We start from the raw sequence: 144179 nt of genomic DNA on the forward strand, positions 1-144179 counted from the left end.
TTCTAGGTAGTGTAATTAGTCTGTCCTATCAGCTACATATTTTCTCAGTCAAAATTATGCTAAAGCTAATAATACATAAAACACGGAAAACAAAAAAGAAACCGAAAAAAGGGGAAGCAATAATGGGAGGAGAAGGGATTAGAACAAAATTTACCAGTGTATAATTTTTTCTTGTTGTACATTTCCTCTTCCCTTCAGCTTCAAACACAATTCAGAACAACTGGTGAATGTAGCAAGCAGAATGAATACAAATTGGCTTACTTTAAATAGCAGCATGTAGGACTTCGCCAAATTCTGCTTTCAGATGCTGAGGCGAGATAAGGCACGGATCCTGCAACGAACTCTGTGTGGGCATTGTGTCAGGGCTGGGCTTCTGCACCATGCCATGCCCAAAAGTCTGGGGTGCAAGAAAGCAGCGCACCCACTGCCTATATGTGCTGTTCTTTGACTGGGGTCCCAGCAGGGCAGACCTGCTAGCAGGGCTGCATCGAAACTTTGGTATAATTCTCCTGCAACATGATGTGGGGTGCTTTGGATGTCTCTGCCTCCAAGCAAGGAAGATGTACCCAGGAGCAGTGGTCACAGATTTGAGAATTGGTCCCCAAAGCAGGGAAGGTCTGGGTTACCTGGGATGACACTATAAGGCAGGTCTCATAGCCACCCATGCATGGGGGACTGTAACCCAGAAGACCCTTGTGGGCTTGTTTCCTTTGCAGCTCAGATGCTAATGCAGAGCATCTCTCTCATGGAGTTTGGCTTGTGGGAATAAAGGACTACCCCAAAATGTAGCTGCTGTAGGCATTTCCTTGAGGATCACATTTGGGTTGAGCCTAGAGATAAAACAGGAACTGCTGGGTGAAACCTTCCTACGCTGTGACATGAATTGCTGCCCCAGAGGTTGGGTAGGCAGGTAAGGAAAGTGATGGCTGGCCTGAGCAAGTTGGAAAAGGGGCCTGTGGGGCTCTGCAACGTGCTCAGCCTGTTGTCATGTCACCCCCTCTCTCCTGAGCTTTTTTAGCCCTGCTGCTTGCCCAAAACATCCAATGGACTTGTAATGGCCATCTGAGGAGAGCCTGGAGGGGGACTGTGTGTGGGGACGGGGATGCTGTAGTGCAGCTGGGGAGGACTTTTGTGAGCAGGACATGTCTGGCTCTCTGTGGTGGGAGGGAGGGCAGTGAGTGAGTTTGCAAAGAAAACTGGTGCTGAGAACATGAAGCTATTTTGGGCAGAAAAGAAGATTCAAAGCAGACTGCACGAGTCAGTCTTGGCAACGACAGATTTCTGAGCATGGTTGATCTCCATAATCACTCCTGTGTGAGCTCTCCAGGGCTGGGCAGGCTCATGAAGGTCTTGTAGTGGCCCTGGCTCCAGCATGGGGACCAGCACATGTTGCCTTGGAACATCCTGTGCTTACAGTGCTCCTGGCCTGGGGTGGCCCCATGAGCCTGACACCCCACGGGGCCTGTGTGCTTCATCCTCACTGCTAAGTGACCCCATGGCAAAAGAAGAGGGGGAGCTGGCTGAGTCCCTGCGAGTGCAGAGAGCCTGTTTCCCTGGAGATAGTGTTATCTCTTTCTAAGAGTGGAGATGGCTAAAAAAAATGTTGAGCGGGGACAAAGTCCTTTTTTTAGAGCTTGAGGAAGCACAGCCTTCCCCAGTGCTGACCCCTGAGTCTCTGAGAGCATCCTCTCCTCTGGGAAGAGGTGGTGGGGCAGCCTGGCCTTTCCCCCTGATCCTAAGCCTGCCATCAGCAATGGCTGCAGCACGGAAGAGGGTACAGGGCTCTGGCCCCTGACAGTGGTTATTCCCTGGGCAGCATTTGCTGTCACACTTTTCAGTCCTCCCAGCTGCTTCAGTTCAGCCAGCTGAAAATCAGGTATGGTGGGGCTCATTTGCTGTACCTCAGTGGCATGGTGAGGACTGCTGCGTGGCTACCCTTTGATGGAGTATTGCATGCCTGGTCAGAGGCAGTTTCAGGGTAGCTCATGCACCGCAGATGGCAAAGCCTTTTGGTCACAGCCAAGCTGGTGCAGAGCTTCTGACATACAGGTCAAAGCACAGGACCCTGCTGACCTGTGGTGTGGCTCAAGAGAGAGCTGGATGTGTCCCTCACCCCGTGAGAGGTTGTCATATTTTCCCAGGAAGGCTAAAGAGCAGAAAGGCCTCTGCTACCTGCAGACTTTGTCCTTTAGAAACTCAAGCAGCTTCAGGCACCACACCCACCCCTTAATCTCCCTGACAATTCAGTTTCTGTCTTTCTCATCTCATTCTGCTTCAATGTCTCTCCTAACATCCCCCATCCGTCCGTCTGTCTTGTTGCTAGGTGAAAAACTCAGAGCAGCAGCCATGGAAGCTGACTCACGGTCCATACATGGGAAATGGAGACACTGAGCATTGCCTAGTACCTGAAGTGAGCTGCTGCCAAGTCCCAGTGCCCTGGTGGGCTGTAGTTGCCCTGAACAGCCTCACCTGGGACACCCACCCTGCTCCTTGGCCTGGGAGCACTATATAGCCTCAGCCTTGCTCTGTGTCTGAGTTGTGCAGTGAGCAAGTCTGCTCTCAGCTTTTGTGGATCTGGTTGGGTTTCCTGGACTAACCTCAGGCTTGATTTGTGGTTGTTGGGTGATTGCTGTACTGGTCTTGCTCAGGTGCTGTGGGGCTGTGCCTGTGTTAGTGACAGTATGGTCCTGCAGTCCCCACTTTTCTTGCTTTTCCTTGTGGAGCAGCTTGTTCCTTCTGTTCTGTGAGAGCCTGAAGGAAAATAGAGGCCCTGGAAGATGCCTGAGTCTTGTCTCAGTAACCTCCCCAAAACGCTGCACTTACCTTTTCTTCATCACAAGTATTTTTCAAGGCATTATTGGAAGAAGCGCTGGTATTTCTTTGGCTTTCCTTAAGCCAGTGCAAGAATGTTCAGGTACCGAAATGGCTGCTTGGCTTCTTCCTGGAGACCGAAACCTCAGTATAACTGAGCTTCCTACTAACTTTCTGCTAATCTTGACAGTTTTGCTAATTCTGAATCGCTGTCCTTCTATCCTAGTGACCTGAAAACTTTCTGCAGTGACATGGAAGATATTCTACCTTGGACCATGTTTTTCCCACAGCAGGGTGGCGAAAGGTGTCTCATCCTGGGACAACAAGTACAGGGGGACACTGTGATACTGAATGTTTGCAGAAGAAATATGCAAGGTAGAGTGTGTGGGGATCATAGCCAGTAAAAATGGAATTTAAAATTCTTTTCAGATTTTCCTTGTTTTACTTTAGAGTGGAAAGCGTGCAGTGACTTACAGTATCCATGGTGATCTTCATTCACATTGTTAAAAAAGACCTGATCACCAGTTAGGCTGGCATGGCTTATTTTTTTCTTCAGTCCATAATGTCAGGCATTTAGGGTGCTGGATCTGCCCAGGTTTTACATATGTCTAGAAGGCTGGTGTGATGACTAATCACAAGCTCAGGAGCTGTCAGCCTCTCTTACAGAGGTTATTGGAGAGGCATGTAGCTTTCCACTCCTGCTTCTGATCTCATTCAAGTACCAAGGGTACTTCAAATTCATCTTCTTAAATCTTCCTAGAGTACAAGACAAAAGGCTTGATTCGGAGGCAGGTTGATTTGGCAAAATAATTGCTCTTCTCAGGATCACGAAAGAAGAAACTAATTTATTTATGTAACTTTGGGGTTTTGTCATGACTGCTTATTGCACAGGACAGAAGCTTGTTCATTTCTTGCTGTTGAAGCAGCTGGGGCACAACTTGGAGGAAGTTGCACCAGGATCAAAGAATACAGTGCTTTAGGGTCTTGCCCCACTCTGGGAAGAGCAATGCTAAAGTGGTTAGGGTATATTGGCTCACACTGCATAATGGCTGGGATAAAGTGCTGAGAGTAAGACCAAAGAGCAGATTCATGGAGGGAGCGAAGGACATTTCGCTATCACCATAGCATAGAGATCTTCGCTTAGGTGTATTGCACTGCATGCTCTCTTCTTTCCCTTGTGTAGTTCTTGTACTGGGCTCCATGGGGATCCCCATCTATAGACTACGGCTTCTAAAATGGACCAGACCTTGAGTATTAGTCAGTTGTGTAGATAAGGACAGGATCTGCTCCCTGCTATGAGAAGGGACTTTACTGGACCTCATGGAAGAACCAAATTATTGCAATGTATTCACATTTTACATCAATGAAATGAAGTCTCAGTTCCATCTCTTACTTATGTGTGTAGTGTGCTATTTGAAATAGTAGATATTTTTTAATGTTTTGATAGCTTTTTATTAAAAGAAAATGGAAACCACATTTCTTAAATGAATTTTATCTCTATGGCAGTTCCAGTGATTCAGATCTGTGTCAGTGCCAGTTTATTGCAGTCTATTTTCTCCTCAGTGAGCATCTGCTTAACAGTTCAGTGCAGATATAGACAGATAGGAACATTCTAGCGCGCACCTAACTCTGCCCTGGGGCATGGCTGAAGTTACTTAGGATACTAATTAATCTTTTTTTTAAAAAGCAAAAAATTTTGATCAAGCAAGATGTTTTGTCCACTGAACAGGCTCAAATGATCTCGAAATTACAGAAAATGAGGACTGTGTTCTCCTTCTCCCTGTAATTTTTCTTAACTTGTTTTTTCCTAGCAGCAGTGTTTAGAACAAGTTGTTCTATAAATTTTATATTAATCTTTGTATGCTTTATGCTGGTCTACGTATCATAGGTCTTGTGTTGTAATGTAACCTAAACACTATGACCTATTATGACAAGTTGCAGAGCAGTAAGCCATGAAGCTCTCCAAACTCATGTTTTTTCCCTTCCCCTTTCTCACCATTGACTACAGGATTTTTTTTATTTTTTTTTTTAAGATTTATTCACTCTCAGATCAAGAAATGGATCTCAGTATCAGGTGGAAAACAAGTGCAAGATTGAAAGCAAAGTGCTTGTGTCTGTGGTTATGGAATGTTTAAGAAATACTACTTTGGTTAAGCAGAGCATGGAAACAGTTATAATTATCCATGCTATCTAGACTGGAAAGAGCGCTGTGAGGGAGGAGGAGGAGGATGGCTTCCTGCTCCAGTAAAGGCAGGGCGGTTTCCCACAGCGGAAGAGCTGTCCTTGCTGCTGAGTGGTGCCCAGTCAGCCATGGAGCAAATCCACGGAGCAAAATGAGGCCAAGGTTCTTTAAACAATAAAGCACAAAATAAGATTCCTGTGTTCTTACCTTTAGGCTCCTTAAAGAAAGAAGCTTCTTTTTGAAATGTTCCTCTGTCAACAGGCTTTGTTTGAGCAGTGCTTCTGGAAGGGAAGGATCTGGTTGTAAGGGTCCTGCTGCAGGGCTGAGACACCACTGAAGGGACCTCTTAGGACACTGGGTTCAGTCTCCTGCTCTGACAGGCCCTACCTTATACATGTACACATGTAAGTACTTCCTGATGGTCATGCTGTTTCTGGCATGCATATGTATAACTATGCTTACCTATAGGGGTGCTTGCAGGGCTGGAACCCAGGTACTTAGGGGAAGAGGGATGTGTCAGAGCAAATGGACCCATTTGCTGTCAAACAAGAATTGTTTTGCCAAAAAGGTGTTCAGGTTTTCAACTGGAAAAGGCATATCATGCATTATAGTCCATCTCCAACATGTGCTTTAGGTAGATTTCAAAGTAATTTTCAGGATTCCTACTGCTGTGTCATGATCTCAGCTCAATGAAGGGAGCTGGTTGTTCTCTCCCAGGAGACACCATTGCAGGGACACAGCATCACACTTGCCAAAAGAAGGTCTGGCTACTGGAGCTGCATGATGAGGCAAGGGAATATCAGATGGGTGACTTTGGGTCTGGTTTTGTCAGCCCTAAGGGCAGCCAGGCCAAGGTTTTCTGCTGAACTGAAGCCTTCTCTTTGTAGTTACTGCACCTGATCCTTGTTACATCAGTGGGAAGCAGGAGGGAGTTTATTCAGGTTTCAGAGCTCCTCATTCTCCCCCATTAGTCAGCTGTGTCTCTTCCTGTCAGGCAAGTGAGGTACCTGTGCCACTGCACTGATGCTGGTGCAGTCCCGACCTTGAGGGGTCCTTCCAGGTCACCCTCCTCTGGCTTCTGATAGAGCATTGCCTTAGCATTGCCCACACTGCTGGCTGCTGCTTTAGGCACACAAGAGTCTTGGAAAGGCTGCTGTCTGCTTCTCTGCCAAAGGTGTAGTAAAACTGTCTGCAAGAGGGGTGAGGCTAGTAATCCCTCTGGAAAGGGAAAGTGATGGTGAGGATGGAGTAGGGTCCCCACAGCAGGGGAGGAGCCCTCAGGGCACGTGTTTTGGGCACAGGGATCCCGGGGCTGGGAGTCAGTGGCTGTTCTCCTAGGTGTGCTAAAAGAAGCTTTGAGGAGAGAAAGTAATTTCACCTGCAAAGCCTTTAGATAGTCTCACCCCACAATGACTTGCAGTGGGAGACTGGTGTAGGGAGAGGCTCCCATGGGACATGTGTGGAAACCCAGCCTTTGAGTATCTCTGGCTGAGACTCCTGCTCCATTACAGCAAGAAAAGTCTTTTAGCTCCTCCTGTCCCTGTGACCTTGGTTTGGCATGGAGTGAATACAAAGCAAGGAGCAGCTTAGTGCTTAGAAGTGTAGCTAGCTAACTACAGCTGTCTTAGGTTGCCCTCCTGCAAGATCTACAGATTGCAAGGCAGGAACGGGGGTGGGGAGAAAGGATTTAGTCAGCTGATGAGCCTGGCTTCTCTGTCTCTCTTAAGAAAGCGGATTTATTGGTATTAAACATGTCTCTCTTAATGTGGGTGATTTAAAATGGAAATTGCCTTTGAAAGGGGATTTCCTATTAACTAGCTGGGAAAGAAAAATAGGATAATACCATCATCCCTATATAGGGCCCATAGATGAGGTGCTGGAACACAATGATCTGGTTAACTTCTGCTTCTTCAGAAATCATAGCTTCTCTGTAAAAGTGAGCCTTGCTCAAATTCCTCTGTGAGGAATGGTTGTATAGATCCTTCCATAAAATTACTTTTAGGGAAAAAGCAGCAATCTTACTGGGTCTTTTGGGGTTCAGGTGAGAACCCACTAAATATGAATTCTGAGGGTAGGATCAGGAGTGTGCTGAGCTCTTCCACGTGTTATATTTGAGGTCAGATGGAGACACAGACACTAGAAGACTGGACTGAGGATTCACATTTGTTACCATGCAATCAAAACTTGGATTAGTTAATGATTTTAATAAGAAAAAGAAAGCCTTGTCTATACCCAAATTTGCACTAGTTTAATCCAGGTTGGTTCAGTTATCAATTTAATTAAGTCTATGCAGAGCCTTTATGTGGAAGAATTGATTTACTTAATCTGAACCCTTTCAGTCTGCTTTGGTTAAAAGTATTCTTACAAGGGGATGTCTGTACAGCCAATGGAAATGGAGGTGGATATATGTAAGCTAGGTCTGGCTGGACAGACCAAATCCAGAACTCATATCAGCACCTGGGCTGATTAATGGCAAGGCAATGCCACATTAGCATCATGACATTATATGTCACAATTAAGATTCTTTAATGCCAGTGTACTATATCACGGAGTAGTGCAGACAAGCCCTGTAAAGCCTAGCACTCAGTCTGGGGATGAAGGCCTTTCCCTAAGTCCCTCAGTCAGGACACAATGCAATATGCATTGGAAAGAAGCAACGTCTTGATTAGGTTGAAACACCTTTGCTTTCATTGCTCCTGTCTATGGGTAAGAAACTGGTCTTTTTGCAACCTCATTGCCCTCCCTGGTTGTGCAGGTGCCACTTAATACTTGAGACAGGCAGATCTTTGTCTTCCTAGTGGAGTTTGGGACTTGGGCTATTTGTGATGTGATAGGAAGTAAATGACAAATAATTCCAAGAAAAGACCATTCTGCCCTGGCCCTCCTGAAAAGCTCCTTTTAAAACTGTGCCTGGTGCTCAGAGTTTGCAGCCTTGAACTGGATAGAACCTTCCTTTAAGTCTTCTGTCCTTAGACAGTCAACTTGGAGCAAACCATGGTGGTGCTTCCAGCTCCTAATGGTGATACACCTGGTAAAAACAGTGTGTCTTAAAAGTCCTTTATCTATCTGGGCTGCCCTTGTACACCACATATACCAGAGAAATGGTGCTAGCATGTGAGCCCCTGATCTCTGTCTTCTCCTGGAGTGATTTCTGAGATTGCCCAAGGCAGCCTGGGCAGCATCTTTCTCAGGCTGTGCTGAGTACAGGCAGCACTTGACTCACCCTGAGATCTCCACATCCTCTGAACTCGACTGATTGCAGGCAGCAGGGACAAGCATACAATTTCTCTTGAGTGCCATGCATGCCTTCCAAGAGTTTACTGCCTCTACTTGCTCACAGTATCTGCTTGAAAACTCCAGGACAGTGAAGCACAGACAGGACCTTCTGTCTCCAGCTTTTTTGTATAGGAAGCTAAGTGATGGTTAGACAAGGGATTTGGTGTTTGGGAGTCACTGGTGCTGGTCCCAGGAGGTGCTGTGACTGCCTCCTTAAGAAAAGCACAAGAGACAGATGGAAGAAAAAGCAGGGAGGCGCTGCAGCAAATAGTTACTTGTGGATCTTGCTGTTGTGTGTTTGTCTCCTGCCATCATGGTTTACATCCCCTGGGGAGCTTGTTCCAAAAGTGCCAAAGAGAAACTGGGGTCTGACTACCTTGTGGTTGAGGGGTCTGGTTGAACCATTCTCCTCTACAGGATGATCATGCCATTGCATCTGCTGAGGATCTGCAAGGACCAGGTGTTTTTGAAGGCAGAAACACCTGTTTTGCTGCTCTTTGAAAGATTAGGGTGAGGCTGGAGGAAACACTCCATGCATTGCAACAGCCCTGTTGAGGGGAAGGAAACATGAAACAGGTAGTGGATGCTTGGATCATGTGTCTTGGTCTGATGTGGGGGAGCTGACCTTTGATACGTAGTATGGTTATGGGAAGGGAAGAGAGACAGGGCTAGGCTTGGACTAGTGCTAAGCCGCTTCCTTGGGTCCCAGCCCTGGCTCTGGACATACAGGAGGACAGTCTATGGCAGCTGTCAGGATGTGGAGAGGCCAGGGAGTGAATGGGGGATAGGTGGACGTAAGGGTGGAGGCGTAAGTATAAGGCCTGGGTGGCATATATGGATGCTATCCCAAGTAGCCCTCATGAGTCTTCTGCATGTGTGCAGGGCAGGCTGGTCACCATGCCCTCTAGAGATGGGGTAGCTCTGTGTGGATGATGCGGAGCGGTGTCCTGACCACCTGCAGTGTGTGACAACCAAGGCTAGGGGAAAGAGAGAAGAAGTAAGACAGAAGACTGGTGATCCATGCAAGACAGGGAAGTGCTTGGTGCCTGTATGAAGGCCATTCCTTTTGGACTTCCTTGGCTTCTGTGCTTGTGTGTGCTGTGAGCGTGTGTTGATCAGTTGTGGGCATATTGGCTGCTTGACAATGGCATGAGTGTCCGGGCTGGTGCTCTTGGTTGAGGAAGGAAGAGGATGGGCTCGAGTAGATCCTAGTTATGGCTAGTTGGGTGGAAGAGCTGCTGAGAGACAAAATGGCAGCAAGCCCACTAGCTTTTGAGTTTATCTGTGCTGGTTGCTGCAATCTGCCATGGTCAGTTGCTTGGAGGATTTGTTGGTTGTGGTTGGTTGCTTGGAGGATTTGTGTTGCTTGGCAACCCAGTTCAGTGGGTGATATCTGAGGAGGGGGCACTTTGGAGGACATGGCTACTGGGAAGGGAAGAGGGATCTATGTATGGGAGGAGGCTAAGTACAATAACCACAGTGGCCCACACTTGCGGTGTTTTGTTCAGGGCTTTGTGGTGGAGCAAGTACTGGGTCTGGTTACGGCTGTCAGTGTAGTCCTTCATGGTTTTGGAGGGGCTAGGGAGCTGGTGAGCATCTTGATGCTGTACAGGGATGTCAGCAGAGCAGTTGACAAGGAAGATGGCTGGGTACCCTGTCTTGATACGACTGAGGTTTTGAAAAGGTATATGGGGCATGAGGGTGTGGGAACCCTGGAGCATGTCTCCCCATGACCTTGTGAAGGCACACTGGTAAACATGAGGGCTGTAGTCTTTCTAGCCAACATGGACTTTCTCAGAAATTACGGCTCAAAAATCCTGCAGAGCATACTTCTATACTCCTGCAGAAGTTGACTGAGGACAGGAAAGCAATAGGACATGTTGCCCAGATAGCCTGTGCAGTTGCCGTCCTCAAATATTTTCAAGACCCAGCTGGTTAAAGCCCTGAGCAATCTGATCTGATCTCACAGCTGACCCTGTTTTGAGCAGGAGGTTGGACTAGAGCCTCCTAAAGTCCCTCAGGAATTATCCTATAATCCCACGATTTCCTGATGGTGAGGAGTGGTGCTGTTCCTCTGCCACTGCACTGTAAGACACCCACAGAGCCAAGCACTTCAGGTCAATACAGCACCTCTGCAGTTTCCAACCTTTGCGGCCATCAGAAGTTTGAAAAGAAAAATGTTCAGTGACACTCAGATACGTAGTTAATAGTGAAGCCAATTGTTCTCTTTGCCTCCTTGAAGGAGATTACACTCCTTTCATTGCAGCACACTGAGCCACCAAGCAGTTCTGACCTCTGTTGGACTTCAAAAGAAATAACAGATTTTTAAGGAGCCAGTGCTTTGTGATGAAAACTCTGAAATCGGTCTTTTGAGCAGTAGCTCCAGGGGACATTTATATCCGTACATACACTAGATGCTTGCAATCTTAGAGCTTGAGGCCTACCATTATTACCTGAGATTGTGCGATGAGTTATTTCAGTTCTATTCAGCTGAGCTACAGCTGCTGGTAGCTGCACAGTAATGCAGATCCTGGTGACAGTTTGGGGGGGGATGAGGCTGTCACCAGACTGGTGTCACTGTTCTGTAGCCCTGGATGTTAGCCAGTATCAGTGGTCTTGCCATGCTGTTTCCACTAAGCAAAGAGACTGTACAACTCAGTGTATCCTGTATAAAAGCTCATTTATTTATAGCTGGTGTACCTAAGGACTTGTTTCCCAAAGTCCTGTAGAAGCAGATGGTAATAGCCAGTTTCCTTGCTTACAATTTCCATGGCTGCCTTAACAGTTAGCCCTGAAGCCAGGTGATACCTAACTGCTCCATGTCGGCATTGTGTTCAAGTGCCCCAGTTCCTCTCAGAAAGCTGTCCTTTCAGAGCGCCGGGTTGCAAAGTGGTGGTATCTTGTGTAGCAGAGACCTACTCAACACCAGCCTGCCTCCAGCTCCTGGTGACCAGAATGGTCCACTTGGGTCTAGTGCCTTATACCAAATATGGCCATTTCAGATGGGAATTCTTGCAGTGGCTTGCGCAGTCCTCCTCATTCTTTCTTTGGAGACTTATGTGTTTGGAACAATGGCAGTTGAAGCCAAACTTTCTCTTTGGCAGTTACAGTCCCTTAGTCTTTCCTTAGTATGCTTGGAAAGGAAAAACACTCAGTTTGTATTTTTGGCAATAAAGGTTGAAGGAGACACTAGAAATCACCTGAGGAACAGAGAAGAGCTTAAACATATCCCCTAACTTTGCATTGCCTGGATGCGTGCACCTAGGCATCTGATGACCATCATGACCCCCATCATCTTCTATTGCATGTTTTTTGTCAGGGAACTTACGTATGTGGGTTGCTGGCTTTTCTTCTTGTGAGGACCTGAATCAGGAGCAAGGCCTTTTCCAGATCATATCTGTCTTCAACTCTGGGACTCGGTATATCTGGAAACAGATAAAAAGCAGTTCTGACCCCATCGTTTTTGGGGAGCTATTTAGATTTTTGCCTGACTGCAACTGACTGGCTGATCCCTGCCCCTCTGCTGTAGAGCATCAGTTCTGGGAGACAGGGACCAATATTCCATAGGACCATGCTGTTCTCTGCCTCTGGGAAGGTCAGCAGCAGTGCATACAGGGGACTTTTCTACATATGAAGATCTTCTGACATGCTGTGCTGGGAGCTTGCACACATCTCAGACCATCAGCATACAGCCTTTAAGGCCAAGGGTGCAGAGGGACAGCTATCAGCTTCTGTCAGTGGGTAGCAGACTAGTTTGAGGCAAAGTTCATCGCTGAGGTTGTCATAGGAGTGGTAGGCAATGTCATGTTGTACGCTTTTTATCCCTTCATGGTGTGCCCTGTGGCACTGCACACCTTTGTAGTGTCCCAGAGGGAGCACCAATAGTTTTACTCAAAATGAGTTCTCCAGCTGCTGGACCTGTGGCTCTACAAACTATCAGCCTGAGATGATGGCTCACCAAATGAATGAAAAGGGGTCCTATGCCATTATAATGTAGGAACTGATGGATGGTTGAGTAGGATGTTTGACCCACTCTGTAGGCATCAACACAGGCAATGTTGAATGTATGTTGGATGTCTACGTCTTCAGAAGTTGTTTTTTTTACTATGGCCAGGTCGGGGGGGTAGGGGGTGGGTTCTGCTTGTGGGCAGAAACTTTTCTAGTACGCTATCACCAGCCTGTATTACCAGTGATGCAGCTTACCTTAATTCTTATATTTGTTTCCAAACATGCCTGGCCATGACAGACAGTGCACTAGGCCTTCAGCTCCTGCTGAATTGCTGTAATGTGTATGTTCAGCTGGTGACTGAAACAGCATCCCAAGGTTTGCTGCCATTTCTGTAGCCTGTTGTGGATAACACAAGACAGCAAGGCCAACAAGGAGCCATTCCATCAGCACTGAATTTGCTGGAATCAAATCTGTCTTTGCTGAGCCCTACAGAGCCACCAGCATTGGGTGACTCCTGGTAGGTAAAGGCCCCTCTTGATAATACGTATGTCCATGGCAGAAAGGAATGTGATAACATAATTCATAGTTGTAACTAACAGTTAATGGCTTTGCAAAATACTGCTTCCTTCCACCATTCTCATTACTCCCTCCAAGCATCTCTCTCCCTCTCTCACCATCCCAGGGTGTGCCACAAGGAACAATATCACTGAGACACAGACCTCCTCTGATGGTTCTGAAGACAAAAGTATGTGGGAAAAGTGGCATTAGTGATATACCCTTTTCCCCATGCTTTTCCTTCATGAGGTCATGGACTGTCCCTTGTGCCATCTGTGCCTCTGAGACAGTGTCCTCTGCAGACAACAAAGCTGTTAGCTGGCAAAGGCAAGAAGATGGGGGTCTATGAAAGTTGAGTCATGAGAGATACAGATCAGTTCACAAGAAAAAATGTACAACTCCTTCAGGTAGCATGAAAACACATGGCTACCCTTGACCTAGAATAAGGACATGATCAGCAAGGACACAACAGCCTGCAGCTCACCCTTTGTCAGCACAAGAAAGCCTGGTAGCATGGCAAGCCCATAGTGCTGACTGCTGACCGACATAGGGGCTGGAGCAGAGATGCCCAGCTGCTCTTTGCTAGGGGAACAAGCCACAGCTCCGCAGGAGCTTTATGTACTTGTGTTTAAAGGGCACAACAAAGGACAAATGGCCTTGTAAAACCAAACAACACAACAGCATAAATACAGGGGAATGGCATGAAAAGAGCACAGAATATAATCACAGATTTCCCCCTTCTCAGGCAAACCTATTTACTAGGGCCAGAGGAAGCCAAAATTTTCACTGTGAGCTGCTTTGAGCTGTCCTTCCAAATAAATGTTGCCTTGCTTTAATGCCCGGCCTCTGTCCTTGGACTGGGAAGGTTGCCAGAGTGTGGCCAAAGCTCTAGGTGGACATTTTCTAGAGATGATGAGGAGAGATGGGCAGAACAGCATGTGCTTTTCTGAATTCAGTACTTGGTAAGGGATGAGGAAAAGGCATACCCTGTGCATGAGAAGGGTTCATATTTTCCATATTCCTACTGCCAGGCCACAGAAACACAATCAGCACTTGTGTCCCTGCAGTAACACATAGGGGAAAGGGCAACCTTGCAGGCTTGCTAGAGGATGGAGGCTGGTCAGCTGCAGCTAGACCTTGTTCTGTTGAGTCTGTAATCACTGTGGAGGTGAAAGAGAACTCATATTTGAGTAAGGCCTGGTCTTGGGATCAGGTTTACAGCTGATGTGTGGCAAAAATATAGTCACAGGATGAGACACTATTGGGTAGTGTGTGCCTGAGGCTTGAGTTTGGGTTAGACCTAACATGAGAGCAAAAATGGGCTGCTGGGCTTCAGAGCAGTTGAGGTAAATGTCCTCTATTTCAATTTGATGGTAGATTAAAAGAGGCAGCTGAGATGTACCAGGGGTATTTTTCTTATTGCCTCTTCCTAGATGTCTAAGTAAGGGGATATCCAAGTAAAGGAGAGAAGAAGGTGGCAGTTTTCTTTAGAATATAGAACAGTCTGACAGAAATCTTAATGCTTCTTCCAGCTACAGGGCTGAACTATTGAGTCAGCTGGCTCACTTGGAAACAGCTCAGGCAAAGGGAATCTATCTCGATGTGCATAAAGTAATTTGCCAAGGGTAGGTATCTTTTTTTCAGGAAGGTGTAGTGGTGATGGGGCAGCATGATAACCTCAGCTGCTGGGGGTAGGTATTCTCCACCCCCCACCCCGCCCAGTTGTGGATATTCAGGTTTAGCACATGCTTTCCCATCTTTTCAAATAATGAGAGTACTAAATAAAAGGACATAGGAGCAGGTGACCCTGATCCTGCTGGCTCTCAACTGACCATGGGCACAGTGGTTTTCAGAGCTACTTTTAAGCTCATTATTGTCTCTCTTCTGTTTGCCCCTGGGCAAGGAGCTATCTCAGGGACCGCAGCTGCATGCTAACTGAGATAATTTTTCACTTTAAAATGTGTCTACAGAAAACGTTTGTCTTAAATTAGATGGTCAATACAAATGTACAATAAATGCTGGAGTGAGCACCTAACACAAAACTTGTAGAAACATCCCCAGCTCACAGGCTTTTGGCTCACTGGTGAAATCATTCTTCTGTTTCAAAGAATGCTTTCAGACCCACATCTCTGTGTTAGAAAAGTGATCCACTTTTCTAATGTCATGCAGCTCCTTGTTCAGAATCCTTGTCAGTACGAGTAATATTTTCCTTCACTACCATCTCTCCCCCCCCCCCCCCCCACCCGCTTGGCGAGTTATTTGCAATACCATCTGCTTCACCTGAAGGAGAAATGAGAGGAACAGAGAGAGACTCAGTGCTGTTATCGACCCTGAACTTTTCTGAAAAAAGCTGGGTCTGTTAGGAGGTCGTGAGCGACATGGATTTTCAGAACTGCTGTGCCGGCAGGGAGCCCAGCTGGTGACACTAACCAGTGCTTCTGCTTTGCCACGTTGCCCTTAAAGTGAATCCACTTGCTGGATATGCCCCACTCCATATGTATGTGTGTGTGTGTTAAATGGTATCAAAAATTCTGAAAGAGCTTTCAGGTGAAGTAGGACATGGGAGGTGGGTGGGATTTCATCTTTGCTTTGCGTACATCATTTCCCTGTGTTAAGGACTGAAAGGAATCCATGAAGAAAAGGTATCCACCATGTGCTTGGGAAGAAAAAAGTAGTTATGCTCTCGTGGCAGTATTTTTAGGTCATAAGGTGTTTAAACAAAAAAAATGCATTATCTGGGAGAAAACCAAATTTTTGTGTACACTGCTGCTGCCAGATTTTGCCTCAGTGGTGACATGTATATTTTTAAGAGGGAAGGATTTTTTTCTTACCCGCAGTAACTTAATGTTCTGAGCGAGTTTATAATAGCAGTGATTAACTGGTAGCATTTTGTTTGAGTGAAATATCAGCTCTGATGTCTGTATTCCTCTTTGCTCCAGATCCTTTTATCATTCTTGGAGCTATTTAACTTTACTTATTCCTTCCACAGGAGGTGGTTCGCGTTGTGGCAATGTCCCATTGAACAAGCATTAAGGATTTGAGGCTTAATTTGGTGAAGGTGAGATATTAAGGGTAGCCTGAAGAAATCTGTGGAATAGCAAGTGAAAAGCTGAATATGTCCCACTGCTTCATCTAGATGCCATTTGAATGGAGTAGGGTTTGCCTGCTACTGAACTAGAATACAGGCCTTCTGTGTAAGGAAAAGAAATGTGCTTATTTGTGGTAGCACTGATACTGTAGTACTTCAACCTGACTATAACATACAGAGCAAAAATCCAGCATGCTATTAACTATTCTATTATCTACAACAAAGCAAGATAAAAGGTGAAAAGCAGGGAGTGTAAGTTACTGTATCTTATTGCCCTATATTTTTGTAGTGGACAGTTTCCCTGTTAATATTTGGAACTGAGAAGCTAAGTTTCTTGGAATGCAACTAGCTGAGCTTACACCTTTCTGTGGATATTGTGTTTAAGATGAGACTGGCTAGGTAGAGCTATGGTATCCGATCCCTGAGGGTGTATGTAGCAGCTCTCAGTAGCATGAGCAGTAAACTAGATAATTGGTGTGTTGGTTCTCATCCAATAATAATTTATTTCCTGGGAGCAACTTCAAAGCTTAATCCTAGAATTAAATCCCCTATTCCTCCTTGGGATTTTAATTTAGTTTTGAATGGTCTGATGGATCCTCTGCTAGAACATTGAAGACAGCTTTCAGACATAAGGGTGATTTTCCTGGCTGCTGTATGCCCTGCATGGAGAATAGGTGAATGCAGACACTTTCTTGAAGACTCTTTTTTAGCTTTTCATCACGATAAGCTGGCAAAAGCTACACCTTATCTCTTACTGAAAACGGGTTTCCAGTTTCCTTTAAACCATGAAGGCAATCTGCCTAATCCATTTTGCAGCTCCTTCAGCAAAGAGAAGAGTGTCATCACTGTAAATCTGGAGAGAACCAATAAAGTTTTCATCAAGCAGAAAGTTGATTTTAGAAAAAAACCCAGATAATCTGTTTGTCTCATTAGGGTTGGAACAAGAAGGAGTTAACCGCCTGGAGGGCTATGGTTTCCCATTCATTCAAGTGTGTCAAGAAACCATGCCTTGTTAAGACCAGCGAGGTGGGACAAAATCTGCAGCCACTGGAATACTCTTGCACCCCAGAGGTGGAGGAGAAAGGCTTCTTTCTCAGCGTGGTGCAAGGCAGTGCCTGGACCTTTCCTTCATGCTTCTGAATGGCATGTGAGAAGGGATGGCATATACAGCTAACATTTGTACCATGCTTTGCTGATATACAATACAGTATCTGATAATAATTGCTATTTATTATCAAATGCAGTGGCTTTTGACTGCGGAGTTCTTCAGTCTGGGTGTGCTTTAGGTAGAGGAGCCATATATCATCTTAAAAAAGTGACAGTGTCAGTTTGAAATCTTGTCTGTGCTTTTGCAGTTTAAAAATAACACATTTCCATTTGAAAGGAAGAACTCCAGAGTTTCTTAGTTTAATGTGTATGTATTTCATATATAAATGACCATCTAGGAAAACCAATTTCAGTGAACCTGACATTCCATACTCAAAAGAATAAAGCAAGTCTATAAAGACACGGAGAAAGCTATTTCTACTTTAATCTACTTCACACTTTTTTTTATTCTGCATGACAAACCCCCAGTTTGTTAGTTGTTTAAGATTTCTGGGGACAGACTGACCACAGCAGAGACAGTAGGGGATGCTGCAATTGTTGCCGTGTACAATGATGAGGGCTCAGCTAAGTGTCCTGGCATGACAGCTGAGAGAACGTGTATTTCACTTCAAAGCAAATGCAACAGTGCTCACGATTCTTTTCTGCAGGGCTGCTGGCAGGATGAGTGTCCTCCAAGACAGCAAAGTGAGTGGTGTCCTTGTGTCCAGGTGTCTTTGCAAGAGACTGACTAGAACCCCCCCTCCAGTGGCTTCTGGCTCAGTTGTGCTTTAGTATCTTTGTCCTGAGCCACATGCAAAAGAAAGGATAAAAGGTTTCATGCCAAAGTTCAGCTGAGCCCTTCAGCCAGGTGGTTGTGACACCATCAGATTTGTGTGCTTATTTCTCTGCTTTCTTCTTAATTATCTGATAAGATTTCTTCATGCTGTTCTTTATACAACAAGACGTGGCATCCTTGCTTGTGGACCTGTGTGGCCAATGTTATAGTGATCTTCTAAAAATGTCATAGACCTAGTACTTGAACACCAGGACTTCCAACAGTGTCTCTGATAGTTGAAAAGACCTATGACATGGGCATAGAGGTATTTGGCCACATTATAATCAGGTTGGTTGAGTGGAACAGGGCACAGAGCACTGTACAAAAGCAACTAGAGACTTGGTTACTATGCTCTGCAGCCCATATGCAAACACCCAAAGGAATGCTGTTATGAAAAACATTTTTATGGTGTGAATTATCCAGAGCAATTAATCCATTTAATTGATTATAAGGAATTGCTCTTCATAGACATGGCTTTTCTTACACTGATGCAACTGCATCTGTGCTTGTGCAGATGACCTATGAATTGCCAGTCTTTTCCCTTTAAGCTGCAGACCCTGGGACATACTGCACTGGAAGTGGGCTCTGATTCTATGAAGTCAGTAGGGCATTTACTAAGGGTTAAAGATACTGTAGGGTCTTCAGTCCCTGTCAGTGCTGGCAGATGGTGTTCTGTGGTGGCAGAATGGCTCTACTGCTCTGCATCCTCTTCAACACTGTCGCTGCCACATCCAGCTCTGGTTGCTTTTGATATAAGAACTTTCATCCACATTCTTTTATCTTAGGCAGGACAAGAATAATATGGCCCTTAATTTATAGTAAGCATGAACACATTTAAAATAAATCCCTCAATTTGTCTTACAAATAACATTTAAGTGTTTTTGAATTGAAGAGATGTTTGAAAAACCAATTTCCCGTCAGAGATGCTATTTGTTTCATTTTATGCAGTTCATTCATCTTAGTTGATTGCAGGAGAAATAAAAGCCAACCCCAGCTAGTGAGAGTAAACCCTGTCATAGTACTATGCTGCTGCAGATTTTGCAACAATTTTTATTTGGAGCTTACCTCCACACCCATTTTTACAATACATATTACATCTTAATGTAAAAGTAATTTGGGGGTTAGATGCTATTCAGAATCTCAAGAAGATAATTCTGAAGAAACTGGCATTTTTGTGTGGCCAATTTCAAACTTGTGATTGAGCCTGATTTCTTTGGTCAGAGAGAATGGACTACCTTTCTCTGCCAAAGGTATCAAACGGGACACTCAGGCCCTTTATCACTAAAGGAGCCCTGGCCCTTATGACTTAAATTTAAGACAGAATTATAAATATACATTTGTTTATGTAAAATGTATACATATACATCTCTTAAGTAGAAAAGCAACTAGCCTTATCCTTAAAAGCGAGCCAATAACACAGGTTGCCAAGTACTGTGGAATTGTGGAGTTGTATAGTTTTAGAAAGAAAACCTGTGGCTGATGAATTCCTTTGTCTTAAGGTCACAGCAAATGATAACCTTAAATATTGCTGACTTGCTTTAAATAATTGCAGCTGTTCTTTTCTGATTGATAGGCCCCTTTTCAGAAATTGTTCCTAAGATACTTCTTAATTCCCCATTTTTTGTTTCTAAGTAATATGCTGCATGAAAACCATTTCGTCTTTTTTTTCAAGCTCCTTCACTTGTTTCATCCAGAAGAATGCAGGAGGACCTGCATAGTCGTAGTTTATCCCTTCTTGCAAGGAGAAACATCCCTTGGCCAAATCCTATCTGCTATTCTTGTATCTCTATTATCAGTGAAAGGAATGGGAAAGTCAAATGACTAATCTCTTCAGCTATTAGCAACTTCTGTATGTAAGTATCACTCTACATTTCTTTCCTCCAACTGTTCTGAGATAATTTCAGATTACTTCAGGCTTTGGCTAATATGTCTTCCATTTTTACTGAAATTAGAATGAAAAAGATCACAGTCACTTTTTTTAAGCATGCCTAAAAATGTTAGGAAAATCTTTCTAGCAGAACAGACCTTACCAGTACCCTCAGGAAGATCCTGGCTTTCGAAATTAAAATCTTGGTGTCTGCTTTTGGCAAGGAGCTCAAGCACAGATTGGTACTGCTTATGGTCACTGCAGCTACATGAGAAATACCATTGTACACCCACCGTACATGGACACAGAAATTCATTCAGGCTTCACATGACATACTGATACATGCATGTGATGCTACAGTCACGTTGCCATCCATAACCTCCCCTACCAACCCGCAAACCCTGTTTGTACCATGCGGATGGATTCTGAGATACAAACTGGCAGACCCTTGGGGTTGCGAGAGAGTCTGGAGCTACTGTGGTGTTTTCAGGAGGCTTTCTTCCCTCAGGAACCTTGGCCATATCCAAGTTTTGCACTGGAGATACATACTTGCATCAAAGGGCCAGCACTGAGGGCTTTGGCTGCTCGCTGGAACACAACTCTTCAGCATGTGGGATCCAGCCCTCCCTGCCTGTCTTTTGAGGGGTATCTTCCTTTCCGCTCCTGGACACAGAGCATTCCTGGGTAGGTACAAGCTACTGTGTTTTCCTTGGAGGGAGATTTCAGTGAGAGGGATGCAAAGGCTGGATGATTCAGCCCTCATCAGCACGGAAATAGAGCACATGACATTGGGCATGGGGTCTGATTTCCTGCAGCACAAGAGTAGATGGCAGGGCAGCATGGGGAGGGCTTTCCTCATTGCTTTGGTCTCATGGGGGTCACCAGGGCCTGACTGAGTCCTTCCAAACCTACCAAGACCCAGCCAGTGGCAGCATGGGTGTTTGTGACCCTTGAGTGACTACATATCCTGAAGGGTGCACTTGGCATGTTCACTTGGAGGGGCTCTGCCTTGTTATCCTCTCTGGCTTGCCTTGGTTTGGGGCAGACTTACCTTAGGGCTGCTTTGCAGGGCTGCGGGGCGGGGAGGTGGGGGGAAGGGGGGCAGGTTGGGCACGCTCTGCTCTGCTCAGGCCACCCAGAGCTAAACCCAGACATGGGAGAGGACAGGGATGGATCTGTGACCACAGGATGGATGGATCTATGACCACTGCCAGGGGCAACACTGAGAGCAATCTGGATAGCAAGGGTGCAGATGCCTGTGGGCAGGGAGGAGTGTGCAAACGCTTTCTGTTCAGGCTGATTTCACATTGCTTAGCTTCCGGGGGCTCTGAGAATAGCAATTAAAGCACCGGACTTAATTGTGGAGTATCCAATTTAGATATTAGCAGTATCTCTGCTCTCGCTCCTTTCTTTTCTGCAGATCCAATTCTGCTGCCTGCCTGCTGGCTGGGCGCCTGTTCCTTTCTTCTTATTATTACTATTTTATGGTTATTGTTAATTTTTTTTTCCAAGCGTTACTTCTCTCCATCGCTTCCAACCACGCGGGTCGCGGTCCTGGGGGACCGGACCGCCGGAGCCCCGGGCGCTGCCCGCGGAGCTGCGCGGTGCTGGCCCCGGCGGCGGCTGCGGCTCGGAGCCGGCCAGGCAGCGGGCACCGGTGCTGCCCGCGGCTCTGCGCCCGGGCACGGGCTCCCCCTTCGCCCCCGCCGGGCGTCGGAGGCTGAGTGAGACCTGCCCCTCCGGCATCGGGGAGGGGTTGATCTCCCGTTCCCTGCGCGGTCTCTCCTCCTCCTCCTCCGCCTCTCCCCGCGTTTTCCCCGCTGCTCGCTCGCACACCCCTCCCCACCACCACCGAGCCCTGCTTTCCCCCCTCCCACCATTTTCCGCGTCTATATTTCATTATTATTAATCATTAAGCTGCTTTATTAATTCACCTTCCCGTGCTTTCTCCACCTCCGGGAAGCATTCCCGGAGCTTTTATAATGCAGAGGATTTTTTTTTAATGTGTTTTTAGGGTGATGCTCTGAACGCTTCCCCCTCCCCGTATCTCCTACCCTGGCAGTATCAGAGAAGAGACTGAAGAAGTTGAGCATGTCTGAGGTGGATCAGCCTTGCAGGGAGAGAGGGGGGCAGTAGCTGCTCAGAGCAGCCCGAGTGCTTGAAGCAGGATTTGTTGGTATGTATGTGGGTCTATATTTTATGACAGCTGTAAGTGTGAATTGTTCTCCGTGCGAGATGGGAGGGGAAAAGAAAAAATACCTGCGACTTCATTAAATAAAAGCCTGCATAGCTGTAAACCCTGTCCGCGTGTGCTGGAGGTGGGGGCGGGGGGGGGGCGACCCCCAGCTGTGAATCCACCCCTAGGAAAAAAAAAGAGCCCAACCCAAACCCCAGAGAGCCAAGGGTTGCGTTCCCGGGGGCGATGGGGGGCGGGGAGGGGAGCGCAAAGCGGCCACGTCGCAGGTGAGAGAGCCCCCCCCGTGTCAGTGCGTGTGCGTGTGTGTGCGCCCGGCTGCGCGGAGCGCGCCCCACGCTGCCCATTGAGCCGCACGGGGCGGGCAGCGGTGCCGGCAGCACTGCAGAGGGGTGGGCACGGCCCTCGCCAGCCCTCCGGGGGCTGGGCCCGGGGGTGGGCGAAATGCTGTGCGTGCGTGGGGAGGGGGCCGCGGCGGGGGGGGGGGCTCGCTTTCTCTCCGCGATTCACATCGCGCCCGCTTTCCCGTCTCGTATGCATGCCTATCCCGGGAATGGTGTAGTCAGCCCGTATCTGAATTATTTATAGACTCGTGCCAGCTGTTTGTTTTTTTTTAATTTTTTTAATTATTATTCCGCTTGTGTGCACTGTTAGGAAATGCGTTTTGCCTCCCTTTTTTCTCAATATATTAATGTCTTTGTTGGGGAGCGGTTTTTATCCCCTTCAGACCCCTCTAATACAAAATTGATGCTTATTTTTCCCTTCAGGAAGGGGACGCTTTGAGGATAATCATGCTTCACAGAAGAACGGCACCGACCTCCAGTTGCTTTAAACACAACCTCCTCCACTAGGGCTCCAGGGAAAAAAAAAAGAAAAAAAATAATTATAAGAATAATCATTAAAAAGGCAAAAGGAATGCTTACTCTGGAACCTGCATTTGATGATCCTCACCTCTCGCGCTGAATATCCTCTGAAGTGATTCTCTCCAGCTTTTGAATTTGCACCACTTCAAGACGCAAGATTGCCACAAAGAATCCTCTAATTTTTTTTTAAAGCCAAATAGGATTTTCTTTCAACTCATTCCCCTGCATTTGCCCCCCGACCCTTATTCTTCTTATGTGGATATGCAAGCAAGAAGAGGAGACTGGACATTCCCAACATGCTCTCTCCCTTGATCTGTCCGTCTAGAGGTTCTGCTTCTACTAACCAAGGTAGGGAAATTCCTGTTTCTGTGATTTTGCTGGCAGCTCATTTTGGTACATGGGTTTGCCCAGGGAAGACCACACACAGTAGAACAAAAGATTTGGGGATGCTGCTCTCAGCAGCAGACACAGAACGAAAAAAAAAAAAAAAAAAAAAAAAAAGAAACATTTTTTACCAGACATGTTGATTCCCTTTTGGTTTATCAAATAGGACATGAAGAGAATGTGAGAGGGATGGTTTGAGTTACCTACTGTGTTGAGAACCAGGGGAAAGTCTCTTGTGATTCTTTTTTGGGGTGGGCAGGCGAGGTGGGGTTGGGGGAAACACGGGAGGAGGCACACGGCTTTTGAAAGGAATGAAAATGAAAATTCTTATCCATCCATCCATCCATCCATCCATCCACCCACAAATTGCCTCTTTATTTTCACTGGTCCAGCGGCTCCTTGTCATGCTTTCATGTGAAAATAGAGCACATTAGGAATAGCAGTACGTAGAAACCTGCTTGTTGCCGAGAAGAGTGGTGCATTACTTAAAACCCACGCCGGCCTCTCGATCGTGAGCGGCCTAACGCGGGGGCCGGGGCCCCGGGGGGGCCGGGGCCGCCCCTGGCACCGCGGCAGGAGCCCGCCCAGCGCCGGGGCCAGTGCGCCTGCTTGCGTGGAGGTAAAGGGCTATTTTAAGTCCAAGCACGTCAAGAGACTTAACCTGAACCTACGAGGCGCTGTATTCAGGCAACTTCACGGGTTTTAATTTATCCCCGTCCCCCTGGCGCTGTCAGCAGGCATCGTGGCCCCTTTCCGCCGCCCACCCCCCCCACCCCCGCGCCTTGCACCCCGCGTCCCCACGCAGGCAGCCCCTTCCCCAGCCCACTTGGGAGGGATGCAAAATGGCTATCGTGCCGCTCGGCTGTAGATACGCGAGAGATACCGGTGCATCCCGACCGTAACGTGACATGTGAGTCTTTCCGTAAGATGGTGGCAAGACAAAGGGAGCGGAGCGCCGCGGGGTGCGGGAGCCCTCGGTCGCCGCGCCCCGCCGGCAGCGCCCGGCACAAGGTGTTGAACGTCTCGGGGTTATTTTAAGCCTCAGCCCGTGCCCGCCACGCCGCTTCGCCCGGCGCGCGTGGGGCTGTGCCCCCCCGCCGAGAGAGGGGGCAGAGGGGCAGGGGCGAGCTGCCGCACACCCCACCCCCCGGGGCGGACCCTCCCCACCCTTATCCTCACCGTCATCCCCGCGCCTGAGCCCCCCCGACCCACCTCCCCCTTCCTCTCGTCCCTACAGCCGACGGGAGGCCTGGCAGTGGGCGGGGGAGGGCAGTACAGAGCCAGGGGCTCACCCCTTAGCAGGAGGAGGGGGGCGGGGGGCGCCGCCGCCCCCAGCCTGCTGCCGGGCGAGCCGAGGATCGCGGCGGCGGCGGGGGCCCCGGCCCTTGAGGCCCCCGGAGCATCCTGCGGCAGGGGCGCGCCTCTCCCACCCTCTCCCTCACCTTCATCCTTCCAGTGGCTCTTTCCCACATTTCTGAGGGGGCTTTGTCGGTCTATTGTTAAAAACCAGGAGCGGTTCCCCGTCGAGGGGTTGAGAGCCACCTTTCCTGCCATATTCTGGCTGTGCTTCTATAAATATCTCAGGCTTCCCAGGGTTTATCCGCGCCTGGATCCTCCCTGTCAGAGTGCTCCTTCCCTCCCGCTGCCTCCGCAAGTGGGAGTAGAAAGTTTACCTGTGCGGGGAGGAGGGCGTGTGGGAGCCTTTCTCTTGTTTTCGGGAGGAATTTCTCTAGGCCCTGCAGCTCCCTGCTGCTCCCAGATCCAGCCGGGACCCCAGCACCACTTGGAGTGGGGAATTGTAGCCCCCTCGCTCTGTTCACCCGTGGGAGCTCCTAAAAAGCACAAGCCCCCAGGGGTGGAGGTGGTGGGTGTGCCAGCAGGGTCCAGGGTGGGATGCAGGTCAAGGGGAAAGGAGGGCTGATGCTGGGCAAGCCTGGCTCAGTCCCTGCCCCTCTGCCCCCACCCCGGGTTTTGCAGGCAGATCGGAGGGAAAGGGGGGAAGCTGCCTCTGGTGTCTGGCTAGGGTGGCAGTCCCCGACAGCTGGGCTGGACTGTGTGCTTCCCTGGGGAGCGGTGCCCAGCACTGCCTGCCCTTGTGTCTGCCACAGCTGCCAGCCTGGCCTGCAGCACAGCAGGCCCAAGCAGGTGCCGCATCCCTGCCATGGCCCTTCCCAGCTGTGACCTGCACCAGGTTTGGGCAGAGGCAGAGCACGGTGGATGGGAGTTGGGGAGGGGTCTTGCGGTTTTGATGCTCAGCCATGAGGGCAGTGAGCATGGCCCCGCATCCTCATCACTCAAGCGTTTAACTCCCAGTCTCTCTTGCTGCTACCTTTACCTGGGACTTTTCCCCAACTTCGCTGCCAGCTCCAGCATGGGCAAAAGGAAATGCCCTCTGATATTGCCCCCTCATCATCATGCACAGCTATCTCAGGTCTTGCAAGCAGTGCAAGGGGGCAGCTGGTCCACCCTGGGCTGCCCCTTGGGCAGGCAGGGCGGGCTGGATATGCAACAACACCAGCTCACGGGGCCCCAGTGCTTCCCCACTGCCCAAGTCCTTGGAGAGCAAAGCAGGGGCACAGCATCCTGGTGCGGGGTCACTTGGTGTGCCCCAGCTGCGGCTCTGGAGGGAGTGGCAGAGTGCTTTCTAAGATGGGAGGTGTGGGTATGGGTGGTTTTCAAGTGCTCACCCACGCCACCCCAGAGCAGCAGCTCTTACTGCCTCCCCATACCCTGCTTTCCTCTGTTCCCCCACCACACCAGCCTGTCTCCCAGTCCTGGGTGGGAGTCTCAGAGGGTTGGGACAGGATGGAGCAGGCTGAGGGCAGAGTGCGGTAACAGCCTGGGGGTGGTGAGACCCACTTCAGCTTCCTCCTGGCTCTGCCTTTGGTACACAGGGGCAGATCTCAGCAGGGAAAAGGAAAGAAGCATGGTCAAAGCTTCTCCTGTTCCTGTGGACCCTGGGCTCTGATCCAGTGACACACACCTGCTGTACCAGCCCAGCTCAGCCTGTGCCAGTCCTGGTGACTCTTGTGATCCCTTTGTCAGTGAGACCATAGCCAGGCAAAGGAAAGTGTCTGTAACAGCCCCCTGCCATCCTGGTCTGGGCAGGGTTGTCAGGATACCTGCATTGATGGCCGAGTTTTACATTGTACCTGTGCATGCAAGAGCATGAAGAAATCGTGGAGAGATGGAAAATACAGAGGATGGGCAAAAATCCCAACTCTCCATGCCCATATAATGATTTAGGCTTTGACTTGTTTTGTCCTCGCTTTGGATTACCAAGTGCCCCTGTATAAAACCTCTATCAACCTATGAACCACCACCTCATCCCCAAACCCTTGCCTACAGGGGGAAAAGCTGGTGGCATTGATTCTGTGTTTCATGTATTATGGAAGCTCAGCTGGGGCTGTTTCTTGTGCTTGTTTTAGAAGAGGGCAGGTGGACCTCATCTCTGGTGCCAGAGCCATTCTGCGCTAGTGCATGGAGCTGTGCTTGGATTCCCACGCTGGACTCGCATTGCCTGGGCTGGCACCAGGAATTGGTGTCTCTGCAGTACCATGTGGGAGGTCTAGATTTGATTCCCAGTGCTGTTTTCTCATTCCCCCAAGCTGGCAGAGGATGGGAGTGCTGTACAGACAGCACTGCTTGTCTCTGCAATGGGCTCCATTCCCCGCTCCCATCTTTTGCTCCTTAGGATGCACAAAACCTGCCTGTGTGGTAGTCCAGACAGAGGGCTGGCCCCTAGAAGTTTAATCTTCTCAGCCTTTAGGAAGGCCACAGCTCAGCTCTGCCTGTACTCATCAGCATGGCTTGGTGGGCAGCGAGGAAAGAGAATTATCTTGCAGCTGGAGAACATGCAGAGGGTTTGTTAATTTTTTTTTTCTTTTCTTTGTTAAGCTGCAATTTATCACAAAGAAATGGATTAGTTTGTAGGAGAGATGGACTAGATGATCTTTTTGAGAGAGATGGCTCCGTGTATTGTGATTGCCTAATCTACAACAGGATGCTTGCTGGTAGTATCCGCTTTGCCTGACACTGGGGCTGTAGGACTGCCTGACTCTCTTGTGATTCTGTGATTAGCCTTCTTTGAGATATATTTATACTTGATGGAAAAGCAGGGAGTGGTTGGGAGAAACATGGCTGATAAATTATCTGCTATTACCCTGATCCGTCCTCCACCCACCCATCCACAAGAATTCTTTAAACCACAGTGAATCAACTTACTCATTTTGTTGCTTCACCGCAGTCAGATGGACTAGCTACTGCCCTGGGTGCCTCCCTGCATAAGACGAAATGGCAGTTTGAAGATTGCAGCACTAAAATATGTGGAAGGGGAAGCAGAGAAGAATAAGATATTTAAAGCTAAGCATGGCCCTTCCACTACCACTGCCTTGTCTCTTCTTCTGAGCGTTGTGTTTCTGCTTCAGCTAAGTGCATCATAACAAACTAAAAAGACCGTTTCTCCAACCACAAAGGGGGTTCCACCATCCCTCTGACTTATCCACCTTGCTTGTCAGTTCATCTGAAGACAGGAGAGGAGGTTCCTGGCAGGTATGGACTGGTGCTTTCTCTGGCAAAATTAATGGCATGGTGTTAACTGCCTGGGAACCAGGAGACTGACTCAGTTGGGTTAAGTGTCAAAGCTACCCTCCACGTTGGAAAAAAAATATCCAAATGATCCCACCCTTTATAGTTCAAGAGCTCATGGCTTCCTTAAGCCACAAACCACCAGCTCTCAGCTAGGATTGTGCATCGGCATGTGAACTGGTGTGTGTAAAAGTCGACCAAGTGCACAGTGGTGATCTGTGCGAATTAGGCAGCATACCTCCATGTGCCTGAGGTCAACTGCAGAGAAAAAAATATCTCTATGCGCTTAGAAAAAAATGAGTGGCACTAGGCAGTGTGCAAACCATGCTACGATCAAATCAATTCAAACCATGGCTAATTTGGACCTCTTGAGGCAAGGCTGCTTTTTGTTTAGTGTTTTCTTAGAAGCAGAAGAGAATGCTGGCTCTGGGCAGGAGGAGGGACTGGCTTATCTTTCTTGAATTTTTACACACACAGTGAATATGCTTAATGGGAAGGGAACAAACATTGTTTTTTCTGTACTCAGGGCCATTAAAAAAGGGGAGAGGGAAAGGGTACAGGTTCTGAGACTGTCAGCTGATACTTGCTAATACAGAGGGTATTTGCAGACTGTGAAGTGTGCTGGGTGGCTCTCTTCCCTTTCTAACGCAAAGACCATGTTTCAGGGCCACCTATGGATTGATCAAGCATCTGGGGAAAAACAGAAATTACAAACGAGAGCCTGGCTACTGGCTCAAAGTGAAAGGGATACAAAGCTGAGACCTCTGCAGCACTGACTCCCTATACCTCTAACCCCATCCACAAGGAAGGTTCAAAACTAAAGAGAGTCACTGAAAGTGGCTTCAGGTAAAATGCTAGGTAGGCATCTCTGAGTACTGAAGATGTTTCTGTATTCCCAGAGAACACAGTGTGTCAATAATATTGGTGTGCATGGTTGTGCTGAAACATTTCTAGGGAACAAATACTTCTAGGGGAAAACCAGGAATTTGGTCTTCATGGTCTGTTTGGTGGCTTGTCTCTGCTAATTGCTCATCCACCAAAACAGGTGTGGGGCCAGCAGTTTATCTGACTTGGCTAATCCTTGAGACTTTATTCTGTCACTCCCCTTCTCACCTCTGGCATGGGAGGCATGTAGGAGCTCATGTCCAGTTAACTCTTCATGTGCCAGACTCGTAAATTACTTCTCAAGAAAGCAGTCAGCCTGCACTACTTGCCTGTGTGTAGCTATCTAGTTGTGAAATGGGAACAGTTTTTGCTTACTACATTCCTGGTCTGGATTTGAACCACTGATCAAAAAAATTAATCACTCCAGCTATCACCATCACCATCACTCTAGCTATCACTGGACCTGCTGTCCAGCCCATGTGTGAGCTCCGTCTGCAATCCTCTTTTGTTCAAAACAGTGAAATGAAATATCTAACACCTATTTACAGTGATTAAGCCCTGCTTAGATAACTGCATTCTGTTTGGGGGCTGCACTTCTAAAAGAGGGAAGGACTGAGGACAGTGTGGGGGAGTGAACAAAGACAATGATCACAGATCAGAGAAAACAAGACCTGCAAAGAAAGGTTGGGAGAGCCAGGCAAGCTCAGTCTGGAGAAAAGACAACTGTGGGTGGATACCTAACTGTCTGCAAATACATAAAAGACTGTTACAGAAAGAGGACAGGGGCCAATTATCCTCATTAGTCACCAAGGACAGATCAGGAAATAAATTAGTTTAAGATGAAGCAGAAAGAATACAGATTGAACGTCAAATTAAATGTTTACTGCAATAATGGTTTAGTGACAGTAGAAGATCCTGATAAACGTGGCAGAACGGCTGTGACTGAAGATATTTAAAGCTAGATGTAGGTGCTGAACTTTCAGTATTGTGTATCTAATAAAATCTGTCTCCAGTAATCATGATATTTGCATGCCTAACCAAACAACTTTGGAAGAAAGATAACGAGATTGATCTGCTGTGTGTGCAGGAGGGAGGCACTGACTGTCCCACTGGAGGAAACCCTCCCTGCCACCCAACGTGCTCCAAATCTCATGTGGTACCTGTAAGAGTCAACATGATGGTGTTGACTGGTGGCACAGCTTAGGTGTATGGGGAACTCCCCAAAGATGTCTGGTTTTCAAAACCTCTGGTATGTTGTGACAGCACATCCTGTCCTGGGGGACGGCTAGAGCATCACTATAGAAATTTGTGCAGAAGAGACTTACAAACCTGTCCCATGCAAATGATGATTTAACATTTGCAGGCCCCATTCTGGAATCCTGGGATGTTGGGCTGTTCTATGTCCCTGTCATTAAGAAGCGTCACCCATCTGTAGCCACTGCTTTCAAGGTTTTGCACTATCACAGCATCTGAATAGCTAGTGTGCCAAAACCTGATACTGCAAGGGGATCAGATGTGTATTGTCACATACTGAATGATGTGAAAATAGCACCTTGCTATTTCATGATGTCATTCTTTTGTCTTGCAAGACGAGCTACAGTTTAAAGGTGCCTTCTGTTTGCTCACCTTTGCTGCTTCCAGAAGATAAAATGGGGTTTGAGGAACCATGAGCATTGTGGTTTCTGAGAATCATCGCTTCACTAGCCAGCCTTCACAGCTGCATCTCTCTGTGCTCTTGAGTTGGAGGAGCTTCTTCTGCACTGTTAGGGTTTGGGTGAGCTGCTCTCTTAATGGGTTCAGAGACTCTGACCCTACCAGTCAGGTATTGACTCTGAGTCTGTAGAGATACCCCTGCTGGTGTCTGAGGGGGCTGAAAGTGCCATTTTGAGACTGTGAGTTCGGCCAGCATAGGGAATGTGCTGTGTGGCCTAAAACCTATGTCAGTTTATATCCTCCTGTGCAGCAGCAGAAGTGGGGACTGTGGTACAACCTTGCTGGTGGATTACACTATTTTTTAGCAGAGCAACAAGCATGTAATCCTGACCACTGGTGGTTTTTGTAAGAGTCAGGAAATTTCTATACAGATGTCCAGACAAACTCAAATTCAAATGGAGGAAATGACGTGATAATCTCTCTTTCATATTACACTTGGATTTAACATTTTTATTTAACTTCTTTTCCTAATCTCTTAGGGTTGCCACATACTGTTGAGGAGCTAATATACAAAACTCTTTCATGTGGATGTGGTTTCTAGCATGTATGATCTCTGAAGAATTTGGGGGATTTTGCAAAAGGAAACAAATGTAAAACTTATTAAGTTCACCATTTCAAAACAGACAGGGAGGTGAGATGGTTACTAGGAGCCAGCTGAGACAGATAATATTTGGTGTCATGAACCCACTGATAATTTACTAGCACAAATGCCATGTCCTACATCACAGCTGATTGCCTAATGAACAGAAAATTGTTTTCAGGTGATAGGCATAATAGCCTAATGATAGCTGAAGATAGCAGTGGGGGTGCATTGCCTCTGGCTGTGTGCTATGAATGGGACACAGGGGGATACGGGTAGGTGAGAGGTTGTAGTCTGTCATAATGAGGGACTGTGGTTTTCCTCTGTCACAAGGGACTTTTGCTATTCCAGCATCCCCAGCTGGGAATGAGGTCCTGGAGATACACAGCGGGTGTTTGCAATGTGAAAGATGAAGGTCCTAAATGAATACTGTCTTGAAATGAATTGCAGAAGATCTGCTAGAAGCCTAAAACTGGCTCTGCTTCCAAGGGCAATTCTAAATCTGCACAGCATCTGGGGGCAGGTGGTTTTGAAGCCTGTGCAGTGAGAAGAATGGCTCCACTGCCGTACGGAAAGGTGTAGGGATGTTGCCAGCTGCTCCAGGAAGAGGATGGCAAAAGGCTCGCTGCTGTGCATCTCTTTGTGCCAGGTAAAATGGGATGTTAATTAATTGCACATGACTGGATTGCTGGGGTATTTCTGTCACGGGACTCTGCTGAGAAATGCATTTGAAGTGCATTGTGGTAGAGGAAGCACACAACGCACTAGCTTGCAGCTACTTGCACGTAGGCATAGGCTTGTGTGGCAAACGTGCGGGAGAGCTCTGCATATCCCTGCATCCCTCTCTATCCACTTCTATAGTTCTCTGTTATTGCTGGCTGCTTTAGTCAGTGGCCTAAGTATCTCAGGGGAGATTCCCTCATGTCAGACGTGTTTCAGCGGAGGCAAGCTGAAACATCAGCAGCTGACAATCCCCAAGGGAGAATCTAATGAAAACGACAGAATGACATAATCTGTTCTCACAGTCTTTCCTCTACAGCTCTCCACGTTTTTGATGCAACTTGAAATCACCCTCTAATTTATTACTGAAAAGGTGAATATTATATATAATTAAAATTGTAAAGATAGTGCCCTGAAATGTTGAAAGTCAAAATACAAAAGCAGCTTGGATGTGGTCTGAGGTACCACATATTTGAGTATTCTGGGAGGAAGCTTTTAAGACTCCATCTGGTAGTAACAAAGTAAATGCCACAAAAGCATAAATGGAATCTCAGAAAAGACATTGCAATTGTTTCATTATGTGATGGGGGGGCCTGTGCTCTAAACAGGAGCGGATAAAAACTAAGTAGATTAGAAAAACAGGATAACTGTGGGATGGCTGCCTTGAAAGATACAGTGACTCTTACAGAAAGCTCACTTTGAATTCCTGGTTTGAAAGTTCACAAACTTTCAAGCCAGGGATTCAGAGAGAGCTGTAAAGATGCTGCTTTATCCACTTTTAATTTGTACCATTTCAATGGGGAGCAAAGGGGCTAAAAGGCGCTCTGAACTTCAGGGCTCTGAGAACTTTGCAGGAGCTGAATGCCTGTGCCTTGTCACTCTCTGAAGCAGAAGCTGGATACCTACAGCGGGTATCTTACATGAGCAACCCTTTCTGTGCAATGCTGGGGTTTTTCTTTTACTGGAGGGAGTAATAAATTTCAGAAACCAGGAGATACACAGTAGGAGGTGAGTGTTGGTTAATGACATACCTCACCCTAATAGTCTTAAACTTTTTTTTTTGTTTTTTTGTTTTTGTTAGGACAGTGAGATGAAATAATGTTCCCTGTTCACAGTTTGTTGGAGAGATCCCCAACTTCAGCTTTTGACATTAGAGATGGCGATCAAGGTTTTTGACAGGGGAGGTTTGTAACGGAGGGTTTACGCCCCCCACCCCCCATGTCATAGATTTTGCTAGTTCTGCACTGAAATTAATTAGAACATTTGATGTGTTTTCATGAAAAAGCAGAGAAAAGCCCAGAATAGCTAGCAGCCTGGTAAGCAGAAAAGTAACTGGGTTTTGGGTAATGCATTTCTATTCTGTATACTTTGGAGTGAGGACTTGTCCCCAGAGTTGTCCTAGCCAACAAGAGGGCCCAGACTACTGGGTCTCTGCAGTAATGCTTTCTCAGTTGGAGCTTTTCCAGTTGGAGCTGTTCTAATTTATATAAATGCCTATTCATTGTGCTGGAGAGAGAATACTCTTAACGACTGGGCTGTGGAGGTAGTTTGTTTCTTTGGCCCGATAGATAAGTAATTACTTATCCAAAGGGAAATGACTTCAGCAGGAAAGAAACGGAGAAGTAGGCTCCATAGCCCAGAGACTGTGGAGTCCTCTGAGATACAGGAGACTGGACCCAATTCTCCCTCCAAATCAGGCAGTGTAGATTTGTTCTTGTTCTGCTTTGGATGCATTTGTGTTTCCCAGTGACAACAAAATGTTTCATTTAGCATCCAGCTCCAGTGCTGACTCCAGGTGGAAGAAAAAGTGACAGGAGGAGGTGAATTCCCAGGGAACAAAGACCTGATCCTCACGCAAATGCTCTTGAACAAAGGATGAGGGATGAGAACCTCAGAGGCTCTGAGACAGGAAACCAGAGTTACTGCTTCAATGAAAATTTTTATAATTTTTTATAATGTGCAGGTAGCTCTTTAAAGTTGTCTCAAGATCTTTAAAATACTTGGGATTTTCATTCCTGCAGTTTGTATCCCTTTGTATATCCCCCCTCATTATTTATTTTACATTTGCTTTTAGAAGCTTGGTGAGACGTTTGATGTTTAAATGGAGAGGGGAGTTTTTCCAGAATATAACACTAGCTGTGGGAGACTTCTTTCCAGAGGATCTCCAGGGAGTCAGTAGAGAAAGCGGGGGCCCTTTGAAGGGCAGTGTAGAGCAGGAGCCCAGTGGATATGCTCCAGCTTGCCCTTTGGAGAAGCTAATCACTATTGACTACAAAAGCAGCCTACATAGGTGAGTTTCCTAAGAACTTTTAAAGTTCTTTTTTTGTTCTGTGTGTATGCATGTTAAGGGTGTACAGGGTTGGGGACTGGAAAAAGACAGGAGTTGTATTAAATTATCCCTCTTCATCACCCAGTTTGGAAAACAGTCACGGTCCAGGAGGAATCTGACGTTTTCTAATCCCTGATCCTCTGTCTTGTATTTTTCCATTGCAAGAAAACTGGCTACCTGATAGCCCACCTCTTTTTGAACGTGAAGGCCTGGAGATCCCTCAGTCTGGGTCCGATGTAAGCAGTTCCCAAACATGATTTGAATTTGCAAGAAACAGCAGTGTCTGTATAGCTCAGCCCAGCCATGATCTCTGGACTTCTCAGGTCTTTTTTTCAGGCTAGAGTGGCAAGCTGGCACATGAGGTCCCTTGACTTGACCACGTATCGTAGGACTGGTCCTTGGCACCTCACAGAGTAGTGCCTCTCAGGATGCAGCAGGAAGGCTAAGGAGAGATGTCTAGGGCTTTCTTGTTCTATAACCACTGTGTGCCAGGAGGAAGCTGGTGTAAGAATGACATTTAATTATATGTCTTTGTACATCTTTGCCTGCATGCATTTAGAAGTGTTGCCTGTCTCCACCAAGGTAGATTTTTCATAAGAAAATATTGCTAGCATGATGAAGCATAAAAATCAAATAAACCAGAAAATTAGAGAGAAGGCTTGCCCTGGCAGTCTAACTGTGTTGTTTTAAGTGCTTAGGGTAATACAGAAATTCATGTGTTTTTGACATGACAGTCTCCTGTGATACTGTGGTTTGGCAACTATGGCAGCACAAATTGTGATGTGTACCTACACACGGGTTCAGCTGCAGCCCAGAGCCTGGATCCAGTGTCCCTTTGAAGTCAGGTAGAATCTTGGCATTGATTGTGGTGAGGATTGGATCGAGGGGGTCTGCTCTGTGGTACAAGATGCAAGGGCTTGCAATATTTCTTTGAATCAACTTCATTTCAAAGCATTATTGTTTATAAATTTGTTCACTTTTGTCATCTGAGAAACATCTTAAAGAGCTATTGGGGTACTGCCTAGGCTGCTGTTTGATGACTGCAATGAATGCTGCATAAATCCTTGATGTTACCTGCATCCAATGGGTGTTATTTTTTGTCTTCGTATCTGAATATTTCCTTGGTTTTGAAGTATTAAATTACATGATTTTAAGGATACCAACAGATTCATCAAAATTTCTTTTGCTGTATAAATTTTCAGGTGTTTTCTTGATCACCTAAGATACTGCTTTTCCTGCAGTATAAAACAGAAATAAGTATAGAATCTGGTTGACATTCAGTTTTGGGATCAGATTAAGTTGTGTCGAGTTTCCTCCCCCAAATCCTCATGGATCATGGACTGTGCCTGGAGGAGAAAAATCAATGACTGTCTGGTAAGAACTGCTTAAAATGGCTGTATTTGGCATAGCTGAAATTTCCATTTGAACAGAATCAGAGTCTTTTAAAGCAAATTAATGGTGTTTTCTCATAATCTGAATGACTTTGAAAGATGGTTTAAAAGTTGCAGGAGAAAACTTGATGGAAAAATTATAGAACTTGGTTTTACTGTCAGAGATAGAGAGGGAGAGGAAAAAACAATGTGTTGAAGACCTAAATTCCCTTTTAAACCCCTAACTTCCCATATTATAGGATGTCTAAATATTTAGTGAACTTAAAGGAGATGGCAGAAAGACCTTGTTTGGTCCAGTGCTCCTCCTGGATATGTCAAATCTGCATGTTCTTTAGGTGAAGCCTGGGTATTTAGGGAATTTCATATGCAAAAGGCTCAGCTTGAACCTTGGCTTTACTGAAACGCCACACTTACTACACCAGCTAAAGAAATATAGAACTTGGATGAAAGCATCCAGAGATAGTCTGTTCAATGGAAGATCAGCATAGCAATGTAGAGAGAAGGCAAGTTTCACTTGGAAGCAGTGGGTTAAGCTGTGCCTCTTAATATAACTGGAAATGGAACATTACACATTCATACCAGTAAATAGAAGAACATACTGGGGAACAGCCATACAACCTTGAGCAGCATTTGCAGTGCACTGAATGGATGGAGTTCCTTGGTGCAAAGCTGGAGGGCTTGGAGAAGATGTAATTAAGAATTGTCTCATTGCTTGCTAGAGCAAGATGGTAAGAGCCATGCTAAGGTTTTTCTTGGCTATAGTCAGCTCTCAGTTGGCTGAAGCCAAGCTGACCTTCTCCATCCTGCCTGAGCTGGTTTAGTATATGCTGATCAGCATTTGGCAGAAAGTGGCCATCCTTGGTCTGTGCCAGGAGATACAGTCAGGTGGCTTGGCTGGAGTTCCATTCCTGTAGATGTATGCATAGGTCTGGTCTTTCTTTTCAGGCTAAAAGCATCCCAAGATCTTGTAGACCAGTCCCCTGCAAGGGGGACTCATGGGCTTCAAGTAAGTGCAAAGTGTAGAGGTGGGAGAGGTGTATGTGTACATCTGTGCCATCCCATGTTTTCTGAACTCAAAGGATGGGTGCTCTGTAGTTCTGTACTTCTATGCAGTCTTTTTTTTTTTTTTTTTTTTTTCTTTCCCCTCTGCTCAAACTGATGCTGTTACTTGTAGCAAGGATCTTTGTGGTGGCGCTAATGACTGTCATAAATCCAGCCAATTCACACACACTGTGGCTTTTCAAGTGACTTGAGTTGTGCTAAGCCTCTTCCCTCACTTCTTTCTGGAAAGTTAAGCAGAAGACCTTCTCTTGCTGCTAGTGAGGAGGAAGTGGGCTGACATGGGTCATGAAAATAGGTGGTGGCAGGAGGGCAGATTTATATACCTTATTGGACTTTCACTGGCAGTAAATTGCATTCTGGTCCTGGGAAAGCCTGGACCATGAAAGACTGAGAGAGCTGACTCGTAAATTTATCCACACTAGCAGTACATGTGCATGGGAGAGGGTATGGGGGAAAAACTGGTGCTTTATTTTCCTCTGTTTTCTGGGGAGAGGGAAACTGATGCTACAGCCTGCTCAGTGTGGTTAGATGTGCCCCCTGCCCCACTCTTTCCTCTGGGGACCAGAGCAGAGTGGGACCAGGCATAGCGAGAGGCACAGTGGCAAGGACCACTGACCTGTTTGATTTAGATGCTGCTAAGCTGTAGCTGCCTTGTGGCTAGTGGAAGGAGGACTGGGCTGAGCAGCATCTCCCCCACAGAGCTGAAGAACAGCAGAGGCAATGCATCAACGCTGCCCGGTGCTAGGTCTTCATCCACCACTGACCCTATGGCATGTCACGTTCCCCTTGCTCCTCCATCCTCTTCTGTTCTTCAGGCTGGACAAGCCCAACTGGACTTTGATGCCATGACCCCCAGCTCAGGGTCAGGGCAGCTCTGCAGGTGATGGGTGTGGTTGGGGGGGGAGGGGCAAAGCCATCCTGTTTTAGTGCCTTTAGACTAGTTTGGGAGCTGTTGGAGGTGCTGGTGTCTGTAGGGGAGCTGGTGGGGGGCAGGGGAAGAGTTTTGGAGGAGATTTCAGAGGGACAAGATTTGGAGGAGGGGGAAGGTTTCTTCTACATCCTAAAAAAATCTTTGCACCCAGGTCCTGCTTCTGTAACTACCCAGTGCTCAGGAAGTGTCTGGGGTGCACCTCTGTGATGTCTCACAGAAAGGTTTTGAAGAAGCCTCCCCTGCCTTTGAGATGGAGGAGGAGGAGCGGAGCCTTTGACACCGTGGTTTGAAAGAAGCTAGTGTCCAGGCTATTGGGAAAGCCATGCCCACGTTGAGGGTGTGTATGGAGAAAGGCCGAGTACAGAAATGTACCCCAGTAGTGGTACATTTGGGTGAAGCTTAATTGGCACCTGCCCAGTGCTCCCAGTTGTTCTCACAGGGCCTTGCAAAGGTCTCCAGGGGCCACTGCTTCTTCTGGGAGCAGCAGGGCCTGATGCAAAGCTGTCACACAGTGGCACAACATTGGTATGCCACCAAAGCTGAACTGCAGTATTTGAAAACCCTTTGTCAGTTTTCAGTAAGGGACCGATGCTGAGGACAGGCATGTGAAAAATCTGTATTGTTTTGTGAATTTACGTGTGTGCCGTGAATTTACGTGTGCGCCTTGACTTTACTCTGATGACAAACCTTGTGCCTTTTGGTTTGTGAGAGTATTTCCATTGGAAATCAAAGAGATTTGAGATATATAGCTAGCTAAGCAGTCATACCTCAGAATAGGATTTGGGGATTAGCAGAGTGGATAATAAATTGAATAGTAGGAGTTAAAATCAGACTGCACTCGGAAAGAAAGCAGAGATGAGAGGTACACCCCTGGAAAGCAGTAATACCAGAAATGACACTGGGGTTACACCGGTTAGCAAATGAGATATGGGCTTGCAATACTACGTGGCAGCAAAGAGGTTGATGTGATTTCTGGATTGCACAAACAGAACTATTGTGTCTTGGAGCAAGGAAATGGTTTTTTACGTGTATCTAGTCACGTTTTCTTCATGTGCCTGGTGTAAGTGTACCTAGGCTATTGAGTTCATTTCTGGAGAACTCTGTGCCCCAAAAATGGCAGCAAATTAGAACAAATTCAGTGGAGCAATAAAAATGATTAAGATGCTGGAGGGATTGATCTAAGAGGGAAGATTAAAGTAACTAATTACATTTAGCTTGGCCAAATGACAATTAAAAGAGAGATGTGATGACTGCCTTAAAGTGTGTGCTTAAGAATGTAAACACCAAGGACAGAGAAAGAAAACGAGGGACTGTTTAGTGCTGTAGGAGCAGCTGTTGGTTACACGCCCAGTCTGCACTGCTAGGGGAGTTGTGTAGGAGTCTAACCAGAACCAAAGGAGAAGTAGTTATAACCAAACAATGGCAACAAGCTGAAGAAAAGGAAGCACTGAGAAGACAGCATGGTTCTTGCTGTGAAGTGTGGCAGAGGCTAATGTACCTCTTCCACGGAAGCAGTAGTGGTCTCTGAACTGAAGTAGCCTTGGGAGCTTTGCTACAAGGAGCGTCCAAAATTCTCCAGGAGAGGAGGGAAAGGATGCAGTGTTTCCACACGAGTCCTCCTGCTCCGATTTGCAGGACCCGTAGATCATTTCTCCCCCAGCCTCTTGGCTGTGATTGTGTAGTGTTTTTAAAAAGATAGTTAGCAGTCTGGAGGGGGAGCAGGCAAGGGGGTGGGGTAGATGGTAGTAGACACTAAGTCCTGTAAGAAATGCTAAGACCACCACACATGTTCAGTCTAGAGGAAAGACAACTGTGGGTGGAAACCTAACTGCTTGCAAATCTGTAAAGGACTGTTACAGAGAACAGGGGCCAGTTATTCCCTTTAGTCAATAAGGGCAGATCTGGAAGAATGTTGGCCCTTAGCTGAAGCTGGGAAAAGTGGGCTCCATATGAAGGAGAAGCCTAAGTGTTGGGTGGCAAGGTGGCTAGGAGGGGGTGGGGGAACTGCCATGGGTATAGACACCCAGGGATGACATTAGAGACTTGCTTATCGGGAGGTGACACAGGCATCAGGAAACCAGTATTGTTTCAGCAAGATCTTGTATGATTTCATAGCCTTTAAAAGGCTGGGGTGCTTCTAAATGAGCCAGTGCTGTGGTGCTTTTTCCTTGCAGGGTATTTGTTCAAGACATGTTTGTTAATGTTTCTGTTTAATTGTATTTTCTTCTTTGATTATGGAACTGTTTGAATGCTGCCTTTTGCAATGGAGGGACTATGGATGAAATGCATGCTTATAAAAAATGCAATGAAGCACTAGTTCCAGCAGAGTGTGGACTAGCTGGGGTTTTTTTCCCTTTTGGTGTGAATCTTTTTTGAAGTATGAAATAGCTTAATTAGTAAAAAAAAAAAAAAAAAAAGTCCCTGTGCAGTACTGTATCTCCTTGTTTTGACAGGCACAGGAAAATATCATGAAGCAAGAGTTCTTATCACAGTGTTTGTCATCCAGTTGTACTTAAGAAATTCTGTAAGCTTTTGCATATAAAGTCCTTTTTCAGATGCTAGGGTAATATTCCATACCTGGAAATGTTAATTTCCTGATCTGCTTTTAAGCCTGAGCACATTTCCAAGTGAAATGAAGAGGTGAGAATAAGAAACAGAGCCATGAACTGGTACAGTATCTCAGCTGGTGGCTCCAGTCTCTCTTGGTGAATGGCTCTGTCTACCTTGATGCATCCTAAATTTATTCTTTTGTGATACCTGTTTGGAGGACCATTTGTAAAATAAATGCCTCAGCTTCATTCCCTGCACGACAGTGACTGTATCCTGTATGGTGACACAGCTAGTTCCTGGGCAATTTAAGAGGAAGTTCAAAGAGTGACAGGAGCCCAGGATTAGAGGAACAGGTTCTCGCTGTAAACTCTGAAGAGCACCTTTTAAAGCAAAGGCTGAAGCGCTGCATTGTCCTGGGCTACAGGGAAGATTCATTTTGTGGTACAGATAGTAAGCAGGTCAGCAGGGTCTCATCTGACTTTTCAATGCATTGGCTTTTATTCAGCTTATCAACAGCTGTGGCTGATAAAGTCGTTTCCCATCCCTGTCCCAGCAGTTTGTTCCTGCAGCAGTTTGGTGGTCTGGCAAACCCACCTTCATTGCTGGTTGAGGATAGCATGTCAGGCTGTTGACCGGTATGGCTGAAACACAGGCACACATCTCCTTCTGCCTTGCCAGTTATAGGCAGTATCTTCTCAGGAACATGGCAAGCTGGACTTGGACAAATCTTAAACAATAGCAGGGTTTGTCAGAGCCCCATGAATAAGTCACTCAGCACACTTGTTCCATCTGTGAGCTGGGATGATGGACATGCACACCACACAGCTGTATTCAAAACTCACACTTTCTTTTGTGTTTGTGAGGTGCCCTGAGACTTTTTCAGCTGATGATGCCATAGAAAAATACTTACTCTTTACTTGGTCTTGACTTTCAGAGCTCTATCCTTGGCATTCTTCAGTGGTTTGGCACTTACTGAAAGAAATAAAGCAAAAGCATCATACAGAGCAGAAAAGCGCTTCACAAAGCATATTCTGATGAAGTCAGCTCCTCGAACAGCTGCAACAAGGAAGCAGCCAGAAATATAGAAAGAGGGATATGGTGGGAGATTTATGCTTGTGAATACCAGTCTATGATGTGTCCTGGAAGGTCTATGCCTAGAGAAGATCTCAGTGCTATGCTACTGGTGAAGACCTCATCCCAGACTTCCAAGGCTCTGCAGCCAGTGTTGATTTGCAGATGTCCTTGCATGATATGGGGTTTTGGATACAGTAAAATCCCATGTCCTCTGTGAAACAAGTATGGGGCATGTTGCTTTTCGCTACATTTCTGTCATTACTATTCACTTATGCATTTATTTATCTATTTATTTCTTAATTTTTGGAAAGCAGCTGCTGGGCTCATGCAGTTTGTGACTTGTCAATGACAGTGCAGTGAGTCAACCACATGCCCTGGGCCTGTAGAACCCTTAGGAAGAACTGCACTCCTGTTGCTGGTGTACTGGATGATGGTGAGGAATGTGAGCTGGAGCTCTCTACAGCAGAGCAGAATATTTCTACCTTTAAGTTAGCTCTGAAAAATTTAAAATGCTATGTTATATGTAAATAAATAAATAGGCCCACCGACCACCTTCATTCTAGAAGTGATTAAGAGGAAAGTCTGTCTCTTTACTCAGAGTATCTCTGAGTGCCCAGGTTTGTCTCCAAGTCAGAACCGAGTTGTAGTTTGAAACTGCAAAAGCTTTGCCCAAACGTAATTCTTCTTCTTTGCAAAGCTCCAAGAAGTGGCTCCAAGAAGAAAAGCCAGCTCAGGGCTACCAGAGCTGACATGGACAGCAGCTGCTTTGAAGGTTGTGTGGGTAGGGTCAGCAAAGTGGGAGCCTGCACTAGATGTGCAAACATACACATGTATATGCTCCTGCTAGCAGCTGACTGTCCCCTTGTCCCCTCACTGCACTGCGGTACTGGCTAATGAGGTTTCCTGCCCCAAAGGGCTGCATACCTGCATGCACCCCACCAGGCCCGCTGCACTCTCATATGCTGGCATTAGGAGACACATATATAGGATGTTCTGACCTGCTTCATGCTCAGCCGACGGTAGAAACTGATTGCTGGAAGTAGCCTTTGGTCTGCTTGCAGATTGACTTCAGGGATTACAGGCAGGGAAGTGTGGGCCAGTAAAGCACCAGCCTCAATGTACCACAGGTCTGTGTGACTTTACAGTGCCTGAGAGGCACAAATTGCATTGTATGAGATCTTTGCAGCAGTGTGTTGTGATTTCTGGAAAAGATGCTCAGCATAGCTGCCTTCCACTTGTCTCTAGCTTGCAGTGGGAGCCAAGGTACATACGCTGGGTCTTTCCTGTAGCTCATTTCTGCTGCTTTTAATATCCATTGATAACTTTTTTCCTGCACAATGCTGCATGTTGGAAAGGGTGATGGCACTTACAGTGAATGACCTGTTGCTCTATAGAAGCCCAAGATCCAAACACTGAGGTTTTAATGGCTCCCTGCCAATCAGATTAAATATTTAGCAGTAGTAGGTTCTGGGCATCACATTCCTGACAGTGTATTTCATGCATCATTTGCTGTAAACGTTGGTAGATTTTAGCTACTGCTTGCAAAGTAACTCCCTCTTTGCTCTCTCTCTCATCCTTATCTCCTCTTTTCACCATCTCTCTCACTTTCCACGTTCATTCTTGTTCTCACTTTCTCTGCCTTGCTGTTTCCTTTGCCTTAGCTTGTCCCCTCTTTCTCTGATCATTGTTAACTGGTGTGTGGTTGTGTACATTGCACCTGGAATGGATGTCAGCCTGTGATGGAGGAGTGGAGGCACTGACTGCGTCTAACCAAGCATTCCTGTCTCCTCAGAAAAGTGCGTACAACTAGAGGAGGGTGCAGGCTAATGACCTTTTTGGGGAGTGGGTACACCTTAACTCAGGGAAGCACCCTGAGACCAAGGAAGGGGAAAGCACCTGTATTGTCCCTTTCTTTATGATGCAGCTCATCTATCTGCAAGCACTATCTGCTTTGCTCTTGGCACGTGTGTGAGCTGCTTTGTGGCTGCAACTGAGGCAGCCTTTTTCTTTTTAGTCCCTTTCTGGCTGAAACATTTGTAGGAGAAGAGTGCATGGGCTCAGTCATCCAGCTGGAAGCATGGTCACATCCATCTTCATGGGGTCCCCGTGTCCCACCAATTGTAGACTTGCAGCAGACTTCTGTGACATCTGTGCCCACACAACTAGCTGCCATGCCCAGTGCTGCGATAAGGCCAATGAAAGGCAAAAATCCAATGAAGGCTGGGGGGGAAAAACCCAAAGGGGGTACCTCTAGGCAAGGTTGCAGTATGGGATGATATTTTCTGTACTGGCAGAAGGTTGTCTCTTGGGACACATCAAGCAGTGCAGAAAAGGCAAGGACCTTCCTCTACTTCCTTCAGTGTCCTGGACAACAGCAGGTTTCACTTGTATGGAGTACAGTTGTCTGGTGGTCATCTGAGTTTTCAGGCATAATGTCTAAGCAGATGGCCCTTTAGAGTAGGGGTCCTCAAACTTTTTAAACAGGGGGCCGGCGCATGGATGAAGTGGCAGGCAGTCATCTGCGGCTGCTTGGTTTCCCCCCCCAACCCCTGGCGGGGAGGAGGGGGCGGGGGGTTCTGTAAATACTGGGGGCCGGATTGAGGACCCTGGGGGGGCTGTATCCGGCCCGCGGGCCGTAGTTTGAGGACCCCTGCTTTAGAGGGACTGTGTGAAACAAGGATGAGCACTGACGCTAGTGGTGGTTCTGGCTGATACTGTGTTGGGGCAGGTAAAGTCTGGGATGGTGAGCTCTGTAGGCAGACTAGTGCACTATGTTTTATGCTGCAGAGTCCTCTCTAGAAATTACTTTTCTTCTTTCACCCATTTCTTGCAATGTTTTGATGCTGCTCATTATAATCTGTGGTCAGATGGTTTTTCTCTTCATTACCTTGCTCCCCTAACTGTTTGGTATGTGCATTTTTTCCTCTGCTCTTGCTCCAAATGTGCTGTCTGCTTGAACATGTCCTTGCAGTCCCAGAGGAAGCCTGTGGTTCTCATTGCCTCCATGTTTGCCCTGTGTGATTGCTACTCCGCACTCCTGTCACCTTGCATCTGGTACTCAGCCCCAACTGCTCCAGCAGCCCTGTACTACCAGGCCAGGAGATGATGATTAGTGCCAGGTTTTCAAGCACCTTTCTCTCGCTGCTGTGACAAGTCCAAAGCCACCTGGTGAACCATCAAACTCTTCATTTCACATTTTTGTTGGCATGGGATATATCCTCTGTTCATACCACTGCTGCTGTTGTGCCGGTGTTGGCATGAGGGTGTGAGGGAGATGGGACTGTCTTCTCATGGTCTCTGCCAAAGGAATGGTTGGGAAGGGGCATTGCTTTGAAAGCTATGATGTGTATGCTTGTGTAGGAGATTATTTTTGCTTATGAGAGGAGTGGGGGCCCTTTAGGTAGAGGGAAGAGGAGGGTGCATCCATCAGGTCAGAGTGGCTAGAGAATAAGGCTCTTTTTTTGCTCTGCTGCAGTAGGTACTGAAGCCTTTTTGGCTGGGAATCTGCTGGGATGGGGTACGGCAGGCCAGATGGTTTGAAGCAGGTAGGGCTTTTGGGAAGCTGCTTCAGGAGAGATAAGGAGTGAAAGACACTTGTAAATTCTGTAAAGCATAATAACTAGTGATGGGCAAACCAGCCTGCTTAATTTCTTGTTTTATTTCTCTCCCCTGCCTACCCCTCCACCCACCCCCAGCCCTTGCTCTGGGACCCTCCAGTCCATTTCCCTGCATCTAGTGGCTTGTTTCCCTACAGGTGTCATCTTGGCAGCAACTCAAGCCTGACCACCTCCCTTGGGTAATTTGTGTGCTGCCTGAGTGCTTTTTCTTTTGCTAATGTCAGGGTACCTGATATTTTGGGTTTGAGTTTTGGTTTTTTGTGTATACTTTTAGGCAATTGATTTTTATAAATAAATAACAATGTTAACAGTGGGGGAAGCTGTAAGACAGATGGATCTGGAGAGAATGGTCCCTTAGCTGCATGCCAGGCCAGCCTGGGTAAATGAATTAGTTGGAGGGGCTGCACAGCTTGCCTATCGACTCACCTCAGCTTCATGGCCAGGAGCTCAGCTGTGATCTGATATGTCCTCTGATCCCTTTAATTAGGAAAGGAGGAGTGATAAATGGGTATTGCTTTTAGTCTCGATGACATATCCCTGGCCTCTGGTTGGGGTGGTGGCAGGGCTGTACTAGGAATATGGTCAAGTCCCTGAAGCTTTGCAGGCTCAGAAGATAAAGTACAAACAAGAGGAAGGGAATCCCAGCGCAACACCGGGCAATGTAGTCAGGTGATAATGCATACATGTCTTGTTTGTTCTAGCTTCTCCCCCTCTCTCCTGAGACACATATTACTGGGAGAGTGGCAAGAGGCTGTTATCTAGATGTGTGCTGTGTTTATAGATCATGAGCCCCCTCCAGTGACACCCACTCCCTCACAAAGGTGCTAGCACCTGTGCAAAGTGGGTTTAAAATGCTGCCACATCAGAGCAGAGGGGCTTTATACCCCTCTCGCACAGAGGTAGTGGAAATGCATAGTGCAAAAGCCTCTGGAAATTTTACTGTACTTGGGTATCTTCATGTATGTAGCAATCAATGCAGCTGCATGGAAAAATGTCTCCTGGCTTGGAAACGAGGTCCTGTCACAGAGTCATCCTGACAGGACACCAAAGCAGGGGCTGTGTCAAAGATGCTTTGCAGAAGCCAGCATGGCATCTCAGGGATAAGGATTAATTTTTTTTTTTTTTCCCCCAAATTGAAGCTGGTGACCCCATGGGGCTGTAGTTCAGCACTGTGGCCCAGACCTGGTCTGGAGAAGTGTCAAAGCTGCAATGAAAAGGAGAAACAAGGAAACCCCAAAGTGAGCAGAGCCCCAAGAAGTTCCAGGGGGATGAGTGGTGTGCTCAAGGCAAAGTTTGGAGAGGCAGTTCATATAGGCAATCTGATTTGCTTTTTCCACTTCATTTTAGTGGCCGGGTGATATTTGCAGCATATAATCTTTGGCTGTTCAGGATGTCAATATTGGTACTGTCATATACAAACAAGGGTGAGACCTAGCTAAAGGCTGTGGCCTGTCGTTAGCTGAATGCTTTAACGTGATGGTTATATGGCACTATAACCTCAGCATTGTACAAAAGCCCCTCACAAGACAGGACTGGCACCACAGCGCTACTGTAGTGCTTCAAGATGGGCACCGTGAAAACAGCCTTGACACCATACCCACTAAACCCCCACCTCCTGGCTGAGTGGTGCCTCTGCCTCCACCCCAGAAACAACTCTCGGGAGGGAAAGCAGTTGCCCTGTGCCAGGGGCTGACCCCTGGTGTGGCAGTAAGGTTTGGGGTTTCTATCTTGGAAGCTAATTTCCTACAAGGACAGCCTAGCGGTAAAAGGGATAGAAGTGGGATGTTGTCCCCACTTTTTTTTTTTTCCCTCATTTTTTTTTTTTCCCCAGGGCTGTTTTCAGGAAATTTTCAGGGATTTAGTGCATTTAAGATCTGGTACCTTCTGAGGTCTGGCAGGAAAGGGTTTACTGGCTATCCTAAAATGAGCTGCTTCTCCCACCTGCTTTCTTCCTTCAAAGAAAGGCAGTCCCATCTGCTGGTCCAAGATGAGATGGAGTGCATGTGTACTCCTTATATACACATAAACATATATAATATATAGAGAAAAAACAATAAAAATAAGTAATAATAACAAATATATATAAATATATATCTACAGTGTGTGTATCTATTAAAAACCCCATACACACCCTCATTTTGCCTTATACTTAATTCTGCGGTGGGAGCGCGCTAGTTTTTCAACATTGCTTTCTGGCATCATAACCTAGAAAATGATGGGAACTGGAAGAAGAGTCTCAGTTGGGGTGGACTACAACATCTTTCCTCTTGAGTCCAGTCTTCGTTGTCTGTCTTTGGTTAAAAAAATTCCCCAAAGCAGAGCAGTTGCTCTCTGTGAACTTGTCAATGACAACAGATACCCTGTGGCTGCCAGGACCCCTCAAAACCAGTTGTGTTTCTCCACAGGTCTCACTCAGGTGTTCACCAGGCACAGTGCAGCAAGTCCAACAGAATCATAGGGCAACAGGCTGCAAGCAGGTTTTCCAGGCAGGGGGATGTTCAGAGGTAGAAACTTTGTTTTAGTCTGAAATTAATGGCAAAATTCCCTCCCTCTCCCTGCAAATATTGGGAAACTACAAGTTCAGAGGAACTGATAAAAGGGACTAATAACTGCAGTGAAACTCTCAAAGTTGTATGTTTTCTCCTCTGGCTCACAGGGCTTGTAGGGTTTGCACCTGTGAGGTGCTTTCATTCATGGGCTGGCCTGAGGCCGTGGGCCCTCAGAATTGTGTCTGGGCATGACTTCTGTAATGAATCCCTGAATTCTGGCACCTCTGACACTGTAGCCCCAAGCCAGGATTCTTGGGTGTCCAGGCTCTGTGGTGTAAGACCAGGATTTTTGTTTAGGTGGGAACCAGAGCTCCCAGGGCTTTCTAAATGTGGTATAAAAGCCTGGTGACTCTGGTATGGCCACGTTCCCAGATCTGTTTAAATCCAGGGTCTGAGAGTCTCCACTTCTGAGCCTCATGGCTAGGAGATCTAACATTTTGAGTTTCTGCAAGTGAATTGAGATGGAGCTGGGCTTTACGTTTCCACTAAGAGCTGCTGGAACCAGACTCCCTGGATCCATGGCAGACCTACAGGGCAGATCTCTTGATGTAACAGGAAATTTCTAGGTCTGAATTAAAATTGCTGACTGGCTGCGTCCTGGTGCTCAGAAGACCTTCACCTCCAGCCCAGACCCTGGAGACTGGCTACCCATTGCAGCTTTGCCTTGCTCTCCAAAGCTCTCCATTGTTCTTGCTCTTTCTTGCCAGCAAGGAAACTTCTTTGGAGTAGATGAAAATGTGTTTTGAGCTGAGATATTTTCATAAGAATAAGCTTAACAAACCGGCATTTGCTGACAACATGTTGTTTCATCAGAAAGTACTGATCAGCAGTATTTTGCAGTTTGAGTCAATGTGGCAAAGTCGATATTGAATATCAGGGATTTTGCTTGGAAACCAACAACTATTTATGGTATTACAGCAATTCCTTTCTCTCTGCTCCTAGCTAAACTAGGATTTATTGTCCTGAAGATCTTGGACATACAGGTTTTAATACACTCTCCTGGGACACTGTGAGTAACGTTGGGTATGATCTCACAAGAAGACATTGCTGCCTTTGGGGAAGTGCACTGGAAAGCAATAATAACAATCTCAGCTCCTGTAGCTTCCATCGCTTGAGAACCAAAAGTACTTTAAATACCATAAATAATTAAACATTCTAACTGTATGAAGCAGAGAAGATGCATCTCCATCTTTCTGATGAGGAGAATAAGGCAAAGGGTGAGGAAGAAAACAATGCTGTTTACACTTTCAAAAAATGCTTATTGATTTTAGATGGTGGTATGAGGGATTAGAACAAGACTTCACTTGTTGTGGTTCATTCCCTCCATGCTTTCAAGATTTAAAACCAGATGCCTAACAGCATGAATGTAAGTGAGCTAAGAGGTATGAAGGGTGGACCAAAAATATAACAGTGCTTAAAGTGAGGAATGGTATGACTGTGGGAGCCATGAAGGACAAAAGTGGATTAGAGATAAGTGATGAATGGAGAAATCTGAGAAGGGTGGTAGATTAGAGCATATGTTGTAGTTTGAAGGAAGTTCACGGGAATATTGAAATTCTGAATTTTCTTTTATACTAAGCCCTCTTATGCTGTTTTAAAATTATAAACTGACCTTAAAGCATAACTAACTCATGGCTACACTTTGTCCATAGTATTAATTTTTATTTACTGGTAGGGTATTCTTTATTCTGACAGTTGTCAGGTCTTGGCCATTATTCTCTCAAAAATCATTGCTACTAATGCTTTTTTTCCCTGCTGCAAATGTCAGTTATAGTAACTTTTGTGTAAATGGGTTGTGGCTCAAGGGAGCTGAGCTGCATCCTGAGGAAGCCAAAGGGGGAGCTGGGCTGGGAGGAGATATGAACTGGTATGCCTCATATACATTGGCTGGCACATGGAAGAATGAACAGCTAGGTGAGCTACTGGGAAAGGTGGCTGAAGCAGCCAGCATGGACAAATTTGAGAGGCCAGAGAAAATGGAGAACAGAGGAAAAAATGCATCCATTCATCTGAGCCAAATCTAACCTGTTTGCTTGCACTGGACTGGGCCTTCCCATCTCTGTCCCTGAAGCATCAACAGCCAGTGACTAGCCATAGTCCAGACATGGCTTTGCCTGTGTATGCTTCCATCGTTGAAACTCTATAAACATGATCGAGTGCTGAGTGGAGGGAGAGGTCAGTGGCTGCTGGGCTGGGTCCCTCCAGCTGGGAAAGCTTTCTGGATACTATTGATTGAAGGTCTCAGTAAGATGAATTGGCCCTGACCTGTCATACAATTGCAGGCACAGCATGGTCCAGCGCACAGCACTAATGTACTGTGAAAGCATATTGTATCCAGCAGCTTGATGGCTGGTGCCTTGCTGGTCACTGAACTCAAGGAGAGAAAGACAGAGAAAGGGGAGAGTGTTGGGTGGTGAGAGTAAAGAGGGAAAAGGAGAAGAAAAATGAGACCACAAGAAAACCCCACCTGGTTTGCAGTTGTCAATTCTCTCTTCATCCTAGCATTAGTATTTCTTGTGAGGTTCACATTTTTCTAAAAGGATAAGTGTTTTTCAGGATTTGTACACTTCTAGGTTGGGAGTGTACAACTCCAAGTATCTTGAATGGCACTCTTTTTGGTGTTGTGTATCAGGTTTTCCTTGTTACTATATCTAGGTAGATTTTGTTTTGTTTTTCTATAAGTAGTGATAACAGGAACATGAAAATCCTTTACCAAGGATTGGAGTGAAGAAAAGGGAAGTGACAAAGGACGGGCAATTACAAGGAAGGTCACTCACAACAAAGTTTATTGGGTACTCATCCATCATTTCCAGTGGCCTGATCAGAGCCAGCTTTTGACCCCTCTTGGCTCCGATGGCTGTAGCATGCCTTCTTGACCATGCTAAACCCACATCTTTTTACCTTTCACTTCCAGATTAATTCCCTGTCTCATTTCACAAGGAAGGCTGGCATTTTCATGGGTTTCATGGTGACTAAACCCCATTTTCCAAAATGTTGCATACCGGTGGAAATCAAGAGGTCATGATGCTCATTGGGGATGCTGGCAGTTTGTGAAACATCGCACATCAGTGTCTATAGCACTGTGGCTTTGTCCTGGACCAACTCACAGGATTCATATCTCTCTCTACCCTGCTGCCTCCACTTAGCAGCTCCTTTGTACACCTTACATCTTGGTGTTTCCGTCACTGAGCCACCTTCTCTGCCATTTCTGCTGTCTGTAACACCATTATGAGAGCCTGATCAGGTCTGGTGAGCTCTGCTTTAGGGCTCTTTAAGGTTTGCTGTAACAGTGCCACAAGGAGCACAGGCGGTACAAATAGTTTCTCCTAGCTTGCCCTTGCTGCATGGGTGGCAAGACTGAAACATGCACCCATGAAGATCTTTCCTAAGGGATGGGCAGGTTTATGTTTGAAAGATTTATCCCATGTCATACTTATGTCTGAGGAGACTGGTGGCAAACTGGATGACTGTATCCTAAGTGCAGGTGCAGTCTGAGGCTGTCTCACTCTGGTTCAGATGCCCTTACTGAGGATACTCAGCATTGTGAAAGAAGGGTTCACTCAATTTCTGCCTAAAGAAAGAAAAATAGTATTTTCTTTCCCACTTACGGTATGTTTTAAGAAACCTTGTGATTTGGCTTTTACAGTGTTTACATCTGGCATCCAAAGAACTTAAGACTGTCTCTTGATGTGAGACTTTGAGTAACCCATGGGATTCCAGCACTGGCATGGCGTTTAGCAGCTGCCTTCAGGAGACAGTGCAGTCTCCATCTGCCTGCTCTGTGTTTTCCCTTTAAGGAAACAATGCAGGGAATGAACTGAGTGAGGTGCATGAGAGAGTCTGGGGAATGAGTAAGTCCTTCCACCACTGGAAGTGAAAATTCTCTTCAGTTTTTAAATTTTGAGATTCAATATAACAATCTGCCAATGCACAAAATGCAGACTTGATTGAAGTTGAATAGAAACCCTCAAATTAATACAACAAATAATGAGAAATGACAAGGATGTGCTTCTCCAAGTGAAGTTAAATGTGTGTTTTTCGTGGATATTAATGAATCAGTAGTGTTTAAATTCCTAGCTTTTGAAAATCAGTCTTTAATGTCCTCATGTTATTAATGTGTTGGTTTCTGCTTGGAAATCAAAACTGGAAGTGAAGAATTAAAGGAAAGAAGGGATTGCCACATGAATTACCAAATTGTTCCAGTTTGATTTAATTGGCAAAACCAGTGTTACTCTGGTGCAGTGTTCAGCTGCCTGTTTAAGCCTAGTCTTGTACCTCAGGAGGCAAAGCTACTTTCATCCATGCTGAAATCCCTTTGGAGGGGCCCCGTGTACACAGTGACATGTCCCTTGCTTTGGATGATCTCACTCTGAGCCTGGACCTGGTTCTGAGACGGGGCAGACAACAGTCAGAAGTGGGAAACGGTGCACATCTCGTAAGATTTGAAACCCTTGTTTCAAATGGAGCATGCATTTGACAGCTGTGCCAACTGAACCCTCCAGGTGGTGAGGATATTTCAGTCTCTGGCAGGGAGGGCCTGTCTCATCCCTCTAAACTTGTCCAAGTGGGATGCTGCGGGGGCGTGAGGCACTGGCAGGGGAATGATGGCTCCAGCCTGGCTCTGCAAGCCAGTCTTGCAGGGAGTGATGGCCGTGCCAAGCCTCTATGCCCTGGCATTTAGAAGTTGGCACTGAGCAATGCCAGACTGACCTGCTGTCTCACTTAATGGCTTTTGTGTGTGTGACACTGACTCCCGCAGTTCTGCATGTGTGTGCCAGCCTGGGTAAAGCAGGTGAGACTCAGTCCTGCTCTCCCTCGCCCAGCCATTACCTTCATCCTCCCTTGCTCATCCTGATGAGGACCCAAAAGGACTCAATTTACAAGAAAGGATGAACACAGCTGAACTTCTGCTGCAGCAGAGGGAAGTCCCAAGGGGTGATCAGATAACCATCTACAAGCATTTTCAGGGTGGAAATAGTGAGTCGAGAGGGAGAAATTGTTTAGGCTGAATCAAGAAGATATTAAAGTAACAGGATAGCTGAGCAAAGGGAAGATTTAGGTTGAGTTTAGGGAAATGTTTCTAAATGTGAGCCTTGAAGCCATCTCCTAGCAGTGTTAATCTAATTGTTTGAGTCATTTCAGAGCAGGTAGTGTGTTAAGGCATATGCTGTAGACAGCAATCCTGAAGTGACTGGGGGAAGGGCAAGAGTATTAAGTAGAGGATTTTAATTTGTAATTTCTATGAATCACTTGGCGTTGGTCTCAACAGAAGCTCGCAGGCTGTGGCTGTGTCAGCTATCACCCATAATATGTAAAATATGTGGGTGGGAGGAAGTGGGAAGGACACTGGGAACTTACCCTTGGGCAAGCTTACAATAATGAGACATAGTTCTTCATCTGTTGGGAATGATATGGGTCTAATTGGTGATCAAAGCATTCTTTGTACTGCCTTAAGTGTAGGCAGAGAATTACTCTTCTGCTTTGCATGGGGCAGAAAAAAGGGAAGCACTTTCTCACCTTTTCCTTGAATACACCTGTTGGATAGACAGAGGCAAAATAGCTGTTGGAGATGGGCAGGAATTGAATATATGATATATAGGATGAATCTGAGGCTACCCAAATCGGGGAGGAGTTTGTACCTGGTTTAATAAAGAAAGAAAAGCTTGAAAAAAAAATTGGGAATAGAAGTAAACATATGTGCTGCTTTCCATCCAGTGTCCATGGAATGAAAGCTAACAGCAAGGTAATGAGAGAGCTCCGAGGGCTTTGAAAGCTTTGGTTGGGGGTGTGTAATGTATTCTTCAAAAGAAAAAGATTGACTTGGGAGAAATAAGGGAAAAGAGGAATTATTTTGTAAGTTAGGTAGAAATGAGTCTGTGGGTTATTACAGGCATGGACAAAGGTACATGTTGGGGAGGGAGTGTTTGTGAAGAGCAGAAAGAAGACCTGCCCAAAAGGCCTCCGGGAGATGTTTTTACCACTGTATAGCAACATTTATATATGAGAATGATAATATAAGTGATGTTCAAAGGTAGTTAAAATAAACTGAACTGCACCAGCTTTCATCTAAAACTACTGAAATGCTCTTGTGGGTTGTTTACTCAGGGTCACCATAATGAACCATTTTGGTCTAGGTGCTGGGTTGTTTTTGCATCCATCACTGTGTATGGCATTTCCCATTGTCTCTAGTCTCTGCTGTCTTCCTTCCTTAAATGTACGGAGATTTTCCTGCAGCATCATTTCTTCTGTTTATCAGCACCTGAAGTGTGCAGCCACTTCCAAGCCACATCCATCGTGCCCCAGATCCATCCCCCTCTTCTTTGTCTCTGTTGACAAAATTCCTGGAACACCAGGGCTGTGAGCCAGAAGAAGATTAATGGGCACTTAGGTCACCTAGCTGGTAAGGAGTAATGTGGGGAACAGCAGCACAAGACTTGTCAGCATACAAACAGCCTGGGCTGAAGGTGTGGTAGGGCAATGGTTAAAGCAGCATTAGAATGTGAGGAATGCTTCTTCAGAGGTATGCAATAGGCAGTGTGTCTGGACTGGGGAGATGGCAGTAACCTTGAGAATGGGAGGCTGTTCTAAGCTGAAATTTGGCTGCCAAAAATCAGGGAGCTGGAGAAATTTAGGTGTAAATCATGGTGTGATTTATAGTAAGCCCCAGCTATTAGGAGTAACAGTTTATGAGGCTGCAATCAGTCCTGTCCCTTTCTTTGCCATGGGTCTTCTTAGCTCCTGCAGTTTACCTGTAAGGGAGGCAGTAGACAAAAAGACTAAATATGCACCAGTCTTCTGCAGCTGGTAAACAAAGAAATAGTGTTCTTCTTTGGTCTGGTATTTCTTTGCCAGACAGCCCAGTATCACATTTAGTTAACTTCCCTATAGCTTCTTCTAGTGCACTTGCTCTTCCCTGGTGGAGTGCTGGAAACCAGGCACAAAGCACCTTCCAGCTTTGTAGAGTATCTCACAGGTGAGATGGATTTCTTCCTGCTCCCAACTAGGGCCTGAAACACAAGGATTGCCTTTTGATTCATTGCCGATACTGCTCAAACTGTCTGAGATATGAAGCCAGTGTGAATTAAGATATTGTCAAAGATGAACAAATACCGAACAGTACAGTAATGCTGATGGCTAATAGTGGGGCCAGCAGGACATTTGCCTCTAGGTAGTAGTGGGACTGAGGGTGGTGGTGAGTCTTGGAATTGGGCTAGTGATCAGGGATGAGAGTAGGGCTGGGAATTAGCACTGCAGTTGGTGCAGATGCAAAATTAGCTGTTGAATTCAGATTCTGTGGCTTGAACTCTAACCAGTGCTGGGACCCCATCAAAGCTCCCAGTGAGCCGAGGCCAAGAAGTACTAGGATATGAACTTTCCCATGGTCCTCCAGGGAAGTACAAGAGGCGGAGGCTGGAGGTAGGTGATGCTGTTCTTTCTCCAGTACAGAGTCTATGCCCCTGCATTTTTTTTTGCTGGTGACTGGTGCACACTGCTCAGCCTCCCGTCCCAAGTATTGTATTCCTCCTAATTAGGAAAGCTGCCTTCGAGACAGCTTTTTGTCTGGGACTGCAATGTTACAGAACTTCCTTTCCTCTTGCTGTCTTGAGCCTGGAGATAGGGTTTTAGGGGCCTGCAAATACCCTCCCAAGGGACTATTGTGCAAGGCTACGCAGCTGGCACAATTGCAGCAGAGGGAGGTACCAGCACCAGCATGCGACAGAACTGCCCTCAAACTCCTGGGACCAGCCTGCATTCTGCCTTGGTTTCTTCTCTGACTTGAAGATTGCCTAGCTTTGCTGTACACCGCCTGAGTAGTACTTTATTTACAGTTAGCCTGGTTGAATGCACAGTGACCTATTTGTGTACTTTCTGTATTTTGAAATATTGTCCAGAAATATCTCCAAATGCTGAGCTGTATTTTGCCTGTGTAGCCTAATAATTTTCTATTAATACTTAACTTAGGTCTGATCCACATAAAAATGCAGTGTCAAATAAGGTTCTCATGATATTTTTAAGCGATCTAACCTTTGGTCCTGGATAAATTCCAATCTGAATAATTACTGTCTGACTACCTACATTCCTCTTGCATTTCCAGTCAGAGAAGTTAGCTTTCCCTTCCCATTTTAACAGTGATTGTGTAACATTGCTCTGCAGCACTAACTAGATGCTGCATTCCTCTACAATGGTGGATATGTTTTATTGGTGAGTAAAATGAGATTATAGAGGTATAATGGTTTTACAGGCGTGTTTATACCTAAATACAGATATGTCTGTAAAACCACTTTGTCTAATGGCCTTGTCATATACTATTTTACAGGGAGTAAGGGACAATGTAATAGAGTGGAGTAATGTGTAAAGGGTTTAACTTACCAGACTGGAGTTTGGGGTTTGCTAAATTGTTTCAGAGTGACAAAATCACAGAAAAGATTCCAAACACTGCGTTGCAAATACTTTGTAATAAAATATACTGGCATGTTTTAAAAATTGTTCTTGATTGGTAAATTTATACTCTAGCAAAATTAAAGTTCCTTGAAACAGCTAAGGGCAAATGCCCTGTTTTACAACTGCAGCCTTGTCAGGTATTTGTGAATTTCTCAGTTTCTCTTCCTCACTGGAAACAGGAACACCACTCGAGAAGCTCTGCATGCTGCCTCCAGTGCTTCCTTGGTTGGGTGCTTTAAACTTTTGCATTTGAACAGTGTAGAAAGTAATGGATAAAACTTGCTGCTGTGTATGCAGTAACACATTATCACAATAGCTCTGGGGTCACCTTCTTCTGGTAATAAGTCTGTGCTGGTTCACCCCTGCCTCTCCTGTACTAGCAGACATTCAAGAGGGGCTTGTAGTGAGCCAGATCAGAGAGATGGGGTCGGTGCGAGGACGTTTGTCCCTTTCTCCAACAGCCAGCATTTGCATGTGGACAGAAAGGTGGATAGTGGTTACTGCTTGTGAACATAAGGTAGCCCCAAGGAGGGTAGGGAAGGGATTGTAACGCCATGAATACCCCTGTTGTGGTCCTTGAGCAGTTCAGCTCTGCACCGTGAATCTGCTGCTGCCTTGTGGGAACTGAATGGTGGCCACCACCACTCAGCCCTGAGTTGGGTGTGATTTATTGGCATTCCCCTGCCTTATTGCACCCCTGGGTCCCATCCCATGAGGGAGCCCAACTTGGGCATGGTACCTGTTATTCCCTCAGAAGCACACTGCTCTCTGGCATGCAGACTGCCTATGGAGCACCTGAAGAACATTGTGAGTATGACAGAAGTGTTGGATGTGAGTGAGAGATGGAGGGAGACCTGTCTCAGGTGGCACAATAGAGGCTACGTAGGCATTGCTCTGCTTGATCCAGAGGGGGCTTATGGCCGAGGATCCAAATTGAAGATATCAGGTTGACTGTGGAGGCACTGACAACCTCTACTTCACATTAGCATATTCCTAGCCCTGGCTGCTCCCTGCATATCTGTCCAAAGCCTGAGGATCTGGCACTGTACAGGGAACTCAGTCATCTTGTTTTGAATGGAGAAACCTGCCTGGGGGGCACATCCCATGCCCCAACAGACTGGCACCTCTGTGCTCTTCAGGATCTGGGCTCTTTTCTGCTGCACAGAGGTAAATGGCTTTGATGCAGGTGAAGAGAAAGGAATGGGTTTCTTGGCTGGCGTTTTTCCCTGTGGGAGAAGTCTGTGTTTGGGCGTGAAGGCAGACAGCTGTCATGGCTAGCTGTGATGCCCAGGGAGCAGAGTGCAGGTTTTTCCCAGCCCCTCTCCCACCAGGAATACTTTGTGGAGCCTTCCAACCCAGGGCTCAAATAGCAGTGATGCAGGAGGTATGCAGGTGATCATGGCAGGTGTCTGCCTTTATGCCCAAACACAGACTTCTCCCAGGTTAACCAAGCATAATATACTCTGTGCCTCTATGCAGAGGGATCGCAGGAGACATATTTTAAAGAGAACAAATACAGCATTAAAGTGAGTGAGCAAGAGAATGAGAGACAGAGAGCGTATAGAGTGCATTAAAGTTAATAAAGCATTGCAGGAGTAGGGACTGCATTTCACTGTTAAGGAATCTAATTTAGTGACTCGTAATTGGAAGATAACAGTCCTGCCGGAATGAAGTTAGCTGTTCATTTTGCCAAACTCTCAAAGTCTCTTGGTTCTCCTTGTGAGCATCTCTCAGAAAGTGAGTCTGTCAGAGAGTTTAGAATCGATTGGTATTTCACACTTGTGGTCCCTTTCAGCCTCCTAAGCGGATTTGGTTCCTCCTGTGCATATTTATTATCTATTTTATTATCTGCTTATTTATCCAGTAATATCAATGCAGGATACGTTCTCTCTGCTTTAGCATGACAATAGGGAGCAAGTGCTGAGCCTACGTGTTCTCCTGGACCAGGCAAGATCAGGCCTCCTGTGCCCTTTCCCTGTGGGTGGCTGGTTCCAGGTAGGATTGTTCCATGGACTTCCAGCTTCCCCAAAGTCTTGCTAGCTTTCTCCCTGCTGCTGTGGCTTCTGTTCATTTGATAGAGGCATGTGTAGCAGTAAACAGTGTTGAAGGGTCTCATTCCTGGACTCCCAAGGCCAGAGGTGTAGTGCCAACAATCGCAGGGCTGGTGTATTTATTGCAAGCATGCCTGGCTGTTGAAGAACAGAGTTATGGGCATGAATAGCTGAGCAGGACCTTTTGTGCTGAGGAAGAGCCTTCTTTAATTTTAAATGCCTGAAATCTCCTTGGGACAGCAGCATGGCCCTGGGTGGGCACACTGAGCAGTGCTGCCTCCCACAGGGGTGGTGGGAGGGGTGGGTGGATGCTGCTCTGTTGTTGTCTCCAGACTGGGGGGATGTCTGATATTTACACTGCATAGGTGCTGAAAGAATTAATTTTTTAGTGTTTGTAAAGTGCTTTGAGGATGAAAAGTGCTATGGAAATGTGAACTATTATTAAAAAGAGATAGAATAAAGAAAGAGCTAGGAACAATCCTGCAGGGAACAGTCCTGCTCAGGCAGGGGCTGGAGAGATGACCTCATTGGGTTTTTCCATTTCTACTGTTATGATTACAAAATAAAGTGGACGTGGTCAGGGAAAAGATTGCTGTAACATCCCTGGCTGTAGTAGCTGAGGGTGAATCTTTGTAAGCTTTGTGGGTCTTCCTGCTTCTGGGCAAAAGGATTTGTTATATGGGCTTGGAGGGATTGTCTTCCCCACACTGCACTGATCCAGTTTTGGCCATAACCGGCCAGGAAATTTTGTGTTCCTGGCTTTTTAAAAAGAAATGAACCTTGTATAGGTGAAAGGCATATGGCTGACTGTACTACAGACTGGAGCTGTGTGTGTCCTGGTGGTAGGAAGCATACATGGGCATCCAATGACCTTGCCCATTTGTCCTGGGGGAACCATGCTGAAAAAGTAAAAGGGAACCCTTATCTGCCTGGTCCCTTCAGCATCCCTGCCTATGCCTCTAGCAGAAGGCCAAACTGATCACAAGCACCAGTAATTCCTTTGTGTTGAGGGTGAGCACTTAGACATAGACTTGACATAAGCGACTAGTTTCACAAAGACAGCCAATCAGCCATCAAAGGACAATTCTCTATCACTTTTGACTTGGGTCTCAGAGTGACATGGGACTTGAGAGATGACATGATCCCATCTTCTGCTGACAGCTGTTCTCTGAAGTGACTCCAAACTCTGAAGTAGAGGCTGGACTGGTCTAGCCCCACCTCGACTTTAACAGAGCCCTGAATGTAGCCAAAGGGCTGGGTATCAGGCAAGAGGGACTGGTGGGTGGAGGGCTAGTGACTGAAGATCAATGGATCTGCCTTGTAGGCTGAGTGTATGATTGACTTGTCAATTAATCGCTTTCTCTTTCTCTTACTTTCTCCCCTTTCTTCTTTTTTTTTTCTTTTCTTTTTCGTTTCCTTCTTCCTCACTCAGGGAGTGTAAGTGCCAAAGATGAGGCCCAGGGTGGAGTGCTACTCTCCAAGGTTTTGGCTGGTGCTGGCAGTCCTTGCAACAACAGGGAGTGGGGCCCATGCCCAGAAAAGCCACCCGAGCATTGGCATTGCAGTCATCCTGGTGGGGACCTCAGACGAAGTGGCCATCAAAGATGCCCACGAGAAAGATGACTTCCACCACCTATCAGTGGTGCCTCGGGTAGAGCTGGTGGCCATGAATGAAACAGATCCCAAAAGCATCATCACCCGCATCTGTGACCTCATGTCAGATCGGAAGATTCAAGGGGTGGTATTTGCTGATGACACCGACCAGGAAGCCATTGCCCAGATCCTGGACTTCATCTCTGCCCAGACCCTCACTCCCATCCTGGGCATCCATGGAGGCTCCTCTATGATCATGGCAGATAAGGTAAATTTGAGCTTCCTTCTGTCGCAGACCCGCAGATTGAAACTTAAAACAGAAAGTACTATCTTATTCTGTGATCCTCAGGTGTAGTCTCATGGGGCTGAAGAGTTGGGGGATTAGAGAGTCTGAGATTCAAAGAAAGATTAAAAGAGCTAACTGTGTGTAGCACCACTGAGAAGAGCCTATTAATCATGTGGAATTATCTGCAACAGAGAAAAACCAAGGAGGGAAAGGAGCACGTAGAAGAGAGGTGCGAAAGAATCAGCCCTTTTCTTGTTCCTTAGGAAGGGTAAAGACCCCTGATAATTGTGCTTTTTTTTTAAGGTTTTATTTTTGCCTGTGCTTTACCTTGGAATTGTCAAGGATGCTAGCTTGGGTTTTTCCTGCATGCAGCTGGAGGACATTGTGGGATTTTCAGGGATGTTTAATATGACTCTTACGTCTTAATTGGAAAGTAATTGAATCTTTAATAAAGCCATCCTCTCTCAGAAGTGTTCATTAGCTCTTGAAGTTAAATAGGTGTTAGCTAAATCAACTAACCAGTCTGAACTAGTCCAGCCAAGTATTTCCACCCCCGCCCTCCTGCGCTATTTTATTCCTTCATATCGCTGACATTTCACGGTTTTCCCAGGCCCCAGCCACTGTTCTGGGGAATTACTATACAAACAAGCCTTCCTGCTACTGTTTTGAACAGGGCAAGATGTAGAGGGAGCAGCATCTTTGGCCAGCTGAAACTCTCAGCTTAGGGGAGCCTCTACGGGGTGCAGCTGGATCTGATACAAGTCTCCCCCTCTGGGAGAAACAAGGCACACAGCAATTCACACCTGAATGTGCATTTGGCCAGATGGTGTGGCTAACAGTGGCCTCTGGGCTGCTGTGGGCCAGTGGGAATATCTGAGAGGAGTGGGCTGTCCTTTTCCCTGCAGGCTCGGTGCCAGAGTCTGGGCCAAGCCCTTTATTGAGAAGACCCTCTTGTCCACACTTTGTGCATCACAAAGAAATAAACAGGGACACAAGCCAACAGCCTTTTTCTTTTACAGGTCACTTTTAACTGAATCTGAGACATTTAACCGGGCAGAATAGGGTCTAATTGAATGACAGGGAAGAACTAAACTGGCCACCGTGGCAGCTTTTCCTCAGAAAATGGTTTAGTGAGCTGAGAGACCCAGGCACTTTCTGTTTTATTTACCTTATAAATAAATAATCCAGTGCAGGTTATTGTAGGTGAGTAGATGGGAATAAATTACTCACGAATTATTTTCTCACTCTGACCAACCGTTCAGTTGCCAAATAACATACAGTTAATATGCGGTGTTATAGTCTCATATCAGCCTTTGGACTGCAGTAGTCATGGAATAAAATAGCCACAGGCCTTTTTTTTTCCCTTTCCTTCAAGAGTTGCACAAGTGCTAAAGTCATGTCATTTTGCCCCATGCCACCGACAGTAAAGCTTTTCTGTCTTGGAGGACAGTCAGGCAACAACGTTGCATCTTGATGCTCTCCTGCCTGCTGCATTGCATAGTTATTGATGTCTGTGCAGAAGAGCTCTGAAGCCCTCATTGCTTGAGTGCTGCATTTCACACTTATGGTGACATTTTACATCCTCTTTGAACAAGTGTAAGTGTAACTGATGCCAGATCTCCTAAGCACTGGGAAAAGGTCCTTGTGACTTTGAACATGGCAGGCCAAATTCTGATTTCAGACTCCCGCAGTGTAAATCCAGCACAGCCCCATTGCTTTTGGCAGGATTAAACCAGATTTACGGTGCCATAATTCAAAGAGAGATCTGGCCTATTGAACTTTGCAAATTTTTCTTTCTACCTTGGGAAGGCAGCATCTCCCACAACTGCCCTGTATACCCCACTGGCTTGCTTCTGAAGAGTATTCTGGTGGGCAGGAAGCCCATGGGGATCTCAAAGGCAGAAGCCTTATGAATGGAGACTCGTGTTTTATCAAGCTCCCTTTTTTTGTAGTTTTGCAGACAAGAGAAGCAGGTTACATACACAGATCTGCAGTTTTAGGAAAGGGCAAGATTTCTTTTTAAACATTAATTGGAAAGGCTGACCTTTATACCTTCTGATTCACAGGTGTATAATCTTTAATGGATAATATTTATTTGATGAATTGAATTAAAATATGGTAGAGAGTAAATACATTGATATTCTACTAAAAATACTGAAGTCAGCCTTCTAAGTCCTCAAATGATTTATTTTCCACTGAGGGCTTTGACAAATGCTTTGCTTTTAGTGACTCTTAGTAATTTCTTTGCAGATGACTTGTGTGGCTGGAGTTTGATCCTGCAAGCATGCATGGATCACTTCTTTCAGCATCCCCTCAACACCCACAGCAGTCAGCTGTGATTGAACTTGCTCAGCATTTCACAGGTTCAGACCTGCACTTATAGCTTCGTTATGCTCCATGTGCATTTGTGATCAGTAGCACCAATAATACCTAAAGAATGCTACAAACCACTAATGCCTTGGTGTGACAGATAAGCCCCTCTTCTCTGGAGGTTAATGCGAAAAACTCCTCAGTCAAACCACCCTCCCTGGAATAGCATGTGAAATTCTGTTTCACCTTCAATGAGGGCTTAATAAGTGTGTCTGGGAGGAAATTTGTGTCTATGTGTAAAAAGGGTTTTGTAATACACTGTGAAGCTGGTAAATTGAGACATGAAAGGGCAGGCAAAAAAAAAAAAAAAGAAAGAAAAGAAGAGAGGATTTCAAACCTGATTTTTTTTTTTCTTGTATATATAGACAGAAATATTGTATAATATGCATTATAGGCTGACTTCATCTCAGTTCACATGCATTTGGAAGTTTGCTACCTACCAGCTGGAGGTCTAGGTATCATTACAGTCAGTGGGGAAGGAGGCACCACTGGAGGACAGCTCACCCCACCCACCTCAGGGTGCAGTGACATGCTCATGGGGTAGGCCTATGTCTCCGCACTGATTACTGAAGAAGGCTGTACCCCAGATTCCTCATGATGCCTCAAGTAAAATGCTGTGAATCCTGCCCTATGTATAACACAGCAGGTGGAGGTATGTTCCTGAAAGTGTAACATCTGGCACTGCTGATTGTTTTGTTAAAACTCATGCTCTTTAATATTGCATTTGACTAGGTTTTGTAGATAATGTATATATCTACTTGTTTTCCCTGTGTTTTGCCTTTCTCTTCTGAAAAATAAGTATATAGGTATTTGCATATGTTTTTGCTGCTTCTCTCCTGGGTGCTTACGTCTCTAATCCCACCTGTTTAGCTGTTACACAGTGTTACATTTAATCTCTGCCTAATTTGGCATCAGAAGAAAATAACTAGATGATCTGTGGCACACTGCAATCTGGGTTTAGTTCCAGGAAAATGAAGCATAGACACATGATGTGCCTCACTCCAGCTCTGGAGAGACCACTTTGCCGAAGAAGAGTCTTGTAATAGCCAGTTCAGTCCCTTCAGTCTCAGATGAACATGCCAGCAGTGATGTCAAACAGCGTGAACTGCCGCAGTTGTTTTGGTGGGGCTGGGTGGCCTGGGAGTGATGGCTGAGGGGTCCAAGCCCTGCAGCTGTAGGGCAGGGTAGAAGAGTGATTGCGCTGCTTCAGCCCTGCAAGGAAGTTCCTGTTCTTGTTTTGGTGCTGACACCTTGCAAAGGGACTAGGAGGATAGCGTCATCTCATCTGGACCTCTGACGCGAAAGGGATCAGCACAGATCGCTGATGATCTGTAATTAATCTAGAATAGGTGATATGGAAAGGAGAGAAATGTGCATCACCACCAATGTTAGGTGCTTGTGATCCAAGAACTTTGCTTGTGGAAGCTCTCTGGTCTCTTCAGTTTGCCTGAAGTTGCTGCAATGACATTTATAGCTTTGTGTTGCCTGATCTTAAGCATTAGTTTGCTTTGTCCAGAGGACTGCAATACACTTGCGTCTGGTGAACACATCTGCTCCCATTCCAGCATTTAAAATAATTTCTCCTTTCTCCCCAGTTGTTTTGAAAGCAGAAATTCAATCCTATAATGGTGTGGAAATAGCTGACAGATGAGGATTCTCTGTTTAGGAGACTGATGGTGGAAGGAAACATTCAAGGCTGCAAACCAAGCTCCAGTTCAGATAAGCACACAAGCCAGTATCTTGTGTTTGCAGACCTGAGACTGGAAATGGGCTGGGCTTTTCTTCATTATATTTTCAGTATTACCTAAAATCACTTTTGGCCAAAACTATAAGGTAAAGGAGCAGTCACAGAAAAGGAAATAACAATAACAATGTACATTTATGGGCAATTTAAGAGAACAGCAAATTGTTATTCAGATTTAGGACACTTACAGTGTTGGAAAAGATTTAGCTTCTTGCCTAAAAAACGACCTCACCATTTGGCTGACTGGTCCGTTTTGTAATGATAGACTACTTAACTTTTTAAAATAACAGAAAAAGTCAACTTGGGGATAATGAAAGCAGAGAAGGTAAGAGCAGAAAATACCTTGGGTTCTCTTATAGCACAGCTGGTGACCATCACTTTTGGTGGAAATGTCCCTTGCTAGTTCTCCACAGTGACATTATTTTGCCAAAGCTTCATGTACTGTGCAGCTTTATAGTAGCATAATGGTGCACAGGCAGCACCCAGGAAAAATACTGGAAGAACAGGATGATTATGTTTTCCCAGCTGAAGATCATTCTCCTTTCTCTCTGCATCCCTTGCTATTTTTTCCAGGGCTTGCTTGTGCAGGGTAGCTATACTGTTGGAAATAAATGGGTAGGAAAGAAGATCTGTTAAATTGGGCTGTGCCCGTAGTAATATCTGAAATAAAAACTTGAAATCTAAAATCTGTGATCTGTTCTAGGACAGATTCTTCCTTTTCTCACACAGCATAAAGCTGACTTTTCTGCTACTCTTTCTACTACCTTGGTTTTTTTCCCCACCATTCACACCAAAGCTGAATTTTTTTCTCTGACTTTCCATCCTGACTTCATAAATCCTTGTCCCCCCCTTTTTTTAAAAAAAATTTTATTATTTTTTTTTTATTGTCAAGATTTCCAAAACATTGGCTCTCTTCCTTTCAGTGCTGAAGGTTGCTGTGATCACTTCATGCCTGGGTAATGCTGCTGCAGCAATAATATTCTTTGGTATTTTGGAGGGGATCAAGTCCAAATTTGGGCTACAGGTGTAAAGCACCAGGGAAGAAAACAAGCTTCTGGTCAGAGTGTAGCAAAGTGATGCTGCAGGTACAGGGAAGCCAAAACTAGTTGGATAAGCTGAGCACCTAGATACACACTGAAACCAGGACAGAGTCAAAGACACTGGGACAGTGCTGCTAAAAGCAGAACATCTGTAATTAAAAGCAAAGCACTTTCACTCTCAGGTTTCCAAAGGTTAAGTACTAGGGATGCGTGGTGAATGCAAACCTCATTTTTTGGATGTAAATCTGTTTCATTTCCATTAAAGATGACATCTGCAAATTTTAGAGGCCTGTGTGAAGGAAATTCGGGGGGGGAGGGAAAACCAAACCAAAATAAAAAGTTCACTTTGAATGGATTATATGAACAGGAGTGAAATAAATTCCGAACAAAATGCTGCTTGGAAAGGGGGGGAGATAAAAGACATATTTTGATCTGCAGACATTGAAAGAGTATGGTTCAATGTTGATAGAAGATTTCTAACCCTTTTTTCCTTCCAAAGGAAAATTATATGCAGTTCATGTAATTTCACAAAGTATTTTTGTTTCTCTGAAACTCTATTTGATTATAGCAATAGTTTAAATATTTCTTAGACTAATCTAGTGAGTGGCAAAGATGAGTTTAATCTTAAAAAATAAAATGAAATAACCAGTGGTTTCCTTTCAAGCTTTTAATAATTTTATTTAGGACATGATTAATACACTACTTCTGCTTTTGGTACTCTGTTTCCTCTTGCTGCCAAACGAAAGCTCTGTGTAGTTCACAAATAATGAACTAAATATTGTGTGTCCTCAAACTATGAGCCTGCTGCAAAAGTTGGAGAGGGAGAAGAAAGGTAGGTCACAGAGCTATAAACAATAAAAGCTGGTATGGTATGCCAGTGTTGGTTTTCCCTTGAGCATACACATGTAATAACAGGCCAGGTGGTTCTGTAATTTATGTTTACATCTGTGTATAATCCATCCATACAAAATGACATTTTTTCATATAATGAAAGGGAATATAGGTAGTGTATTTCTGTGGAGTTTAATTAGCATCTGAGAATTTCCCTAGAACAATTTTTATTACTTTACAAATGAATTACAGCACTTAAAATCCCTTAGATATTAGGAACCCTGGAAATGAACTTTTAAGAGCTTTAACCTCTCCCCAGGGCCATTAAATCCTTCAATGTTAACTCTCATTTTCTAAACAAGACCCTCAAGTACTCTTGCCAATATTATTTCAATGAAAAAAAAAGACTTTTCAAAGAAATGTATTGTTTCTTTTACTAAATATCCTATTTAAACAGTCTGCTTTTTTTAATTTTACAAGTTTCCCTCTACTTTATCTCCCATTTGCTTGGGAGGAACTCCATTTCAAGGCCTTCAGGTTTTTTTGGGTATAGTTTTCAAGAGTCACAAGAAAAACCCATGAGTTTGGTAATTATTTTTTTGGGGGGTGGGGATGGAGGGTGTCACTTAAAAAAAAAAAGGCCAGCAAGATTTTTTTTTTTAAATCTTACAGAATTTTAAATTAAAAAAATCTTAAATATATATATAATATATGTGTGTATATATATATATATATATATAAAATGTTATATAAACATAACTTTCCCTGAAATATCCCCATAGCTTTTTCCCCCCCTAATAATTTCTACTGATGCACTTCATATCTGCCCTAAGCCTTGGAAGTGCAATGCCTTGGATACCTGAAGCCTGAAGGAACCATCTGAGCTTGAGTGTCACAGAGTTGTGAAGAAGAAAACCTGGAGGGACTCTGGTGAGGCTCATGCCCTGCCAAGGTGCTTTTGGGCGGCGGCAGTGCTGGGGCAGGGGTAGGATGCTGAAGGAGAAGACAACTACACAGAAGCACGGGTGCACTCCCTCGGAAAAAGTTGTCCCAGACAACAAATGCCAAGCAATACTGAAGTCTGGTTCCTTTACATCAGCCTCTTGTAGCTATTTATAAGCTGCTTTATTTTGGGTCATAGAATTCTTCTTCCAGGAGTACTGAGTGTTTGTTTTCTTCTGTTGTTATAGTGATGGGGTTTTTTTGAGTGACAGAAGACCTTTCCTTGCCTAGCTCCAAATGTAACCGCTGCAACTTACCTGAGGGAAAGAGAAGCTGAATTAGCCTCTTTCCTACTAATGTTTAAATGCAGTGTTGCCATTGTTTGCCTAGAAATAGAAATATTGAAATATCTGTGGGGAAAAGGTTGATTTCCACCCAGCTTGCACCTGGCAAGTGACAGGGCTTTTGTGGAAAAGGTCTTCCTTGCTAGCTTTCTAACCTTGACTTTCATAGTGATGATGTTTGGGTAGATCTCCAAATCTGTGAGCACTTATTTAGAGAAAATCTGGGAGTTTGATGAGATCTGACCCACAGTTATTTATAATCATTATTATAACCCTTTTCTTCAAAACAAAAACTCAACACAAAAGTATTAAATCAATTTGTGCCATCCCCAGCTGGACAAGGAGATTAGTTTTTTTCATTCTGGAGCAGGCAGTCCTTTATTACAACCCCAAGCGGTTACTTGTCTCACAAAATCTAAATTAATTACACTCAAATTTGTCCCTACCCTAAACCGGCCTCAAAACGAAATTGAAAACATGGAGTGTGAAATTGTCTGATGCTTCTGCTTTAGATCCACATGTCATCCCCCAGTAACCATGGGACACAGAGAAACAATCCTTTCCAGGGAATCTCTTATTCTCTTTGCCTTTTATTTGCCTTATTAACCAAGTTTGGAGAGGGTGGATTGTGAAGGAAGTTAAGGGAATTGCATATACACAGGCTGGAAAAAAACAAGGTACAGAAAAAGATAAAATTGTCGCCTGTGACTCTGTTAAGGGTCTGGAGGAACTGATGTATGAAGAAAGACTGAAACAGCTATATGTGCGTATTGTAAATTGGCTGAACAGTGAGTCAGGATATGATTTATATATGCAGTGAATGGAGGTAGACTAAGATTAGAGAAAATAATGTCTGGTGTAGCTGCCAGAAGTGTAAGTCGGAGCGACAGGATAAAGTTGAAAAAAGATATTAAATTATATATTATGATATGTTAAATGATAATATTAAATGATCTATATGTGTATCAAGAAAAAAGTTCAGACACTGAATTTTATTAGGATGTGCTCTGGTCTCCTTAGGGAAGAGCACAGAAACCATGTTGCTTCAGGTGTTTTCAAGCGGGACTGAACTAAATGCTGGGGAATGTTATATAGCTAAAGCGGAGGAGAAAGAAGATGAACGAGATGAGAGACAGACAGGAAAACGTCTTCGGAATCTAGGATTGGGGGGGGAGGGCAGGGAGAAGGAGAGAAAAAGGAGTAAGTTCTGAGAGTGACTGAAAAAAAATACCCTAAAGGCTCTGTCAAGGCAATTTTTCTTGTGTGCTTTGGCAGTAGCTTCTAGCTGTGTATCTATGAAGTGCCTGATAATAATAATAAATGTACATTTCAGAGGAAGGTGGGAAGAAGGAACGAAGAGCATGGAGAGTCTAACGGCAGGCAGGAAAAAAGCAAAAAAGGCAGGCAGACACAGTCAGGAGGACTGATCTAAAGGGTGCCGGCAGAATCAAGCAGGTCTAGCAGACCCGAGTTCTCACTGAAGCTTGGTATAAAACATAACTTTAAGACAGTTACTCAACTTCTGTCTACAGCAATTTGCCCTTTGCGAGGAGACCATAACAATGCTTTTGTAAAGTGCTTTGAGCTGTACAAAAGGCAAAGGCTACCTAATTGCTGGGGAGCAATTAATGGATTTGTCTAGCTGAAGTAAATACAATGTTTCATGTAAGAATCTGGACTCCAGGAGGAGAAGCTGTAACCCCCATTAGAGGTGGCTGAATAGCTGCGGCATGCAGGAGAGCTTATTGTATGCAGGGCTGATAGTGCTGTCTATTGTAAGCTTGCCCAGCATTCCCCATTATAAGATCCTCTTGGGGGTTTCCTGTAACTTTGCCAGACTATGACTGTTTGAGCAAAGTTTCCTATGCCAGGTGTATGCCTCAAGCTGATTGATTTATTTCGTTATTTATTTGGAAAATAAATCAGCTCTCTGAAAATGGGGCATGGGAAGATATGTGATTTACCCATGTTGCAAGTACTGACATGTTTTCCTCCGAAGGTTCTGCCTGACCACCACAGGTCCTCAGAGCAAAGGCACAGGCCTGGAGGGGTGTCTTTCAGGGGAGGACTTTCAACTAGAAATGTACTTATGCTACCACTGCACAGGCTGCCCCAAGGCTGGCATTGTTACGAGCATGAGAAACTGCGTATGTGCAGCAGACTCTTTTTAGCTGTTTGCTATGCATCTTGAAAAGATCTTGTCTTGCAAACTGTGCCTCAGAACTGCAGCTAGACCTGGGGGCTGCACAGGCCATGCTGGGGCTGCAGTTCTCCTCTGGGGTCCTGGTTGGGTCTAGGCAGGATAAATGCACTGTGCAGCAGGGGCTCTGGGCTGGCACGTGGGTGAGGTGGTGGGCAGGGTATGCAGGGTGTGATGAGGAGCAATGCAGAGGCAGAGCATCTGGAAGAGATGCTGAAACAAGGACATGGGTGGGGAGCTGGGAAAAGGTGGGAAGCAGGGGATGGCATAGGAAAAGGCAGAGAGGAAAGAGGAGGAGACATGCCTGCACAGGTGATGCTGCTTGGCTTGCTATGGGAGCAAGAGCTGGGGATCAGGGGGTGGCAGAACTGCTGAGCAAACAGGATGTGGGGCATGAAACAGGAGGGGAAACCTGTCAGGTGGAAATGCGGTAAGGAGAGCAGGCCTGGGCTGTGGCAGGGCACAGGGTAGTGGTACTGGGCAGCTTCACCTGTGAGCACTGCCTCCCCCTCCACCTGGACAGAAATATTCCCTCCCTGCTCTGCACCGAGCCACAAAGGGAATCAGAAATGGTTCCTTGAGGGGGATGGGGACACTGGCATCAGTGCTCCTCCCGGGGGAAGGCCAGTGGGTCTCCCAAAGCATGCCTGGGGCTGGCTCATCTGTGCCTCCCCTTACCAGCACACCCTGTGCCGGGGCCTCAGGCCTGGTGGGGAGGGGGAAGGCCCCCTGCAGCCTTTCTAGCTGCCTGGTTTGGGGCCAGTGTAGTCACTGCCAAGCCTCTGCGCTGGAGGGGCCAGATGGGAATCATTAGGAAGATGCTCTGTGATGGAGCTGCTGGCTGCTTCAGGTGTGTGCTCGTGCAGTGCAGTGCTTTGTCCCAGCTCCTGCTTGGGTGCTTGCTTTGCTGCTTGCTTTCTGCAGAAGCAGAGCTGTGTCCTTACCCTCCCGTCCTCGCTTGCTGCAGCAGTACAAAGGTGTGGGTTGAAGAGCCACATGGTGTAGCCCTGCCGTGGGGCTGTGCAGCATGTCCACCCAGCTGCCAGCCTTCCTGGGTCTCAAATCCTGCTCCACACCTGCCACCCTTCTCCTCCTCTCCCTTCTCTTGCTTCCCTTCCCCTCACCCTCTCCTGTCACTCTACCCATTTCTTAATTATTGTTTGCACTGTCCTTTCAAAATGCAGTGTGCTGTACAAATGTTAAGTGGTTTTATTATTATTTCTCCTTTTTCATTTGCATCCCTCACCCTCTCTTCTCTCACTTTTGTGGCTTCCAGAGAGAACGTGTGGGCTTACATTATTTATAGCTGTGTGAGAGTAATTACAGAAATGATTTAATTACTCAGTTAATACCGATCTCCACATCACCAGCTTGACGAGCTGGTGATCCTCTCACTGCAGCTGAACATGCAGTCTAGCATTGTCTATACCACATCACGGATGAGCGGGTAAGGAGAGGTGAAGCTTGGGAAAGGTTTGTGACAGCCTTGTGTGTTGCTGGTTACTCCCCCTGGGCTAAGGGATGAGGACCTGGCCAGGGGCAACTGTGTGGCGTCACCTCAGCTGGGGCAGAGCTGCCTGTGAGGTGGTGTGCGGTGAGGGTTTATGGCTGCCAGCTGATGGGGGCTGCCTCCAACACAAACCTACTTGATCTGAAGGTTCAATATTTGGTGTGCTGCATTAATGAGCTCTTCACATTTATCAAAGGTCAGAGATCCAGGAGGGTTTTATTGTCTTAACTTCCATTAAAGCCTACCAAATCATAGAGGTCACCCACCCTGCATGGGGCTGAGTGCGAAGTAAAATTACTATCACCAGAAATGTTCTTGCTTGCACATGGATGCATGTAGCTCTCACCCTCTTGAAATAAATGAATTTTCCCTCTGAAAGGGATGGCCACCTCTTTCTGAGACTCTCCCCATTAGAAATACAGTGTTGCCACTGCTTCCAGTTCACAAAGGCTTGTGGGGAGTAGGGAACCTCCTGTTGCTGGTGTAGTATGGAAGGAGGTTGAGAGAGGGGAGCATGTACTTTGCTTCAGGGGACACACTGAGCCAATGGTTACTGATACCTTTTAGTTATCTACTAAAGACTGTTAAAAATAAAACCATAAACCACCACCTAGTGAGCTGAGGAGAAACATAAGGAGGACAATCCTCGTCTGAAGGTACTGTAGATAAAAATGAGTGGTCAATGGACTCTTAACAAAGGAGTCAGTCGCTTGGGAGGTGGAGAGAGAGACTCTTGTTGGATAATGGCACATTTGTCAGATAATGGTGTATGGAGAGAGCATCTCTCAGAAGTGTCTGCCTTCTGTGTCTCCAAGCTGTGTGGTTCCATTTGGGCTCCTTCTTGGCCTGGGCTGTGGGCCAGGCTCAGCCTGTTCCTCGGCATGGCAGGGCTGGGTGGGTGGTGGGAGGGTTGGGAACAGGTGGCATCGGGGCTGGTAGAGTGGAGTGCCAAGCTGCCAGGCGCAAGACACCTGGTATCTGAATGGGCTCTGCCCACTTCCCAGGAAGCGATGGCAATCGAAGAAGTAGGTTAAAGCGTTTTGAGTGCGAACAGTGATTATAGGTGCTTTTTTTTTTTTTTTTTGACATCCAGCATGAGACAGGTTAAGGCAGCCCAAATGTGAAAAAATAGTGGGCATCTCCATCTTCTGAAAGTTGGGCCTTTCAGGTTGTATCTCTGAATGGACATCCAGAGTTGCTCATTGCTTTTGCAAATCCACATGAGAGGCTTTTTCACCCCACCTTCCCCACCCCCACCCCCCCCCCGCCACCTCCCCCCCCCCCCCCAGCATTTGGCAAGCTTGAAAGTCAATTTTATGACCTGACATTGGAACAGCTTGTTGAGAAGACAGAGTGAGTGGAAAGGCAATGGAACAAGTAATTTTGTCAGCTCCCAAATGAATGAATCCTGTTTTCAGTGGATTCACATCCCATGGTTAATTGACTCTTTAATGCAATTATATACTAAAACTAATGTGAGCTCAGCCCTTAGTAGACACCAGAGAGTCCACAGAGGAGAGAACTTGAGCTGGGTAAAGAGACTTCAGAAGAGCTCAACTCATCCTTCCCCCAATGGTGAGGACCAGGGGCATTAAAAGGATCTAATTTCTCCACCTGCTGCCCTGTTTCAATTGATGTCCAGTCCAAATAAGTGGGTGTGCCCATAGCAGTTTCATTTTTTCAAGAGCTGTCTACACCTCCTCCCTACAATAATCTCATTCCCCCAGGTCTTCTGTTACTTTTCTCCCAGTTTCCACTGTGTCTTTTATACCTGCTGGCTGGGCAAAAGAGCAATGTACTGTGGTGCCCCAGGGGTTCTGGGTATAGGGGCTGCCCACTGCAGGCATGCTGCCAGGTCAGGATGAAGTTTGTTTGATTGCCTAGTGAGCCTTTGAGTTGAGTGGGTGAATCATGTGCACTGCTGTGGGGGCAGACAAAGGATGCAGGACCACATGCGGTTGCAGGCTGTATGTTGCACAGCACTTTAAGGATTTAATTCTCCTTGACTCCTCTGCCCCTTTGTCAAACCAGGTAGGAACTGGCCAGCCAGTTCAAGAGTTACTGGGAAGCCTGACTGACACATGCACAAACAAACACACACCAGGTTTGCAGAAGTCTTATTTCCTATAGAAAACAAGATAAAAATGCACACAGAAGGTAAGCAAAGCCCTGCATCAGAATTGTCTCAGGAGCTGTGATTTCCGCACAAGTGACCCATGCACAGTGCATCCCAAGCATGCTTGTAGGGTGCTCGCCCTCCCTGCCACATGCTTCCACAGTGACTCACTCTGATTCACCCCAGTGTAGTCCTGCTCTGTGATTCGCATAGACAAGCATGTAATGCAAGTGGTGCTGTCTCTTGAGGTTGGACATTTGGTTCACGCTTGTGTTCAGCACACATGTGTGCGCTCTGTGACTCACACTACTGCACCACGGTGGCTTGGATTGCAGCAGCAAATGAGACATAGTCATGAACAGGCACTTGCTCAGTGTTGTGTACTCCTATCCTTAGCTTTTGAAGGAGAACATGGTGCAAGGCTTGGAGATTTTAATATTTCTATCCAAAACCAGACCTCTTGAGAAAAGAAATTAGCCTGATGACAGTAGCAGTAATTGGATTATTCCGTTAGTATCCTCTGTGGAAGAGGAGGGCATATGACTTTAACTATATTTTCAATGCAGAGTCTTAAAAATTGCACTTAAAATGTGAATTGCACCTTGGTTTTCTCTGTTTTCTGCCCCACTTCTTTCTGCTTTTGGGCTGGCTGATCTTTCTGTCTAGCCTTATGGGCTAGACTTGTGGCAAGGCTACAGCCAGTTATAGTGGTTTGGGTTCCTCAGGTGGCACTGAAGGAAATCAGGGCATGCTCTAACCAGCAGGTGCCTTGGGTGGGCTAAGAGGGAGCCACCCTGAAGGTGAAAATAATGAAATATCCATTGTTCTAGAGGAGGGGGTGTGCTGAAAGGGCTGAACCCCTAGGAAGAGGAGAGATGTGAAAATCTGAGAGGTGTTATTAAATTAATGCAGGGTAGGGAAGTGCACAGCAAACTTTCGACATGTCTCTGAGCAGCAAATTCTCCTTGGTTCTATGGGCTAATCTCCTGCAGTTGCAGTCTGAGCACAAAAATAATTTATGATGTGACTGACAAAGTTTTGGAGTACACGCATGCCTGCCGGAGACAGCACTGCTGAGGTGGAAGGAGGTAGGGAGGAACTGGACAGAGGATGAACGAGCCAGCCTTCTCTTTCTGCTGTTTTTGGTCATGTGACAGACTCCCCAAAGTCATGTGGCCTACCTCTCTTTTGTTTTAAGTCTCTGATTATCTTTTGGTAAACTTTTGCTTATTTGGAATCTGCCAGGTGAGTTTTGCTGGGCTTTGGGCACATCCAAGTATTTGATGCAGTCATTACCTGGCCAGAGATGCAGATTATTTTGCTAGTCATTTGGTTCCTTAATTTAGATTTAATAAGTCATTTTGTGCTCCATTAATTAGGCCTTCATACAAAATGTTTAATACCAAAGTGTGTTTGCTTGCAGATGGTGGAACAGTTTCATTTAGGGAATGGCTGGAGACCTCACTGGGCTGCACCATTCCTTGTGCCCATGGTCCATTCTCCCGCAATGAGCCATGCTGCCGTTAACCTTCGCTGTCTCCATGTCCTGGCGTGAGGCCACAGGGCTCATCTTCACCAGGGCTTGTCCCAGCCATTCTTTCTGTCTGATCCCTCTGCCCTTGCTTGAGCTCCCTTGGAAGATTTTACGTGCACATGCGGATTTTAGATTTCATCTGCTTAATTTTTACAAACTGAAGCTGTGGCTGACAGCTTTCTTGCCAGAGGCAAAATAGGCTGGCAAAAACATGCTGTGATACTGACCACCAGGAGGAGAAAAGGAGGCTGAGAGTGGTATTTGTCTCCTGCTGCGCTTAGGGCCACATTTCTATCTGACAGTGTTGCTCACCTGTTACTGTACTGGTCCAAGCAGTGTGTTGCTCTATGTCTTGAGATGTGCCTGTAATGATACTCAGTAATATACAGTGCAAGCTGAGGGGAAGCATTTTGTGCCTCCAGAGTGCCAGTAGCCAGCCAGCAGCTCCTGCCATGCTGCTGCTATAAAATACACAAATCTCTTGAGTCATACATTGATGGCTTTTTTGTTTGGTAGTAGAGAAGTAAGCTTAGTTTTTCCATTTCTCCCTCTCCTGGTCTAGCCTAGACTGCAATACTAGGAAAAGGATTTTCTTGCTTGGCATATTTGGGTTTCTGTGGCCAGGGAGAAGTGTTTTTGTATGGGAACGGGCAACAGCATGTGGAAGATGTATGGCTGTGTCTCTGTAAACATGCCCGTGCAGAAGCATGTCCTGTCTTCCTCCACACTGCATGCATCCCTGCAATCAAGGAATCCTTTTGGCCAAATGTTTTGCTGCCATTTGATGAATAAATTGGACAGGGAAATGAGCTGACATGAGTAGGTTAGACATGAGGGGGCAAAGATCATGTTGTGACAATCAATCTACATCTGCACTTAGGAATCTGTAGGGCATGGTCCTCTGGGAACTCATCCCCTGGAATTTGTTCCTTCAGTAACAAGGAGGGAACCTCCAGAGGATAAAGTCATATTCTGATATTCCTTCCTTGCCACTTAAGTGGCCTTATTATTCTTCATACTGGTCTGCCTCCATGTGTTTGCATCCTTTGAGGGGTAGCCCCTGCAGAATGGGTGGGACTTCTCCTTGGGGCTGAGAAAAGGTGGCAGAACTGTGCCAGGGTAAGAAAAGGATGAGGTGGCCTGTTGAATGTGGGTGTTCGACAAGAGGCAGCAGTGTGGAGGAAGGAATTAGGGTACCCTAAGAGTGAGAGTGGAAGGAGAAGAGGGTGTGGGAAGAGGAGGTTTGACATGATGTTCAGAGTAATTCGTAGACCGAAGTAGGCAGAAAGGTCTCAGGGTGAAATCAGATAATTAATTAACGACTGGAGGGATGCATCTTACTCTCTCAGCCTGCAATATGTGCATTGTGTAACTTCCAGTGAGTGTATCTCTCCTGCCACTTCTCTCACTTACCCCATGGCCAGATGTGCTCAGCAGCCCTCAGCTCTCTTGCAGACATCCTGTATGTGCCTTCTCAAGGCCCATGCACCAGAGGCTGGAGCTGCTGGTGGCTACTGTCACCCTGTATTATGTTGCCACCTCCTTGGTGACATGTGCTGCCACCCTGCGCTGTCACCATGTGGTTTGCCATGCATTCCCAGTTTCTGCCTTGTCCTGGGAGGTTTTTGTAGGGGGCTTTAAAGAAAGGAATGGGGGCTCTAGTTGCCTTTTCTCCTTTTCTCCCCCTGTTGCCCAAGAGGCAGGATCTGGCCCCACTGCTGGTGAGGCAGGAGAGGGAAGGCAGTACAGCATATGAGGAGTGACTCATTCTCCAGAAACGAAGCAAATGCACAAAAATGTGTCTGCACCTAAAGATGGGGGGGTGGGGGTGGGGGGGTGGGCGGGGAAGGAAATACAACTTAAGACTCAAAAGGTTCACTTTGGTTGCCCAAGTACCCCCAGAGGAACTCTTTGTTGCCAAATACTTTCCCTTCCACAGCCCCATTATTATTTTCCCCTTAGTATTTTCCCTTAATGGTTGAATCGTTTAACACCACATACACAGTCAGATCTGGCCGCTCTGGGGCGATTCTGGGTTGCCATGGCAATGAGGCCTGTCTCTCCAAATTAGGACATTTTTCCTGCTGCCTTTTCTATGCGAGGCTTTCTCTCATCTCTTTTTCTCTTACTCTCCCTTGATGTCTGAAGTGCTGAGTGCTGCCTCCTCTCTCACTCGCTCCCTGAAAGGGATCAGACTTTGCCCGTCTGAATTAATTCCTCTGAAGCCCGTGCCAGCTTGGCGTGTGCCGCCTCTGCAAGGACCAACTTTATGCTCCTCAATGAACCTGCTGCAGGATCAGGGTAGGAAGGGCTAGGAGAGGTGTAAAGGTGGTGAGGTTAGCGGGCAACAGCAGTGTGTGACCATGGCGTGTTTATACCCTGCTCCGTACACCACTGCCTCATCTCTGCCTGGGTGCTGCTGGGGCTGTCTGGAGCTGGGTGCTGGGGTGAGAGCTGCTTAGCTTAAAATATATCTTAGAACCAGAAAAGGTAGTGGAATAAACCTGGGGTGAACATAAATGAGCTGTCATGCACAAATCTGTCCGACAGCCTTGGTTCCCCAAGGTCCCATCCTCTATGGAGCGGGCACCTGCAGTGAGACCATAAGAGTCATCTGTCTCTTTGGGGTGTTGTGCTGCTGGGCCTTGTCCCCTGGATACACTGAGCTGTGCCTGGTACGTGTCAGTGTGCTGAAGCAGACAAGTGGCTATATACCACTTTTGCACCTGTATATTCCCCTTGCTGGCTTGGGATTTGGCGTGAGTCAGACCCACCTCGGTTTATTCTGTCTGTTGTCAGACTCCCAGGGCCTCTGTGGCAGCTGGGATTAGTATGACACAGGGATGCCCCCAGCCAAACTGTCTTCCCTGGGCTATGCCTCTGACCCAAGGGAGCAGGAAGAGAAAGGACTTGGCATAGAAAGCAGTAGAAAATTCACAGAAATGGAGACATGCCCATAGTGGGCAGGTCTGGGTGGCTGAGTAATGTCGGTGGCTGGGAGCAGATCTGCTGTCCCAGAGGAGTGTCATCATGACAGTGTGAGGCGATGCATGGCAGAGCAGTATGGTCCAGTGTTTTCTACACATCAGGGCAGAAATGAAAAGGTGATGTGATGAAGTTTCCTTGCTCGTTCTTCCCCTGGACAAACGGGCTACTACCCCAAGACCAGTTTTTAGCCTTGTGGTATACTTTGGGACTTTCATGTATAGCAGAAGGCAGAAAATCAGGGGAGGGCAAAAATAATGTATTGTGAATGTTTGGAGTGGAGATGAAAGTGTAAATTTTGCTTGAGAAGATGATTGGCCTCAAAGCCTGTTCTGTCCTGGCATTGCTGTTTTTCATAAAAGATGCTCTGGAGCTGGGGGCAGTTGGCTGTGAAGTGAAGAGCACAGCAGAGTGATATGCCATGGCTGAAGTCCTTGGGCTCAATCCCAGGTGCTCTGCACTTTTGGCTGCCGTGGGACATCAGTAATGTCCTGCTGGACTGACTGGGTGATCAGGCACACTCCTTTTCTTCAGGAAGACAAAAGTCTTGATTCTGTTTAATGATGCACTGTTTAAATAAAAAGAGGTGGGTGGACTTGTAAATTGGTTTGACCCATGGTGGTAGGGACTTTGCTATACTGTCCCAGTAGACTTAAAGCTGTCCAGTAAATGTTAATTTAGAAACTTTTTTGCAATGTGTGAACTGGTTTAGATCAAAAGCTGATTTAGCCCAGTGTTCTGCATCCAACAGCAACTGAAAGAGGATCAGTTGCTGATACTTCCTCCAAATATTCTTCAAGCACCCTGTGAGTTATGGTTCAGGGCTTTATAAGCTAGTCAGTGTATCTTTGTATTTAGTACCACTGGATGGGGTTTTTCTTCCATACACTTACCCATGTGCAAATTCTTGGCATTTGCAAACCTATACACATTTTTAGCATCCAAAAGACAAGGAGTTTCACCATTTAAAGGCTTATGGGTTGAATTAGTTCTTCTTTGTTGGAAATTTGCCACCTGGCATTCTTTTGATAACCCCTCATACTTTTACCGGAACAAAAGTCTTAGAAGTCTTCACCATACTCCCCCCAGATGTCACTTTTCTGCAGGAGAACTGCAATTTATTTAGTTGGTTCTCAGGAAGACCTTTCCAGTTGTGTCATCCAGCCTCATACCTTTTTTGCCTTTTCTGCATCCCTTTGGGGAAGGAATTCAACAAACACTCTTCAGTGGAAACAAGGAAAATCTGTGTACCATAGGTATTACTTGCAGCGTCTAACTGAGCTGGCCCTGACACGGATACAACATACCCTGTGCTGTCCCAAGGGATCGTTTTGGCTCTGCCCTCTGAGATTTGGGTAAGAGGTGTAAGTGCCCATCACTGTTTGAAAGGCAGTTACTAAGCTGATGGAGCCAAACTGTTCTTGGTAGTGTCAGACAGTGTAATGAGAGGCCATGGTAGCTCTTTGGACTTTAGAAGAAAATTTTCCAGTATGAGGGTAGTGCAGTGCTGGAATGAGGGCCCCAGGGTCAGCCACAGCTGATTAGATTTAGTGTTGGTGATGGTCTCATTCCGAGGGGATCCTTCAAGACCCTGTCCTGCCAGCATTTCTGTGATGCCATGAAGTGGCATTAAGATGCTGCAGAAGTGATCTGTGAGTCTGAGGTGCAAAAACTTTCTAGAACTGCCTTTATGGTACAAAAACTCTTTGTGACTCCTTTTTTTCCCCTGAGCTCTCAGTTTATATTGGCATTGATCTATTAGGTTCTTGTCCCTTTGCTGCGTTCCTCTAGCAAGCACACTGCAAGCTTTTGAGCTGTGATGCTGAGCAGGTAGGTGTTTAGCACGCTCTGACCCAGGAGCAGATCCTGTATCCCTGGGAAGCTGTGACGTGCTGAATAGCTGATGTTACTGTCAGCCTCCTGTCTGTGGCATGCCAGCACTGCCAGCCCAGCTGCACAGGGATGTTTGAGCAGGGCCCCGCTAGCAGAGAGCAGGGTGTGGGGCATGGCTTGGAGAGAGCTTGGTTTGCTGAGCAGAGCAGCGGCTGGGTCACAGGGGGAGATGTAGAAACAACTGATGCCTGAATCATTGCATGCCTGGGAGAGGGAAAAGCCAATTAACACAGCAATTGGAAAAACCAGAACAAAACTCCTAAGACTTCCTATAATTGCAACAGATGTATCTGAAGCTTCCTCAGGTGATGAGCAGGTTTTGGTGGTGCAAGCTGGAAAGATGGCTGAAAACTCAGATGTGCTGGGATGTGGAGGTGGGATGCTTCCCAAACACTAGTTCTGCTTCCTAAGCTTTTCACACTTTCTTCTAGTTGTACCTGAGATACTCTGAAACTTTTCTTTCTTGTGATGCTATTATTTCAGGTGCTTGCCCTGTCTGGAATGCAGAGATAGCTTCAGCAGTTGGAATGTGCAGGATTTGAAGGCTGAATTTCTAGTCACCTTGTTTTATTTCTGCCCTGACCTTAGCTGTTTCTGGCCCCAGCATCTTAATTGTTGTTCTGCTCTTGTATGTTCATGACTTGGAGAATAGTAAGATTGAAAATGAATGGGGAACAGGAAAATGTATCTGGACTTAACAAAATAGTCGTGGTGTGGTTTTGTATCTGGGAGAGGTTACTGTGAAAATAATTTGTTCTGAAAGGGTATGGGGCTTGCAGAATGGAGGGGATTTCAAAAGCTTTGTTTAACATTAATAATGCTACATTATACATGTAAATGCCATTATTAAAGGCTCCTGGGTATTTCAGCAAAAATAATTAGAAGCAAAACTTTGGTGCATCTTGTGTAAATCAGTCCAAGAGAATGAGCTAATGGCAAGAATGAATAATTATTCCCTTGCCTTCTGCTGCACCTCTGCCTTAATTTCTATTGCATCCTTTCTCCTGGTCTAGAACAAACAAATAGCCCCAGAAAAAAACAGGAACAAAACAGGAGCACTTGGTGCTCTGAGCATCACCTGGAAAGAACGAACTAATGTTCTCACTCTGAGTGGCTGGGAGAACTGAGGGAGGACTAAGGGAAACACAACATGAAGAAACTCTCAGGCCTCCCTAGATGCGCAAAAAGATTTAAACCAGTGCTTGTGAAATGCAATGATGAATAGGACAAGTAGGTAAATTTTTTGCATGCAATACCCAAGTACTTCAAGTTTGTGCCAGAGGGGAACATTTTCAACCCCTTGCTTTCCTTGAGAAACAATTCCCTTTAAATTGAATTGAAAAATGCAAGATGATTCTTTATGTGTGGATTACTGCTACAGGATGACTGCCAAAACAGTCAACTACAGTGAACAAAATAGGAAATATAATTAGTGCTGCAATTTCAGATCACAGAGAAAGAATTGTAGCCGCCTCTAGGAAAAACAGAGACGTAGCATTTGAAGGAAACAAAATTTTAATTTTCCCAGCCATGGAGTCCCACAGGAGGGAGCTTGTGGGGATGAGGAGAGCTTTCAAAAAATGATGAAGCTGAGACTGCAATCCAGTACGTGTGTGCAATAATCACACACTTCTGTACAGCTGAAAGTGTAAAGGGATGGCACACTTGGATTCTGAGTGCTGATATAATGCATATGTCTCCAGCTCCTCAGCAGACCTTTATGAACTCCACTGAGGCTCTTCACAGGCACGGCAGAAACTGCTATGCAGTCAGCAGTGGGACCAGAGCCCAAAGCAGCTAAATGCTGCTAACCAAAACTGAGGAAGGAACCAGAGCCTTTGGATGGAGATGCTGGGAAAGAATGAAAATTAGAGACCACTTATGAGTTCCTCTTTCAAAAGCTCATGCTAATCATTTGTCATTTGAGTTGTGATTGGCCTTTTAAGGGGCATGTTCTACTTTGTTCTTTCTTTGGGGATGGGCACTTAAAGTATCTGAAGATGACAGAATGTATATAGTGTGTGAATATATGTTCAGAATACTGGTATATATGAAATGTGTCTAAATGTATAGTAGAACTGCCTGAAAGGTTTTCCAATGGGACAATTTTCTGCTGGAAAACGTTGATTCCACAGTATTGAAATGTCCCCTGGGAATGTGTCAAGCCTGTCACAGCTGTGGATGGAAATGAGGCAGGTTGGTCGGTCTGCAGAGAGGCTGTGTGGCTATTCCAGATCCCTCACCTAACAGCTGAGTAGGCAACAGTCTACAAAACCTAATAATCTTTTTTTTTGTGATGTCCTAAAAAGGAGTTTGTCAGGTTTTTCTCTTGTAAATTATGCCAAATATTTGACTTTTTGCACATGATGATGGGAGAACTTTTTGCCCTCTGGCTACAAACTACCAATTCTGTTTTCCTGCCAGCTCAAGAAATGCAGTGCAATTACCCACATGTGCCCCTTCAGACAAAAACTTAAGAATGCCCCTTAAGTTGCTCTGGTGCCTTTCTCATCAGCAAAACCCCCAAACACACAGGGTCCATCACCATCAAAACTCTCTCGATCCTGGTAGCCTGCAGCCTTCCTGGCCTCACTCCACCCCCTCCTTCCCCCCGCCGCCCCCCCCTCCCCCCCCCCCCCGATGCTTCCCAATCCTGTAGGGTATAGGGTAAGATGGGACAAAGCAGAAGAGCTCGCTACCTACAGAAAGCATGGAGGGTGGAGTGGCAGGAAATTAGTATGTATGATTCCCCTGGTGTTTCTTTCTCTGTTGGAAGTTCCCCCTTTGGTCTGGGGCTCATCTGAATCAATTTCAACGTCCCTTGCTGAGGACCTGTATCCTTTCTTCTGAGGGCTAGTGGTGGTCTATGGGGCTTGTCGGGGGAGGGGAGGAGAGGTGGCAGTAGGGATCTGTAAATGCAGGATGATACAGTCTGTGAAGCAATACTGGGGAGAAGGAGGCTGTGTTTGCTACAGGCAATGAGAAAACATTAAGCTGAAGCTGTTGGAGATCTGGAGAAGGCAGACAGGACAAAGGGGCAGAACAGGCAGAGAAGCAAGAGATTTCCATTCTGAGGACATGCTCGTGGTATGTCAGGGAGGGGCTGCACTCAGTGTTCAGTGCTGACGTATAACATACTATTCTGCTGCATTCAGTGGGAGCTTGTGTGTGTCCAAGATGTCATGTCTGTATACTTGTGCCTGCAAATACATGTCCAGGAGAGTCTAGATAAAAAAAAGGATGCTTTCTGACTTTGCTACGACATGCTGCTCTCTGGGCCTGGATATCTAAACCACACCTATGAAAGAGTTATATCCTTTTCCCATATATGTCTGTGTGCTTCTTTCCAAGTCCTGATGAGTAGCATGGTGGGTAGGAGAGGTGCTCTGCTTGAACTCTGTATGGTGATTGTCTGGGGTGCTTATAATTTTACCTTCTGCAATTGGACTTATCTGCAATTTGACGCATTGTGTATCTGTGAGCAGGGTGACCTTTGCAGATCTTCTTGGTCATTCTGCAAAGCAATGTCAGCCTAAACTACATTACTATGGATAATACTCAGGGATTATGGGAGTGCAGAAATAACAGCTCTGTGAGTGGCATGGCTGATAAAATAACTGAGCCAGAGATGCCTGTTAAAGTGAGTCCACTCTGCAGCTGTGCATGGGTCACTGAATCTGCTTCCAAAGTTTGTAACGAGGATGGCCAATTGCTCACCAATAGCATCTGCTTGTGTTTCTGCATGACCAGAAGACTTTGGAAAATGGAGTAATCACAAGGCCTTTCCAAGAAGGTCTTGGCCATCACCAGAAATGTGTTTTAAAACAGGCCATGTATGGGCAAATCTCACACATAAGAGTAATGCTGATTTGTAATGTGTGCTTAATTTTTATGGCTTTTAACTAGATGTTTCTGAGCTGTCTGAGCAAGCCCTTGCACAGAGGACACGTTTTCCAGGGCTTGTGAGGACATGCAACTTTAAAATGCTTTGGCAGGAGCCAGCTGTAGCCAGCTGTTGTGTTACAGGGATGTTCTCCTTACCCCTGTGGAGCAGCCTGTGAATGGATGCTGAATGAAGCTGGCTCCTTGGCGCTGAGTGACTGCTGGAAAGCACATGGCATCAGGAGTAAAATGAGCTAAGAAAACATGCTGAGTAGAGAACAGAGCAGACAAAAGCCTTGCCAGAGCTGAATCTCTCTGGAAATGCAGGTGATGCATGGGAACACTTGTATGGTAGCTGACCCTAAACCTACAAACAAAATGAAAAGCATGAGTAGCTGGGAGCATGGGCTTTTCTCAGGGGATTTCAGCCAAATAAGGTTTCATTTGAAATGGGAGCATGTAAATGAAGTGAACCTGCAGTCACTGCAAACTCAACCTATGGTTTTGAACCAGAGTATTAAAAAGAAGGCAAGAAACTTGAGAGGGCTTGTGAAAGCAGAAAGGATGAAGATACCATCTGGCAATTCTTAGAGGTTAACCCAGTCCCTGATAAAAGACTGGATGCTGGTAGGAGGGGGCAAAACTCATCAAGGGTCGCCAGAAAGAGAACATGAGCACAAAGCTTGCTATGGTAAACCCTGGAAGAGTACTCTGAATTTCCCAAGGGGAGGAATCACTGATTCCAGAGCAAGTCTGGGTTTGGTAAGGAATCTGATATGCTGCAAAAGGAGAAATCTGCAAAAAGTGGTCTGGCCACCTTCCTGCTTCAAAGTCAGCATCAACCAAAAATGACACAGGGAACTACTGATGTTGCAGCAAACAGCAATAACCAACACAGTGCCGACATTTGAGAAAAGGGTGTAAGAACTGCAGTGCTGTGCTTTATTTTGCAAATGCATTCCCAATATAGTTAAAGAAGATGCCAACATCATCATTAAAACCAGGCAGCTCTTTGTAGCTGCAAAGGACAGTTTTGCAATAGCAGATGATTTTGTTGTCAGCATCAAAGCAAGTGGGATACTTCTTGAAGTTGCATGGGAGTATATTTAGTCTGATGCCAGAAAAAATGGCATTAGCCTTGAAAGAAAAACTAATGGAAGGAAGAGATAAAGTAGGGAAATTCAGAATGTATGGGGGTGAGTTGGTCTGTTGCAGGGAAGTGGTTGAATAAAAAATATGGCTAAAAGCCCAACAAACTTGAGAAGGAATGATTCGTAATGAATTGTCGGGTTCAAAATCAGCTAAGCTGAGGTCTCCTCAAGGTACCATTTAAGGATGTTTTCCTGGGGTGACGGAAGCTGTCTGGCTACCGGGTACAGTGGTATGATCCAAGTCATCCCATGATTCATGACCCTAGAAAATTCCTTTTTGGTCATAAGTGGAGATTAGAGTAAATCAAAGATTTTACTCCTCTGGAAATCATCAGGTGATGAAGTGAAGTGTGTAAAGCTGGATGCAAAGGATCTAAAAAAGTAAATAAGTTTTTAAAAATAGATCCATTTCTGCTACTGTGAGGGGAGGAATTCTGATATTGAAGGCATGAACATTCAGATAGTGGAGATTCTGAGCTGCATTAGAACACCATAAAGCAATTACCAGATGATTTGAGAAGCTTTGTGAGGATCCAGTACCAGTGTAGTGTAAATGACATACTCTGAAGATTTGTTAATGCAGGTAGATCACAGTATCATCAATACTGCCCCACAGACAAGGAAAAAGTACCACAATCTTTGTAAGAAATACCAGTGTCTCATTTAGTTTCAGCAGCCCTGGTCTTGACAGCACTTCTGTGCAAGATTTCCAGTGAATATGAGATGAGAGACTGAAGATTATATGAAGGTAATTTAGGGATTTAAAAGGAACTTGAGAGGGGCCAAAGAGGTTTTTATCCTGAGCTCAGAAGAGCAGTGATATTGAAGAGGCTGTCAAAGCTTTTCACACATATACCAAAAATGTAGGCCATCTCAAGTGAAGGAGTTAGTGGTACAAGGAAAACTGGCCCCTTACAGCAAAGTAGCTACTGGTCTTTTCTTGCTGCCTGGAAAAAAACCACAAACAAAACAATAGAAAGACAAAAAAAATCAGTATGTACTTGTCCTAAGCTATTACTCTCACTTTCTCGAGTTAACCTTATTAGAAGACACTCTGGCTAAGTAGGTGATCATGCATACCAAATTTGTTTTTCCAGACACGGTACACCTGACTTAGTAACATCTGACTACAGGCCAGTTTGGTAGGCATAAATTTTAAGTAGTTTGCGTGGATTTTGACATGTAACTGCTAGTTTTCTTCACCCATGATTTAACAGATGGGTTGAAAACCTCATTAAAATAATAAAGAACAGAGTGGCAAGGACAGGAGTTACAGTTTGATCTGTATTAAGCTCTTTTAAATCACAGCATGGCATCAGTGGAGTGAGAGTTGTCTCCTGCAGGCTTTTTGTTTAACAGAAAACGGGAGTCCAGAAGTGGGGTCAAAGTGACTTGGGATTTGTAGTTAGTTATATGAAGGAACTAACTTAGTAAGGCAAACCAAAAAGCTCAAAACATTTGGGGTCTGAGAAGCTTCCTTTCTTCTTGAAATGATATTATGCACATACATACTGGAAAAGAAAAGCTAAGGGTGGGCCTGGTGACACAGGAAAATATTTTTGTAGGAGACTGTCAGGTCAGGTGGACACATATAATGGAAGAGAGGTGATCTTCTTCACACTCTGTAAGGGAATGCAACGAATCAGTCATTTTGCTCAGCAACGCTGCAGATGAGTTACAGTCACAGCAGGTGAGAGATGTGGCCCTGGTCACGACGCAACTGATAGACTCAACACTGTTCTGCAAGTGGAGGAGAGCTGGTTCACATGACAGCACAGGTCACCTCAAAGAGTAGCACAATGTGCTTGCTTGAGTAGGTAGTGGACAGGTTATAAATATGCAAAATTTGGTATTATGTTGATATTTGTTGATTGCTGTTATTCTGACACTTACTTGGGAAAGGAATATGTGAGGGTCTGTGACCTTGATGGACTCTGACCTAAGCCAGTCAGAACCGGTCCTTCTCCCGTTCAGGGGCTCACTTTACTCCGTGCATGTCAGATGAAAGTGCCATCTCTGGATCATTGGCTGTGGGTGATTTCCAGCCCACTTGGAACAAAATTTTCTGGCCTATTCTGGCAACACAATATCATTTTCCAGAAGTGTACCAGAGACAAGGGTGTGGGTAAAGCAGAGAGACTAGGTTTCTCTCTCACTCTGGATACGGTTCTTCCCTCAAGACCTGTGGTGGAGAGTCATAAGAAGAAGCTTTTGCTCTTTGCTTCCTGTCAGTTAGGTCTTGACTCTCACTTGCTTCTCTGGTGCTGTCTGAAATTTAGACCTTCATTTTCCTGCCCTCTTCCTGGGGTAAAAGGTCTAAGCACTACAATTCAAACTCCTCATGATGACAAAGGCTGTTATGGACTGACCTATCAAGATGTCAGGTGGACCTGTGGTCTTCAAGCTGATGGAGATGGCTTGCTAATGCTCATAGGCTGTATCTCTTTGAGATGCTAAAATGTCAGCTCCATGTGCATTGTAGTGTGCACTTCAGGTATACCTTGAATGCACTTGTTGTCTGACTTCTTCCTCCATTTTATGGAGCCCTTGTCATGAGTTTTCTTAGCATAAGCCGTGGGATGGGAAGCAAAAAACCCCCACAAAACCACAGGAGAAGATTAAGCGGAGCCTATTCCACATTCTAAGAGTTAATTAAATCCTTCACTTTTGGAAGCTGGTGTTCCAGGTAGACAAAGGAAGATGAACCCATTGCATGAGAATATTGCATTGGCATCTTAATATATCACCAGATGAAATTTTACTTGTGCAATTTCAAGTTGAGGAATTTTAAATGTGGGTTTTTCTACTTTTATGTATGGAAGAGGGGGAAGGAAGAATGCTATTAGTATTTTTCTTCAAAGGACACTTTTACACATTATTATCCAGGGAGGAGCCAAACAGGGTCCTGCTTTTCCTATGTACTGCACCCTTTAATCATCCCAGACATACAAGGAGGTCTGGGGGCTTGTAGTGTGGAGGTGGGTGCTGGGGAGGAGCAGAGAGATATTTCAGCTGCAGAGGGGCCTGAAGGCACAGATTCACAGAGCACGGTTTCCATGGCAGTGCTATGGAAACCAGGTTCTGCTGCTCACTGCTGCTCGGGGTGGAATTTCAATGCTTCATGCAGCCTTGGTACCCAAGAAACAGCAAACCCACAAACAAAACCACACCAAACCTGTAGATGCCTCGTCAGAGCACGGTTTCTCATTCAGCTGGTATGCCCTGCCTGCCACCCTAGGGGAGGAAAGGATGAACAAGCCCAAATCAGCTAAAATTAGAGTTTGTTATACACCTGTATCTGCACCTCCATCTAGGCCCCTCAGAACAGTTTTGGAGGTTCAGACAAGTTTGACTAGCTCTAAGATCTTTGATATTCTATGTGGGCTGCTGAATGCAGTTTGGAAGCTGAGTGGTTGTATTGCAGAGTGGGGATGCAGAAGGCTAAGGAAGACCCAAAGCTAGAAAACCTATCTTTTGCTCATGGTTCATCTTTACGCCGTTCTCTGAATCACTTGGATTCCCTGGGCCTCAGTTTCCCCATCTGTAGAACAGAGATGATAATGATACTTCGCCATAGGCTGGGCAAGTTTGACTTCACCAGTCAGTGCAAGCAAGTACTTGGAGCATTTGGGCTACTGTGAAACTTGCTTAGTTAATGTTTGGAAAGTAATTCGAGGTCCCCTCATGAAAGTGGTTTGAAAACTACTTTTTTCAGCTTCCAGATCAACAACCTGTGAAAATTGTATTTAAAGCTTATAAAGGTCTCACCATCATGTTCCCTCTGATCTGTATTTCTCCTGCAGGATGGAGCACTGGCACTGTGATGCAGCAGAGCACAGAGACTGGAACACAGTAATTTCAGTAGCAATATTGGGAGCATTAGGCCTGCAGGACGAAAAACATCCCTTGCATAGGAACAAAAAGGAAGACAGCATAAAGGTTGATCTTTGATGTTACAACCTTTCAGTGCTGGCTGACTTTGACCAGTGTAGTTTGAAAGCCAGCAATCAATTTAGCCTACTTAAAATTTGCCAGTGATTTGCCTGGGATGCTTCTACCCTTTCTCACCCCACTTCTGTACCAGCAGTGGCAGTTTTGGGCTCCAGAGCTCCTGGATAGCATCACCTTCCCGGTAGGCCCTGAAATTCCCTGGGTGCTGTAAGAGCATCCCTGAGGCATCCCACCACCCTCTTTAAGCTCTCCCTTCAGCCATCCCAGCAAGTATGGCACACCACATGGGGTCAGAGATAGTAGTGCATACCTACAGTGAGGCACTGGTTTCTGGGCATGTGGCCTATGGAGTGGAAAAGCACATAGCCACCTGTGATGCACGGGCATGCAAAGTCACAGCCGTGCAGTTTGTGGTGCTGCACGGAGCCAGAGAGGAAGTGGAGAAAGAAGTGCAGGTGCAGAAGGTCCTACGTGCAGGTCCACTGCTCTGCTGGTCGCACTGGGGAGTGCTCCCCACGCAGCTGCATTTCCTTAGAGCTCAGAAAGAGCCAGTAGCGGGGACATAGCACCTCACAACCTTTCAGGGATGTCAGGATGATGGTAATAATAAGTGATTACTTGCTACAAGAGCTGTCAGCCTTATAAATACCAGGCCTATGACAGTAACCACAGGATGGTCCTTAATCATATGCTGGGGGGAGGATCTTGGAGAATCCTTGGGGACCACTGGCTCTGTTGTCAGAGCAGCACCCCCTCATTTGCCAGGGATGCCGGTGAAGCTGGGGCCATCTCTTATCCTGAGAGCAGCCTTCCCTTGGGAATCAGCTGCCCCTCTACCCTTGTGGAGGAATTGCCTTCTGCTTAATAAACGTCTGCTTGTAATATTCTGAAACAAGGAGGATAATCAAAGGCCCTGTTTTGTGGAACAGAGATGCTAAGTGACAAGATTAATTTCAGTAATCAAGCAGCTTAATTTGGACATTTTTTTTCTCCTCTGTCGCTGATGGAAATTGAGGCAAATCTCATTCTGGAGAGACACTCCTTCCATGCCTGGTAGCACCATGCTTCAGTACTGAAAATGGTTGTGTAGGGATGGAAGGATGGGAAAGAAAGAAGGCTAGGAAAGGGTCACAAAGGACGGAATCAGAGAAAGTGTGTGGATGGCTATGACTGATGTTTCTCGCGCATCTTTCCTCTGGAAAGCTCCCAAAGTGTTTTATAGACTGCATTGCAAAGGCTCCAGTCAGCACTGAAATGCAGTCATCTTGGCTGGATTGCAGGGAGTCTTTGAAAGGGCATGGAAATTTGACTGTTTAGGAGAGGGCAGGCAGGTGGGAGGCTAAGATACCACCAAAGGGAAATCATTAGATGGGAGTCTGTGGTTGATCAGGTGGGACTTAACTAAAACACACCAGTGGCTGAAAGGTCTCACTCCTGCGATTAAGAATGAATTAGCCTTCATCCTTCAGTGATGTGGAGTTCTGGGAGCCCCTTTCCTCAGCTCAGCTCAGGGCTGGTAGCACCAGCACAGCCTCCTGCAGCACTGGGACCTGGCTCTTGTCCATCTGCCCAGCCACTGCTGCTATTGCCTCACCTGCCCCAGTTCTGCCCACAGGACTTTGCTAGACATGATGTCGCTGAACTCTAATGTCATGGTGAGCCGAGAACATTTGTTGGTGAGCACCTAGGGGTCCTCAGCCCATCTTGTCTGTTCCCTGATGACAAAAGATGGTTGAGGCAGCTGGTGAAAGGGTTGGCAAAAACCCCATAAAATGTGATTTATGGTGAGGAATAGCTGGGTCCCTGCTCTGATCTCATGAGGAAACCCTTCTTTAGTTGCAATTTAGACAGCAGAACAGATTCCCAAGGGATATAATGAAGCTTAGGACTGGGTAAAGCCCTGGGAGGGTGTTTTCTTGGGGGTAGTTTTGTACTGGCCTAAGGGTAAGGTGTGTGTGTGTGGGCAGGCTGGAGAGGACAGTCTAATAATAGCTATTTACTCATTCAAATGTCTGTGATCTGAGGAAGCCTGGACAGGCACCCAGTGGCGTGTGACAGAACCCTCCGGAGAAAGCGGAGTGGGTTTAAGGGATGATGTCCTTGCCCGAGGCAGTGAGGTTTCAGGTCTGGCAGCTTTCCATGCTGGCCTCTCCAATCCCCCTGCCACCATCAGTGCACTCCTCCGGTGCTGGCACCATTCTTGCACATCCCCCCTCTCCCTTTCACTCCCTGCGGGGAGCATTTTTAACTTCACTGCACCCCCTGCCTTCTTCTGGCAATCAATTTTTTGGAGACAATCCGAGATGTTCCTGACATTCCCCCCCGCCCCCCCCCCCCCCCCCTTCCCCTCTCTCTCTCCCTCCCGCTGACTTGTTATTATGTACTGCAGCTGCCCGGAGGATTTTAAATAGACCCATAATCGCACAGCAGCTCCTCTTGGAAGTTTAAATATAACCTCCTTGTTAATCTCGCGTGTGGCAGCATCACAGCACCTGGGGAAGGGAGGAATGGACAAGCGCTAACCCATGGCTTTACATCAGGGCTGGGAGGGCTCAGGATTTTCTTTTTAGTGAAACAATCAGGAAATTGCCCTGTTTCTTTTAACCAGAATAGCTCTGAGGCTGGTGCAAGGTGCCAAACTGATGATTTTTGCAGCACAAAATTATTTTCTTAGTTGCCATCTCAGGCACAGCATAAGGGAAGGCTGCCCCATAGCCAGCCCTCCCATCTCCCCTGGTTTGGGCATCTCTTACCCCTGCTCCAGGAAAGCTCCCCTGGGAGGCAGTGGGCAGCTCAAGACCTCCTCCACCCTTTGCCTTCCTGCAACAGAGTAGCGGTTGTTCATGTCATGCTGAAGGAGGTGTTTCACAGAGACCGGTGGGGATCTAGGCAGAGATTCTGCAGATTACTTCCAAAATCATTTTGTGGTAACAGGCTGATTTCAACCTTATTTCTAGCTCTCCAAATATGTCATTTACCCCTCAGACTGGTGTATGGTTTGCTGAACATCATAGTTCAGTGACACTACAGAAGACATCACAATTAATAATGGATTTTCCCAAAGGACCTGTTCTAAAAGGGCAAATTTAGTGCTCACTAGGCCATTAAATGTGGTGAGACACTTTCAAACATAACTGTTGCCTGTTACTTTAGGCTAATAGGATCCCTACTCTTCCTGCATCCGGAATTCAGCCATCTCCTCATAGAGAGGGATGAGGGCTGTGCATGAGGGATTGTGCCCTAACTAGGTCTTGTGCTGCTGTTGGAGGGAGGATCTAGCTGGCTGTTCAGGGACATGGGTTGTGTTTCCTCTGGTCTGCTGAGCTGGTACATACCAGGAAGTTTGGTACACACTGACACCAAGACGGTTGTTTCTCTACTTTATTTTCCTCCTCTGTAAAAAGAAAAAAAGGGACTGTCATTTAATTTATTTTGAGCAGTGCTGTAGAAAACCTAAGTAGTATTATCCAAGTACCCAGAACAAAAAATAGTACTATTGATGCTAAATTATCCATTTTTATAATCTAGCCATAGTAATTGCTAGAGCTGGGGGACTAATTCACAACACATAATTTATTCAGTGAATTTAGCTTCCTTTTCTACTCATGGAATATCAATTGTGCGGATCATAATTTCCTCAAATTTATTTGAATTTATTCAGTGAACTTCTTGGAAAATATTTACTCTATGGATTGATACAGGCTGCATTACTTAATTATGGTTGGTCAGAGAGATCTATTTGGTATTGTTTCTATTCCTTTGTTGAATGAGCACACAAGAACTTCTGGCTTGAATACTTGCATATGAACACGGAAGATGTACACTTCTGCAAGTTTTTGTACATTTCCGTACATTAATAGGCGATAGAACTCTATACGGGTGCATTGACAGCAGACAAAGTCTAAGTGATTTTGCATTAAAAATGTGAATTAAAATTTTTAAAGGGTCTAAATTACCAGGACAAAGTCTAATTTTACAGTGAAGTACCCTGGTCCTCAGTAAATGGCATCTTGAATGGCAATAATAGTATGTTGAATCAGAACCTAATAATTTACCTCTTCGCCTTCTTCTGCTGTTCACTACAATGATTTCATATAGTAATATAGTCCCCAGTTTGGATACATATTGTATGAAGACTTTTTTTTTTTTTTTTAAAACTGGCTGTATTCATGTGACATTCGCTGCAAATATACTTGTGTCCTGCAATGGGTAGTGCTTGTCTGAATGGGAAACCCAATTGTCTCGCTTCCACTAGTGATTAATTTCTAACCTGTCTACCTCACTCCCTCCTCCCACATCAGAAATGAGATGTAGTGTGGCTAATCTGAAACTTTTTAGATGACAGAACTGTAAATGTTTCCAAATGTCTGGCTCTGGTATATGGTGTAGGAGTGTGAGGGATCATGTTCATGAGGACATTTGTGCACACTTGTGAGTAGTGTGATCAACACAGAGTAGAGTAGGGAACAAGCAGAAACAACTGGACAGTCTTGAGCACTGCAGTACAGAAAGAGGGTGTATTGAACCAGTGTGAAGTCCATAGACAAGTCAACAGCACCTGGTTTGGAGTCGTATCATAGAACCCACACTAAATCTGAAGGACTTGAGCAGCAGGAATTGTTTGGGGAGTGCAGCACTAACTTATTTCTATTTCTTTTAGCTGGTCTGAGTGACTTTGCACAGTCTGCTGGCTTGTATGGGAAGATTCTTTGTTCTTTGTTACTCCTACTAATCGATCCTAAAAACAATACGATTATCAGTTAAAAGCAAATGGAAAAGAGAAAAAGTGGGAGTATTATTTACTGATGTGATGACTGAGCCTTTGATATGAGACATCAGCATAAAAGGCAATTATGTTCCTAGGTGCCAGGCAGGATATTCCCTGCCAAGGCAGGGAAGTATCAGTACCATTGTAGAAGGCTCTACTGTAATTTCCTCTGTGTACAATTCTGTGTATAGTTCCAGTTATGCTAATTAAAGCAAAATGGAGTCAGAAAAGTATCTGGCTGGTAGAGAGAGGGGAGAACACATTTTACAAGAGGAGACTAAGACAGTGTAGCTTATTTAACTTGGCAAAATGCAGGCTGAGAGAATGTGAAAGGCTGCCCTCCATTAAAACAAGAGTGAGGGGAAAATACCCTAGCAATAGGAGAGCTCTTCAAGGTAAAAAGCAACTAGGCCAGGAACGGGCTTCAGCAGAAAGTCATTGGTACAGTGAGGTTCTGCCCCAGCTTCCAAACCCACATGGAAAGCAAGAAACCTAACCTCTCTTCAGTGAGAGCATGATAGGTTCCTGAGAAGACTAATATGGAGAGGTTTTCTGGGAGACCAGGGCTGGGACATCACTTTCAGACTGCTGTTCCTTAATTACATCAAACCCCATGTAGGCACTCTGTTCTTCAGAATTAAAAGGACCTTAATTCAGTTTAGTTCAATTTTCTTCTAAGGGTTGCTTTAATTTGGAAGAACTGTGTCCATTCAAGGCTAATGTGATTTAATGAATTCATGCTAAACTCACAACTTTAGTTAATTTGGATTAATTTTCCCAATTGTTCCTCAGCAGACAACCCTTAAGACATGTAGTAGAAATGGCCAAGAAATCATGAGCACTTCAGTCTTCCTTGTGATTCAGTTCCTAACGGGCAAGTAGATTTTCTGACTGCAGAAGGCCTGAGGAAACCATGTGGCCATGTCTAGCACGCCTCTCCCTTGAAAGGGGCTGAGAAGGGTACGACCTCCCAGAACTAGTGTCTTGGCTGTCTTCTTGTGTTTCACCTCCCTACTGTGGGGGCTGAACAGAGCGGCTGAACAGCCCAGGCTCATCCTTGTTTGGAAGGAGTATTAGTACTGTCCCATGGGAAGGTGGACTGCGTGGGACAACCTGTCCCAAAAGGTGGAGTTGGCTTTGGTTGCAAGCAGCATTTGGCAGTAGATCCAGGGGAGTGCTGGCTGCTTGGCTGTGTGCTAAGGAGCGACCTGCACGTAAGAAAAAAATGCCACCTTTTAAATCGTGAACTGCACTCCATTGATCATCATTGCCAGCTTCCAGGAAAGAAAAGTCACTTCTCTGTAATGCTGTTATAAGGAGTTTACAGCTCGACTGTGATGGGTGGTGTTATTTCTGTTACTGCTATTAGTTGGTGCATCCTTATTTGCCTGTTTCTGCGCAGCACATCACAAGTGGGAAATCTGTGAGCCCTAATCTGCTGGGCTTTGTAAAGCACATCAGGGGTCACTGCCGACAGACACTGGGAGCAGCAGGAGGATTTAGCGGTGCAGAACACAGTCGGTCGCCACTGCTGCACGGGAAGGGACCGTGGTGCTGCTGCGGCTCTGCACGTTGCCATGGAAACAAAGCTGGATCCTTAATCGGGATGCGCGTGTATGTGGACGTGAAGCCACCGTCTGCTGTCCTTTTGGCCTCACCTCCTGCTCCCCCAGTCCCAGCACGGTCGTGGCCACCCTGTGCCCAGTGGGTGGGAGGGTAGCACATGCAGAGGGACCCTGTGGGGCTGGGGGGTGCAGGAGAAGGGTCCAAGGTGGGCCTGAAAGAAAAGGTTTAAGGTGTTCCCTCGGCCCTGGGGAGCAGAGAACAACCTCTGCTGAGGTAGTTGGGACAAAGGGATCCCAAAGAACGGACAGCATGAGTAAGTCTCTCGTGGCAGCTGTGATGGGAAGCACCCTGAGATATTGGGGTGCCTAGGCACTGCCAGAAGGGAGTGAGTCTTGAGGAGGTCATAACTGCGTTGCATGATGTGTAGACCCTTAGGTAGCACCCAGCAGGCTCACTCCAGAAGTGGTACAATCGTGTCATCACAGATTTAGCTCAGGGACCGTACCGGAACCACTCTTCAGCTTCAGGGATCCAAACTAATTATGCTGCAAGGTGTTTTTTGCGCCTTGTGGGCTTACTAGGTTGTCCAGGTGAGCTCTGGCATCTCTGATGGGCTGTGGCGTTACACAATCCAGGCATGGTTTTGAGAGGCCTGGAGATGTAATGAGGCTGTTGTTGGGAAGCTGAAGCAAATATACCTTGTGCTTAAAACAAGCTTATGCAGATACGGGTGCACAAAGACATCTCTGTAGTATTCCCTCTGCACTGAGTGCATCAGCTGAGAAGAAAAATTTGCTAAATGAAAATCTTTTCAGTTTTAATACCTAGCTCATTCAGTACCTGGAGGGGAGCACTTCAGGAAAACCTAGAAACTGTAGCAAAAAGCTCTTGGCATTTCAAGAGGCAGTAATCTCCCTTTTGAGTCCATAAAGACTGCAAGATGCTGTTAAACTCTGCAGAGGAGGTCTGGTGCAAGCTGTAGGATGGAAGCTGTTGCCCACTTCAGTCCTGAAAAATCCCCTACCAAGACTCACCAGGAATGAGACCAGTTTATGTCTACTGTCCACTTCCCAGCAGGAGGGATTATGACCAGCCTGCTTAAAGTCCTGCCGTTTCTGTCTGAAATGCTGTTCATCTTCAGTTTAGACTGTAAACTGCTGGGCAGCATTACTGTGCACTGTTAAAATGTTGCTGTTGGTGTGCCCAGAGGACTGAGGGCTTCCTTTGTCGAAGTCCAAGACACACAATTGACCTTGTATAAGGAAGTAAACTGCCCTGTTTAGAGGAGCCCTGAGAAGGTTTGAGTCCAAGGCCGGGAGGGCTTGTATGATTAATCTCTGCTGAAACAGACATGCTGGTGCTTATGGAGTACAATGAAAATCTGGGGACCCAACAATTTACTTGTTGCATAGCAATGAAATTCAGAAATTATCAATGAGCTGTGCAAAATTCCCCACAGCAGACATCTGAAGGGGAGCTCATGGCCCTCAGAAAGCTCCCTGTAAAAAGGAGATTTAGGATCCCTCAGCCCTTTATGTATGTATGAAGTACGTACATTGTAAAACGTGCAGATATGTGAAAATACTGCATAATTTTCCTTCCTTGGATATCCTAGAGCTCCATTATAAAGAGATATTCCATGGGAAGGAAGACTAGTGAGGGATATCTGTAAAGGCCATGTTTTCCACTGATTAATAGAGAGGTTGTGTCCATAGCCTACTGCTGAATGCACAAGGAACCTGACCACATTCTCACTTCCACCTAAAGACTATGGTGTGACTTTAAAGTTAGTGGGATTAACCTGATGAGTAAAAGGAGAAAGCTGTCTACTATCAGTCCTTAGAAATTACTGGGTAACATAACAAGAGCAGCTGGACACCAAATGAGCTGCAGAGCACTGGGTTGGTACCTTCCAGGCAGTGTGCTTCATTCAGTAAGCATGTCCACTCTGCAAGGCTGCATGCCTTGAAGAGCACTGATACCAAGCTAATGAACACACATAGTTCTTAACCTCTGTTTCTTCTACTCTTAGCACAGAGAAGAACATCCTCTGAGATGAAGGGTGCACAGCTACTGCTGCAGGCTCCTACGCAGTGCAGATGGATGCATAGTGTGGGAATGTACACATCCTGCATCCATTGACATAAAGAAAAGGTCAAGCTTCTTGCACTAGCCACCAGACTTGAAGGAAAGTTTTTTCAGCCCAGTACTTCTCAGGAGGCAGATATTCAGCAATTTTGCATAAAAAGGAGAAAAGGCACTTCTTACTGTCAGAAGAAAGTATTGTGAAGCTTAGATGACCAGAGCGATGACTTTTGCCTCAGCCTCTAGTTCTCCTTAGCTGCACCTTGAAAAAAACCTTTCTGTGGCTATTCCCTTTCTACAAGTATTGCTTCTTCTGACCTGCCTAAAAGAAAGACAATTTTGGTTTGTGTTTTTTTTTAACCCAGATCCTCTTGGTGTATATTGATTAGATGACTGCTTGCCTCCATGAAAGATGAGTCCTGAAGGACTGTACTTTGTCAGGAAGAATAAAATCTATTAAAACTATGTCTCCAGTGCTTTCACCCACAATTTGAACGCATGCAAGCTCTCTTCCTCTGGGCTGTGACCAGGGCTGTGTAGTGAAGCAGGCTGTGTAATCCTTGGCTTCTCTCCGAGAGCACTAACCAGAGGCTTAATTAGCTCTGAATGCATGTGTGGTGATGTAGACACTAATATTCAGTAAGGCTGGACAGCACCATCACCTCATTTCATAGGGATCATCGTCAGATGCTAATCTACTTTAGGTGCTGACAACTTGAGTTAGAATGGAACTGGCATATTGGACATGAGGCAATTTGCCTATTTTGAGCCATCCTGCATGTAGAGTAGCCCACATACATGTGCCCATGTGTATATATATATATACACACACCTGCATGCACTGAAGAACCTGGAGGCATCTATGTGCAGGAAGACAGAAAATAATGAGACAGAGTGATACAAAGTGGAAGGAAAAGACAAAACATCACAGCCAACGGCTCTTTCCTTGCAGGGGTGCAGTGTTGAACGTGGCTTTTTCTTTCCCCTCTCATATGGTTGTTTGTTCATCTTGTGTCATGGGTCCTGGCTATGCAATGTTCAGACTGAATAGCTCGTTTCTCCCCAGCTTGCTGTAGCTCCTGCTGATGCTTCCATCTACCTCCCACTCCCCTGTTGTGCTGGAGTGTGTGGTTAAGAAAAAGGACAGACAATGGGAGATGCAGGAAAACAAGATACTTTGGCTTTGCCTTTGAGTCAGTCGAAGAGCTATTTCTATACCTTACACACCTCACTGTGGTTTTTATTCTCATAGATGCTTTTGTTACTCTTATTATTAATGGTCAGCAGAGGTGAATTCTTCTGCTGCTCCATCAATTCCTTTCTCTGCTGTGCTGATCCTCGATAGAAACCTCAATGCCTCATGTATGTGTGTTATCTTGAAAAAGATATGGCAGTTCAGTCCCAGCCTCAGGTTTTGTTTAAAAAAGTACGAAGCCTAATATAGATAGAAAAATTTGAATTCAAGTACAAAAAGAGCATCTTATTTATTATGCTGCTGCTTTTAAGTTATGTCAAGGGCATATTGAATATATAGATGGCACCTTCCATTAATGTGCAGGTAAGTATAGAAAAATAAGTGAATTCAATTATGTGTGCTCTGGCACAGAGTTAAGCTGACTAGAAATGAGCCTGTTGACTTTCATCGCCCAGGCAAAAAGAAGTACAGAACTGAAACTCATAGCATCCTTATTGCAAAGTCAGATGGACTGATTTCGTCTCCCAAATCCTCTTCATCAAACCCTGAGGAGTGTAAATGTTCATGTGCTTAGATCATGGAGATGGATATAATGGTCCTTACAGCACCAGTCACTGTAGCAACCATGAATGTGAAGTATTTCAAGAACTGTAGGGAAGATTGCAAGCTCTAGCTCTGCAAGTCTCCTATGGTCCAGTCTTTTACCAAGAACAATTTCCAATTCACTGAAGTTCAGGAATGGCTTTTCCTTAAATAGGAAGTTTGCCACAATTTCTGCCTCAGTCTCATAGCAGCAAGGGATACGGCAAATGGCTGTTAATCAGCAGGGCAAAAAAAAGGAACTAAAGAGCTATAATCCCAATACAAAATAATAGGGAGCAATAATTCAGCAGGTGTGGATTTGGCAGAACATCCTGCCAATGGATGGGCATGTGTGTGTGCAGGGAACTTCATATATTTGCGAGTGTTTTTGTCTGTAAAGCTGTAGGAAATCTCCTATTGAGTTTTTAAGACTTAATAGATGGGAGCTCAAGAAGAACGTTTGTGGAGGGAGCTTCTTTCCTTTCTAATATCTGTGTAAATAACTCCATGTGCTTTATTGGTCTCAAAGTCTCCACTGTGGGGAAGAGGAGAATCAATAATCATTTAAAACTTTGTGAATCAATTAGATGAGCAAGACAGGCATGACAGCAGCTTCCCAACAGAGGCACTGCTCACTGTTTGTTTAGGAAGGAGAGCTGCATAGAGAGAAGGTAGGTGCTGCCATGCTTTTATCCATCCTGGAGCACAAAAGGTAACTAGCTATGACCAAAGCCAGCTCTGATGGGGACCAGGTTTTCAAGCATGACAAACAAGGGTGCATATTGAAATCCTTATTGCTTGTTCCAGTCAAGGACTCTTGTAACACACTTTGGTCATACAATTGTTTTCCAAAGCAGGGGCTGAATCCAGAGTTTAGGTCCAATGGTTCAGGAATCCATCTCTGGTTCTTCTCCTCAGGCTTAGAGAGCTCCAATTAGATCTGAAACCAGAAGGAGTGTCTCCTGGACAGTACAGGTAGGATTTGAAGTAGTGAGCTTTCCTGACACAGCAGCTCTACTGGACACGAGCTGGAGTTTCCACACAGTGCTAATGCATGGATGCTTTAGGGCCAGTTCATGGTTTCTGTGCCTGCTGTTGCCTGGTGGAGACACACACATTATGAGCTAATGTGGCAGCTGCTTGCCAGCAGTGTGTCCAAACACAAATCGACCAGGGTACTGTTTCTTCATTTTATGTCTGGGCTATTTTATACTATTCTGGTACATAAAGAAGGTGGTAAAATCCCTTTTAAAAATGCAACATGCAGAGCTGCCTTCTTGCCTGGTACACAGTGAGGATTCGACATTGCTGCTGTCCCAGCCCATGCTGTAAAATACAGGTTGGATTGAGCTGGGGGGAGTCGGGTCTGGGAGAGCTAGGGGCAGGGAGGAGGTGTACCCTGAGCAAACAGCACCTCCTTTCCAGAGTGGTAGGTTCTCTTTTAGAGGGTGCAGCGCAGGGTAGTGTGGATCCTCATGGTCTCAGAAAGCTGTGAGTATGAAATGGCAGAATGTTTGCTCCCAGGCTCAGGAGGAGGAAAGGTGGGCTCACTTCTTTATGAGCTTTGGGGCAGCCTCATAACAGGAAGCCAGTGGCCTGGGCTAACCGAATAAACCTGGCTGTATTTGTGGGACTGAATCCCCAGGTAAGAGTGGTGCATGAACGGCCAGAAGCAGAGACAGCAGCACAAACGGTCCACACCTTCCTCTCACCCCACAGAGGAAAGCAGCGCCAGGCCACAGAGGCAGCCAGGAACCAGCCCTAGAGAAGCAGGCCTGGCCGGGCAGGATGAGGGGAAATCTTGACTTTACTCTAGCCTGCCCCTAGTTACTTGGCACAACAGGCCCAGGCAGATGGCCTGGCTGCCCCCCGCCTCTTCCCAAGCACACCTGCAGCCCCCGCTGGTGCGCGGGGAGTGCCGGCCGGCCCCCGCCTGCCGAGCCCCGCGGCCGCGCCGGGCCGGGCCGGGGAGCGCAGCGCGGCGGGGAGCGCGGCGGGCCCTGCCCCGCGGCGGGCGCGGGGAGCTTACGGCCAGGGCTGCTGTATGTGCACATGTTGCCAGGGAACACCGCTGCTGAACTGGGCCCACAGCGGCGGTGGCCGGACCTTTTTTTCCCTTCCTGCCGCCCCCGCCGAGCTTCAGTTATAACCGTTTTAGAGGAGAGGCAGCCGGGTACGGGGCAGCAGGAAATCTGGGGTCTGTGCAGTCTAGTCAGTTCTCAGCTCTTGGTTTTGTCCCCTTGCTCAAGACCTCTCCCATTGTAAGTGGGGTTTTTGCTTTTTTTAGTTTTTTTTCTTTTGAGGAAGAGAATTGCCTATTTACTGCCAGACAGAATGGATGAGGCTGAAGCCTTTTATTGCTCCTTGCCTTAAGGAAAGTGGAGGGCATCTGCACAGGCTTTGCTTTCATCTGCTTGCTCGCTTGCACTCTGAAGGAAGCTAGCTGTGATCCAAAGGGTATGTAAGCTATGTCAATGCGCTGAAAATTACTTAAACTGGTTAATAAGACCAGCATCTAAGAAAAGATTAAGTCCTGGCACAATAGTATCTTAAAACGACTACTTTGCTTCAGCTGTGGTCTGGCCAGCTCAGAGCATAGGCACAGCCAGCCGCACTGTGTCCATACAGGCTGAGTAGACCTTGGCATCACCAGGACTGCAGGTGCCATGTCTTACGATGTAGAGCAACTAACAGCCTTGCCTGCAGAAGGTTAATGCTTAAATAAGCAATGCAGAGTTTGAGAGAAAGTGGTATCAATACTTCATGAGGTAGAGGCCTTCACATACATACTCTGACCTGTCCACAGCTGGGCCACAGTGGGAGGAGATCTTCAGCTCCTGAGGGGCTCAGAGGACATTGGATGCAATGCTGAACTTCCAGGGCTTATCTAAATAGATTCTTTGAACCTTTGGAGGCTCAGCTCATAATTAGGTTTGCTCATAATAAGAGACCAAAGGCATACTTGATGAAATGGAGGAGCAGTTCATTTAGAAATGATAAAAAGAAATAGTATTTTACCCTGGACAGTTGAGAGATTTATTCAGTGACATCTTGCCAAATACTGTGACTGGACTTTTTTAAGAGCGCTGGATAGTTTTATTGCTGCTATTGATTAATATGGCTATACCAATGACATCCCACTCAGCTTACAGTCAAAATTCAGTCCTTAGTCTGGAGGGTAAGACAGCCAGAAAAGAAGCCCCAGGCAAACACCATGATGTAATTGGATGGATGAGTAATGGGGCAGCCTGACTTTCCTCTAACTGTTTTGGGACTGGCAATGTCAGGATATTAAGCCAGCCTAGAGGGCTTGTCTGAGCTGGGACAGGGGAGCTAGGCCTGGGCTGTCCAGATTGCCAGCATGGCACCTCGTGTACCCAGAGTGACCAGTGGTTCAATCCATCCATCCAAGCTCATCAAACAAGGGAACACCCACATACAGAGGTGAAAATGGAAATGCAACAAGCCTAGTGTGAAAACTGTTTATACTGGCAGCTTGTTACCTGCCATTTTTTTCCATGGAAACGCATTGGCATCCATATGTGGTGCTCTGAGAAGCTGATATGGCATACCATCATATGCTAGCCTGCTTTGGCTAGTAATTTTGTATAAAATTCACAAATGGTGCACCCTCTCCTTAGCCAAACAACTTTTGAGGTTTTTCTGTGAGTTGTATACATCACATAATGGCCCTGGTATGTTTGACTCTCATCTTTTTTATTAACTGCATGTGATATGGAATGAAAAAATCCCAAGAGCAAGATCATAGAATCTAAGGTATCTTGTGTTTCCTCTGTTACAAAATGTTATGAACGAATGATTTCTATAGACCTTTATGTGGAAAGTGGAAATCACTTAGCTGTTTTCAGCCCTTGAGTCATCTTTAATCAGAGACCTTTCTATTGCAGGTCTCAAGAACTCCTTGGTGCTGGAACACTTACACAGTTGCCCCTGGGATAGGGCTCTGCAGCAGATGTTTCCACTGCTACAGAGGCAGTAATGTCCAAGCCATGACTGGACTCTGTGTATATGATGATACTTATGTGTATAATTAATGTGACTAATATACATGTGAATCTTGGTACATTTGTTGCTGTTTACCAGGGTAACAAAACTGAGCTACACTAGCAACTCTAGATTCGTTATTGCAATTATTTTCTGTAGCCAACAAGGATCATGGCTTCCAGAGAAGACCAGAGAGTCAACAGCTATTCTCCTAATTGCCAAAGGCCTTCTTTGTTGGCCACTTGCATGCTCTGCCTAGCAGGGGCCAGAAGAACAGCAATGCTCTCTCCTGTAAGAGAGGGCTCTTAAAGGCCTCCACTAATTTATCACAGTTATGTCCTGCCTGCCTTTCCATCAGTGGATACACTGAACTGGGCCTCTGCCTTTCACTCATCCACGAGTTTCTGTAATCACTTCTCTGTAACCATCATCTTAAAGTTCTTTTCCAACCTAAACAATTCTGTGACTCTGTGATCATCTCTGAGCTGTGTATCCTTCTGTCAAATAAGGCCAGTGTGTTCAGTAGTCATGAGAATGAGGGAGGGAACTTATAAATGATATAGTTATATAAGCCACATTTCTGCATCTAATGAGTTTGAACTTCCCACCGACAGCACGTTCCCAGGGCCGCTCAGAGGATTTTCACCAAGAATGATCCACTCATCAGTGAATCAGAGCTCTGGGAAAGGGTTGCAGTGGTCATCTGTTCCATCTGCTCTGCAAGCCAAAATCAGTAATAACCCAGGGAACCTGTTCCAGTAAGACAGGAAAGTTTTGAAACCCTACTAAATAGTATCAATTAGGCAGAGCCATTAAGAAATGACGCAGTCCAACGTGCTCCAACCTTACTTTGAGTAGGTTTTGCTGTGAATATGCATTTGTGGAAATGTGTGCATGTATATGTGTGACAGATGCAGAGATGCTGTTCTAGATGCTAGTCCCACCATGAGGACATTTTGCTAGGGCTGTAGTATCACTGTGTTCTCATAGTCCCTACTGCAAGCACTCAAGGAAAGGACTCACACTGGATGATACATCATGCAATATTAAAAACAAAGTTTTATTGTATTGAGTTGTTGAAAACTAAATAAAAAAATGAAATGCGGGGAGAAAAAACAAACAGGCAGAAGATCCTGACTGCAGGCTAGCCTGAGGCAGCAATGCATTTGTGGTAAGAGTAAACAGGAGTAAATGAACACTTAAGCAATAAAGATCCTGATTTCCTGTCAGATCTGTCGTAAAAAACGGGACTCATGGATACAGAAAATTTAATTATAAGACTTTGAACTGTTGCAGCATTTTCCATCATGAACAATAAAACTCCCAGTGAATCAGGTTTCCCACCAGGACTGTGACAAATGGGTACACAGCAGAGTCTCAATTTTGAAGAAAAGAAATACATAGGTAGGGAAATGAAGGTCTGTGTTTTCCCAGAAGTTATTTGGTGCTTGCTCACCTCTGTTAGCCCCCACAAAATGCATGGTAGGCAGGGCCAAAGTCTAAACAAGAGGCAGCCCTATGTGATTTATCTGCAAGTTATAGAGGAATTTTGCAAATTAGGACTGTACTAAAGACACACCAACAGCTTTTCTTCTAAATCAGGAAAATGACAAGAGGGCTTTGGAAAGTAATAGTGGCCTGAGTTCTTAGGATATTTTAGGATTCCCTTTGCAAACTGGAAAGCAAGGGAAGGGCAGACCCCAGTTAAATTATGGCTGCACAGGAAGCTTAATGAAGCAGCAAATGATGTTAGATATACTGATGTTCCCAAAAGCACAATAAAAAGGGGCTACTCCCAGACCAGCACAGATTGTGTTTCTCCTGCACCTATGTGGAGATAGCAGCCTAGGGTGTTTTGCAAAAACATGGTTTATTTCTCCAAATTGACAAAACAATTATGTGCTCTTGACTTAAATTCCTTGTCCATAACCTGACGTACCTGGCCCTTGTGGGGTCTCCACTTGGACTGGAGCTAAAGGAACTTGCCTACAGTAGCAAAAATCTGTTCTTGACCCAGCCACCAGACTATGGTGCACAGAACCAGGTTGCATTCAAATAGGCTGTATGGAGGAAATGCAGCATGCTGATCTCCTCACTCCCCAAGTCAGCAGTTATACTATGGCTTAGTTGAAGGCTCTCTAGTTCCTCAAGATGACTGGCCCAGAGCAACTGTTTTTGAGGATCTTGCATTCCTCTCTAGTCTGTCCCATGCCGAGAAGCAGTTTTGCTCTGGATAGTAAGATGTTGTTTGTAAGGGTAATTACTTTTGCTCGCCTAGGGAATCCAGAGAGGCTGTTAGGAAGGAACTTGTGAGAAAAGCACTCCAGGGACCTCTCCTGCCACATCTGAGGTAAATGGTTCATTAAATGGCAGTGATTGGTTTCAAATGGTGCAGCTGCAGGAGGGCTCCTTGGAGAGTCACCTGCAGCCTTGCTAAGGGCCTGCATCTTGGCCAAGGTGTGGGTTGGGCCTTCTCTTTGTGCAATATCTGCATGAGCCTGCCCTTGAAGGACAGGAGGCACTGGGCAACTTAGAAGTAGTGGCAATAATACTTGGTTGCTCTCTAAATCTTGTGCCACCTCCACAAACTCTCTTCCATCCATGTAGAAACTCACCAGCCACCAATCTCCAAGGGGAGGCTTCATGGTGAGTGCTTTTGTGCCTTCACCATGTGCAATCCAGCCTCCTTAGCTGAGGGGTTAAACGTGCAGGAGGAGGAGGCAATACTTGTCCCAGCAGCAGTAAATGCAGAGCAGATTTTCTGTGGGAAGCCATCTGTCAGCTGGGGAGTGGTGCTGTGTCAATTGATCAGCTCCACCTCCAGCTCAGCTCTGCAAACTACAGATCCTTGACCTTGCAGGGTGATGGTGGGGGAGTACTAGGATCTCTGGAGGCATTGAGATCCTGTAATGGAGCTTCTACTCTTTTCAGACTGGGTAAGGGACACTCTGCAGCATCTTGCTGTCTCTTGCAGCAGTTAGGTATGGGAAGGCTGAGCTTGCAGGTGAAAGAGCTGTAGGAGAAAGACAAGCTTTTTCCTGTAGCTAGGGGATTGTATTTCACCCGGATGATGTGCAGTGTAAGGGACTTCTGCTCTGAATTCAACCTATCCCTATCCCAAACTTAAATTTGTCTCCCAGTGGCAATGTTAAACCATATTTTGGCTGTTACAAAGTAAAAAAAAGGATGTAGAGAGGGGTGAAGTTTCTGCAGGAGAAAAACAGGAACTTGTAGTGTTCTGTACAAACTTCTGATGTCTGGAGAGGTAAAATTTTAATTTTTGGTTTTAGATTGTAATAAATCAATAATGATTCTATGGGGTTATATGTATATAAAAATGGTAACACCCATCCACCCACCCACCCCTTTAGATCTATCTCCAAATTTAAAAGCTATCACTGTAACACCACAGTGAGGTCAAATTCCTGCTCTATCTGATAGCCTGTGGGTCTCTCTCAGTTCAGCTCCTTCTCTTTTTTTCCCTGATATTCCATCAGGTGTGGTCAAAAATAAGGACAGGAAGGAAATTGTGGCTCTCAGGCAGTTTTCTTATTTTGCTTTTTATTTCCCAAAAGGCACTCACTGAGATTCCCATCCAGTTCTATAAGCAATTCTCCTGATTTGTTATGAGGGGGACATATTCTTTTGTGCTATTGTCTGTCCTTCCTCCATCACTTCTCTCTTTCCTGAGTGCTGAGTCGGTTAGAGAATGAAGAACATTTGGCTAGCCCAGGTATTGGGGTGATCAAGTGCCAAGAGACAGCCTGGCAAGCCAAGAGCTGGACTGGCTTTTGCACCTGCTTAATGCTCTCATTTTGAATGGAAGTTGCCTCTTCGTGCTGCTTCTGTAATAAAAATGCAAGCAGTTGCTCAAGAGCAATTATTACGTGCACAGCCAAGTGGTCTGTGCTGTTTGATTTAAGGATCAGTGCTTACATTTCTCAGAGGAGAGGAATTGTTTAGCTGGGTTATGATAAAGCTATTTGGTGTATTGATTTTTGATGTTCTGATACACTCTGGTTAGTGAGGAGCTCTGAATTTTCTCCCTGAGTCTTTGGGGCTGAATTCCCTTCAACAGTTGAGCTGCGCACTTGTGTGGAATGAACTGTCAGTGGGCACTTTAGCTGGAGCATCTGACCCCGTTTAAAATCACTGGGAGGGCAGTACCTCCTGTACCTTGCTATCAGGCCTGCTAACTTCTCTGTGTATGTGTATGCAGTCTTGAAATACTAATGGGTTTACCATCTCACATCCCCTATTTCTCACTGAGGAAAGGACCCAGTATTTTTTTAGACAAGTCTTCAAGATGCTGTGTGTCAAATGTTTCTGTAATAGCCAAGTCTTCAGATCTTAGACTCTGCTAGAAACTGTGGAAATTTGCAGTCAGTTCAGATCTTCTTATGTGAAAGTATAGAAAAGCTTTTGTTGAAATTAATATAAAAAGAAATACTAGTCATCAGTGTAGCTGTTTTGCCTTCTCATGTCACACTAAGGCTGAGTCTGCGCTCCAGCATTCAGTTTGCTATAAGGTGGCTTTCAAAGGCACAGTGCAATGAAGGGTATTGGAGATGCTTGTTCAGGCTTTCTTCAAACTCTGGCAAATGCTGTGACAATAGTTTAATCTTTCCTCTGTCTTTAATGATTTTCTCCATAAACTTCAAAGACAAAAAATATCTTTTTATTGGAGGAGTAAGTTCTTTTCCCACAGTTCTGGGAGAAGGGAGTGAAAGTGATATTTTAGTGATAGAAAGTATGAGCTGTTTTCCACAGACTGAGAGGCTCAGTTGCTGCTCCTGTTTTTTTAACTTGCCTCCAATTTGTTGCTGCCTTCTTCTCCTCTTTCTTTTTGTGTACCTTTAGTTTTCCAGTGAGCAAAGAGCAGCCCTAAGAGTACTTTCACAAGTGGGTGGTGAGCTGTGTGGAGGAAGTGAACAGAGTTTAATCACCAAACCTCACAGGAGAGGCATGGGGATCTGGGAGGAGGGACTCTTTTGTATAGGATGTGACCCATAGGGACTTCAGAAAAGACAAACAAACAGCTTAAGGCTGGATGCAGTATCAGAGCTTTTTTTTTTCTGGAGTTGCTGAGCTATGGCATATTTTGCCAATAGAGAAAACGGCTACAAGTAATCAAAACCATGACTAAGGAAGGGATGGATGGATAGATGATTAACTAGCATCCTTGCTGAAAAACAGCTTTACCTGCCAGGCTGTAGGAGAGTGAATTTGGTAGAAAGCTGTTCTAAATGTGAGTATCCTGAGGTAGTGTCTTAAGGTATTTGCACAATAAATTTCCCCAGGTCCAAAACTCCTGGCTACCTCCTTTTGTATCTCTGGTTCAGTTCTTCTGGCTTGTTGAAACAAGGTGGAACTGCCATCTTATTCCTAAAAGTGGACTGGATTTGGAAAACTTTCTTATTGTAATAGGAATCTCTGCAGAGAGATATAATTTAATTCTGCTTTTTGTTTGTTTGCGGTCTAATCCTGCTCTACAAGTCAGTGGGAGTTTGCAGTTGATTTTAAAATATATAAGATCATAAGAGAGCATATTGGCAAATGCTTTTTCCACTCCTTTGCATCCTGAATTGGGCAAAAGCAGGGATTTGGATTTTACTGGTTCTGTCACAAATTGAAAGCCTGGTATCTTATGAAATCCCAGGATGAAAAAGGCTTGCACTACACCATTGGAGAACTGAGATCCATACAAAACTCCCTTGGAGTCTTGGAGGTTATAAAACAGTGCAAGTTCTGATTCTTGTGAAGATGAATTTGGTATGGTAGAAGGATATGGAAGCAACACCAAGAGACATATTGAGCTGACATTTCTCTAAAGCATGGTATAAACAAAACCCATAATAGTTTAGAATTTTAGTTTTTCCATTTTAGTATGTCATAAGACATATTATTTTAGTATGTCTGAGACTGAGGCTTCACAGTTGTAGCACTCTGCTACTGCTTGATTTGAAAGGAACTTGCAGTGGAGGTTCTCATAGTTATTTGTGTCTAATGGTTTTGCCTGCTCTAGTACTTCAGTGTGGATACTCAAACTAGAGTGACTGTCCCAAACTAAGTCAATATCAAAGCTGTTGTGTATCCTGTTTATACTACATATAAGGTTATGATAATCCCAGGATTAAAGCTCTTAATTTCTGCAGCCATGGAATATTTTGTACCTATTCTTTTTCTGTGTCCCCACTTGTGTACCACTTGTTCCCCTGTCTGTTAGAATCATGCCTGACACTTGAAAATTTTAAGTAATTTCAGCAACCTGCCTTTAAAATTTAAGTAAGGACAGCTGGTCATAAGAAGGCTTTTACTTTCTTCTCACATGCTTCACTTAAATTTTAAATTTTTAAAAGTTAAAAATCCTTAACCTTTGGCCAAGACATGGAGTAAGGTTCTGACTGTGTGCCTCCCGCTCCATGCTCAATGGGTTGACTAGAAATGCTGTTTATTTCCTTTGACCTATTCTTGTTTTCTTTTTCTCTCTCTTCTTCTCTTTGACTTTTTATTCTAGGATGAGTCATCCATGTTTTTCCAGTTTGGCCCATCAATAGAACAGCAAGCCTCTGTCATGCTCAACATCATGGAAGAATATGACTGGTACATCTTCTCCATTGTCACTACTTACTTCCCTGGTTACCAGGACTTTGTGAACAAGATCCGCAGTACCATTGAGCACAGCTTTGTGGGTTGGGAACTGGAGGAGGTCCTCCTGTTGGACATGTCCCTGGACGATGGGGACTCAAAGATCCAGAACCAGCTCAAGAAGCTCCAAAGCCCTGTTATCCTCCTCTACTGCACAAAGGAAGAGGCCACCTACATTTTTGAGGTGGCCAACTCTGTGGGTCTGACAGGCTATGGTTACACGTGGATCGTGCCCAGCCTGGTGGCAGGGGATACAGACACAGTGCCATCCGAGTTCCCCACTGGGCTCATCTCTGTCTCATATGATGAATGGGACTATGGTCTTCCTGCCAGAGTGAGGGATGGAATAGCCATAATCACCACGGCTGCTTCTGATATGCTGTCTGAACACAGCTTCATCCCTGAGCCCAAGAGCAGCTGTTACAACACCCAGGAGAAAAGGATTTACCAGTCCAACATGCTCAACAGGTAAGGGAAGGGAGTGGACCAGCCTTACAAAAGAGGGGGTCAGAGAGGACCTCTGAGACCAGAATAATTCTGCTAGGGCACGTGGTGCTTTGGGGCAGTGGGCAGTGCTGTCCAGAACCTGGACAAGGGGAGGTGTGCTGATGGTGAGACCTGTGTTGTGCGTCATGAATGTTAGTACTGCCACTGCTTTAGAAAGCCTCCACACAACACAGGGGACAAGCCAGCATAAGAAAAAGGAATAATGAAGGCACAGGGCAAAAATCTGAGTGTGCCTCTCAATGCACAAATTTTTGCTTTTATAACAGCACCGAACTTCACTTGGAGTGTCTTCGCACGAATAGGTCTGTAACTCCCAGGTGGGTTCTTGCTGCAGGCAGTGGTGGTGTTTGTATCGAAATCTAGAAGGCACCAGGTTCTGTTTCAGGCATCAGCAGTATGCAAACAGGTGCCCTTTATAGGTGATGGATGTATAACCTGCCTGGAATAGTTTCATGGCACCTGTTATCTGAGGACTAAGTGTCCTGCTGTCCATGAGCCCTGAAATAAAGGAGAGAAGAAAGTGCAGAGAGACGTGGACAATGAGAGCTGCAAAAAAAAAAAAAAAGTTAAGAGTCAACAACGCTGCTTAGCTCCTGCTTTATGCTCAAATCCTTTAAAGCATTTGGGTGTCTTAAGGATAGAATTTACCTCAAACAGAAAGACTTGTGCTATCACCCTGCTCATTGGCACCTTATTAGCCATTGTCTGCTGGGTCTTTTGGGTCCTATTCTGTCTTGTGCACATTATGCAGAGAGCCTAGGCACCTCCATCAGAACAGCAAGTATTTCTAGATGGAAAAAGGCATTTAAAAATATGGAAAACCCTATCTGAATACCTGAATAAGTATCTTCTTTTGATCCAGATTTAGATTTTCTTAAGAAACTGTGCTAAGATGCCTGTTTAAGGTCATAGAGGAAGCCTGTGGTGGAACAACCTCTAGAACAGCACTTATTACTAGATCTTGCTTTTTGTCCCAGCTGGAGTTTTAGTGTGTCGCTAAGCAACCCAGATAATTATACATGGGATCTGCAATTAGCCAGATGCCCCCTGACCTGCTCAGCTGTCATTCTCCAGTGTTTCACATATGAAGTCCTTGGGCAGGTTGGTACCTTTGTGGTAGGACAAGGGGAATCCAGGCAGTGGCTATCAGGAGGGGTGGCCACACAGAGCTCTACATCTTTGTTCATTTGTCACAATGAATCATGGAACAGTGTAAATGTGATGGATTGGTTTGCATGCTGTGACCCCTCACTGTCAACTGTACTAGGCAGATAGAGGGACTGGTGGACAAGAAAGCAGATTTTGTTTTGCCTGAAAGTTGGGGACTGAAAGAAATGTCTATTCTTTGGCCCATTGTATTATCCATAATGTTATCTACTATTTGTTGTTTGTCTCTGTGTTCCATTGGAATATTACCAGGTCTTACTGCCTTTGCTTCTTCCCTATACTGGCTTTTTGCTGTTTGCAAGGCTTGGAGACCAGCAAAGGTGCCCAAAGCTTTTGTCAGTTTCCCTCCCAGCTAGGATTAGGGGTAAGAGGTATTTTGTGCTGCTTTTTTGAATGATCCCTGAAATGAGATAGCAGGGAAATATATTTAATATGTACAAAGTCATCAGAAGTAACATCAAGGCAGGCTATTGTTCTACCTTTCCAAATGAATAGGGATTTTGGGGGGGAACTGTATTGTGTCTTTTCAGCAGTTTTCAAGAAAACAAAACATTGTCCTCTGCTCTGCAGAGACCTTCTGCTAATTAGTTCTGTTGACATTATATTAGCCGGTGCATAACATCATACCCTTATAGCTACACTGCTTTGAATACCCAACATAATCTCTCTGCATAGCACTTCTTTGCATTGCATAGAATTCACCAGCTCAGAGACTCTTGAGTCTTGACTATCTTCATATGACAGTACTGTTGTGCAGTATAGATATGCCCTGGAGCCTGGGCACCCCACATGAAATCAGTTCCTGTCATTTTTGAAGATACTAGCTTTCTTCTTGCCTTCATGGTCCAAATTATGCTGTTCTTTCTCCCTTGTCTGCTTTGGGCACCACATTCACAGGAGTGACTGCAGATACATGTAGATATACCCAGCTTAGTTTGGGTACTGGTATCACTCTCGCTGAGAAGCTGAGTCAATTAGTCCATGCCAAGCTCTGTTCTGCCACTGCCTAAATTGCTGCAGGCACCTGAGCTAGCTCAGAAATAATTACACCGTGTTTGCTTCTGTGATCACAGTGCAAATATTTGCTTTGCCTCACACGGTGCTGGCCTGTGCTCTGCCAGTCTGAGGGTTCTGCCCCCTGCAAATGTTTCCATCCTCTCTGTGCTTCCAAGTGAGGTGGTTAAAGAGTTTGACTTCAGTGAGTTGGGTGCTTAGTTTTCTGTTCAAGTGAAATTAATTTCAGGCATCTTTCGATGTCTAAATGCTAGTAGTGTCCAAAATAAGCCATTGCTTTAACAAATCCAGAGGTTCAATAGAAATGTGATAGCTTCAAGCTCAGCCTCATGGCCTGGGCATGGACCTCTGGGCAGGAGGAAAGGTAGAGGAGAGGGACAAGATGTGGAAAGAAGCAGATGTGGAGATACGAGTTCACTTCACTGAACAAAAGCCCACAGAGATTAATGGCTGTAATCTGTGTTTGTACCTTCAAGTCCCATTAAATTTGTTAGAATTTATTCTGTGCTAAGCTTTAAACCTCTCCTGATATATTTTGTCTATCTGAGGTCTTTACATCTCTCCTGAAGTGCTTTGTCTGTCTGGGGTATTACAGATTCTACAGACCTGGCTGCTTCATACCTTCCGTAACCCCTTCCACCTAAGATCCTGTAGCACTTGTGCAGTGTGCACCAGGCAGCAACAATATCTGCATGTCTGAGATGTGGTCTGGCTCACTTTGGACTGGACTGAAGGTTCTGGAAAACTTAATTTTAGTCTTGCCCTGGACCCAGCAATACTATATTCAGCCACCTGCAACTTACAGTTCCCACTGTGCATGCCTACACAGAATAGAGAAATGTATGTACGTGGGCTTGATGTCTGGGGAGATTGCAATGTGTATGTGACCTCAGATAAATACATCACCATGTAGCTGGTGTTTCAGAAACTCTTGAAGCTAATCCAAAGTGGTCCAATTTGCTTCAAACCCATAGCTGGGAGGCAGTGTGATAAAGGAATTTTCCCATTTTATTCTTTGGAGAGTGACACATCAAACTAAAAAAATGTGATAATTTAGTTCAGCTGGGGCACATTATACACTAAGACTGTGAATTAGTCATTTCCCGAGATCTGCCTTTGAACTCTGATCATTTCTTACTTCCCCCCCCGCCCCCCCCCCCCCCCCCCCCCTTTCTGAAAGTGCAGTAGTTCTGAATGCAGCTAAAATAAAATGGTCTTGCTCAGCGTGGTCTTGGTGGTTGATCTGGGCGTATAACAGAGTAAGGAGGAAATGAACTGAATTTTGCTCAGATTTAGAAAGAAAGCTCAGTTTCTCCATGTCTTTCCCCCTTCTTATATTGACAGTTGTTCGTTTTTGCAAGAGCTTGTCCAAACAAAGTTTTGTTTGAAGTATGCTGCAAGCATAAAGAGAAACAAGATGGACTGTTATCTAAATGCCATTTCTTGCCAATGTAGGTGTTTGTTCTGCATCTTCTTTTATTAATAATGGTCTCATAGCAACAGTTTCTTGTCTGTCTTGAAACCGCTTCTCCTTTGTATTAGACTGGAACTGCAGAAGTTCACTACCATTGAACATTGCAGATTCTGTCCAAAAAATGAGCCCACTGGTGAGCTAACTCCACTAACTAGTAGAAAAATGATACCTTAAGAAAAAAATTGTTAGTTTTCCTTTTGAATGATTCTTGAGGAAGTTTTTCTGTAGTGAGGGATTTATCTCAATTTATGCTGATAATAGGCTTAGATCCAAATATCCAAATGCTGTTTTCCAGTTCTATTACACTCTTTCATTCTTTGTTTGGTTTGTAATAAGCACCTGCTAATTTATTCGTTCTTTGTCACAGAAAGAAATCTGGTTTGAGTATTTCAGTCTACCAAGTTTATAGTTATCTCTATGGCTGGTCTTCTGCTGGACACCCAGGAAACCACTGTGTGCTCTGCTCTCTTGTACTGGATGAGATTACAAAGGTTGGGAAGGAGTTTCTAACAGGGTTTTCCTCTGGAGAGATGCTCAAATGTGGAGTTCTCTCTTGGCCCTTCCAAGGAGAGTTGCTAACCTTCTAGGCATTCTGCAAAGCTCATTTATTCTCCCTTCACCATGACTGCTAAGGAGTGAGTGGGCAGAGGTGGATGTGTTTATAGACAGCCTCCTGCTTATTTCATTATTTTAATTGATGGAACAGATTTCCTTGAATTTGGGATTGGTGCTTCTCATTACATTTTAGAAATGGGAAGAAATAACTAAATGACAGGAGCATTCTTGGGAGTGGAATTCAGGTATGAGTCATGAGAAAAGGATATGATTTCTGGCACATATTTGAGGAATAGAAGCTCAGCTGTTCTGCATAGATATTCACAGTCGTTGGGCTACATAAGTTGTGTTTTTATTATAGCCTTCAATGGGACCTGGGTTCTTCCTACTGGTTGTCATGGCTGCTTGTGAATGCTGGGCCATAACTACTAGTTTGTTGTTGTAGGGTTACTAATGAGTTCTCCACTGATTGTCTTTAATAGTCTCTCATTTAACACCAGGCTGCACACACCAGATTTCATTTTAATAAAAAGTGCAGTGAAGCATTTGCTTTGGAGTGAAAATACAAATGTGGAATTATACTGCCTTTACAAATAAATACTTTAAGAGGGGAACAAAGGTAGGCTTGATTCTGTGCCTCAGATTCCTCAAATATGAAAACAGCTGGCAAGCTAGCTTGGTGCATTGTTTGGACATGATACTTCCACTTAGGGGGAAATACTAACTTTCATCTGGAGCTCTCCTTGCCAACCAGTTGAGAAATGCAAAAGAGCCCTTGATGAATGGTTGGAGACTATTTTCCCTGGAACACCCAGGGCAAGCTCTGTTCTCACATGGCTACATTCCCCTAGTGAGAACTAGGAATTACTGGGGCTTAGATGGCTGAACAGTGAGTCAGTGAGCATAGAAAGTACTTGCAATAGGATTGTACAAATATATCAGTCCCCTTGAGGTTCAAGACCATAGGTGCTATGTGTATCCCTGGGAAGGTGCAGTACCCCTTCAGGGTGTTGTGCCCATAGCATCCTGAACCTTCGTTCCCCAGGTCAGTGCCAAGGACAGTGCCCAGGCAGCACCTTTGCTTGTTTCCTGGGCCTCTCCCAACCCACCCTCCTTCCCTCTCATCTCCAGTCATGGCAGCTATCGTCTGCCATGTTGGACACAGGCATGTGTCATTTCCAGGTACTGCCATGGAATCACTCGGTGTTGTCTCCTAGCCAAGTGAGCCACACACCTTCACACAGGGCAGCGAGGGATTTGAGAGCAGGAACAGAGAAAGGACCATTTCTGTTGCCCTTTCTCCATTCATACAACGGTTGAGTTAATCTTGTGCTGAGAGACAGGAGCATTGGTCAGCACTGAGGTCTCACTGGCTTCAGTGGGGCTGCATCTATCTGCTTGGCAGCTGGCTGGAAAGCCCTACGCCAACACTTAAATCCAGCGCTGCTCCAGCCGAGGAAGGTGCAGTGCTGGGACTTGCTTCTTAACTCCAGGGAGGAGGGGGGAGAAGGTGTAAGTGGCATGTTCCCACGGATGCAGAGATTGCCCTTTTCAGATACTTGGAGGGTAAGGGAGCATATGTAAGTTTTGACCTTTTGGAGCTTTAAGCTGGTGTCTTGTTAGCGGCTCGTTATGTTCCCACTGATCGGTGTGTCCAGCCACTGTCAGGCTGGTGCTAGCTGGCAGCACGTGGCATGAGCGCTGCTGATGGATTAGAGATGCCTGCTGCTGAAATCTGCTTGTTCCTGTCACCGCTCCAGCAGCAGCTGGAGGTCAGGGCTGGCCCACACCTCCTGCCTTTGTCGGGGTCCCTCTGCCTTCCTGCACCCCTTGCTGTACATCACCTAACTCTGCTGCTTGCATACAGCCATTGCTTTCTTTTTTTTTACCTGTGTGCCTTGCATCTCTTGTTGCATTTCATTTGCCCTGCACACATTGTTCACTGTCTGGTGGTTCACTGCTGGTGAAAGGTGCTGGGTTCCTTACCCTGGACTACTGATTAGTCACACCAACGGCTCAGGAGGGGGATGGGGAGGGGGGTGGGGTGGGGGGCAGCATTTATCCGTGTGCCACCACATCTCAGGGCCAGTGTTGGCTTCCTCTCACTTCTTTTTTCTCTGTCCTGGAAGGGGACGCTGAAAGCGGCTTTGTAACATGCTCTGGACCCAAACCTCCCCCATACAGGTGGGCTGCTAAGGGTGCCTAATGCAAAAGGGCGTTGTCTGTGCCTGGCTGTCCTCCTTACTTTGCCCAGCCCTTAAGCAGTGCTGCTTGGGCAGCGGGAGGCACCGCTGTCTTGCAGGTGAAGGTCTAACAGCAAACCAGCTCAGCACGCTGGTAGGATACTGCAGAACCCTGGCTTCTCAAAGGGAGCATATATAGGGGGACAGCAAAAGTCTTGGTTCCTCAGCAGGTGCCATGGGATGCCTTGGTGCTGCAGAGCAGGGCTTTGTCAGAGGGGGAGAGGAGGCACTGCTCTGTGTGGACAGCTGCATTTTTCATCCTCTTTGCAATTAAAATAGGATGGGAGGGTTCAAGTGAAGGATGGATTTTTGGCAAGGGTTATCTTCTGATTAGAGGACAGACCCTTTCATAAAGGCCTCCAAAATATACCAGCTGGGAATGAATTTTGGTATGCACCATCAGTTTCCAGATGGGAAAATGTCCATGTTCTGCTTCCAGCCCTCTGAGACACCTCCTGCTCCACCGCCAAGTCCAATTAGTGCTAATACTGTGGCAACTTCAATTGCTGGTGACAATATGCTTTAACTTGTGCATTCAGGCTCACTCCACTCTTCATGAAAAGCGAATCAAAATCCTCCTTCTGTGGTGGAGCTGAAGGAAGCAGTGTGAAATTGCAAACCCAGCTCTGGCTACAGTTTAGCATTGGCTACAGCGGCATCTTTCCCTGATCACAAAATACAGTTGGGGTCCTGTGGGTTTTAAGGTGCCCTGTGGAATTTCAAAACTTGCTTTAACAGATCAGCAGAGGGAAGGTGAGAAATAGCTTCTTTCCTTCAGGGACTGGCTTGATGGGGCTGTAGATACTTTGTGACTTGCACACCTGCTAATCAATGGTTAGCCATATAAGATTTGATCACTAGAGCCTGTAAGGAACACGTGCTTTATTTTTTTTTTTTTTCCCTGATAGAAATGTGGTGTGGTTTGGTTTGTTTTTTTTTTCCCCCTCCCCTCAGACTTAATGTTCTTACTATCTTTCAAGTTTTTAAAAATAGGAATGCTGCGTTGCTATGGCTCCCTGTGCTACTCTGGAGCAGCTTTCTCTTCTCTTTGATGCAATTCAGGTTCACGATGCGGTTTGACAAGACACCAGCCCAGCTCGCCGCCTAGTGGCTCCCTCCCGGGGGGGCGGGGGGACCGCGGCAGCCTTCACCGTTGACAGAAATTCATGAATAAAAAGAAAAAAAAAAAAAAGCCCAAACGATCAGATGGCCTTTCTTGGCAAAGAGTCGAGGCATTAACCCTGGTGCATCCAGCATGAGGCTTTTTTGTTACGTTCTGCAGTCTTAATGCCGTTTCTGTAGTTTAACTTTTGATAGGATGTTCTTTTCCATTTTCTGTTCTACACCCACGTGTGATGAATCTGAGCCCTGCCAAACGCTGGTCTGTTTCCCTCCAGAGGCACCTGCCATTCAGTGGTCTTTTCCATATATGCTTCGTCTAAGAGGCTGTGGTGCACATTTCAGGCTAAGCTCATGGTTAAGTGCTTTGCTTAGAGCACTCCTGATTAGATGCTGCTAATGAAATTCCCTCAAAGTCATTGCTTTAAGAGTGTACTCAAGTCTTGCATTCAAATTTTGGGAAAATGTGGATCTGCATATCTGTGGGGCAGCTGAATACTTACCTCAAAGGGACCAAACCGTACTGCGGCTTTGAACACCTGTTACCTGTGCAGAATCCAGACCTCCCTCTGCAGCTCACAGACCTCTCCACTGGCCTATTTTTAAATAACTATGATTTTTAAAGTACATTTTGTTTCATGTTGCAAACTTTATTTTCATTCTCAGAGCAAAGGTGAACATTTTGGAAAAACCTGAGCAAAAAATCCTGTTCATCCAATTTTGAGTTATGAGAGTGTGAAATGAATGCATTTGTTCTGCTTTCAAATAATTATCCAGCAGGGGGGTTTCTGTTGGTGTGGTCAAACAACTCAAAGCTAGCTTCACTTCAAACTTCAAAAATTGGTTTACAGTGTTAGACAAGGGATGCTTACTTTGTTAAGGTTAGAGAATTTTTGAACTGAATACGAACATTTGAAGGTGGTATCTGTTACTTTAGTGTCTTTTTAAATTTTTATTGTATATTCACTGGGCACTATATTTCTTGAAGTATTTGAATGATAGATAATTTAGAAATGTGGTGTTTAAAATGCTTAAATGTGAGTGAAATAATAACAAGGAAAATAGAAATGGCAGAGAGCTGTCATCTTGTCCAGTCCACTACCTGCTCTATCATTCCTGCAGTGTATTCTCTTCTGATTTAGGTAACAAAAATGTCCCTACTCGAGCCTGCAAGCACCTTAATATAAAATGAATATTAAAATGTAACCATCACACACTCGAAATAATCAATCAGACTCAATGCTGCCAGCTGTCTTCTTACAAAGAAAGCTCCTTTCCACCCCTGTGGAGAGATTTCCGAGCTTGCTGTATCACAGTATAAACAGGTCTCCACACCTGTCTTGATTGAGTAAAGACTGCAAAGTGATTAGAGCTCCCCTCTGCAGTAACCCACCGTGAGAAATACTTGAAAAACAGATTTTGTGAACTTACGGTTGGTCTTTGTGAAGGATCTGGAGAGACAGCAGGTAATCGAATGAAGAATTCACCCACTGCTGGTATGGTCAGGGTGAAAGAGAGCTGCCACACTCGACTGAAAACCTGTGAATTTTTGTGGCCTGACAGTGGTTAAAAACGCACAAATGCTGACTCGACACTGACTTTTTTTCTGGTGTTTGAAGCTGTATTAAAACGAGATGGAAATGAGTTTTCAGTGTCTTGCCCAGCGTTCTTCCCTGTATTATTAGTGTCACAAATGAAATCATTTTTCAGCAAGATGGCTACCTCCAGTAGCAGTGTCAGCATCTTACATTTATTTATGACAGGCTGTAGTATCTTTTATCTGTAATTCCAAAGCACTTTACAAAGTAAAAAAGGATGGCTTAATTCACCGGTAAAATTCAGCCATCTCTGGGGTGAAATAGAGCAACTGTTTAACAGCACATAGTACGAAGCAGAGATGAATGCCACACCTCACTGGAGCTGCACAAGGAATTTCAGCTGGCAGAATGAAATTGCTAGAGGTGGATTTTTGCCAAGACATTGGGGCTGTTTAACAAGCACAAGAGATTAGTGGCAGTGCCACACATGCCTCTCATGTGCTTGTGTGAAGCAGGCAGCCAGCAGTTCCAGAAGTAATTTCAGGAGGGAGGTTGGCAGCTTTTCCAGCATGCAGACTTCACCAGCAGATGACACCTGCTTTCTGAGACCTCTTTCATCACAAGACCATGACATGTTTTGGGCAGATGTATCTAGATTTTACACTCATTATGTGCTTATTTCCCCTGGAAACTCAGCCCTGGGCAGGGGAAGACGTCCAACAAGACTGCTGTATACCCGCCACTGGGTATAGACAAGTGAAAACCAGAACTGGATGGGGAACAAAAGGGTTAATTACAATGAAGCTCTGGGAGGTTGCAGCCACACGGGTAATAGGACATCAATAAAAGGATGTTTTTCATAGCTTTCTTCCCCTTTAAAATAATGCATTATTGGCAGATTAAGCCCTATGAGTGACATGAGGTACCTCAAACACAGACTGCTGCAAGAAATGCTTTCCAAGATGCTGACACTGCCCTTCTGCATCTGAGTGGTGATGTGTGGCATGGTGAGATCTTAGAAAAGCTGGAACTTAGGCCATGACAAAATGCTCTTCAGCATCACCAAGGGACTGTGAAGACTTTGAGGTGCAAAGTACAGATGCTTGCAGCCTCTGAATAAATCTGAACATCTAGCAGTTGCTCTTCAGTATGGCTAGTATGTATTTGTATTCATGTCAAATAGCTGTTCTGGGAGGGAGTGTGGGATGTTGGGCTTTTCAGCATTTGACTTGGTGAGATCCAGGAGGTATAGCAGGACCGATCTTTCAGGGTTCTGCATGTTCTGCTCTCCTCATCTCAGTTTCCTTTTCCTTCTCTTTCCTTGCAGGCATGTAGTTGAGATACTGGGAGAGCTCTACTTGCAGATCTATTTTGGTTTTAATGTAGTTGTGACGAGGAGGAGGAGGTCTTGTTTTTTGCCAGTGTGAGACTACTGGTCAGATCAAACAAGTACCTTGGAGATGGTGCCAAGTCACAGTTTCTCTGGTGGCTCTGGAAAGATGCTAGTTCTAGAAGAGGCCCCAGTTTGACTGGCTGGAGTGAGAAGTTTGCTCCATTTACTGATTTGCATTTTTTTCTCCAAGCAATTTTTCATGGAAAGCTCAGGTTTGAATTGATGAAGGCACAAGCTTAGCAATGGTGTGAAATTGATTTGGAATAGTTTATTATAGTTCCATGAAATTGCTTAACAAGAAAGTTTGGCAGAGCAAAGAAGCCAAATGAGAAGAGCATGGCACTCCCAATAGTGGGTGGCGCTGGACATAACATGTAGGCCAGTACAGAGGGGTAGAATTAGCCACAGGGGAGTGGAGACCTGCTCAGGTAAGAAGCATCCACCACTTTCCATTGGGGATCAGGCTGGTTTGTGCTGTTGCTGGTTGCTTCTTTTTTTGCCACCCACTTCTGGATCTTCATGAAGCCTGGAGAAGGGGTCCTGCTCTTGGTGCTCAGCTGTGGCAGCTTTGAAACTTTTGTCACAGCCGTCAGTTGGCAGTGTGAAAACAGGTCCCCAGAGAAGGGCACTGACAGAAAGGCAGCGAAGGAGCATGGGGATGCGGTGCAGAAGGAGGAGCACTTGGGGAAATAAAAAGCATCACTGGGCTTGATTTTACAGCAGTCGCTGTGAAAGGCATGCAGGCTACTGCTGAGCTCGGCACACAGCCAGTTCCCCAAGTGGGAGGGCCTTGGGTGGCACTGACCTTTATTTCTCCATGTGGTTCATAGCTTACCTTTTCGGTTGTCACAGGTCAGAACAGCAGTGCTGAAAGCTGGAAAGCTGCATGGTTGCTGTGACCTTGGTTGTGGCCATTTTGCTGAAGCTGGGCAGCAGGGACTCCTACACCAGTGAATTCCCACAGCCTTCTGTTGTCGTCTAAGAAGTCAAGGGAAAGCAGCCATATAAATTTGTCACATTTGTGACAGAGGCTCATGCTGGAAGTTTTTTTATGACTCGGAAAAGAAAGCTGTGTGGTAGCACCTAGAGGTCTCATTTGGAGATGGCTGAGTGAGAAACAGTCCTCAGTCCACTTCCCTCACCATTATAGAAGAAAGGAGATGTGGGGTTCTTCAAGGAGACAAATGCTGTTGTGCCTGTGGCTATTTACTTAATTGTTACACCTCCAGCAGGGTGCTGCAGAAGACCATGAGCCCTCAGCATTCAAGGTGTTGCGGGTGCTGTCGGTACAGCAGTGCTCTGGTGAGGTGCCAGGGGGGCAGTTTGGTACCAGCAGGGTGCTGTTGAACAAGTTCTTTTCTGGTAGCACATGATGGTGGGACTGTGAAAGATGGTGATAAACTAAGGGAGGTCTGTTGTACAGGAGTAGCCCTCTGGTAACAACTTGCACCTTCATAGATGTAGACCTATGGCAAAAAGCTCATTTTCCTAGTCAAGTCCTTATGGCTCTTAGTTTTGCAATGTCTGCTGTGTATTTCACCACTAAAGATGCTGTTTCTTTATGTTTCTTCTTCAGACCAGGAATCTTTGGTCTTGTTAGTAGACATGGGAGTGATGGGCTTATTTTGGCCAGTGGGTGCAAGTGTAAATTTAGGATATATTCTTCTGCAGTCTTCAGAATATGTTCTTCTGCAGTGCATCTAACCAAGGACGTAAATGGTGGGCAGTCAAATAAAGGAACAGAAGATTGAACAAGTACATAGATGTTTGAACTAACAATTTTTTTACTTCCTCCTCAACCCACTGATCCTAATGGGTTTCCCACTGTTTGCCTGAGACAGTGCTGAGAGGGGTTGGGAGTGGGACTCTTGTGAGCTTGCCAGATCAACAGTAGTCTTTGCTAATTGACATTTTCTCCTGCTTTGACATAATTTTGGGGCAGGCTCGCGGGAGTACTTTGAGGAAGGAGAGAACAGGAGGGTTGCAGGGGAGGCAATAACCCGTAGGCAAAACCCTAAAATTGCACTGACATATCCATACCTCCATGTTCATGGTGATCTGCAAACAGCCAGGCATCTACCCACTGTTCTTGTCATGTCCCCTGTGTCCTTCCCTTGCTCTCATCCTCCATCTTTTTCATCCTTCCTGCAATAAGTGATTCTTTTCTATAGAATTATTAAATCTTGGTTTAAAACAGAAGAACCACTCCATTTTCCCCACCCCCTTTCTTTCTTCTCTTTCATCTTTTCCTCCCATGGAAGTGTTTGAAGTAGCACAAGTTCCTGAGAAGGGAGGGTTTTTTTTCTCCCTTTGTGCTTTGGCTCTGTGTCCCTTCTTCGTTATATCTTCCCTTTGTTATTTTGCTCTGCCTGCCTTGTCTCTCTGTTTTCTCCCCATCTCTCAACCCTTCTTCAAGGCTCTTTCTTCATTAATATGTTAATTTCTAGCCCAGGAATGCTTCTTGCACTCACTGTTCACCAGGGAGAGCCAGGGCAGAGGGAGAGAGAGAGGGAATAAGAAAATGGAGGAGGACAGTTAATTTACAACAGGACAGGACAAGGGATGCCAGTGGAGGAGGAATCTTGCACTAACTGGTATCATGATGCCAGGGAGGATTATCCACGCTTTGGACTGGATTGGTCTTTTTCTATTGTTTTGATATTTTCAACTTCTGAAACATATTCCTAATAGAAAAAGAAGTTCAAAATAAAAAAGGCCTAAATATTGGGGGTTTTAAGTAGTTCCTTTTTAGCAATTTCCAAATTATTTTTCCCTCTGCATAGAATTTTTTTAAACATCAGCCCTTCCTCTCACCCTAATATGGTGCGTTTTGTTTCACCTGATGCAAACACATTGCCTGCATAGTCTTTACATAAGGCTTTGGGCACATCTTGCAGGATGAACAAAACCATACCAGAAGTTCTCTGAAGGGGGTTTTACCCAACAGAAGTTTACAGAGTTTTTGTCTTCTTCAGCAGAGAAGTTCAGCTTCTGTTCACATAAAGAGATATGGATAAAGATTATAAGAGCACAGAAGCTATATAACAGTGAAAATGTTAAGGAATCTGGGGCCAGAAGGAGCATAAGAACTGCAATTATAGACAGGTGTGATGAGTCAAGGATTTCTTTTTGCCTCCCACCAGCACAGTGATGAGGTGGAAGGTTGCAAAGGAGCGATGGAGGCAGGCACCTCTGCAGCATGGACCAGGTCCGGGAAGGCTGCAGAAAGGCAGCACTATTGCAATTCTGCCCTGAAATTAGGAAACCTCTAACTATTGTATTTGCTGCTGTATATCTAACATAGCAAGACCTCTGTCTGTGCTTGGAGTTCTATAATCATCATTGCCCAAGCAAATAATTAACAATGCAGCAATGAAAGTCAATGTAGGGGAGTTGGCTGGGTGGGTGGCTGGAGGTGAGAAAGCAGGTCTGAGGAAGGGCACATGGTAAAGGAGGAAGACAGGAAAAGACAGGCTCTAATACAGTGCTGCTAAACCGGTATGAGCTGGAAGCAAAATAACTGGGGAGGAAAACTCAGGGGGACTGCTGCAATGTTCTGTGAAGTCCAAGGCCCCTGAGCCAAGAGCCTTTCATATATTACATACACACAACTGTGTCAGACGAATATTATTTAGGTTGCAAAGGCAAGCACTTCAAACAGAAGAAGTTGCCAGAATTAAGTCTGCAATTTTAATACGGCACTCTTGTGTCTCTGCATTATAGAGCAGTGGTTTCAAGACTGCATGCTATCTTTCAGGACAGGACCCCTGCCTGCTTCGGTATGCAGGATGGATGACATTTCCTAACTGAGCAGTGATTCAGTATTTTGTTTCTTTGCTTTGTTTAATGTGTATCTTTAAGCTTTGCATTGTGACTGCTTTCACAGGCTGCTGAGAAGTGACGATTCTTTGTCTCAAGGTGCTATCTGTGGCACCCGTTAGGACAGTATCGCAGTGCATCATGAAGTTCATGGATTTTCATCCTACTCCTGTGAGATGAGAGGATACAAGCTGCTTTATGTAAATCCATTGTATAGTGGAGAACTGAGATGCAGCAAGATTAAGGTCAAAAATGTCTATTAATTTTTCATGGCCCATCTGAGACACCTAGAATCTTGTTATTCAAAGCACTGATCATTACAGAATGCTTTCTGTGTTCAAAGCAAATTTCTCTTTGGCTTCAACTCAGAAGTTCCTTAAATTGCCCCCTGCCAAATCTTGACTAGGACTGAGAACCATTTTTCAGTGATTTTTTATTAATGTAGAAATGGAATTGGTGACATGCAAGTTATATGGGCTGTTTGTTTGTACCCTGTTTAATTGTTTGCTTTGCGGAAATCAACTTGAACCCAGGAGAAAAACAAAACAGTCTCCAAACTGTTTTCCTTTTCTAATTTTAATTTGAATTATTTCTTTCAATATATTTTAGATTAAACATTTAATTTCTTATTCAAATTAGTTTATAATTTCAATATGTGTCTTTTATTTGAAAAAATATTTGAAAATGTTCAGATTCAGAAGAGGGCAGGCTGAACTGTGTTTTGTTTCCACAAAGTCAAGACTCTATATACTTACTGATTTGCCAAAATTGGGCTCTCAACACAGTACTTATTTTTGTTTGAAATTGCCACCAGACCAAAAAAAGAGCCAGAGGGTTTGTCCAGCTTTTGTCAAGCATCCAGAAAATAAGGTGCACAGATTTAATGACTGCTTGCAAAAAATCTGCTTTAAAAGAATTTTACTGACCTCTTCTCCCTGGTATCCAGTGGTAGGATGCATAGGAATGGTTCAAAGCTGAGCCAGGGAGGTTTAGACTGGGCATTAAGAAGCATTTCTTCACTGGGAGGGTGGTCAAACACTGGAACATGCTTCCTAGAGAGGTGGTTGACGTCCCAAACCTGTCAGTGTTTAAGAGGCTTTTGATCAGCCCTGAATAGGTCAGGCAGTTGCACAAAATTGTCATTGTAGGTTACTTCCAACTGAAATACGCTATGCTATGCTATGCTATGCTATTCTACTGGCATCACCACAACCCTTGTGCAGAGGTAGGGACAAATCCAGCCTTGCTGTACAGCTTTCAGTTGGCTTAGCCATATGATTGTCTTGTTTATCCCAGCCATTCTTTACCCCCCGATTACTGCCCACTTTCCAAACAGCTGAGTTTGATTCCCAGTTTAATCCATCTGATGCACTGAATGAAACAGGGGTTCTACAAGAAAAATTGTTGTTGATTATATCATTCAGGACTGATTTGTAGTGGTTATGCAAAACAGGCTGCATTCAGGTTGCCTGAACAACTGTAATGCTGATGTTTCCCCATTTTGCAGTGCTTCACTTTGTGTAATGAGTAAGCCCAGACCTTGCCAATGTGCATGTTTTAGTGGTCATGAACTTTTCAGCTTTTCTCTCTACCACTGACCTCTTTTGTCTTGTCCCCTCCAGCTTGCCTTGTCTTTTCTCTCCTTCTGGCTCCTAGTTCCAGTCTGGTTCTTACCTAGCAAAGCTAGGATCTGCCTTACGGATGTCTCATCTAAGCTCTGGACCCTGGATCTAGAAAAATCCAGCTTCCACTTCTGTACTCTGTAGCCCTTGTTTCTATCCATTTCCACTTATCTCATGTTCTGGCTCCTTGCCCCATCTGTCGTCCCCTACCCTCAGCTCCGAGAAGTCCCCGTCTCTTTGCCCAAATGGTCCAGGTGTTGCATGTCCCAGTTTTCCTCCCCCATGTAACGTTTCAGTCCCATACTTCTCCCAGTGTTGCAAGTCAGTGTATCCTGATCACCTTCCTGGCTCTTTCCCACTGCTTTGGAGTTAGTCAGCCTCCTTTTCCAGCAATCCCTGTGTGCAGGGAGCAGGCAGGATCACGGGAGATGCAAACCGAAGAGGTGCAGTCCTCCTCCTCTTGCTTCCCCAGTTCAGAGATAGGCTTTCCTTGAGCTCATGCATAGAGAAAGTTCTGTAAACTACAGAAGGCCCAGTGAGGAGAGGATTTTAGAAAGAGGGTTTTTTTTAAAGGTCTATTAAGTCTCTGTTGAAGAAGTGTAAATTGCAGTTTTTCCAGAGGCTTGTGACCTGTCTAGGTTTTCACAAGTACGACAAAAAATCAGCACAAACATGAAAGGAACCTTTTCTTCCCTTTGAAACCTGAATTTCAAAATTCAAGTCCCTTGAAAGCAGAGAACTTGCTGGAGCTTTTTAAAAAGATCACTATTTTTTTCTTAATGTCGGTGAAATAGTTTCTTTCCTCTAGCCTGGTTTTGGAAATGAATGGACCACTTTTGCTTCCACTTTCCTCAAATATCAAACCTGGCATAAGCATATGGTATGGAAAATGTCAATCTGAAAGATAAAATTTGGTGTAGCTAGAGGAATGTGCAAGGAAGGCTTTATGGTAGGAAGCAGAGGGCAGCCTGAAGAGACAGTGGTACTAGCTCCAGCAGTGCAGATCACCTCTATCTGTGGGCTTCTGGAGCACTTTTAGATCAGGGAAGGTCTGTTCACTGGCTGAACATGTCCTTGTAGGGGCTTAAACCTAGGGCTCTGTCAGCAAGCAGAGAAATGATTTGCTTTATTTCCATTTGAATTAAAAACAATGTTTCTTAAAAAGACTGTGCCTAGCCCAGGCTTTCAGCACCTTTAAGACTTATTTAAAAATGCATGTCACACAATGAAGGAAAATCCGTGCCAGTCCCCAGCGTGGAACTAAAACCAACCAGCCAAGCAGTTAGAACAAACAAGCAAAAGAGTGGAAAAAATCCAGTCCTCCACAGGCCATCTTTCTCGTTCTTCTCCTCTCTCTCCCTCCTTGCTTCAGCCACGGGTGTTCAGCTACGAGGCTGTATTTTGCAGTCCTGACTTCACCAAAGTGTGTTAACTCATGCAGCTCATTAATTGTCCCCAAACATGGGAAGTCTTGATGGGAAGAAACCAATGCCAGACTCTTTGTGCAAAATTTCTAGGAGCCTAATGGCACCGTGAGGTTACAGGTTCTCCTTGAGAGCTCTGGCTATGTGCTACAGAGCATGGCAGACTGGAAGAGGGGACAAGTTTGGATCAGGATGCTGAGAGAGATTTGGCAATTTGTTTCAACAGCCAAGCATCTTCTGACACTTGATGCATCCTCCCTTGGCCTCTCCTTGGAGAAAGCCTAGTGGAAAGCATCACTTCTGTGGACTCCAGGACAGGCATTCCATGCTCTGGGGAGGGGATTTCAGACTGGGTGGCACAGCCATGAACCTCATCACCAGTGCCGACTAATATTCATGCCCACTAACGGCAACGTGGTAGAAACTGTGAGATGAACAAGGTTCAGAGCCATATTGCTCTCCTGAGCCGGTCCCCTTGTCAGATAGTTCTTGTGAGTGTCATCTGCAGCAGAAGGGCAGGGGCTTGAGTGGGGCTGAATTATGAACTTCCTTCTCCGGGCAGGTAAGTGATCCTGGCTGGCATTCAGCAGACAGCGCAGGGAGCTTCCCTGGCTGCTGCCCACTTTATACCTTTCTCAGGGATAAATAAAAGTCTCCAGGGCTATTATGATGCCCTCCTCACATGAGCCTGAAATGTACTGAGTACAGATTGCAGAAAAGGAGGAAATAGAAAAAAAAATCAGCATCTCAAATGATGTGCGAGAAGGCTGGTGCCTGTGGCACTGCATGTATTCAATTTCAGTGTGCTGTATTTACTTCTGTTTCCCTTCTCTGAAAAGGCAACCTTCAGGCACTCCGCTAAATGGATTGAAAGGTTTGTCTGGTTTTAATGATGCTTTTGAAAGAGCCTGTGTGTTATTCCTCCACTCAAATACTTCTGAGAGATTTTGCAATGCCTCTTGGTAAATCAGAACATTATGAATACCTTGGCATTTAGTGAGGAGGCAACGTTCTGTTCTGGGACTACTTTAGAAGGAGTGACTGGGGTTAACAAGCTAATGTTTTCTAGGAGAGGTTATCCTAATCTGAGAGAGTATGGGAACAATCAGTGGATTAATTAAGATGTGTGTGATGGAATGATATGAACATTTAACTATAGCAATCAGATGAATTGGAAACACAGCTTCTGTCTCAGGTGGAATCCTTCAGGGACGCAGAATCTATTTGCCCTATGAAGTACAATTCCCTGTGCACTTTTACAGCAAACCTGTCTTAGTGGAGTCAGACTCAGGCTCTACCCTTAATTATCATGATATAAATCTGTAATACCAGTGTCCAAAATGAGGAAGACTGAGTGCCACAGAAGAACTGGCTAGCAGAGAAAACTGAATGGAGTCACAGTAGTTTACCTGCACAGCTGAGATAAAACCTGGCTCTATGGCTTTAGCAGGGGAAAGAGGAACTCAGTGAGCTGGCTGGTTCCTCAGTATGACAGTCATGAACCAGCACCCAGGGAAAAAAAAAAGCTGGAGCATGGTTTTTTTTGGTTGGGTTGTTGTTCCCCCCCCCCCCCCCCCCCCCTTTCCTGAGTAGCCCGGGCTGCACACCAGTGAAAAAGGATTGAAGAGCTTGGGGGAGAAGAGATTTATTTGTTCCCACTGACTGGTATTACTTATGCACATAAAATGCTTGCATTAGGGAAGAATTCCTACTTGGTATTTCTGTGACCTCAAGGAGCAACCGCTGTAGGTGTGGCACATGTATTTCATTATTAGTACAGATACATACATCCTTTGTGAGGCTGGGGCTGGCACTATGCCCCACAGCGAGGGTACTCTGCATACCACAGTCAGGTTTCAAAGAAGATCTAAGTATTTTCTATGATATAAAATTACTTCAGAAGATGGTATTTAGAGAAATTCTTCTATATCAATATATATGACAACTTCAAATTTAGGGGGCCTTCCCAGGGAGACTTCGGTTGACATTCTTATCTGAACAATCAGGCATTTAGGACTTGAGGTCCCTGTGCCTTAACCACTGGGCTCTTTGGACGGGAAAGGAAGATCTTGGTGACTGACTTGAGGAAGGCAGTGGAAAGGGCAGAGGACGTTTGCATCCAAAACCCTGTGAATAATGATGTGAAAGAATGGATGTGAATTGTAAAAGGCTCTGTCTCAACAAGAGCATCACCTTCTCTTGAGCTCTCAAGAGTGTCTGAAGCCACTTTCTGTCTCACACCTTATAAAAATTGAGCCTAGTGTGTGAGCATTAGCTTTTAGAAATTATGGGCCAGCAGCTGAGCCCAAATTCCTGCTGTGCCATATGGCACCATGTGGGCATGGAAAAATAGCCAGGACTGGAGTCCTGAGTAGGTCCGTTGCCTGATTTTCATTCAAGCGAAAGATAGTGATACAGATAGCAGCAGCAATTCTATTTCTAAGAGGTATCATGTTAAAGAGCTTGTTAATAGCCTCCTGCCTCCTTCCCAGCCCTTAGGCAACCAGCATGGGCAGCAAGTGTAAATAAGCAAGGATATGCAAAGGGCAAAATTTCATTCCAGCTCAGGGCATGTTCTGTGATGCAACAAATGAGCAGTCAGAGGGAAAGCTGGGATGGAAATCTGCAGTGCTCCTTCCTAGAGCTGGAGATGGTTGTTCAAGGCAGGCAGTCGGGGTGTGGATGGAGCTGAGTGGGACTGCATGAGTGGGAGAAGAAGCATGCCTGACTGACTCTGGCAATGGAGGGGTGCCTATTCTGGCAGCAGGTGGGTGAGCATGTGGGCTACAATGAGGGCGTGGTGAACATGCATGACTGAATTATTAGTTTGCTGTGCACGTGGCTGAGTCAGGTTGTGAGAAGAAGGTGGTCAGTGGATCAGATTTCTTCTGCCCTTCTGGTCATGGTATGAGACCAGTGTTTTGACTGGACTGTGAATCTAGAACTCCCAGTGAGCAATAGCTCAGCATTGAATCCACCTTTTCAGCTTTCTGAAACAATACAGCACTCTAATTCCCTCTGGGGCTTTGTGGACCAGTTTCCAGCTATTGTAAATTGCTGCAGGGCAACAAATCCATTTACATCTGGGTAATAGAAAATATAAATTTTGCACCCTCTTCCTTGTCTGTCCACCTGTCTTATTTGGCCACCCTTGCTGCTTTGTCTTCGTTAGCTCTCCCTGGCTGTCACTTGAAGCTAAAATGGACTTTCTTGTTTCCCCTATTGATTCTTCCTTTCAAATGTGGTTAACAGTGATCTTGGATTCTGGGCCATGTACGACCATGCAAAGAGGCTGCCCTGTTCCTTGGGGAGAGGGAAAGGCAGAACAGGACCAATTTATAACAAGAAGCACCTGAAAGCAGGGTATAAACCAGGCAGAAAGCAGTGGAGATAGCTCCAAGCATGCATGCTGGTGACCAGACTCAGAGCTACACAGGGTGGAGATTTGCAGCTGTCCTGAACTGGAGAGTGTTCTTTTGGCCCTTGTCATGAGTGAGGTTGCTGTGCTGGACCACAGGAGCTAGAGGCTGTGCCATCCTCAGTCTCTTGAATCACAGAGGCTGTTGTAGTGGAAGAGCCTCCAGCACCAAGAGAGAGTGGGAAAGCCAGAAGGTTAGAGGGGGAATAACAAGGAGAGAGAGAGAGAGAGATGGGGAAGATGTGGGTGTTTCTGCCCTGTATGTGCTTCCCATGGGGGCTGTGGCTTCTCTCCAGCTTGCAGTGGGTTGCATGCTTGCTCAGGGGCTGGAGATGGTTGCCATTAGGAAAGCTGCCTCCAGCCCTGCAGCTAGAGGGGGTGATGATTTCTGGGCTAAGACCATTTAGGCTCTGAGTTAAGTGTTCTCCCTGAAAAGCTCTTCTCCTTAGTCTATGGTTTGGATATGTGCTCCTCTTTCCAGCTGTGAGAGGCTACGACTAATGGAGTGTGTGGTGTTTCTGGGGGATGGGTGTGGGTGTGAAGAAAAGACCACAGACAATTGGGCTTCCAAGCACCAAGAGGCTCTAAGTCAGGAAACCCAGCTGATACTAACCTTGTGCATTCTTTAGCTGTTGGGTTTCTTTTACTGAATGAATATCACATGCCCTCCCTTCGTGCATCATCCCTCCCGGCCCCCCCTGCTCTGGGCTTTAGATCAGCCTCCTTAATAAGAAGTGCTCTGTTTTTAGTCCCAAGTGAGTGCCAAGCCCTTCACTGCAGGGCTTGCTGTTGCCTGGAGCTCTTGTCTGAAATAGCAAGCTGGCTCTTCAGGCATGCTGCTCACCCCTGAAGAGCCAGTTGGAGTTGGGGTACCCTGCATTGTGCATGGGGTCTCACAGCCCGCTCCCACCCCAGCTCCCTTTATTCAACATCATCATCAATGACTGGAAGGCAGGAGTAAAAAGCAAACTCTGCATTTGTGGTTTATAGGAAATTCCTTCAGGTAGTCAGCTGCCATACTGATGACTCTAGAAGAACCTCGCAAAAATTCATGGGTAAGAGGGCCCTGTTACTAAAGGGAATTGGGAAAACCACACCCCTGCCAAGCCTAGCCCAGGACTGTCATGGGTGCATTGGGAATGTGTCTCCCTGTCATGTGACACTGACCAGAGCATGCACCAAGAGATGCATCCTTTCTTTCACCTATTCCACTCCCCCCCCCCCCAATGATGCCTTTTGCAGGGTGCTCTCAAGGTGTTGTTTCTCTGACATGTATTTTGAAGTCCTTCAGCTGCCTCCATCTTTATCTTCGAGAGAGATTGCTCATATTTCTTCCATCTCAGTACTAATTTCTTGAGACTTCCTTGCTTGACCCTCCTATACCTTCTTCAATATTTCAAGAACAAATAGTCTTTCCTGGGGTTAAGATACATCAAATGTAAAATGCATGAAAGGTAAAAGGCTAAAAGGAGAAGACTTAAAACTGCAGTGTCTAATTAAAGTATGGAAATAGCTGCTTTAAGGGAATATTATGGAAGATAGCTTAAAAAGATACCAGAATGGATTAGCCAGCTTTCTAAATTAGGACTAGCCCCAGCTATTACACAGGGCTTGGTAGGAGCAATAAAGGCTCATGCATCAATTCTGCAGGGACAGGAAGAAGTTCATTTGGTCAGTGATGGGAGGGACATGTAGATGCTTTCATAGCTCTGTTCCAGGGTGGGAATCCTCTGTCACCATTGTAATGGATAATGATGAAACTGAGGCACAGGGCAGGGCTGCAGGATGGAGAGCAGGCTCATCTTTAAGTGACTCAGCCTGGCCATATGCTTACCGCTCACTCTGGGACTTTCATTCCTCTTTGTTTTCTACTGTGTATCGTGGTGCAAGAAAGGGAACTGCAGCTCCCTCTCCAATGTCATCATCAGCTTTCTTTCACCCTATAGTTGTGCACCTGAGCCATTTCTACCATGGGTCCTTCTGCCTACACCTAGGATAGCTCCTGACTGAAGTGGTGAGAGAGCAAATACTGTGGTCAGGGACTACAACGGACAGCTGGCACTCTGTGGGAAGGAGACTCTGAAGCAAGAAGGTTCTCTTCAGTATCTAAAACATGGCTACTTAGCTCAACTGTCCATATGCATTGGCTCTGAAGTGCTGGGCTAGAAAAATCAGAAAAACGAAACCTTGCTTGTGAGATTGTTAATGTTTCTCACTACTGCTAAAACAGATCCAGAGTTTCACCTTGCCACGACACTACCTCTCCATCCACCCCTTTCTACAGCCACATTTTTTGCCCTTTACTCTTTCCTTCCTTTGTCCAGCCTCCTTCCTACTCTTTACCTGTCATACCTGATGGCAGGGTGATTTAATGTTTTTGTTTAGTTGTTTTCTATTATGCTATTTGTTAGAGTAACTGGAAAGACCTACTGCTTCTGTTCACACTTATTTGAAGGTGGAACTGAAAAACTGTGTGTTGTGCAGGTGTGTAAGAATGGGTGACTGTGACATGAAACAATAGATCGTAGTTTGATGTTTGGTTATTTCATCGGAAAATAGATGTGCAAAAATTACCTAAGCTGTCTGTCCTTTGAGTGGAGGACTGTACCAGGTCACCTCCAGAGGTTCCTTCTAACCTGAATTTCTCTGTAAGTCTAAAAATCTTGTTTGCTGTAGTGGTATTTTCATCCTGAGGTGTGTTTTTATTTGTTTGTCTTACAGTGCATGACATGGTGGAACTGGACAGTATCTAGAATCTTGTTGTCTAGGCACAGAAATCCAATCAAGTGTTTCTCCTTTTACAGCCTAAACAAATCTTACTTTGCAGGAGAGCACAAACAATTTGAAGAGCTCATCTGTAGAAGTGTTTCGCCAATCAAAGGCTGCAATGCCAAATGGGGTCAAAGTCTTTACCTTTTTGGAGTGTTTGCTAAATGATGGCTTGCAGCTGGAAGTGAAACTGCAAGGCTGAAACTGGACCCATAAGTTCATCTTTCAGCAGAGTTCCCTCTTTTCCTGTCAGAATGGTTTACTTTGAGAATCTCTGTGGGCTGCACTCGGTCTTCTTACTAAAGAAGATGGGCTCTGAACTGCCTATCATAGCACCTCAACTTTTTCCTAGAAACCCAGCTATTCTCACATGGTTTTTCCCATGTCAGAATAAAATGAATCTGAGAGAAGGGGTTTGTGATGGCAACTTCATTGTTCCTAATGATTTAATATTTTCCTTCCAAGACACTGTGATAGCCACAGTAGACTTGATTCTGGTTTTCCATAACGACTCTTGAGAAGGACTTTGAGGGATATCAAACACTGTAATTTTTTTAGACGTTAAGAAAGAAGGGTCAAGAAATCCTGCTTGAATGACTGGCTACTTGATATACCATGGCAACTGGCCCTCTGGAGGCACTGGAGGCCTAGCTAGTTTCTTATGTCCCTTCTCAGCTACCTCTGTCAGAACTGCTCTGTAAGGACTGAGCCTGGAATTGACAGGTGACATTTGCAACTCAAGAGGCCAGGGGTGCTCAGAACATTATTCCAGGGCCCATGCCACTGAGCTGCATCCCTGCACAACCTCCACCATGCAAACTTCCTCTTCAGTCACCAGCTACTGGTCATGGTGGCAATGTTTGCGTGTGGGATCCAGGAGCCCTGAAGTTCCCATCCCAGCTCTCAGCCTGCCCTGCCCAGCAGACCCTAAAGAAACCTGTAGCACTGCCACCCTGGCTCAAGCTATTTTCTAACACCACTAACATCCGTGGCCGTTTCGTAGCCAGCTGAAGCAGCATGTTTTGGAGTGGGTCAGCCTCCCCTCTTCCACACAAGCTATTGGAAGAGCTGACTGCAAACAGATTTTCACTGCCCCAGTGTGGACTGATGTCAACCAGTGCCCAATGAGAGCTGACAAGCTGACAGACCCGATCTGTCGATGGAGGATGAGGTGGGGGGAAAGAGAACGCCTCTTGCTCATGCCTTCAAGAGACAGAGAGCAATTTTACAGATGGGCAGCAAAGCTCTTGTAAGTGATACAAGTCCATATTTAATAGCCTATCCATTTCTGTGAAGGCAGCTGCAGGTGCAGGGGGTACAGGGATAAAAAAGATTCAGTGCCACGCACAAAGTAGCCCATAGGAATCCAGCTTCCAGGGGCAGGCTCCTGTTTAGTACTGTCTCTAACCAGTAAATAATTGGGGGTGGGCTGGCAGAGAGCCCCCGCTGAGCTCAGAAGTAGAAGTTCTCTTGAACTTTTGAGAACCAGACTTGAGGCCACAAGAAATCATTCTTTCCCCTTTTGACTCATGCATCCTGTATTGCAGAGGACTGAAGAGTAATTGTGATAATGAGGTTAGGAAGAAAAATTGGAAATTCACTCCTTTCATTGGTGCATGGTTAGCTGAATGCACAGTGAAGGGGTCTGGGCTGAGATCTGTTCTTTCAGGAGAGCAGAGTCCTTTGGGTACTGCCCTCACCTTTGATGAAGCTGAAGGTGTAGCTTTGCTGCAGAAGGGAACTTGTGCCCTTGGGGTCGGGATCACAGTGTTGTCTCAACTAGTGGGTCAGAATTAGGGCAGACAGGGAGTCCTCACAGCTTTCTCCTGCCCATGGGGCATGGTAGCTTGTCAAGGCTCTGAATCAGACCTCATCTCGCTGTGACCCAAACTTGAAATCGTCTGGGCCTACTAACTTGCCCCGTATCATCCCTCATATTGGCCTACAGAATGACACCCATCAACTTACTTCAAGATTTTAAAGAGGCCCAGCCTGAATAGAAACATCCCTTGTGAGCTCACCTGTTGGAAGCTGATCCCAACTGAACAGGCTTACCAGGATCTTCTCAATATAGATCATGGTATCATAGACTCATAGAGTGGTTTGGGTTGGATTCATAGAATAATAGAATGGTTTGGCTTAGAAGGAACCTTTAAAGATCATCTAGTTCCAACCCCCTCTGCCATGGGTAGGGATACCTTCCACTAGACCAGGTTGCTCAAAGCCCCATCCCACCTGGCCTTGAACACTGCCAGAGATGGGGCATCCACAGCTTCTCTGGGCAGCCTGTTCCTATGTCTCACCCTCACAGTAAAGAGTTTGTTCTTTCTATCTAATATCTACCCTCTTACAGTTTAAAGCCATTACTCCTTGTCCTGTCACAACAGGCCCTGCTAAGAAGTTTGTCCCCTTCTTTTTTATAAGCCCCCTTTAGGTACTGGAAGGCTGCTATAAGGTCTCCCCAGAGTCTTCTCTTCTCCAGGCTGAACAAGGCCAACTCTCAGCCTGTTTTCATAGGAGAGGTGCTCCAGCCCTCTGATCATCTCTGTGGCCTCCTCTGGACCTGCTCTAACAGGTTCATGTACTTCTTATATAAGGAGCCCCAGAGCTGAATGGTGTACTCCAGGTGAGGTCTTACGCTTCTTTTGATGCAGCCCAGGATATGGTTGGCTTTCTGGGCTGCAAGCATATATTGCTAGGTCATGTTAAGCTTTTTATCAGATCTTGTCAGATCTGGAAATCAGCACTGAGTTGGACTTAATTTATTGGTTGCTGCCCAAGCAAAATCCATGTGAAAAAAACAATCGTGTGCTGACTTTTCCACATTGACCAGTTTACTGCTTAAGTCCATAACAGGTCATTATTATAATTTCTTTTTTTCTTCCTCCAAAATGCAGACTGGTTTCAGGTCCCACTAAGAGTCCAGGCAGAAGCCTGACAATTTTCCCCCTGATGCTGAGCTCATGAAGGCATCATTGTGGTAGCTTTCTGTCAGTCATCTAGGAAGTTATGGAGCAAAGAAGAGCCAGTCAGCTGCTCTTCCCTCATCAGGAAAGCTGGGAAAAATTCTGCCACTACCTATGCTCATTCCCTTTATCCCAGGTAACATGACTAGTGGTGAGAATATCTTAAAAGTGGTCTGGGCTTGGGCTCCAATCTCAACAATAGACAGAGCAGTGCAATGAATCAGTTGGTGGTCCAGCAGAGCTGTGGTTGGGCTCTGTGCATGGAGCACATGGGTAAGGATTTTGCTTCTGCTGCAGCATTGTCAGTGCAGGCTGGCTGCTTAACTTCATCAGTGCAGATAATTTAGAGATGTGAATGGTCAGAATGCAGAGCACTTCAGAATCCCCTGCTCTGAAAGGTATGTGGGAAAACTAAGCTACTATTGTATTAGAAGTTAAGCTACTCCATCGGTGCTGCACTATCAGTAGTAATCCGAACACATAGCTTAAAAGTATACAAACCAGGCCCTTTCTGTTAGGTCCATGTCCTTTCCTGTGGCAAGGTAGAAACTGACATTTTCTTGCTTTATAACTGTCTGATTTGCAGTCTTTCTTTCCTTCTTCCCCCACCCTCACAGCAGCCTGTCCTCATACTACTGATTCATTGTGCAATCAGATGGGTGATAACAGATGCTTCAGGAGAAGGGAATCTTCCTCCACAATTTGCTTAGCCAGTTGTGTGGTTGGAGTAGGAGTCAATTCCTTCCTGCCGTCTGCAGCCGTCTGCAGCCTGAAACGACTCATCCATTCCTTACCGTCCTAGGGGTACAACTATAAATACTAGCAAGGGTTCACAGAATTTGCCATCCTTTTTAAAGTTCTTTCTCCAAAATCTGTCTTTGACCGCTTCTTACAGCAGTAAAAGGCTTCTGATGAAATACAGCACGCAAAGGGATGTGAATAGCTGATCGTTCATTTCTCTGAGCTGCCTGCCTTCTGAGTGTTGCAGGAGAGGGTCAGAAGGCAGTATTAACCCATTTTCACAGTATGCTTCATTTCCATTAGCAGAATTTCCTCTAGTTTTCACTTGGCTGTAACATGACACGATCTGTCATATCTTAGAGATAGGTTGGGACATTTGCTGCACTGAGTGGGATAGACACAGTCGAAAGGGATGTGGCCCTATGCAGATGTGGACCCAGCAACTTTTAGTCAGACACAGCCCTTCTTCTTGCATCAGTAGCTAAGTCTGCAGGAAAGTAACATTTCCATCTTTATTTCAGTGATTAGGAGTGACATTCTCTTTCTACAGCCATCTGGAGTGTGAAAACAAATATATTTGTGTGGTCCAAATCGATCCAGAAAGGTGGAAAGCGAAGCAATGGCTATTACAAAAACTATCCCTCTCTGCCTTACTCCTTCCTGCCCACCCCCGTTGTTTCATTTGCCAATCCTTATTTCCTCCCACTCTTCAGATGGGCCAAATTTGGCTCTGTCTGGCAGAGGAGAGGGCACCAGAATGTCATGGTGGGAGGGGAGTGGGGCTGGGGATTGCAAGGATGGGGTGCCCTCGGGACTGGCCAGTGATGGCTCCCAACCCCAGCCCCCCATCCAAGCCCATTTCTGGGATCCTGACTGACTTTGGCAGTTGGCTGCCAATGCAAGAGGGTTTCCATGGCAATGTACCAGTGCTGCTTGCTCCCTCCTCGGCTCTCTGCCTTCCTTTCCCTCCCTCTCCCTCTCCTCGCCCCCCTCCCCAGCCCTCCTGTTTCTCAATCCTGTTGCCATGGAAAAGTCACAATCCACAAAGAATTTCAAATCCCCCCCTACCCGTTGGTGTTTTTTTTTTTTTGGTGTTAAAAGTTTGCTTTTCAGTTTAATGTGTGGGTAGGGGAGGCCCATCTGCCTCTTTGAAACCCTGTCCCTGGGCAAGAGTGAAGTCTCTCTCTTGCACTTGAAGGTTCTCCTTGAGGGAAGGTGATGGGAAGTTGCAGAGGGGAGCTCCAGCTGATAGGCATCCCAGAAGGGTTATGGCTTTGAAAAGTGCTTATGTGACACTGGAGGTTATGACTTTTTTTTTTGAAGGGACTGTGTCATTTGGTGTCTGGAGTCTGAGTCAATGACGTTTAAGCACCCAAGATGTGTTGGAGAAAAAGGAGGAGTGAGAGATTTCTGAAAGGTGCCTTCTCTGGAGGCTGCTTTTTCTGAAGTGATCATAGTGACTGCTGCCAACAGAAAAGGGTGCAGACAACTCATATGCTGCCACAATATGTGCACAGCAAGAGCTGCGGAAATGATGCAGCTGAAGGTACTGAATGAGACCAGAACTAGAGCCCACATTATCCCACCTGGTGCTCATGCTAATTCCCAAGCTTTCAGGGTGTGTCCGCACTCTATCAGGACTTGTGTGTGAGGTTTTTACGTTATGTTTTAGTTTGTTAGCTTAAGCACCAATTAAAGGTGAAATCAGTTAAGTTTCTGCTCAAATTAAATAAACTTGCCTAGGTCTTATCTGAAAAGCCTTGCGGCTCTGGGTAGCAGAGCTGGTTGAACTGGAGGGAGCTGTGATATGGTAATAGATGTGGGAATTGATCTTCTGCTGCACTCTCCATGGAAATGGTCTCACTCCCAGCACGCTTGCTGTTTCCATCTGTGCTATGTTCAGGCTTCCTGCAGCGGGCACTGTGGCCTGGGATCCTCAGACGCATGTTGGAAAACCTTATTCACAGTATTTCTAGGTCCAAGGAGTCCTGGAAGTCTCCTGAGGGAAGAAATATTCTTGGGAGATTTCCCACTCTCTTCAGGAGAGAGAAGGGAAAGGATTCATATAATATATCCCAAATTTGGACCTTGTACTTATTTCAGACCTCCTGACACTCTTTTATTGGGCATGATGTTAGCATCATGCCTGAGGCTTTTTTAAACTGACCTTTTCTCTGAGAAGAAGCAGAGGAGTAATTCAAGATCAAATGCAGGTCTAGAGTAAAATGACACATTTACTTCACTGGAGATGCAGCAACACAGGCTGAAGCTCACTCTTTCTCTCACTTTTCTTGTTCAGGAAACACTGAGGGTACAAATTTTATTTCTTTTTTATATAGGCAACTACCTTCCAGTGGCCTGCTGCAGGGACCTAACCTATGCATTATGGTTACCTCTCCCCATTGTCTGTGTATATCAGACATCTGAGTCACTTGCCGCTTGCCTGGCCTCAGATGCCATAATAGTCATAGAGTCTAAATTGGGCATGTGGAGTAAGTGATGGAGTATAACCCGGAGTCTTCTCAGGCTGTTGGAGAAATTACTGATTTACAAAACCATAAAGTCACAGTGCTGGGTCATTGTAGCTCCACTTCTTTTGCATTAATTCCTGGAAAGTGATGGTTTTTCAGCTGCTGCATGCTTCAGTCTGTCCCACAGAAAGCAAAAAGCCTGATCTATCAGCAATGCTCTACCTCTTCCCTTGTTGATATGCCTTTACTCTGTTCTAGAGAAACATAATTTCTTCAGTGCCATGCCCTGGGTTGTTTTTCTCCTTCTGTCTTCAACCTCATTGCCAACACTGCTGAGGAATAAGCCTGAGTAGTTGCAGTGCCATATTGGGCACCTCCTAGGTGGACCCCATTTGTATGTTTCACAGAGGCTCCTGAACATCCAGCAGCAGAGAAAAAAATCTTCAGTCACTACCAATCGGGTCTAGGCGTTGAACTGTTGACCAGAAGGCAAATACTTATTTTCTTTTTGCACCTTTCAGGCCCTAGGAATGGATCCCAAAAGGTTTTCTGGAGCACTGTGTGAGAATGCTGAAGTGCACTGACCGTATCAACAGATACAGTCACCTTCCTTGTGCTTCTCAAGACCTTGTGTAGCCCCGGACACCACTCTCTTGCCGAAAGGAAGAGAGAGAGGGCGTGTAACTTCATTTAACAAAGCCTGGACTACAAACTACATCACAAAACACTCTACAAAGTTAATAATACAAGGCAGAAGTCGGATGTGATATAAATGATGTAAATGTGTGAACACTGAGTAGGACTTTGGCAGTGTTCCCAGCTGTGTTCAAAATGTACCCATGATATTTCTATCTCCCATATTGGGAACCCACTAGAGACAGGCAAAAAAGACTTAGGTTGAGTTTATTATCCATATTTATCATTCATTTCAGAATAGCATCTTCCTCCCACACTGATCCATCCTCATGGCACTACGTATGCACTCAACTCAAAGCAGGAGGCTTCACACTCTGACTTTTGGGGCAATAGTTGAGAATGGTAAGATAGGTTTGAAGCCTATTCACATTCAGTGTGTGTTGGGAAACCCAAAATAGATGGTGCGAGAGAATATGGACACTGCAGCTATGCAGGTAGAAGTAATAAAAAAGGTTTGCAAGCTGTCAACTCATGGGACTTTGGGACAGAAAGGAGGCTTGCCTGATTGTAGGAACTCAGGCAAAAGACTGGAAGGAGATTCTTGATATTTATCTCCCTTTTATGTTTTCCCAATGTTTGAAAAAAGGATGATGTCAGTGGAAGAAGGGCACAGAGGTGTTGCGGCTGTGATCAGAGTGGGGATGAGCAAAAGCTGGGGGCTGAGGATTTGCAGGGTAATTTTTGAGCAGTGCCCCAGCAATGGCTGTGTTGGAAGTGCTGATGAAGGTGATGGCTGGCAGTAGAGAGCCTATGGGAAGGATGGCATAGGTGGCAGTTTGGGTGGAGAAGCTGTGGCACAGGGAAGGGTGCTGGTGGTGAGGAGGGTACTGATTGCAGCAAGTGTTACAGTAGCATTGGAGTGCTAATCGCAAGTGAAGACAAGGGTGGCTAATTACAGGCATGATAATGAAGAGGAAGAGGAGGGAGGCTCAAGGAGAAGTGATGAAGCCTGTGATTTTGGCATTTTGTTAGGGAGAAGCTGCTGCTCAGTGCAGAGCTACAAGGGGTTCAGCTCTGGTATTAACTGAAGCTGCATTCTCCACATATGCCAGCTTGTGGCTTGCTTGCTTCCCCTTCTGTCTCTTCACTTTCTTTGCTACTGCAGCATTTTCCCTGTTTGCATGTAGTGTGGAAAAAAATGCATTATGTTTTTGTGTAGAAAAAAAAAAGAAAAGAAAAAGAAAAAAAAGGAAATCTTAGACACCACCCCACTGGTGATGCATCCTCTGCCCCTTGTCAGGCAAATGCTAGCTCGGAGGTCTTCTCAGGAAGAATGAGGTTGTCCTAATGCTGCAAAGAAAAAAGTCACAAGGAAATTGGGGTGGGTGGGGTGGGTGGGGTGGGTGAGGGGGGGGGGGGCGGGGGGAGAACAAAAAAAACCCCCACCAAACCAACCTCAAACCCCCTAATTGTTCTGAGACCTTCCTCAGCCCAGGGAAGGGTTAATGCTTTAAATGCAATGTAATTTCAGCGGCACTAAAGAACAAGTTTCCATGGAAACATCAACCCACGGAGGGAGAAAAGAGGGAGAAGGGAGAGGGAGCAGCACTGGAGAGAGAGTAACTCTTCTGGCAAAGGATGAGCAGTCTCCAGACCTCCACACAGTCACTGACAGGAGTGATTATTTGTTTGTTTGTTTTAATCGATTCCTCCTTAGAGATGTGATAGGGAAGAAAGTGATAGGGTGCCATCTTCACCGAACTGCTACAGACCCAGGAAAATCCAGTCACACTTTTTGGACTCAGCCTCCTTGTGGGCAATGACTCTGCTTCTGCAAACGCTGTGAATTTGCTGCCGTTGCAAATGTGTGAATGCTTTCAACACTTGATAAACGTTGAACAACCCCCTACCCCCCCAATCACTTGGGCTTTCTTAGTGGGTCAAAGAAGTCAAGTTAGTCTGCTGTTTCAGAGAATGTAAAGAAGGGGTTTATTTCAATCTCTCCAGCTAGTTTAGCCTTGTCTGGCTTCTGGCAGCAGTGACAAGGACTACTCTGGCAGATTTGAGTGGTTTTCCGCAAGCCAGAAAGTCCCAAAAGCTCTAGAGGAAAGTTGATGTGCACACCTGCTTTCTGGTCTTGACTCCCTGAACAGAAACTGGGATGAGCTCTGGGTAAATACCAAGATACCCTGATGATTGATTCCCAGCACACTGGCCACCTTCAGAAGACCAAAGGGGCTGTTGACATGCACATCTACTTGGCCAGTTGTTTTAAGCTGTGGTCCACAGCCATGTGGGTCTATGGGAGATTCTCTAGGGACATGCTAAAATGATAAAGAAAAGTAGGGCTGCTGTCAGTGGGATTAAATTCACTGTACGAGGACAGAGTTCAACTGGAATATTTTTTACGGCTCTGCAAATTGACAAAGCTTGAAAAACATCATCCTGGGTGAAAAATCATTGTGGAAAGCCTCATTTGACTTCTGTTCTCTTGTCTGATAGGACAAGCAAGTTCTGACTGCTTGTCCTATCAATGTTTGTATAACTGTGTCCTAAGACAGATAAACAGATCTGAAGGACATCACTTAACCTTTCAGTATTTGTCTGTTCCTATGGTATAGCTTCTGTCAGTGACCTGTTAGGTAGATGCCAAGACATAATTATGACCCACGGTTGGCTGTTCTGACAAATGTAATTTTCTGTGTTTTTACTGCCCCATATAAACAGATTTTTAGTCCTTTCAAATGGGAGAAATACCTTGAAGACTTATTTTACTTGGGAGAAAAGTGATGTTATCTGTTCCTAATGAATAAGGAAGCATGGAAAGACGTAGCAGTAAAAAATAATACTTCAAAAAAGTAATTGGCAGGAATTTATTGACTCAGTAAAGCTTTGCAGCTTGTTCCAATTTTGGGCTGAACATTTAGTTTTTATTTGATCCAGTCACTGTAACAATTTTGACCTTAAAGCTATTTTTCTATTAGCTATTTTCTGTTACTTAAAGGTTTGGTGAATCAATTCAGAAGTATATTTGTTTTTATCAAAGCATTTTGGATAAAAAAATCTTTCTGAGAATAGACTGATTTCCTATGAGATTTATATATATTTCCAACTTTAACCAGAGCATGCTCTTAAAACATTTTTCTTTATTCCTGTCTTATTTCCAGTGAGGCCAGAAGGTGTAGAGGTATATTCTCAAGCTACTGAGGACTGTGTCATTTTCCCAGCAAAAAAAGATAATTTCGGAAGAAGAGTTGTAAATTAAATATTTTGAGTTTAAAATGAAATATTTTGACATGTAAATCCTGTTTGCTGTCTCTTGTGAGGAGCATGGGAATCTTATATTCCTCTTTCCCCTTCATGAAACTTGGACAGAATAAATCTCCAGTGATATCCCTTCCCCCGTTGAGGTGATGCCGTTCCTTGTAGGACTCTTTCAGGATGGCACATTACAGATGTGTTTTAACTGGGGCTCTTGTCCATAAAAGAAAGGGCAGAAGGTGTCATGCAACGGACCAGACTGTGTGGGAGCATAACTGTGCCAGAAGCTTCATTTTCTGTCCAATGTTATTACAGTTTTCAGATCTTACGGTTCTCTTTCTTTCTGACAAAATGTTGATCTCCTCATGAGAAAATGTTGTTGCCAAGTTCTTATCCCCCTTTCCCATTTAAAAAGTGGTTTTGATAGGTGATTTTTTCTGGCTCTGGCATTTGTGAAAATAGGTCAGTCAGGATGTGTGTGAGAAAAATTTGGCTTTGGTTAGGTTTCAAAACATTGCTGTGACCGACATAGTAGATGGGGCAAAATGAAGATTTATCTTGCCTTTTTTTACATAAACAGGTCACCTTATCGTAATGTATGCCTGTGTTTCCTACAAATGACCTAGCTCTCACAGTCTGGGCTTGGTACTGTCAGCAGCACCCTGGCAAAGGGAGTGTGAAATGCCACTAGACCTGAATGGCACCATCTCTTTCTCCCTTTCTATCAAAGGCAATGACTGCATAGGATGAAAAGCAAATGGGAGATCAGGCCCTAGATGGTATTAGGTACATGGAAGAAAAAAATACTGTGGAAACTCTGAAGTTCACTGAAGTAGTTGGACAAACAGCCTTTCACCTAGGTTTCATTACTATCATTTCTGCTCCAGGTTGGAGCTGACCCCATGTTCCCCATTGGGAAGTAACTTGGTGACCCTGCACAGAGTCCCTGCTCTGTTCGTTTCCTGATGGACATCGGTGCATTCTGCAAAACGCTGTGCTGCTGTGCCTGAGCCTCCTCTTGCATTTTCAGGAGGGAGGCTGGAGACTGCACAGACTGTGTAAAGTGAGCTTCGCTTCTCTTTCTCAAGAATGGTCCCGTCTCATTAGGATCAAGCAATGCATGTAGCAAAGCAGCCCTGCCATTGCTCTGGCTCCCTGTGTACTCTAAGGATAGATATATCCTTGATCCCCAGGAACTGTCAGTTGAGTCTTTTTCAAATGACAAATTCATGGTAGATAAATAAAAGAAA

The 144179-nt window shown here is 45.4% G+C and overlaps 1 protein-coding gene across 1 annotated transcript; it reads left to right on the forward strand.

Annotated features, from left to right (window-relative positions):
- The first annotated feature begins 22368 nt into the window (after positions 1-22368).
- On the forward strand, positions 22369-109264 carry LOC129736267 (glutamate receptor ionotropic, NMDA 2B-like). The gene is made up of 3 exons (XM_055712684.1): positions 22369-23054; positions 59004-59432; positions 108662-109264. The coding sequence occupies exons 2-3, from the start codon at positions 59022-59024 to the stop codon at positions 109262-109264; spliced, it is 1014 nt and encodes a 337-aa protein (XP_055568659.1). The 5' UTR covers positions 22369-23054; positions 59004-59021.
- The last annotated feature ends 34915 nt before the right edge of the window (positions 109265-144179 follow it).

Source organism: Falco cherrug, chromosome 5 (genome assembly GCF_023634085.1).
Source record: "Falco cherrug isolate bFalChe1 chromosome 5, bFalChe1.pri, whole genome shotgun sequence".
Classification (NCBI taxonomy): Eukaryota; Metazoa; Chordata; class Aves; order Falconiformes; family Falconidae; genus Falco; species Falco cherrug.

What these genes read in the sequence shown, in the direction of transcription:
- LOC129736267 (XM_055712684.1), top strand. Translation starts at nt 59,022, where the DNA reads ATGAGGCCCAGGGTGGAGTGCTACTCTCCAAGGTTTTGGCTGGTGCTG. An exon ending in CTATGATCATGGCAGATAAG is followed by an intron (nt 59,433 to 108,661) that starts GTAAATTTGAGC and finishes TTTTTATTCTAG; the next exon opens with GATGAGTCATCCATGTTTTT.